The sequence below is a fragment of the Pelophylax lessonae genome, assembly GCF_965119305.1.
Source record: "Pelophylax lessonae genome assembly, chromosome: 11".
NCBI lineage: Eukaryota > Metazoa > Chordata > Amphibia > Anura > Ranidae > Pelophylax > Pelophylax lessonae.
The window spans coordinates 4,737,973-4,882,151 of NC_138778.1; the positions used below are offsets into that span (position 1 = coordinate 4,737,973).

General features: G+C 45.5%; 2 protein-coding genes across 2 annotated transcripts in view; both read right to left on the bottom strand.

Moving 5' to 3' along the window:
• Positions 1-45,859: 45,859 nt before the first annotated feature.
• LOC309567294 (heparan sulfate glucosamine 3-O-sulfotransferase 3B1-like) lies at positions 45,860-99,160 on the bottom strand. The gene is made up of 2 exons (XM_082272699.1): positions 98,795-99,160; positions 45,860-46,946 (listed from the first exon to the last, which is right to left on the bottom strand). Exons 1-2 carry the CDS (start codon positions 99,148-99,150, stop codon positions 46,328-46,330), a joined length of 975 nt encoding a protein of 324 aa, XP_082128825.1. The 5' UTR covers positions 99,151-99,160; the 3' UTR covers positions 45,860-46,327.
• A 35,276-nt stretch (positions 99,161-134,436) lies between these two features.
• Positions 134,437-144,179, bottom strand: part of COX10 (cytochrome c oxidase assembly factor heme A:farnesyltransferase COX10) — a 144,084-nt gene continuing 134,341 nt past the window's right edge. Inside the window, exons 6-7 of the mRNA XM_082272691.1 lie at positions 141,309-141,541; positions 134,437-135,172 (exon numbers count right to left, since the gene is read on the bottom strand). Of these exons, the coding sequence (XP_082128817.1) occupies positions 134,766-135,172; positions 141,309-141,541 (640 nt within the window). The 3' untranslated portion in view covers positions 134,437-134,765. The remainder of the gene's footprint in view (positions 135,173-141,308; positions 141,542-144,179) is intronic.

The window sequence follows — 144,179 nt, forward strand, 5'->3', positions numbered from 1 at the left end:
TGTATTCCAGAGACAAAACTATAATTCTTCCACTTTATAAATCACTGGCACGACCACATTTGCAGTATTGTATCCAGTTCTGGTCACCAGTCCTCAGTCAGGAGGGATGTGTTGGAGCTGGAGAGAGTCCAGAGAAGGGAAACAAAACTTATTAGGGGATTAGAGGACCTTAATTACGAAGAGCGTTTGGAGGTGCTTGATTTATTCTCCCTGGAAAAGAGACACTGAGAGGGGACATGATAGCAATTTATAAATACCTCAACTGTGATCTTAGCATAGAAAAAAAACGATTCAGTCGCAAGGAATACATGAGGACACGAGGCCATACAATGCGATTAGAGGAGAAGAGATTTAACCTCAGGCTACGGAGGGGGTTCTTTACTGTAAGAGCTACAAGATTGTGGAATTCTCTGCGACAAATGGTAGTGACTGTGGGGAGTACGGCTACTTTTAAAAGGCTCTTGGACGTACATCTCAAGGATATTAACATTCAGGGGTATTGGAAATGATTCGCACCGACACAGGTTAAACGGGATGGACTATTGTCTTTATTTAATCTCAACTACTATGTAACTATAGTGAAGCAGAGTATGATCCCCTCCCTTCGGAGAATGGACTGCAGGGCAATATTCCAACATAATAAAGACCTCACATGTTGCATATAGACAAGGAACTGTTGCATGTAAATCGGACTTCCTGATAAGTTTAATTTTAGTTTTTATTATCATGACATAAAATAATGGATGTGGGGACCTTTTGGTGGGAGTGATTTTTTTTTTTGGGGGGGTGGGACAGCATTTCATTCTTGGATTTAGGCAGCACAATGTCTTGGGCCAGCCCTGATAAGAGCACAGACAGAGATCACAGGAAGTTATCAGCTCATTAGATTTATGGCAGGATCAAGAGGCATTTTTTGCACTTCTCAGAGACGACCAAATGTTTTTTAATGGCATATTAACAGACCAAAACTAATCACATAAGAGAAGTTCATTGTAGGGCTTACATATACTAAGAAGTCAGTAAAACGTCCGTGTCTTGTGAAGTTTGGAGATGGTCCCTATTGTCACCTCAGGTTATTGATGGCCTTTGCACTCCATGGACCTTACAGGACTTTATTAGATAAGAGATTTGTCCCTTTTATTCCTGGTTTATCAGTACTAGAGTGAAAGAATCTTCCATGGAACAATAGGATTCCCCCTCCGACCACAAATCCATCCATTGTTTTAAGGAAGTAAGTCAGTAGAGCATAGGGCCTATTGTTATAGGAGCTCTACAGTAGCTGGACCCTCAGGAGCTCTGACCCTTGAAGCTTGCAATTAGTTGAAATTAGTCATCTGTGTCCCTAGAAAACACCTAACTACAATACTCTCCCTCTTCTTTTTTTTTTTTCCTAATCTTATAAAGCTTTTGTGCCCAACTCCTCAGCATGGGTCCAGCTAATGTCCTCCTGAATAATGGCTGCCATTAATGAACCCGGGGCTGCTCCATTTCATCTCACCCTGTGCTTCTCAACCCATTAGCCTTCAAAACTGTTCAAGTGAAAAACACAAAAGAAGTCAAAGAGAGAGGAGCCTGGTCCAACGCTACCCACATGCATGACCACAGCTTCCCCCCCCCCCCCCCCTTCCACCCCATGCTGGCCACCTTCTTAATGGCGATGTTTGGTTCACTGATAGGATGTAACATAGAATAATAAATTCTGGCAGCCTGCATTTCCAAACCACTGCCGATGTGGAACTCATCAGACCAGAGAGTCTTCGTCCTACCTCAGTTTTGAATGTCGCCATATTGTTGAAGGCCTTGCTCATGGGTTCAGCTGTTTGTATCCTCAGTCCACGTCTTAAGCTTTCTTCTGTAAAATTATACAAATACTGTTCAGTCTCATATGTTGCTTAAAGTATTGACATACCTCCTTCAACCTAGGCTTTTCCGGGCAGTATGGTCACCTGCTGAATTGGCACCATCCACAGGCAGCTCAACTCTGTAGTATAAAGTAGTGATCGACTGATATCGTTTTTTCATTTCCAATACCGATACCAATATTTTGGTCAATGCATATCGGTATCGGCCAATATGGGCCAATATTTGCGTACATTTAAAAAAAAAAACATTTTTTTTTTTACTTGACAGGTACTCTTGTGGAGGGATCTGGGGATCTAAAAGACCCTAAACCCCTCCTCTGCACTTAAAAGCATTCAAAACGCCAAGTTTGGCTGTTTTGAATGCGGTCATTTTTTTTAATCTCGTGTCAGTACCAGTTCCGGGTTTTTACATGGAGACCCGATCAGAGCCGAATGCGGCTTTGATTGGGTCTTCGGCGGCCGTGCAGGATGGTTGCCCGGGTCTCCAGGTGGGACGGGAAACCCGGGCGAGCCGCGGAAGGCAGGAAGGCATCCCCTCCTGCTCCTTGTAATGACAGCTGAGCGGCTTCCCAGCCACATTGGTTGTCATTACAAGACAGCCGACCGTCGGCTATGGACGCCGGTACCGGGGTGATAACCTTTAGCTGCAGGGATCACTCCGGTACAAGGACTTTCCGAAATATCGGCAATATCGGTAACCTCCGGGGCCGATTCTGATATATCGGGGAAAGTGCAGGTCGGCCCTCGATATACCGTCTTTGCTGATAATCGGTCGATCCCTAGTATAAAGCATGTTTTTACAATGTTTTGAAGTGTAAGAAGACAATGACTTTCCTAGAAACCAGTCTCTGCAAAGTACTAACACTAAGGATCGGGACTTGGAACTCCCGGGTCACCTGATTTCTGTGATGGCCTCTGATTGGCTATCATAGTGACCAGTCACTATGAAGCCCACCCCTGTGTTTCTCTTTGTGTGAATGGATAGAAAAGATACATTGTATCTCTTGCAGAGAGAGAGAAACAAACTGCGTAAAAAAAATAAATAAATAAATAATGAAATAATAAAAAATAAAATAAAAAAATACCTAGATTCAAGTTTTGTTCTAGGTCAGTGTCAGGGTAAGTGCTTGTGTCAAGTAAGGGGTAAAGGTCAGGATCAGTATATTTTGCACGCAATTTTGATTTGTTTTTTTTATTTTAAATTGGTATCAATGTCGGTGTGTTTTGGGTAGGATAAAAAAAAAAAAAAATGTGCACTATTGATTCTGGGCTGTACTACGAGTACAAATAACAACTAACATACACATATGTGGCATCGCTGCAATCCTCAGGAGCAGGAGAATTTATTTTGGGTTGTTGTTTGGTGGCAAATTAAAATGATGGCAAGAAATATACAGCTAAATTTAAAATGTTTAAAAAAAAAACATTTTTTAACTACTTTGGGACAGTTTTTCTTTGATAATATTAAATAAATAAATCAGGAAATATCCATTAGGCCCCTTTCACACAGGCTTTTCGATCAGGTCCACTTGTCAGTTTTCTCAGGTGGACCTGATTGGATGCTCATTGTACCTCTATGGAGCGGCGGATGTCAGCGGAAATATACAGCTAAATGTAAGATGTTTAAAAAAAAATTTTTTTTTTTTATTATTTTGGGCCAGTTTTTCTTTGATAATAATAATAAAAAATCAATAAACAATGGAACACGTAGTGTTCAGGAAATGAGTGGGACTTTGTATGAGGTGTGGCCAGTTGCAGACGTTAATAAGGGTATATACATATGCTGGTAAGCACAGAAATGTACAATTGATTAACATCTCGCATTTATTAAACATATCATGGCAGTTATTATCGGTACATATCAAAGTACAAGAACAATAAACAGACATACAGAGTATGTATTAAACAAACACACAATAGTGTGTATAATAAACTTAGTCTGATTAAAACATACATAATGAAAAATACAGTCGAAGAGTATTGGAGAAGAAAATCATTTAAAACCAATAGGAAATGGTTGGATGCATGATGTAACTGGCAAATCAAAATTGCCTCTTGGGTTAAGGTGCATGATGAAACTTGCAAATATCAATTGCCTCATAGGCTCGACGCGTTTCGTGAACAAAGTATTCACTTCCTCAGGAGCAGGCATGATACTGATATCTAAAAGGATACATATAAGTAAATGATATTGCATCCAACAAAGGGGTATAGTAGGTAATGGGTAAGGATATAGCTTACATGGGGATATTGACTGTCAGTGAGGATGTACATCAACCAGGAGGGAGTCCAAGTTGGGAACTGAGAGAGCACATTCCCCCGCCCAGGACAGAGCGCATGGTCCATACAAATAATAAGGATCTCCATAGTGGGTCTTGACGGGCTTGGTTTGAGAAACCAGTGAGACTGTATGAAGATATCAAATGGGTACATTATATATAACCAAAAGGTAGTGTTTGTGTAATAAACAGACCCGGAACCAAAATACCAAATTGTGTTAGTAAAGTACACAGACCCAAGACCAGAATACCAGGAGAAAATGGCAAAAAGATGTGAAAAGCTGTGTATCAACCAATCTAGATTTTTGGTGATGGTCACTTTCTTTTTCCTTTTGTTAATTTTTTAACCGCCTTAGCGGTAATCCCGAGCGTGACTCGGGGTTGATTTTTCATTGCAGGAGCGGTAACCCCGAGTCACGCTCGGGGTGGATTGCAGAGAGCGCAGCGGAGCTTCTCTTACCTTATCCTGGCGATCCAGTGATGATCTCTCATTGCTGCGACCGCCAGCCGAGAGTCCCGCCGCTCCTCCGTCCCTCCGTCGGTACGATCACTTCCTAGTTCCGTTCCCTGCAGCAGCAATGCTGCATGGGAGCGGAACTAGGGAGGGAAATTAAAAAAAAAAAAAAAAAAAAAACGTTGCACAAAACACACTTTATATTATATTATATATATATATATGCATATATATATATATATATATATGGATGCATATATATATATATATATATATATATATATATATATATATATATATATATATATATATATATATATGCATATATATATATATATATATATATATATAAAATTATATTATTGATTCAATTATAATTCATGCGTTATATATTATATATATATATACACACACACACACACACACACACACACACATATCTATATATAATGCATGAATTATAATCTAATCAATAATATAATTTTATTATATATATTATATATTAAATAATAAAATAATATTATTGATTCGATTATAATTCATGCGTTTGTGTTTCAAATTTATCACATCTGGGATGTCTACTAGAGTCTTGTTTTGGTCAGGTTTAAGTCAGTAATTACTAAGAATTATAGGCCTATAATACATAACGCCAAATTTCCATGAAAAGAATTGTACCGCTTTTGGTATGTAATTCCAGACATAATCATACCGCCAGGGAGGTTAACACTTCGTTGGTTGATGCATACTCAGATTTGTGTTTCCCCTTGTCCTATACTCATTACTAACTCCTTCTTTATCACCTCATCTAGATTGGTTGATACACAGCTTTTCACATCTTTTTGCCATTTTCTCCTGGTATTCTGGTCTTGGGTCTGTGTACTTTACTAACACAATTTGGTATTTTGGTTCCGGGTCTGTTTATTACACAAACACTACCTTTTGGTTATATATAATGTACCCATTTGATATCTTCATACAGTCTCACTGGTTTCTCAAGCCAAGCCCGTCAAGACCCACTATGGAGATCCTTATTATTTGTATGGACCATGCGCTCTGTCCTGGGCGGGGGAATGTGCTCTCTCAGTTCCCAACTTGGACTCCCTCCTGGTTGATGTACATCCTCACTGACAGTCAATATCTCCATGTAAGCTATATCCTTTGTTGGATGCAATATCATTTACTTATATGTATCCTTTTAGATATCAGTATCATGCCTGCTCCTGAGGAAGTGAATACTTTGTTCACGAAACGCGTCGAGCCTATGAGGCAATTGATATTTGCAAGTTTCATCATGCACATTAACCCAAGAGGCAATTTTGATTTGCCAGTTACATCATGCATCCAACCTTTTCCTATTGGTTTTAAATGATTTTCTTCTCCAATACTCTTCGACTGTATTTTTCATTATGTATGTTTTAATCAGACTAAGTTTATTATACACACTTTGTGTGTTTGTTTAATACATACTCTGTATGTCTGTTTATTGTTCTTGTACTTTAATATGTACCGATATTAACTGCCATGATATGTTTAATAAATGCGAGATGTTAATCAATTGTACATTTCTGTGCTTACCAGCATATGTATATACCCTTATTAACGTCTGCAACTGGCCACACCTCATACAAAGTCCCACTCATTTGTTTAATCATATACATAGGGATGGAGACTCGATGGCAAGAGTCTCATCTAAAGTCCCACTTTTTCCCCATTCCCATATTGTCCCTTTCCCTTCCCTTTATTTACAAAAAAATCAATAAAATAAAAATCAGGAAATGTCTATTACTATTTTACCACCAAATTAAATCCCAATTTGCCCTAAAAAAAAAATAAAACCCCAGTATAATCCACCTGGATGCATAAAGCAACTGAAATGTGCTTAGGCATTAACATTTGTTTTACTCTTTGACATGGAAGGGTTAATGCACTTTTAAACAAATATGTCCTTTATTATGTCCCCTAATTGCAGAGTCCTATATAGAAATCGGCTGTGAATGGGAATATATAACAAACCTATAATTGGGGTTGCCAAATTTTGATGCAGAGGTGGAAATTCAAGCCAAAAAAAAGCACAAATAAAAGGCAAAAAACCCTTGTGAAGTGTGAGCCAAACGATCCTCCCCGATCCCTAATTTCATTCAAATAAACACGCCGTTTATTTGCTTATAGGAATTTTTTTTATAGATAATTTTAATAGACGTAAATAACCTTTCCATCTTGTAGAAAAGCCGTCCTGAGCTGTTCATTATTAACTCTATAACTTTTATAACAACTTTTACAGCCCTCTTATTTGCTGTAACTAGTACATTGTTTATTACATAGAAGCACTTTTGTTACTTTATCTTTTTATTCTTTTTCTTCTTATCGCTCTCCTCTCTGGCACAGTGGTCAGGTGTTGGCTGTTTCATCGCGTTCTTTGCCCTTACATGTGTAGTTAACCTGCAAAGTTTGCATTTGAACTCTTGTTAAAATAAAGCACAGGTGAGCCGGGGTCCTGATAACCTCAGCCTGCTTTCCGATTGGCTGAGAGCAGACGTCCCCGGAACTTTGGTTTACAAACAACATCTGAGCCCCCCCCCCCCAGAGATAAGAAGAACATGATCTTTTAGTGATTGTCTGTCAGTGGTGTTCTTGTTCAAACATTGTGCTGCAGACACAGATTTTGCCGTTGTGATATAAACTTCGATTTCATTTCAGTCTTTTGACTATAAAATGCCATTATAGTTTTAGTCGTATTTCAGTCATCTGAATTGTTTTAGTCATATTTTAGTCGACTAAAATCTCATACAATCTCAACTACAAATCGAATGGGTTTAGGTAAATTGTAATGCATTATTAAAACATTTCTCCAGAATTTCCAAACTAGTTATATACTCCTGGAGTTAAAATCTAATAATATGTTATTATTTTGGGTATTAGGCTTCGTTTCCACTAGTGCGACTTGTCATGCGACTTTGGGGCACATAAAGTCGCATGCCAAGTCACAGCCCATTGATTTCAATGGCACCCATTCCCATCTATGCGACTTAAAGTTGCAGTGTCTTTGAAAAGGTGCCTGCACTACTTGATGCGACTTTGAGTCAGAGAGTGTAATATCAGATCTCAATTGCACGCAAAGTTGCATCAAAGTCGCACTCCACATCATGCTACTTTGGCATTGCATTAGTGGAAACGTAGCCTTAGTGCCGATTCACATTAGTGCAATCACAGAGATCGCATGTAATCTCTGTGTGGTGCAAATTCAGCCATACATTTTGTATGGCTGAATTCGCACTGCAATCACACTTAAACACGCACAGGACCCTTTTTTTGGTCCGCAGCAGAATCGGATCGCATGGTGGTTCACACTAGTGCGATCCGATTCTGTGCGAACTTACAGATCGCACTGCGATATGCGATCTTATCTGGGGATGTCGTTAACTTTTAATTGACACCCCCAACGTATCGCATATGGCAGTGTGAACTGCCAGGGGTGCGGATGCGATGCGGGAACACGCTGTATATTCGCATCGTTCCTGCATCGCAAAAATGTGAACCGGAACTTAAGGTCTGAACACACACTACACACACAGATTTAGCCATTGTCGTGATATTTACAGCCCATTCAGACTGGCGCGATCCGACTTCGAGGGGCGACCCGTGAAGTCGCCGTGCACCGCGACTTCGGCGCGACTTGCAGGAACTTCACATAATGGAAGTCTATGCAAGTCGCTCCCAGGTCGCCCCAAAGTAGTACAGGACCCTTTTTCTAAGTCGGAGTGACTTGTGTCGCTCCTATTAGAACGGGGCCTGTGCTAATCAATGGCGAGCGACCGACAAGTCGCGCTAGTCTAAGCGCCGGTTCACACTACCGTGACGCTACTTCCCGGGGCGACCTCCGAGACCTCGGAGCGGCCGCCACGGACTTCATAACATTGAAGTCTATGGCGGTCGCCTCCTGGTCGCCCCAAAGAAGCTCCGGACCCTTTTTCTAGGTCGGAGCGACTTGTGTCGCTCCTATTAGAACGGGTCCGCAGCTTCCCTATGGGAGGCGACCTGTGAGGCGACCAGGTCGCCTCACAGGTCGCCCTAGTGTGAACCGAGGCTGAATGGGATCATTAGACGTCTTTACAAAATAAAAACAACGTTTCATAAACAAACAAAAAATATTGTTTTTTGACAAACAGAAGTGAAACTTTAAAATACAAAAAAAAAAAACTGTGATCTCTATTGGCTGTAATTGCACATATTACCTGAATAATTACCAACATTGAGTGCCGGTTCACACTTATGCGATGTGGGAAGGCTGCGAATTCGCAGCCTGTTCCCGCATCGCACACGCACCCCCGGCAGTTCACACTGCCATATGCGATACGCTGGGGGTGTCAATGTAATCTTAACGACACCCCCAGTTTGATCGCATATCGCAGTGCGATCGTGCAGTTCGCACAGGATCGGATCGCACAAGTGTGAACCGCTGTGCGATCCGATCCTGATGCGGCTGCAAAAATGCCTCCTGTGCGTGTTTGGTGCGGGTGCGATGTGAATTTAGCCATACAAACTGTATGGCTATACTCGCACCGCACAGCCGATCGCATGTCATGTCGGAGCAGTGCGCTCCGATATTACATGCGAACCCCGCACACGCACAAGTATGAACCGGGGCTAAATATTAAGAAAAAAAAAATAAGAAAAGACTTTTTCTTCATTTTTCTGTCAGCAGCTTAAGTAGATGCCCCTTACTTATGCTTATTCGGTGGTGTAATAAATATTTAAAATTTAATGTGCGATTATTACAGCGGCTCTGGATGGAATTGTGTTGCCGATTTAGAAATGGCCAGCATTGGAGTATTAGACATTAATGGCTGTGTGTATCACTTAGGGGTGTACTGACTTTTGTTGCCAGTGGTTTAGACATTAATGGCTGTGTGTTGAGTTATTTTGAGGGGACAGTAAATTTACACTGTTATACAAGCTGTACACTCACTACTTTACATTGTAGCAAAGTGTCATTTCTTCAGTGTTGTCACATGAAAAGATAGAATGTGAGGGGTGTACTTACTTTTGTCAGATAGTGTATCTATCTATCTATCTTTCTATCTATCTATATATACATACATACATACATACATACATACATACATACATACGTGTGTGGGTGTGTATATATGTATATATATATATATATATGTGTATGTGTATATATATATATATATGTGTGTGTGTGTGTGTGTATATATACATAATAAAAAGTGTTTGTGTGTGTGTGTATATATATATATATATATATTTATATATTTTTTTTTTACATGTAGGAGAGGAATGCCATTATTCAACCAGCATGGAAGCAGTAAAAAATAAAAAAAGATTATTATTTATTTTTAAAAACATTTACACCGTATCTTTATTTATTTATTTAATCTCTTTAAGAATTATGTTTGAGGGTTATAGGTAATTTTTCTAGGAAAAAATACAGATTTAAAATTGTAAACAAAAAGTGCAAGAAAAAGCCCGGTCAGCAAGATTTTTATGACAGGGTGACAATGCTCGGTGCCTCCCATTGTGATTCTGCATTGTCACCATGGAGTACACACAGCCAACTGGTACTACCATATTATCCTTGGGGAAACTTTTATGCAGGGATTTGGTGTTTGATGGACGGGAGAAATATTAAGAGCGAAAGTAAATAAATTCAAAATTGGGAGAATAATGTAGTCCATCAATTTGCTGGGAACCACATATAGTCCTACAGAAGGTTCTCCATGGACCATATGGCTTCCTCTGTGATGGTGTGACGATGATCTTTGCACTTTGTAGAGGTGCGGCTTCTACAGAAATAGCGGCTCCTACGTCTGGCGCGGGTTACAGATCACCCAGCACCAATCTTTTGGTTTAGTCCTGGATTGTTGTATACGGAGTCTCTCATTACAAGTTGATAAAGTGTAACTAACGTCCGGACATAATTCCTTTGATCTCTTAACTGTAAGACCCCGTAAACACCTCGAATCATTAAATTCCTAAATCAACGCTGCGGATGGATAATTACCGGAGTAAATGTGTACAGGAAAGGGTCATTTCTACAATATGAGAGCTCTCATTTGGGAAGGGGTAGAGGCCTGATTGGTAATATCAGCAATTGTAAAAAAATAGATCTGTCTTTGGGGGTCCCAAATACTGAGCTCCCCCCAATGATGAGTGGCCAACAGATAGTCTAATGCAGGGTAAGATGCCTTACAAATAACATTATATCATCATAAAAAAAAAGTCCTTGCAGTGCTGGGACAAGGTCATCTAGAGCCCATGCCAAACGGGGAATTATGTGTCAGCGAAACCCCCCCCCAAAAATTAAAATCAAGGACTGGTCTGCTTGCTCACCCCGTAAGCATAAATTCCCCCTCTTACAAATCTGCCCCCTGCTCAAATCCCCCCTCCCAGCACAAATCTCTGCCCACCCCGGCTCAAATTCTCTCTCTCCACATAAGCCCCCCCCCTCCAAAAAAGAAAATCAAGCACTAACCTGTAAGTATAAATTCCCCCTCCTACAAATCTGCCCCCCTGCTCAAATCTCCCCTCCCAGCACACATCTCTGCCCACCCCCAGCTCAAATCCTCTCTCTCTCCACATAAACCTCCCTCCCAAAAGAAAAAAAACCCCTCCTACCACAAGTTCTGTACCCTCAAACTTCCCATCCAAGCACAAATACTCCTCCCCCCCCCCCCCGTCCAGCACGATGTCACCTCCCCAATCCCCCATCCTAGCACTAATTACTCCCGCAAGTTTCCCCCCCTAGACAAACACCCCCAATCATCCCTATTAGGACAAACATCCCCCCCCCCTCAAAAAAAATTCTCTTCTTCCTTATCACAACCCCAGCCTAGCACAAATCCTATTCCCCCATCCCTCCTCCCAACAAAGATCCCTTAAAATCACCACACCTATCACACCTCCCTAAATTGGCCCTCCTAAAACAACAAGTTCCCCTTCTCAACACAAATCTTCCCCACCCTGAAATCATTGTGGGCCCCTCTCACATGATACCACAGTGCCCAGGGCAGCCGTCCCTCCTGCCCACCTCTTGTCCCAGACCTGAGTCCTTGTACTGGAGCACAGCTATATTTGGTTGTAAGTTGTGTGTCTGTCCATTGGCTACAAGATAATTCTATTCAATAAATCTGAAAGAGAGAAGGAAGAATGGAAACTTTATTTTAATGAAATACCAAAAGAATTTTATTATTGTAGCAAAAAATATTATTGTATACACTCAACGGCCACTATATTAGGTACACCTGGCCGGGATTCTTCCCTTCAAGCCTGGGGCTCTTCCCACTGATTCTGGGGCCCTTTACTCTCGTTGTGGGGCCCTTTATTACAGTCCCGCAGTGGAATGCCAGGGCCCGGTTCCAAGTGTGACCTTTGGGATCCTGGAAGTTCCCCCCACTGGTGTCAGTAGTTTTTATTTTTTGGTATTTTAATTGTATTATTTTTTATAATTTTATTTTTTATTTTTTTTACAATGTCACTGACTATGACTCTGTCCATTCAGAAAAGGAAGGATCTGGTAAATTACATATTTACCGACCCCTTCCTGGTTCTCTATTGTGACACATCCCCTGCAGCAGCCGGCAGGAGAGGGGGGGAGCATAGTGGGGGGGGGGGCAGCATAGTGGGGGTGGGGGTTGGGGGTGAGGAGGGACCAAGGGAGCACACAGGGGCCTAGAGACAGGTGAAAACACAAGTGAACTGGATAGGAGGGGCGGCGGGGGCAGCATACAGAGGAACTAATCTCCATTTTCCTCCTGCAGCTACAGGAGGAAAAAGGAGGACAGTGATTTCTCTACATGCTGCCCCCGCCGCCCCTCCTATCCAGGTGTACAGGGGAGCTGCACAGACCCCTGGAGCATGGGGCCCGGTTGCAATTGCAACCCCTGCAACCCCTGTAGTTACACCCTTGAGTCAAATTTGGTGGGAGGGGAGGAGGACTTGAAGCAGAACTTCCCCTTTTGAGTGAAGCTCCGCCTTCATGACCCATCACTATGACTGGTGGCCGTTAGAAGGTGCAAAATTTGATAGACCAGCTATTGACACTGGCAGTAAGAATGAGTATTGACGTATTAGGACATCCTGGGATTCAGGATCCTGGGGAGGAGTATAGGGGCCTGTGTTGATGTGTTGAAATGCTTTTGTTGCTTTTGCTACCTTCAGTACTACTTATTATTTCATAAAAGCACGAGGAAAAGCAAAAGTACCTGTCAGGGAAATTTTAAATGATCTCAAACTGATGTCAAAAGCAATGTGCACTGCCCAGGGATCCAAAGCCCATTGACGCAAGTCCTGGAGGTGTTTGAAGGCAACATTAGATGCCCCCATTGATTTCATGTAACCAACTTCCATAAGAAATGATAATAGGATGATGAGGAGTTTAAAATGTGGCACTGAGAAGTTGTGAGACCGGTAGATTGATGATGTGTGCTCACGCAATGCTCAGTTCAATAAGTTAAATGAACATTATTTGCCAGAATAATTATATAAGGCAATGGGTGAAGCCAGGGGCGTAACTACAGGGGTTGCAGAGGTTGCAATTGCAACCAGGCCCCATGCTCCAGGGGGCCTGTGCGGCTCCCCTGTACACCTGGATAGGAGGGGGCGGTGGGGGCAGCATGTAGAAAAATCACTGTCCTCCTTTTTCCTCCTGTAGCTGCAGGAGGAAAATGGAGGAGATTGGTTCCTCTGTATGCTGCCCCCGCCCCTCCTCCTATCCACTTCACTTGTGTTCTGCTGTCTCTCTGGGCCCCTGTGTGCTCCCCTGGTCCACCCCCCCCCACTGTGCTCCCTTCCCTCTCCTGCCGGCTGCTGCAGGGGATGTGTCAAAATAGAGAACCAGGAAGGGGTCGGTAAATATGTAATTCACCAGCTCCTTCCTTTTCTGAATGGACAGAGTCATAGTCAGCGACATTAAAATGAAATAAAATGATAAAAAATAATACAATTAAAATACCAAAAGAAAAAACTACTGACACCAGTGGGTGAACTTCCAGGGTCGCAAAGGTCACACTTGCGACCGGGCCCTGGCATTCCACCACCGGAGGCCCCAAGATGGTAGGAAGGGAACCCACTGCAGAACTTGTGAAAGGGTCCCGCTGCAGGACCGTAATAAAGGGCCCCACAATGAGAGTAAAGGGCCCCAGGATCAGTGGGAAGAGCCCCAGGCTTGAAGGGAAGGGCCCTGGTCAGGGGGGCCCTTCATGGTTTCTTGCACCAGGGCCCTGAAGGTTCTAGTTACGCCTCTGGGTGAAGCCATTTTAGATCCCAATAAGTACACCTGTTAACCCCCCATGGCGTGTACCTAGTTGAAAATGTTCCCTTCTTTTTAATAACATAGATTAAAGCCATTCTCTTGGTTGTGAAGGTGGTTTGTTGATGATTTTCCCACGGGATGTTAGGAGTTCCCAGACAAAGGTCTGGTTTAAACATTTATGGGACCCACATAATAGTTACCATTGCTGTGTCCTCCTCCTTGTACAATGCACAGTGAAATCTAAGGCTCTGCAGACTGTGACTGCCTACCTACAGGTGATCGGAGCATCTGCTCAATGATGGAATTGATCCTTCAATCTGGGGAAGTATTAAATTGAATAATTAGGGGCTTTGCCTTCAGACTGTGGAGCAGGGAAAGTGCCCATGCTGATCCAGCCATTGTTTAGAAAAAGGTGGGGGAGCAGAAGAGGATGGAGCGTGTAAACTGAAACGCGATGTGTTTGTGTGGGCAGGAAGTTCAAAGATACAACCAGCAATTAGGGCTGGGGGAGCATTCAGGATTGGTCATGGGACATGCAAGCCAATACCAAATGTGTCAACTTGTAGACCTATCCCTGTCAAAATCAATGGAATGTCTCAGGAATTTTGCCTTTACCTCAGGAAGCCCTTTTGGGTCCTTTGTGAAAACTGGAAATCAACAATTGGGATGAAAAATCCAAGAAATGTCCATCTTCATGCTGGTTCCCAGGCACGCCACTTTCCTTCCCCATCCCCTTCCATTTCCTTACCTTGTTCTGTTCCCAGTCCTTCCTTTTCCTTTCCCTTTTTCTTTTTTCCCATGCCCTTGCTTTCATTTTCCTTGTTCTTTTTCCTGTCTCTTCCTTTCCTTTCTCCTGTTCTCTTTTCCCTATTACCTTTCTTTCATTTCCAATGTTTTTTCCCAGTCTTTTCTCTTTCCCAGCACTCTTTTTCAGGTTTCTTCCTATCCTTTTCCTAGTCGTATTTCTCTGCCCTTCCTTTTCCTCCCCTTGTTCTGTTCCCAGTCTTTTTATCCTAGTTCTTTTTCCAGTCTCATTTATTTTATTTCCCTAGTTTTTTTCCTGGCCCCTCGCTTTCTTTACCCTTCGTCTTTTCCTGGTCTCTTCTTTTCCTTTCCTTGGTTCTTTTCCTAGTCCCTTCATTTAATTAATCTTGTTTCCCCCCGGGCAGTTCCTTAACCTTTTCTTTCTATGTTCCCTGTCTGTTCTTTCCCTAGTTCTTTTAGCAATCCCTTCCTTTCCTTCCTTTCCTTTCCCTTCTTTCCTTTCCCTTTTCCTTTCCTTTCTTCTGTTCCCGATCTCTTCTCTTCCTGTCTTTTACCTTGTTCTGTTCCCGGTCTCGTCCTGCCCTTTACCTTGTTCTATTCCCGTTTTCTTCCTTCCCTTTATCTTGCTCTGCTCCCAGTCTCTTCCTGCCTTTTACTTTTTTATGTCCCTAGTCTCTTCCTGCCCTTTACCTTGTTCTGTTCCCGGTCTTTACCTGTCCTTTATCTTGTTCTCTTCCCGATCTCTTTCTGCACTTTACCTTGTTCTGTTCCCAGTCTCTTCCTGTCCTTTACCTTGTTCTGTTCCCGGTCTCTTCCTTTCTTTTTTCTTTGTTTTTGTCTCAATCTCTTCCTTTATTTCCCTCCATCCTTTCCCTTGCCTCCCATCACATCAGAGGTTCCCCCATTACATCAGAACATCCTCCCCCCTTCTTCACATAAGAGATCCCCCATCACATCAGAGGCTCCCCCATTACATCAGAACACCCCTCTCCCTTCTTTGCATAATAGATCCCCCATCACATCAGAGGCTCCCCCATTACATCAGAACATCCCCCCCCCTTCTTCACATAAGAGATCCCCCATCACATCAGAGGCTCCCCCATTACATCAGAACACCCCTCTCCCTTCTTTGCATAATAGATCCCCCATCACATCAGAGGCTCCCCCATTACATCAGAACACCCTCTCCCTTCTTTAGATAATAGATCCCCCATCACATCAGAGGCTCCCCCATTACATCAGAACACCCCTCTCCCTTCTTTAGATTTTAGATCCCCCATCACATCAGAGGCTCCCCCATTACATCAGAACACACCCCCTTATTCACATTCGAGATCCCCCATCACATCAGAGGCTCCCCCATTACATCAGAACCCCCCTCCCCCCCTTCTTCACAGTAGAGATCCCCCATCACCTCTTAGCTTCCCCCATTATGTCAGAGCTCTCTGTTCACATCAAAGGAATTTGACATCAATCTCGTCAAATTTCCCCATCACAGAGCCTTCTTATCACAGCAGAGCCCCCCAACACACAGCCCTCCCATTAAAGAGCCCCTCAATCACACAGTCCCCTCTTCACATCGAAGCCCTACCTTTTGGCTCCAGCAGCATGGCAGAGGGAGAGAGTTGGAGTAGGTCTGGAGGAACCAGTCTTCTTCTCTTTTCAGAATGCTGTAGATGGCTGCACTGGATCAGTGTTATGAGTTCCAGTGGTGCGGGCCAGCCAACTGCCAACCCCATAGTAACTAATGGCACCACACATACTGCTCCAGAGTTTCATTGGATGTTAATTTTGTTGGTGGCTGCACCACCCAAACCATGGCAACTTATGATGCTGGTCCAGAGCAAACTGCATCCCTTGCTCATGGCACCCCAGGGGAATCCAAACCCCACCCTGATTGAGAAACACTGCTATGGGGTGTCACTTTAGTGACAGATCTGGGTCTGCTGGGGTTATTAAAATCACATCCAAGATGGTGGCACCCAGAAGCAGTCTCAGGGCTTTTGGATGCACTGGATCAGTGTTATGAGTTGCAGTGGTGCGGGCCAGCCAACCGCCAACACTATAGCAACTAATGACACCACACATACAGCTCCAGAGTGTCGTTGGATGTTATTTTCCTGGTGGCTGCACCACCCAAACCATGGCAACTCATGATGCTGGTCCAGAGCAAACTGCGTCCCTTGCTCACGGCACCCCAGGGGAATCCAAACCGCACCCTGATTGAGAAACGCTGCTACGGGGTGTCACTTTAGTGACAGATCTGGGTCTGCTGGGGTTGCTAAAATCACATCCAAGATGGCGGCACCCAGAAGAGGCTTTTGGATACCTACACAGGGAGGCTTTTATAGGTAAATAACAATGAATACACATACTGCATACTTCTATGAGAATATATTATTTTGAAAATGATTCTGGTGACAGGGTCTCTTTGGGAAAAGAAAATGAAATTGAGATTTGATGTGGGGAGAAGGAACGCTGTATTGGCTCCTGAAGTTCTCTAAGGTTTTTCCTGCACAGTGAACCGATCTTTGTTATGCTAACTGTTGGCCACTTACCATCATGCAGTCATGCGTTCTGTATGGATAGTGAAGCTGAAAACCGGGACCTTCATAAAATATGCATACTTTAGGCTGCGTTGAACCGTAGATGCACAATTTAGCGCTTGAATATTAATTTTTCATAAGGCGGTTCTTAACTCTTACAACTTATTTAAAACATGGTTACTGACCCAGAATTCTGTAAGAGTTGAACCAGGAAATATGAACATTTTGTTCAGCGATATCTAGCCACAAAAAAAAAAAAAAAAAAAAAATTGTTAAAAATTCAGCTCTCAAAATCTTCTCTTTCGTGACTTTTATTATAAATGTTTAACAGTAATTCCACCTTTTTGTTGGCATTATCGTGCTAAAAAGCCTTCTTTGGTATTGTGTCGTATGTTGGTGCTTTTTATATTGTTTTAGGTTTTGCACATTTCTCTATTCAGGTAGGTTTTCATTCCCATTACCCAGGGAAAATCACTCTACTGAAGGTGAAGGAAAGTTCCTTCAATTATAAAAATCAATATACAATAAAACCAGTAATTTATTTTGTAAGTAAGCAGGTCATGCTTATTGTGCAGTGTTCAAGAGTGCGTATCGCACACGGTGCAATCTCCAGAGTGTCCCACAGGGCTCTGGAGTGCAAGCCATAAAGGGCATAGGAGTGCTCATCGTGCAGGGCTCTGGAGTGTGTATAGGGCAGGGTGCTGGGCTCTAGAGTGCGTATGGGACAGGGTGCAGGGCTCTGGAGTGCGTATTGCACAGGGTGCGGGGCTCTGGAGTGCATATTGCACAGGGTGTGGGGCTCTGGAGTGCATATTGCACAGGGTGCGGGGCTCTGGAGTGCATATGGTACAGGGTCCAGGCTCTGGAGTGCGTACCACCCAGGGTGCGGGTCTCTGGAGTGTGTACCGCCCAGGGTGCGGGGCTCTGGAGTGCGTACCGCCCATGGTGCGGGGCTCTGGAGTGCGTACTGCCCATGGTGCGGGGCTCTGGAGTGCGTACTGCCCAGGGTGCGGGGCTCTGGAGTGCGTACCGCCCCGGGGTGCGGGGCTCTGGAGTGCGTACCGCCCCGGGGTGCGGGGCTCTGGAGTGCGTACCGCCCAGGGTGCGGGGCCCTGGACTGCGTACCACCCAGGGTGCGGGGCTCTGGAGTGCGTACCACCCAGGGTGCGGGGCTCTGGAGTGCGTACCACCCAGGGTGCGGGGCTCTGGAGTGCGTACCGCCCAGGGTGCGGGCTCTGGAGTGCGTACCGCCCATGGTGCGGGGCTCTGAAGTACGTACAGCCCAGAGTACGGGGCTCTGGAGTGCAATCCATATAGGGCATAGGAGTGCTTATCGTGCAGGGCTTAGGAGTGTGTGTCTTACACAGGGTGGAGGGTTTATAAACGCATATTGCACAGTTCAAGTTCAGTGATCAGGAGTACATGTCACATAGGGGCTCTGGAGTGCGTATTGCACAGGGTGCCGGGCTCTGGAATGTGTATCGCGCAGGGTGTGGGGCTCTGTAAAGCGTATCGCACAGGGTGCGGGGCTCTGGAGTGCATATTGCACAGGGTGCTGGACTCTGGAATGCGTATCGCAAAGGGTGTGGGGCTCTGGAATGCGTATCGCACAGGGTGTGGGGCTCTGGAGTGTATATTGCACACAGTTCAGTGCTCAGAAGTACATGTCACACAGGGTGCGGGGCTCAGGAGTGCGTGGCGCACAGGGCTCAAGAAAAGGATAAATTCACCTTTTAAAAATAAATAATAAATGCACATTATTTTGCAGGTAAAATATGCATTTATTTTAAATTTTTTTATTTTTTAGTAGGAGCCTGGAAAGCATTGCACTCAGGACCAGCAGATTGAGGCTCCCCACATAGGGCTCCTGCAAACTTCCCAGTGTATCTGCCAGGGGTCCGGGGGCCCTTCATGGTTTCTTGCACCGGGGCCCTGAAGGTTTTAGTTACGCCTCTGCGTGGCGGGTGAGTGTATACCTAGGCCTATTAAAATGTGTCTGTTTTGTAACAAGCTGACACGCTGACGAAGTGTCCCTTTAAAGTGGATACTCTGACTGCCATGCTTGAGGACTTTGTATTTTATCCATCAACATTGTTGAATCATAAAGCTAAACTTTCCATGGAGTGAAGAGGCTTGGAGAAAGTTTGTCATGCTACAAAGACTCGGCCTCAGTTCAGAGCGTTTGGGATGGTTGAAGACGCGATGACAGGACCGTTCAGTGGGAACTTGCTCCGAAAACAGGTTGCGATGAATTGAACCTTTTTATGGCTTTGCCGGGCTTCTGCCTCCCTTCATTTCTCGATTCAGTAGCCCCCTTGAAGGCAAGAGCCTCTCCGCCAACACCTGTCCAAATCTGATAAGATAGATGAGCGGGCCTCCTTCGGACATGTGTGTGTGCTTCTATGATCAAAGCTTAGAGGCACAAGAGGGGCCCTTTTTTAAAAAAAAAAGATTACACCCCAGTCAGTTAGAAAACACAAGTGAGCTATGAGCTCAGGCATCTATAGGGGAAAGAGAGAGACGCATTTCACGGGGCCCCTCCGTCTGGGACATCTGGGGGAATTTGACGTAGACGTGAATGAGTCACCTCATAATCCGGGCCAAGCCATCACGTCAGAGGAACACCTGTTCCAGCCTGGACAGAGTCACTACTAATGAAGGTAGAATGCAAACTCTGACCGAAAAAACACGCGGCTTTGTATGCCCCCATTTGTATGGACCCATTCAAGGAAGGGGGCCCACGTTTTCCAAAAAAAAAATAGTAAAATAAATACTGAGACTTTTTAATTACAAAGACCGTCGTTCAAAGAGAGGACATGAAAGCGCGTTGTTATAATTATATCTGAAGGCAACACGCTTGTAGGCCTTAGGGCCTCGTGGAGCGATTTCGGCGTGCCGCTGTTGTGAGGTTGTGGCAAGTTGTTTTAATTGCTTTCTCGTTATGATAAGCACTTTAGGCTGTTTAATTCGTGACCGTCTGTTATCGTTTTGGAAGTGGAAATTGCATTTTTGAGATAACAATTGATCATTTTGGCACAAATAACGAGGTCCTCATCTGTGGTCTGATCATCACATGGTCAGCAGTGCCTCCTTTTATGAAAGCATGTGGCTGGTCCATACACTGATCCAGTGGCGAGTCGACTGGTGCTCCATGGGTCAGGGGGCAACAGATGGACACCAGACCAGCCCACACACCATACCGCCCCCCCCCCCCGGACCACACCAGCTCCAGCCAACACACCATACAAACCCCTCCCCCCCCCCGGTCGCCGGCTCCCTCACCCTGGACTGACATGTGGAGGGCAGGAAGCTGCGGCTTCCCCCTCAGTCTCCTCCGTGGGTCGGGCTTCCTCTGTGTCTGCTCCCTCCTCCTCCACCTTCGCCAATAGCATGGCTTCTCCTTTCAGCCAATTGGGAAACGGGACTCAGGACCCGCTGTCTGATTGGCCAGGAGGAGAATCCGTGTGACAATAGTAATTATTCATTCGATATTGTCACACAACTGGGTGGGCTCAGGGCGCAGTACTCTGTGCCCCAAGCCCACCCTTTTTTTGAGCCTATTAGAGCCTCTGGCTCTAATCGCGTGCTTCAAAAAAAACAAAAACCCCATTGGAATTCATGCGCCCGGCGCCCTGCATGTAGATTAGGAGGCCGGATGCATGGATGGGGGGGCGGCACCCCCAATGGACGGGCCGCCACTGACTGATCTGGTCCTATTGAACTGGCCAAATTTCAATCTATGTGTGGTCTTTCCCACTCAGCAAAAGACAATTTGGATTTTCTAAGGGTCACTGAAACTGTCGCTGGGCATACTGGCTCTGCTTTGGCAGCACTCCACAAAACAGAGACCACCCTCAAGAAAGGGAAAAGGACCCAGAGTGGTGGCCAGTCCACAAGAGGCACCGCCCCTACAGCCCCACAATCCGCACTGTGCAGGATGCCGGACCAACAGGTCTCCACTTGGTCCGTCACCCCCTCACAAGCACATGACCAGAGCCCAAGGCCTCGTTTGGCCTGTTTCGTGTTGTCCTCTGTGCCCCGAAACCTCAGTACTTGTGATACCAGCGAATCAACACTCGCCATCAGCTTCCGGCCCCAGTCAATCAGGACAGGAGGCCGAAGACTCCGAACCCAGAAAGAAGATTGGTTCAACACAGAAGTCATGGTGCCGGGCACCAAGGGAGCTGTGACTGCTGGAGGGCTCTGCCCACAGGGTAAGTGTGGACCTCCCCCCCCAAAACCCTCCAGCACCAGCCACCACTGAGCGGGAGGAGACATGCCCCCCCCCCTCCTCCCGTCGCCTTCCATGGCTTTCTCTGGCTCTCCCGCCGGCTAGTCTGAGAGCTATACAAAGCCCGGATTGGCTCTCCATTATGGTAACCTTGAGGCAATGACCTGACATCGCTTCTGGTTTACCCGGATGTCAACGACGCCATTTGTAAAAGCCTTAGAACACACCGATCTTGGTGCTTTGAATGGCTTGGTAAAGTCATGAGGTTTAAGGTATATACATACCAAGGATCTCTGGAGAAAGAGAGGTTGAACAAAAGGTGTCTATGAGCTTCAGGACCTTGGATACATCAACTTCATGGACATGTTCTCTAGCTGCCTAATATATCCCACCCACCTTCATTTTAATTAATATCTATTACATAGTATAGTTTTATCTCATTTGGTTCTTTTGCTTTAGTGATATCCATCCCAAATTAATAAGCTGACCATTTATCCAATATACAGTAACATATACTGGGACCTACATATCTCCGCCACCACTACCATAGACCATATAACCTCCCAGACGTGAAGCCGCGCTGACTGAGAGCGCAATCATCCAAGTGATAATCGCTCCTATACTGAGAACGAGGAAAGGGTTTCTGTGCCGAGTTCACCAATTACTCTTCTCCCAGCAAAGCTCTGATTCAGCATGTGTGCACTGAGAAGACCCCAAGCCCCTTTCTTCCCACCTAAAAAAAATCTTCATTATATAAGGAGAGGGTTCCCATACTAAAGGAAAAGCCTGGTGAGGTTTTATCTACAGCTGCGCCTGCTCTCTGCCTCTGCTTCAGGACATACTCTTACATTATTCATCATGCCGTACTGCTGCCTAATTCCGACCGGCACTAAAACACAACTTAGATTTAACCTCATGAAACTTTCATTCCGCATTTCAGAATTCAGCTTCATAGAGAAGAGACAGGAGAGAAGAGTTTTAATGAAGTTAATCAATTTTACTGCCACTGCTAAATGTGTTTTCTCTGAAGATTATTACTATAAAGTGGAAGTTTACTTTTAATAAAAAGTGGAGATAAGCGATGAATATAAAGTGTGATGTCACTGGTCTCTAGTGATTGGATAGGCTGTGTTCCCATGAATATGAAGGGTCTTGGTGATGTCACTGGTCTCTAGTGAATGGATAGGCTGTGTTCTCATGAATATGAAGGGTCTCGGTGATGTCACTGGTCTCTAGTGATTGGATAGGCTGTGTTCTCATGAATATGAAGGGTCTCGGTGATGTCACTGGTCTCTAGTGAATGGATAGGCTGTGTTCTCATGAATATGAAGAGTCTCGGTGATGTCACTGGTCTCTAGTGATTGGATAGGCTGTCTTCTCTTGAATATGAAGGGTCTCTGTGATGTCACTGGTCTCTAGTGATTGGATAGGCTGTGTTCTCATGAATATGAAGGGTCTCTGTGATGTCACTGGTCTCTAGTGAATGGATAGGCTGTGTTCCCATGAATATGAAGGGTCCCTATGATGTCACTGGTCTCTAGTGATTGGATAGGCTGTGTTCTCAGGAATATGAAGGGTCTCGGTGATGTCACTGGTCTCTAGTGATTGGATAGGTTGTGTTCTCATGAATATGAAGGGTCTCGGTGATGTCACTGGTCTCTAGTGAATGGATAGGCTGTTTTTTCATGAATATGAAGCGTCTCGGGGATGCCACTGGTCTCTAGTGAAGGATAGGCTGCGTTCTCAGTAATATGAAGCATCTCTGTGATATCACTGGTGTCTCCTGAATGGGTAGGCTGTTGGCACACAAAGTAGCTGCTCTTGGTATGTCTGATGGACCCTGTTTAAGGCTCTGTGGCGTTAAAACAAAACCTGGTCAGACTGTATCATCCTTGATCTCTGAAACAATTAGAAAATGAGCAGACACAATATGTATTACATATCGGATACATGCCACGGATTACCCACAAACCACATGAATCCTGGAGTCAAGGAGCATAACAGGAGCCGGGAAGACAGAGCCCATGTGTTTCCAATGAAGGGACCAGCCATGTTGTGTGTTGTCAGACGGAGATCAGACCACAGCATACCAGCCCAGTCTACATGACAGGCTGAGGCTTTACATAAAAAATGTACGGCTGAGCCATGATTCACTTGCCACCAACACTCACATGGCCCTGGGAAAGCTTAATCATTCTGGGATTCTGGTGGGTCGCCCTGTCTGCTGGTAATGACAAATTGCTAAAATTGCCCATAACATATTTATTGCACATTCGTCACTTTTTCTGAGTTCTATCTAATTACCATTCTTGCCTTTTATCATTTTTTTTTCTCTTGTGGTCGTTTCTTTTTTTTTGGCCCATACACTTTTTCCTATTTTGTTGGATGTCATTGGCAAGCCATACATCTATGGAGCCCTGTGTCTACAAATTTTCTGTTTGAATGACTGTAAGCTGATTAGAGCACCCAGTCATGTCCAGTGTAGCTCACAATGGCCTCAGAAGAGAACAGAGCAAGCAGAAGCCAAGCCCAAATTGTACTTGCAGGTATGGATGGGTGTTGATAACTATATGTGCATATATTTGAGTCTTTAGGATAAACCCATTAGGAGGTTTACCTAAAAGATACCTTTTTTGGGTTGACTTATCCTTGTCATTTTTTGTAAAAAAAAAAAAAAAAAAAAGTGGTTGCTGATATGCTAAGGTTCGACTCGAACATTGGCTTTTCGAAATTCGGCCGAATTCCGAACTTTTTGCGGTAAAAGTTCGGAATTCGGCACCAGAACCGCCCAAAATGCAATGGGACAGGAACTGGGCTTTAAAAGCCCGTGATTGGACCAGAAACATCAGTAAAAGCCAATTGAGGGGGCAGGAGTCTGCTAGGAATGTGATTGGAGTGACTAGGGGGTCCAGAGGCCAATTAGTAGTGAATACGCCCCCCCCCCCAGTATATAACATAGCCCCGCCAAATCTCTAGCACTGTAATAGAGAGGCTGTGGAATATAGTGGAAGCAGTTCTGTTACTCCTGCTGCTCCAGTGTCATTTAGCAATTATCAGTGTGAGGAAAAGGATGTGCAGTGTAGTTAGGGTAATATATACCACTATAGTTAGATTCAATAATCTAGTTTCTGTAGGGAAAGTGTTGTGTCAGGGTGACCGTAGTGTAGTTTAGGGTGAACTGACTCTGACTGCTATGCTAGGGTGACCGAACTCATCCATGTCAGGGTGACCGCCAGAAGAAAAAGATCATTTTTCTTAGAATTATTAGTAGAGCATGGATGGGGTTCCGCTCCTTTCACACCTGGCCATTTTTGTATATGTATGTATATGTATGTGTATATATACCCCTACACAGAAGTTCAGATGTCATGCCTGCCTCCAAAGACGCCCGAAAAATGCCCAATAAACGCCTGAAACAAAAACGCCCAGGTGTGAAAGGAGCGTAGCCCCATCCCTGTGCTATTGAAATTCTAAGAAAAATTATCTTTTTTTTCTGGTTCTGGACATGCTACAGAGCTGAAACTTCACAGGTACACTTTTTAGACACCCCCCCCCCCCCCCCGACACTAAATCCAAAGAGATCTCTTTTTTTTTTTCAATAATTTTTTCAATAATTGGCTCTCTATCAAAAACGACAATTTTTAAGAATTTTTTTTTGTGTGATTAATAGTCCCTGGGGCATGACCCAGAACCCTAGGCACTTTTTAGGGGCATTTATTTGGTTTTAGGGCTTCAAAATGGTGTTTTTTGATTACCGAAGTTCGGGTCCCATTGATTTCAATGGGGTTCTGGAATCCGGACCCGACCTTTCGGGAAGTTCGGGTGTTCTGGCCGAACAGAACTTTTAAAAATTTCGATCACCCCTAATGCTAAGGAGTTGGGATACTAGATCTAACAATGCATGTTCCAAGTCAGAGGCTCAGTAAGACTAAATCTGGCAACCCTGGAAGCCTTCAAAAAGCTTGCAATGGTTGCTCCCATATTTTTATTGTAACCGAATGCCATAGGATACACCCAGTTTTTGTTCAGTCTCTCCAGCACAGATGGCAATAAAAATCCAACAGAGGTTCTAATCCTTCCTGAAAAACTAAAGGGAAAGCTTTGGTTATACATACTTTCATTTATTTTCTGCTGCTCATTGTCTGCCTCTAAATGTGCTGTAAATCCTGTGGTATCTGCCTGACTTCTGGTTAAATGAGGTCCACTTTCTCTGAGCCCCTCACTTGTAGTCTATGCAATTGCGCCCCCTATAGTCCAGCATCATTGAGCCTCACGCTTCTAGCCCAGGCTGTCCAAAACACATCCCTGAATCATCCAAATCACAGTGGCTGTAGACTAAAAGCTAATTCGGACCACCCAGTAACACTGGGATCACCTGGGATGACTCTTTCCAGTGAAAAATATATTCTTCATTCACTGGGATTGGGGAAAGGCTGGGGTTATTTTATTTTTGTTGCCTGGAGTTTTAGGATCTTTTCAATGTTGCTAAAAGCTGGCCATAAAATTCAACAGATGTTGAACATGCATTTATGATCGGACCGTCTCATGGGGTCTATTGGTCCATAATCTCCTCTAAGCAGTAACACTCTAGGCCAGCCTTTCTCAACCTTCTAACCCCAATGGAACCCTTGAAATCATTTTCAGGTCACAGGGAACCCCTGCTAAACCAAAATCATTGGGAGTCAGTGGTGATAAAAACGCTTACCAGTGGTAGTCTATGAGAAACTGCTCCCTTCCAGCGGTGGTCAGAAAATTATCCCTACAGACTGCTAAAAAGAACACTGGTTTTTCCAAGTAGCATTGACCCCAGAACAATGAAGGCACGATCAGATGGGAGGTCAATCAGCAAAAGCTCAAGGAACCCCTAGAAACAACTGCAGGAGGCCTAAAGCACCCTTGGGGTACTGCGAGTACAGGATCCAGTTTGCCCTGAAGCAGCATCATGAAAGGCAGGCTGGCCACCAGCACCATATACGATGATGCTCTAGGACAGGTTGTGCTGCGTCATTTCTTACTATTGTGTTGGTGGCCCACCCACACCATGGTAACACATGACACCGATCCAGCGCAGGCAGTGTGCACTGCCACCCAGAGAATTCAGGGCCGGATGGAATTTCGCCCCCTCCAGACCTGTTCAACCTCCTGGCCCTTGTCACGCTGTTGGAGGCAGGGGCAGACTGGCAGCTTTCGGCCCAGGGGGCAAGTACAAACCAGAGGCACCCCTCCCACCCTCCCTCTTCCAGTCCTCCTCTTGATCCCCATTTCAAGCTGAAGCCCTGCTCCAGGTACTCTCTACTTACCGGCTGAATCCGGGTTCCTGACCTGACCAGCAGGGGGTGGTTGGGGGAAGCTGGGACAGCTTGGTTGCGGCTGGCTGGGGGAGAAGAGTCTCCAGTGGGGCATGGAACTGGTCTCTGCTCAGGCACAGTTTACACCATTCATGCTGGGGGAGGCCTGCTCTATGTCCTTGTCTTCATCCCACACGCAGTAGGTCAGTGGCGGGGACTTTTTACTTCTTCACCTGGAATCCTTTAGGCATGTCTGTGGCAGAAGCAGTGCAGCCTTTTTACAGGGCATCAGAGTGGCCTAGGGGGCAATTGCCCCCCTGCCCCCTGGCCCAGTCCTCCCCTGGTTGGAGGCAAAAGGTACGGCTCTGATATGAATAAAGGACTCTGTGCTTAGGTGGGCATTTGATTTGGGGAGGTCTCTGTGATGGGGGGGGGGGGGGGGTTCTATGATGAGCGGTATTCTGATGTAATAGGGGGGGCTTTGATGTGAAGAAGGGATTCTGCGGTAAACTGGGAACTCGGATGTGCTGATGGTACCACTGACGTGATGGGGGGGGGGGGGATTTGATGTTAATGGGGGACTTTCTGATGTGATGGAGAACCTTTAATGTGAAGGGGGGGCTTCTTATGCGAGGTTTTTTTCATTAAGGAAGTTGCATGCATTGTCCCCGACTCATGTTTCCCATTGATAGGTAAAATTTAGTTTTTTTTTTACAATATATACTGGGGGCCCTATAATTGTGTAGGGTGCCGCAAATGAAAAAAGTTTGAAAAAAAGCACTGCCCTAAAGTTTCATGGAACCCGGTTTGAGAATGTCTGCTTTAGACAGTGAGGTGCACACTGGTACCATTGGTCAAAAACAATTGGATTTTCATCCTGTCCAAAAACCATGTCATGCAAGAATTCAGGCTATCGGGGGCAGCTCCATAGACATCAGATTGTCACCCAATCTTACCGAAGAGTTTTGGGATTGAGAGACTCCCCTCTAATATATTCGGACAGTTTACATTTTTTTACATTTAGTGGCTCTTTTAATTTTAGATTTTATAAAAGTGGCGGGGCAGTTGAATTTTAAGCAAAGAAACTCCTGGTTAATGAAGAAAATATGTTCTATTTAAATTTCGCCATGAGATGATGAGATTCCCGGTACTATACAAATCACTAATCTGGCCTTCTTCTCTGTACACATGGTGCTAATTATAAAATATTCAACATGTGAGACTTCGGCCTACCTGCGTGCTTCCCGAGTGTTCCCGGTACTGAGAGCGCTTACTGTTCATCAGCCTTGTGATTACCCTTGGGCAAAGTGTTCCTGGAATAAACAAAAACACCTTTGCTGCATTCGTTTTATTTTTAGATCTATTTTTTTTGTGAGGGGCACAAAATGGTTGCCGTAGAAGTTCCTTTCTTAGGTCAAGGCCGTGCCTTGCGGCCTGTTTCCACAGCTGTAAAGTTACTTGAGGCTAGAAACATCCAGAACACTTAGTAGAGTCAATTCCTCTGCCAGAGGCTTTTGTGTTGCTGTTTTCTGCATTTTAAATCGTTATCTTCATACATGAATTCAGGAGACAACTGTTAAGGTAGCCATTTTTTTTTCTGACTGCTGGAAGGGTGGGGGGGGGGGGGTGCGCAGATGAGCTTAAATAAGAATGTGATTCCTGATTATGTGTAACCAGTGCAATGTTCCCTTTAAGCTGCGCGCATTCGCGGCCGCGCAGTCTAATTGATGGTCCGGCGCAGCACAAATTCTGACTGCGCAGCCGCGTGAAGACGGTGAAGGTAGTGAGCAGTGCGCCCCAAGAGCCCGCCCATTGTGTGACAATAGCGAATGAAAATTTGCTGTTGTCGCACGGATCCTCCTCTTGGCCAATCAGGGAGCGAGTCCTCCCGCTTCCTGATAGGCCGAAAGGCAAACCACCCCATGCCATTGGCCAAGGTCCGAGGCGGGAGGACTGAGGAGACGCGGGAACTGAAGAGAAGCTGCCGTGAGGTAAGTGCACGGGTCTCTCGGGGGGAACGCTGGCATCTCTGCATTGATTGGGGCAATGCTGTGGCACTCTGCAATTGATTGGAAGCAATGCTGTGGCACTCTGCAATTGATTGGGGGCAATGCTGTGGGCACTCTTCAATTGATTGGGGGCAATGCTGTGGCACTCTGCAATTGATTGGGGGCAATGCTGTGGGCACTCTGCAATTGATTGGGGCAATGCTGTGGGCACTCTGCAATTGATTGGAGGCAATGCTGTGGCACTCTGCAATTGATTGGGGGCAATGCTATGGGCACTCTGCAATTGATTGGGGGCAATGCTGTGGGCACTCTGCAATTGATTGGGGGCAATGCTGTGGCACTCTGCAATTGATTGGAAGCAATGCTGTGGCACTCTGCAATTGATTGGGGGCAATGCTGTGGGCACTCTGCAATTGATTGGGGGCAATGCTGTGGCACTCTGCAATTGATTGGGGGCAATGCTGTGGGCACTCTGCAATTGATTGGAGGCAATGCTGTGGCACTCTGCAATTGATTGGGGGCAATGCTGTGGGCACTCTGCAATTGATTGGAGGCAATGCTGTGGCACTCTGCAATTGATTGGGGGCAATGCTATGGGCACTCTGCAATTGATTGGGGGCAATGCTGTGGGCACTCTGCAGTTGATTGGGGGCAATGCTGTGGGCACTCTGCAGTTGATTGGGGGCAATGCTGTGGGCACTCTGCAATTGATTGGGGGCAATGCTGTGGGCACTGTGCAATTGATTGGGGGCACGCTGGTCACTCTGCATTGACGTCCCCCCCCCCATTGCTCAGTCTGAAGGTTTGCGCTCAGAAATGTTTTTATTTGCTCAGCACAGTAAAAAATTAGAGGGAACATTGAACCAGTGTAGTGTTGACTGGTAGCCCAATAAAATGGAATCTTAATAATTGTAGTTTCTAAAAAAACCTGGTCACTCTTCTGCTAAGGCAGCTTTTCTCAACCAGGGTTGCCCTAGGGTTCCTTCAGAGGTTTCTATGAGTTCCTTAAGCAGCCAGCAATTTCTGGCTCTCAGATAACTAACAACAGTCACCAATGAGCTTTTAACTATCTATAGGAGGAAGGAGGGTTGGGGGGTCTTCCTATTGGCTACTGTAAGTCATATTCTTTCCACACACCGTCACATGAGTAAATATTAGCCAGAGTCCTCCAAGACTGGGAAGTTGTCTCAAGGATTCCTCTGTGTTAAAAAGGTTGAGAGAAGCTGTGCAAAGAAGTTGGGATAACTGATATTTGCATGCTACCAGGTCAATGGCTCACTAAGTAGTGAAGCAAGGATAAAGATGGCAGCTCTAGAACCATACAACTCTTCAAAAACAAATTGGCAATAGTTGCTGCCATATTTATATCGTGCCAAAATCCCTTTAAATTGAGCCTACTCACCTCATGTTCGAAGTCTGAGAAGGGTGGAATTTCACATGCCCCACTCACCCTTTCTTTATCTTCAGCGAGTCCAGGCATCATCAAAACCCTGGTACTCTATTGGGTTATTACTAACCATACAGCTTCTTGGGAAAACAGGCGTGTAGGCCCTACAACCTTCCCACATTACAGCTTCACCCAGTGCTCAGACCTCGAGGCTGCCGATACCACCAATGTACCAGAATAAGGAAAGGGATGGTCGGTTCTTGGGATGGCATCCAAAAAATAGTATCGCTTTATCGAAAAGACGTACAAGAGTTTTCGTAACTTTAGCAACCTTTTCATTTTTGATATGGAACTAGCATGCAAAAAAAAAAAGGGACAATTATTTCTCCGATATTCTCATTGTGTGTACGAGGCTTAAGAGTGTAAAAATATTCTCTCCATCCTCATCATTCTCAGTAATAGGTCTGGTTGTCTATGACCAGCTCTAAAGTACCTAGTGTCAAAAGTTAGGCCGGACATACAAGGTGCGAATTACTTTCCTGGAACCATGGAAAACCATCCCCGCCAGGAGAAGATGGTGATTATTGCTAGAGGCTATAGCAGCTGCTAGCGATAATTGCAAGAGAATCCAGCAGACTGGCAGTGTTGGGGTAGTTACTCAAAAAATGTAACTAGTTACTTCTGTAAATTGTAACGAGATTACTTTACTAGTTACTGCATTTGAAAAATAACTTCACTACTTATTACTTTACTTTTGAAAAAAAATATGAACAAATTCCAATGCGCATATTTATTTGTAGTGCACAAAAAAACAATATAATATTTATTGTTTTATATATATATATATATATATATATATATATATATATATATATATATATATATATATATATGACCACAGCGTGCCCCCTTTCAATGCCAGAGTGACCACAGCATGCCCCATTTCAATGCCAGAGTGACCACAGTGAGCCCCCTTTCAATGCCAGAGTGACCACAGCGTGCCTCCTTTCAATGCCAGAGTGACCACAGCGTGCCCCCAGAGTGACAACAGCGTGCCCCCAGAGTGACCACAGCGTGCCCCCAGAGTGACCACAGCGTGCCCCCAGATTGACCACAGCGTGCCCCCTTTCAATGCCAGAGTGACCACAGTGTGCCCCCTTTCAATGCCAGAGTGACCACAGCGTGCCCCCTTTCAATGCCAGAGTGACCACAGCGTGCCTCCTTTCAATGCCAGAGTGACCACAGCGTGCCCCCAGAGAGACCACAGCGTGCCCCCAGAGTGACCACAGCGTGCCCCCAGAGAGACCACAGCGTGCCCCCAGAGAGACCACAGCGTGCCCCCAGAGAGACCACAGCGTGCCCCCAGAGTGACCACAGCGTGCCCCCAGAGTGACCACAGCGTGCCCCCAAAGTGACCACAGCGTGCCCCCAGAGAGACCACAGCGTGCCCCCAGAGAGACCACAGCGTGCCCCCAGAGAGACCACAGCGTGCCCCCAGAGAGACCACAGCGTGCCCCCAGAGTGACCACAGCGTGTCCCCAGAGTGACCACAGCGTGTCCCCAGAGTGACCACAGCGTGCCCCCTTTCAATGCCAGAGTGACCACAGCATGCCCCCAGAGTGACCACAGCGTGCCCCCCAGAGTGACCACAGCGTGCCCCCTTTCAATGCCAGAGTGACCACGCCAGAGAGACCAGTGCACTTACCTGCAGTGGCGGGCGTCTTCTCCTCAGTCCTCCCACCTCCTCCTCGGCCACAGGATCCCCCGCTCTCCTCGAGTCCGTCCTCCCGCCTCCTCCTCGGCCACACGATCCCCCACTCTCCTCGAGTCCGTCCTCACGCCTCCTCCTCGGCCCGCGCGAGATGTGAACGGCTTGGGTAACGCAGGAAAGCGTGTTACTCAAGCCGAGTAAAGTAATGCAGTCACAAATGTTACGAATGTAACGCGTTACGTTACTACGTTACTACGTTACCACTGCAGACTGGTTATACCCAAGTTGATCGATCAATCAACATGATAAATTCAGTCTGTCCATTAACGGTTCACATCTGGGCCGGTTAAGCAGGAACTGCGTGTGGCCGGTCTTAGTTGTCCAAATATTGCACAGATCGGGTACCATTACTTACGGTATATCTATAGGTTACTTTCTCAGACAGATTATTATTGGGAAAACCATCAATAGGCTGGTATTTGGAGATAATGCTTGTGCTGGGAATGTCTGCAAATCTTCCTCTGCTACATACACATGAAATGAGCACACAATATGCCGTACTCCTTCAAAAAACAATCCTGTCTGCATGCACAGCCGCCATCCAACATCTTCAGGCTGCGTGGTGGGGTACAGATCAAAGATGTTTTTTCCTTTTTTTCCGAAACCCTTTATCTAAGAAATGTGTTCAACTTGAATTCTTGAATTCCTTGTGTCAGCAAGCCCAGGAGTAAGGCCAAATATCTGCACAATGTGATATCAACAGGTCTTGTCCATCCCTTCACAAACAACTGTTAGGCCCAGAACAACAGCCCGAGGCTCTTGTGCTAATGACAGGCTGGGGGGGGGGGGGGGGGGTGCAGCTGTGATAATGAGACCACGGACCACAACAAGTGTTGACACAACGGGTTTTGTACTAATGTTTCCTCTTGTATCATTAGAAGTTTGTTTTAAGTGGTCAAATTAACCTTTTCCTGTTGGAAGACATCATAAACAAACAAGAGGCCGAACTGAGTGAGGTTTCATCTAAAGAGACGGCACTGATATCACGAGGGGTTCTTTTCTTTTCTTCTGCTTTTGCTAGCAGGTTCTACAAGTTTTATATTGTTTGTTGGCCTTTTTGTAGAAAAATAATGTGGCCCAAACTTATCCAGACTTATTAATCTGATGGGGCAAGGATGAGGCCATGTACGACTTATCACTCAAATGGAATAATGTTTTTATTTTCTGCAAAAACTCTGGTGAGCGACGTTCTGTGCTCATTAAAACCCCTCACCTACCGGGCACATTCACCCCCTTCCTGCCCATTAAAACCCCTCACCTACGGGCACATTCACCCCCTTCCTGCCCATTAAAACCCCTCACTTACCGGGCACATTCACCCCCTTCCTGCCCATTAAAACCCCTCGCCTACCGGGCACTTTCACCCCCTTCCTGCCCATTAAAACCCCTCACCTACCGGGCACTTTCACCCCCTTCCTGCCCATTAAAACCCCTCACCTACCGGGCACATTCACCCCCTTCCTGCCCATTAAAACCCCTCGCCTACCGGGCACATTCACCCCCTTCCTGCCCATTAAAACCCCTCGCCTACCGGGCACATTCACCCCCTTCCTGCCCATTAAAACCCCTTGCCTACCGGGCACTTTCCCCCCCCCCCTTCCTGCCCATGAAAACCCCTCACCTACCGGGCACTTTCACTCCCTTCCTGGCCATTAAAATCCCTCACCTACCGGGCACATTCACCCTCTTCCTGCCCATTAAAACCCCTCGCCTACGGGCACTTTCACCACCTTCCTGCCCATTAAAACCCCTCGCCTACCGGGCACATTCACCCCCTTTCTGCCCATTAAAACCCCTCACCTACCGGGCACTTTCACCCCCTTCCTGCCCATTAAAACCCCTCGCCTACCGGGCACTTTCACCCCCTTCCTGCCAATTAAAACCCCTCGCCTACCAGGCACATTCACCCCCTTCCTGCCCATTAAAACCCCTTGCCTACCGGGCACTTTCACCCCCTTTCTGCCCAGGCCAATTTTCAGCTTTCAGTGCTCTCACATTTTGAATGACAAGTGGCGGTCATGCAACACTGTACCCATATGAAAATTTTATCATTTTTTTCACACAAATAGAGCTTTCTTTTGGTGCTATTTAATCACCTCTGGGGGTTTTCTATTTTTTGCAAAACAAACAATAAAAGACCGAAAATTTTGGAAAAAAAAACATTTTTCATAGTTTTGTTATAAAATGTTGTAAATAGGTTAATTTTTTCTCTTTCACTGATGTGCGCTGATGTGGGGGCACTGATGGGCACTAATAGATGGCACTGAGGTGGCACTAATAGGTGGCGCTGATAGGTTACACTGATGAGGAGGCACTGATGCCTCCTCCACCCATGATGGGGCACCATTCCTCCCACTGACACCAATGATGGGGCACTATTCCTCCCACTGACACCAATGATGGGGACTATTCCTCCCACTGACACCAATGATGGGGACTATTCCTCCCACTGACACCAATGATGGGGCACTATTCCTCCCACTGACATCAATGATGGGGCACTATTCCTCCCACTGACACCAATGATGGGGCACTATTCCTCCCACTGACACCAATGATGGGGCACTATTCCTCCCACTGTGACACCAATGATGGGACACTATTCCTACCACTGACACCAATGATGGGACACTATTCCTCCCACTGACACCATTGATGGGCTACTATTCCTCCCACTGACACCATTGATGGGACACTATTTCTCCCACTGACATCAATGATGGGGCACTATTCCTCCCACTGACACCAATGATGGGGCACTATTCCTCCCACTGACACCAATGATGGGACACTATTCCTCCCACTGACACCAATGATGGGACACCATTCCTCCCACTGACACCAATGATGGGACTCTATTCCTTCCACTGACACCAATGATGGGACACTAGTTCTCCCACTGACACCAATGATGGGGCACTATTTCTCCACTGATAGCAATGATGGGGCACTATTCCTCCCACTGACACCAATGATGGGGCACTATTCCTTCCACTGACACCAATGATGGGGCACTATTCCTCCCACTGACACCAATGATGGGGCACTATTCCTCCCACTGACACCAATGATGAGACACTATTCCTCCCACTGACACCAATGATGGGGCACTATTCCTCCCACTGTCACCAATGATGAGACACTATTCCTCCCACTGACACCAATGATGGGACATTAGTCCTCCCACTGACCCCAATGATGGGGCACTATTCCTCCCACTGACACCAATGATGGGGCACTATTCCTCCCACTGACATCAATGATGGGGCACTATTCCTCCCACTGACACCAATGATGGGGCACTATTCCTCCTACTGACACCAATGATGGGGCACTATTCCTCCCACTGACACCAATGATGGGGCACTATTCCTCCCACTGACACCAATGATGGGGCACTATTCCTCCCACTGACACCAATGATGGGGCATTATTTCTGCCACTGACACTCATTATGGGGCACTATTCCTCCCACAGACTCCCAATGATGTGGCACTATTGCTCCCAATGACTGCCAATGATTGGGCACTCATCCTCACACTGCTTCCCAATGATGAGGCACCATTCCTCCCAGACTCCAATGATGGAGCACTATTCTTCTGTAAGCCTGTAATGTTGCTTTGGGTACTGGAACCTGTGCACCCTCAACACTCAGTGCAATGCGTGTAGTTGGAATGCAGGGTTCTGTACAGGTCAATGCTATGGTCCATCCCTATGAAACCCAGACCTTGAAGACTCCCTCGGGAGTTTGCCCACCATGACGGGTGAAGCCTGGACACTATTCTTGTATTTCAGGTTCAGTTTAGGAAACAGAAACCTAAATATGAAACCTCTATCTGAAGGAAAGTTTCTCCACTTTTTTTTTTTACCATAGTCAACTTTTTTTAAAGTTCTGTCAGGTCGTGAAAAATTCCTGCACATGTCTCTGAATGCGGCTATCAGATCTGTTATGTAAAAGCTTTGAGTCAGGCTTTGCAGATGGTAAAGCCTTTGTTGGGTTGCCAGGCTGGCAAACTCAGGTGTTTACTTCAGAAAGTAGATCAACAGCAAGCCTTTGCCGGGAAGTCGTGTCAGGAAACACTTATTTAGAGTGAAAACCGGTTTCGGAAGATGAACTTTGTTTTTTCCAAAGTGCGCTACAGAGGACGTGAGACGCGAGTCTCCACAAGATTTGGCTCGCCGTTCTATTTTCGTGTGACTGCTCCTCAGACCTGATCACTTCACCACATGAGCAACACAGAAAATATTTATCACAGTCTGGAAAGCTTTGAATTGGTGCCGCTATGAGCCGCACACCTTCATTCTATAATCCCATTTCACGGTCCGGAAAATAAAACCTCATCATGTTGTCTATAGGCATTTATTGTTATATACATTTCCATTGTAACTTTTGGTTTAATATTTGTATAGTGCACCGTCCTAAGGGCTGCAGATAAACTGGGATCCACCGCCCTGAACAGCCAGGCACACTGAATTTCCACAGGCAGTCAGAGAAAAGTCAGTGACTTTGTTTTTGTTATTTATTGAGGGATAATAACTTGGATAGGGGTGGGAGGTTATGGGATGCCCACTTGACTTCCAACAACAAACTTTAGGGGCAACTCTTCCTATATACAGTCTATATACAGCTCCAATCCTTCCCCCCCAGCACTCCGTTGCTTGCAGAACCCAGCTGGATCACTATATGAAGATCTCAGTCACTCGATCAGATTAAAGGCAATGGTACATTGCAGGCAGGAGCCCGAGGCCCCTTGGTTGTGTAGCAAAAAGCTTGTACTCTTCCACCTGTGGCTACTGAACCCAGCACCACCTCTTCAGGCACTGGAAACCCACCTGGCTGTAGCTGGCCCTTTTACTAGCACCCCAGGCTAACTTCTCCCCGGAGTCCTCCAAACTGACACTCTAATCACAGCGGGAGCGCGGCTCCGGCGGCGCGCGGGCGCCGCCAAATCCACGCGCACAAATTCACGTAGATCTACGTGATTATGCGCAGCCGAGTCGCTCTGCCGCAGTAAATCTGCATGGGGAGGTTGGCAAGTGGTTAAGGATTCCGGTGGCCCCGCTCCTTAGCGCTGCAGCTACTAAACATAGCTTACACACTAGGCTAGTGATGGTGGCACCCCAAATGTTTTGGAGCTACATTTCCCATAATGCTCATGCACTCTGCAGTGTAGTTGAGCATCATGGGAAATGTAGTTACAGAACATCTGGGTGCCAAGGTTTCGCCATCACTGCACTAGGCTAAACACTGCTAAACGCCGGTGTTCTGCCGAAAACTCCAACTCGCCAAAATCTCCAACCACGTCACTTCCCATGACTCTACAGCAGGAATAATTGGAGATTTCGATGAGTTGCTGTTTTCACAGAACACCGGCAGGGTATACACTCTGGTACACGACCAGTTACCTCTTTTCACAGAACACCGGATAAGGAGGAAAATGCTGTCGCCACCTTGGAGGCGGCCATGTTGTTGGTTAGAACAGAACAAATTGGCCCGGGGATTTAGATGAGGTGAGCACATGTGGCCAGTGATGAAAAATTGATGTAGATATATATAAAAGTGTAACAAAGTGTAACCTTTGTTACAGTTTGTTGGAGTAAAAAAAAAAAAAACCTCATGCACCATGAATCACATGAAAATGCCAAACCGATAGGTGGTATTGCAGTACACGATACTGATGATCATGGGTAACATAACTGTATACATAATAGTACAATGCATCTTAGTCTCAGAATACATAATAGTATAATGCATCTTGGTCTCAACGCGTTTCGCGAGATATCGCTCACTTCTTCAAGAGTGGATGCATCTAAAGAAAAAAAACATCAATATTGGAGTACAGACCAAAAATTATGGAAAAAATTCTGTAAATAATCGGGAACTCCATAGAGGACCCAATACTTTACAAATCAGTTGGGCTGGAGTCGAGATAGGCTTCTATTCAGTGGTGGTGGGATAAGTCTGACCCAGGAGCTGAAGGGTCCAAGCAGACGGGAATCAACATGACGGCATATGGGAGGTGAGTGGTAGGTGTATAAAATGAAAAAGTGTACCTTCCATATCTGTCATAAAAAAGTAAAGAAAGGGCTTGTGAAGTAATGGTTGTTGGTTAGTAGCGGGCGCAATGTCCACTCATTATAGCGTGTATCGAGGTGTATAGGCTGCTGGTGTTCGGTGAAAACACCAACTTGTCAAGATTTCTAATTATTACTGATAGGGATGTATTCCAGAGATAAAACTATAATCCTTCCACTTTATAAAACTCTGGTCTGACCACATCTGGAGTATTCTGTCCAGTTCTGGTCGCCGGTCCTCAGGAGGGATGTGTTGGAGCTGGAGAGAGTCCAGAGAAGGGCAACTAAACTGATTAGGGGATTGGAGGACCTTAATTATGAAGAGCGTCTGCAATCGCTTGATTTATTCTCCCTGGAGAAGAGACACCTGAGAGGGGACATGATAGCAATTTATAAATATCTCAATGGTGATCTCATCATAGAAAAACAGCTATTCAGTTGAAAAGGATTGCATTTGGACTCGAGGGCATACAATGCGATTAGAGGAGAAGCGTTTTAACCTCAGGCAACGTGGGGGGTTCTTTACTGTTAGGGCTACAAGATTGTGGAATTCTCTACCACAAGAGGTGGTTTCTGCGGGAATTATGGTGGCTTTCAAAAGACTCTTAGACGTACATCTCAAGGATCAGAACATTCAGGGGTATGAGAGATGATTACGGCCACACACACCTACACAGGGGGAACTGGATGGACTATTGTCTTTATTCAACCTCATCTACTATGTAACTGCTGGAGAGTCACCGGAAGTGACGTGGTTGGAGATTTTGGCGAGTTGGAGTTTTCGGCAAAAAAACCTCAACCATTAGCATTTATTGTCCGGAGTTTTTACAACAGTTTTTAGCCTTTTTAGTGTGCATGAGGACTTAAAGATAAGATGGAGCTTGCAGTGCTGGAACTAGGTCACATGCCTACTTGCTGTATATAGTAATGATTAAATCATGCGGGCACCTTCGGGACTGCTTCCTCCGAAGCCAGAAAGCATATTAATGCATTTAGCATACATTCTGTGTTGCACTAAATCCAGGCTTATCTATCTATTCATGAAGAACATGCTTTGCAAGGGACCTTATTTACAGAGATTAGATAAAAAAAGAAATGCCCCTACTTCAGTTAAAGCGGAGTTTCACCCATATTTCCATGTTGGCCCCATCTGCTTCATAGCAGCAAGTTAAAACCACATTGGACCTTTAGTTATTTTTGGGCTTGATTTAACTTTTTTCCGTGTGGTAATCTGTTTTTTTCCCACCAAAAGAAAGCTCTGTTTGGGTTCAGCGTCGCACTGGTGCGCAGTCATGTTGGAACAGGAAGGGGTCATCCCCAAACTCCTCCCACAAAGTTGGGAGCATGAAATTGTCCAAAATGTCTTGGTATGCTGATGCCTTAAACGTTCCCTTCACTTTAACTAAGGGGTCAAGCCCAACCTGTGAAAAACAACCCCCCACCATAATCCCCCCTCCTCCAAATGATTTGGACCAGTGCACAAAGCAAGGTCCATAAAGACATGGATGAGCGAGTTTGGGGTGGAGGAACTTGACTGTCCTTACCTCAACCCGATAGAACACCCTGGGGATGAGTTGGAGCGGAGACTGCGAGCCAGGCCTTCGCGTCCAACATCTTACTTTTAAAAACGCTGTCTGGGTGCAGCCATCTTGGATATGGGCATCTGAAGCCGCAGTGTAATCTGCTGTGTCCTTCTTCCTGACTCCAGGGAGTGTTCTGGGAGTTCTTCCTGATTCCAGCCTCCTGGGAGTGATGACAAACAGCTCCCAGGATGCAATGTAAAGGCGGAAGTGATGTCTGTTGGCCGCGGCCACAGAGGGGGGAGAAGGAGGAAGTACAATCAAAAATGCCCTGAAAATAAGGTAAGGGACCCACTAAAATATTGAGTTCTGTTTCCAGTGAAGGGTAATGGAGATGCTATATCATACAAAGACATTTTAGATAATTATGCTCTTCCTACTTGTGGTAAGAGTTTGGTGAAGACCCTTTTCTGTTTTACCCTGACTGTACCCATGTACAAAGTCAGCTCCACAAAGACATGGTTTGACCAGTTAGGTATGGAGGAACTGGAGTGTCCTGTACAGAGCCCTGACCGAAAACCATACTGAACATCTCTGGGATGAATTGGAACACCACTTGCAAGCCAGGTCTTCTCCTTCAACATTGGTTTCTTACCTCAACCCTACTTGAACATCTTTGGGATGAACTGGATTGCCCGTTGGAGCCTGGTCTTCTCCTCCAACATGAGTATCTGACCTCATAAGTTTTCTGTTGGTGAAATGGTGGAACACATTCCCACAGACACACTTCCAAATCTTATAGGAAGTCTTCTCAGAAGTGTGGAGGCTGTTGGAGCCTCAACAGTGGCTAATTCCATTATAATGACCATGGTTTTCAAATGCAATATTGCAACAATCTCATATGCATGCAACCTAAAAGAGTGATGGCAGAAAGAAGATAATGTGGACATGCTTGCGACAAACCTAGATCTACACGCAGACAATAAAAAATATATAAGATAAAAAATGAGGCAGACTCGATAGACCACTTGGTCTTCTTTCTGTCATCGTTCTTCTATGTTTTTAACCACTTAACCTTAGGTGGACGTCATATGACGTCCTTAGGTTGAAGTGGAGATATCTGAATGGTGCCTGCAGATGCAGGTATCATTCAGATGTCGTTTTTTTCAGCTGGCCTGTAAAAGCAATCATAACAGCTGTTCAGCCGCTTTATTGCTTTTACAGGAGGAGAAAGGGGCCACCCTCCTGTGCGTCTCTTGGCTCATTTGCGTGATCGAGGAGCTGGAATATAAATCGGCAGGCGGTGACCGTTTACCATAGAGCTGACCATGGACCAGATGGTCCCTGGCCATCTCTGTAACCCTCAGAGGCCTCAGCGCTGGCAGATATAAACACTGCAATTTTTTTAACCAGCATAGAGGAGAGATCTGGGGACTTATAGACCCCAGATCTCTCCATAAAGAGGTTCTGTCATGTCCTATTCCTATTACAAGGGTTGTTTACATTCCTTGTAATAGGAAAAAGTGATAAAAAAGTGTAAAAAGATAAAATAAACAATAAACTTTTTTTTTTTTTAACTGCCCCATCCCTGCGCGCTCACACGCAAAAGGGAACGAATGCGTAGGTCGCACCCACATATGTAAATGGCGTTCAAGGCACACATGTGAGTTATCACCACAAACGTTTAAGTGAAAGCAATAATTCTAGCACAAGACCTTCTCTGTAACCTTAAGGCCCCTTTCATGCTTGTGTGACTTGTCCTGCGACTTGGGAATGCAAAGTCGCATGACAAGTCGTACCCCATTATTTCCAAAGAGGACTATTTATATCTGTGCGACTTCAAAGTAGTCCCGGCACTACTGTGGGCCAATTTTATTGCGTTTTGAGGTCTAAAGACATAGGCATTGCTTCAAGTCCAGTCATAATTGTCGCAAAATTTTGGCAAAAATTGCTGTAAATTTGCGCGACCTTTAGGTCACATAAGTGTGAAAGGGGCCTTAACTGGTAACCTGTACGCATTTTTAAAACGTAGCCTATGCAGATTTTTTTAAGTGCCAAAATTTTGCGTTATTCCACGGTGTGTGCACAATTTTGAAACGTGACATGTTGGGTATCTATTTACTCAGCGTAACATCAACTTTCACATTGTACAAAAAATTGGGCTTTTTTATTTTGGGGGGGTGGGTTGGGGGGGTTTCCCCAAAAATCTCATTTGAAAAAAATCTGTATAAATACCGTGCGACATAAAAAAATGCAAAAAAAGCCATTTTATTCCCTAAGGTCTCTGCTAAAAAAAGACACACATATATATATATATATATATATATATATATATATATATATATATATATATATATATATATTTTATATTATATATTATATTATTTATACATTATATATATATATATATACATAAGGCTTGGGGCCTCTGAGCACTTGTCTAGCAGAAAGATGATGGTTTTTACATGTAGGAGGGGAATGCTGGAATAGGCCTGGGCTGGAAGTGGAAGTCTATTCCAAGCATCAACTACTCTTTCATCGGAGGTGTCCAAAGACCATGACCATATAGTTTATCCTTGTACTTGAATTCCCAGCTCCTCCCACTTGCTACGGCAATTACTCTTTTTTGATGAATCTTTATTATGAGGACGAAAGAGATTCCATGGTGTCTCATCACATCTCTCCTGAGGAATATAATAGGTCATCCTTGTTTTTCTACAGTTACAATTTCAGTTTGACCAGGTAAAGTTCACATTTAGGCCCCTTCACACTTATACGACTGCAAAGTTGCGCCGACTTTGGAGTGCAACTTTGATACAACTTTGACGCAACTTTGGATGGGTGCAACTTGGATACGACTTTGGCTTTGACCAATTTTAATGGAAAACTGTTGCACACAAGTTGCATTGTATAACATTCAGATATGACTTTCATGCAACTTGAGGGCCATAGACTTCAATGTTAACCCTTAGAAGTTGCATGAAAGTCGGACCAAAGTTGTGCAATGGGTATCATTGGAAAACATGGGGGAACGACATGTCGTGCAGCTCTAAAGTCCAAAGTTGCACAAGTGTGAAAGGGGCCTTATAGGGCAGTGATGGCAAACCTTGGCACCCCAGATTTCTTGGAACTACATTTCCCATGATGCTCACCTACACTGCAGAGTGCATGAGCATCATGGGAAATGTAGTTCCAAAACATCTGGGGTGCCAAGGTTCTCCATCACTGTTATACGGTATTTGTTTAAAAACACTTATTGCAACAAAATGGTGTAGGGGTCCTTTTTTATCTTGGTAAAATATAGTTTTATTTGCTCATACAAAGACATAGTATGAATTTCCAGAACACAATCTTCTTTATAAACATTTTCTTTCCTGTGTAAAATTAATTTCTGTATGGTACATACCACAAAATACTTGATTTTACAATGTACAATTTCTTTTTTTTCAATTTTGCAACATGTTTCATATTCTTTTTCAATACATATATATATATATATATTTACTTATATATTTATATAAATTTGCTATTTCTAAAGTAACAGGTTACAAAAGGGAAAAAAAAAAAACAGAAAACAAAACAAATAATAAAATACATATGGCTGAATAAAACTCAACCACTATGTCGTATGTGCGAAATTTTAACCACGGAACCCTCATTGTAGGATGCAGATCTGGCAGTACTTTCAGTACAAAACCAGCAACTAGGCCCGGTCTCCATGGCAACCAAGGCATATGATTGAGAGTCCTGCTAAGTAGGCCCTCGTATTGGATTGGAGTCATGGCTGCATCCTAAAGGGCTAAATAACATTTTCATTTCTGTTAATTTAAATACTTCTAGATATCTGCATAGCCACTTCTTTTTATTTTTTAGCAGCAGTGTAAAAATTACAACTTACACCCATTGAAACAAAACGCGTTGTACCCTTTTACACTTAGTACATTGGACAGCTGACTGGCCCCAGGATAGGACTCGTGCAAGATTTTAGTGGGGGGGGGAAGCAGCTTCTGAAGGGATGTAGAGCAGGGGGTCTCAAACTGGTGGCCCTCCAACTATGCAGAACTGCAATTCCCATGAGGCATTGCAAGGCTGACCGTTACAAGCATGACTCCCACAGGTAGAGGCATGACTCCCACAGGTAGAGGCATGACTCCCACAGGTAGAGGCATGACTCCCACAGGTAGAGGCATGACTCCCATAGGTAGAGGCATGACTCCCATAGGTAGAGGCATGATGTTGGTTCCGCAACAACTGGAGGGCCGCCAATTTGACACCCCTGATGTAGAGAAACTCTTCCAATCTTGGGCTTGACACCCACAACATGGTCGCAAGGAGCTGTCATGGCTTACTTGAGTTCATTATGAAAATGATAAATGCCCTGAACCTTATCTTGCTTGTGATGCAGTAAATATTCTTAGGGTATTTGGAAAAAAAGATTATTATAAAAGGCCTAAATTGAATGGGAAATAGCATTTGGGCAATTGGATTTTATCAAAAATTGGCTAACGGTTGAAATGTTTGGAAATTGATTTTACCTAAAGTGAAACTGAAGAAATTTTTTTTTTTAGCCTAGACCAGAGATGGAGAACCTTGGCACCAGTGATCGACCGATATCGGATTTTCGTTGCCGATAACGATATTTTGGCCATTGAATATCGGTATCGGCCAATATTTTCATACATTTAAAAAAATGTTTTATTTTTTTTTATTTTTACACTTGACAGGTACTGATGTGGAGGGACCTGGGGGTCTAAAAGACCCCAAACCCCTCCTCTGCACTTAAAAGCATTCAACAGTCATGACATCACTTCCGAGTTTTTACATGGAGACCCGATCAGAGCCGAATGCAGCTTTGATTGGGTCTTCGGGGGTGTCCTGCCGAGGACAGCGGCCGTGAGGTCTGGTTGCCCGAAACCAGGCACTCGGCTCTGATCAGAACTCCGCCTCAGTCTCTAGCCGTCTGCAATCCAACTCCACCCAGCTGAACTGAATTCCGCCCTTCCAGCCTTCTGCACTCCAGCTCCTCCCATGCTCCCTCTGCTCCGTGGAATCTACGGTATGTTTATGAAAGACTACAGTACTTTATTTGAGTGCCTGGGGAAACTGGCCTGGGTCTCCCGGTGGGATGGGAGACCCGGGCAAGCCGCGGAAGGCGGTGGGAGGGGGGGGGGGGACGAGCGGCTTCTCAGCCACATTGGTTGTCATTACAAGACAGCCGACCGTCGGCTATGGATGCCGGTACCGGGGTGATGTCTCTAGCTGCAGGCATCACTCCGGTACAAGCACTTTCCCGAAATATCAGCAATATCGGTAACCTCCAGGGGCCGATTCCGATATATTGAGGAAAGTGCATATCGGCCCCCGATAATCAGTCGATCCCTACTTGGCACCCCAGATGTTTTGGAACTACATTTCCCATGATGCTCATGCACTCTGCAGTGTAGTTGAGAAATATGGGAAAAGTAGTTCCAAAACATCTGGGGTGCCAAGGTTCTCCATCACTGGCCTAGACTATCTGTTTCTTTAACCTTCACTTCCTTTGCCAGTGACCATTTTCACCGGGACAGGAAGTGGGGGTAAATACCAAAATGGGGGAGATTTGCTGCACTTCTTGTCCCAGAAATGGCAGTTTTCTGGAAAAAGGAAATATCTCCAACGGAGGTATCCAAAGACCTGTGAAAACCTGGCAGAAGGTTTATTAGCTGTTGCAGTTAGGGAAAAAAAAATAGAAACTATGTTTCATGCGAATTGTCTTTCATTATAACTTGTATCTATCGACAGCATTAGTGCAATTGGCTGTTACGAAATTGATTGCAACGTATTGTAATTTTTTCCCCAAATGCTAATACCGATCACAGGGTGAGGAATTTGACCAAATAGTATAGAAAATATAAAAGCTAAACAAGTTTTCTGTATGATGCATAGAAGTTTTGTAAAGCTGGAAGACGTGGGGCATTATGGACTGCCACCAAAATGGACCATAAATGATTGACCGTGCAAAAAAAATTGTCGTAAAAAGACTTTGGGGTGCATAAAATACTGGCTGCAACTGCTAGTGTTACTAAAGTTCTTCATCCTATGTGGTAAACGTTCACCCATGATATTCCTCTTATTTCAAGGATAAATAAGACTGGCCCACCTCAAGTCCGCATAATAACTATACAGCCTTCATTTTATTTTGTAGCTGTACACACTAGCCTTCTGTCTTTTTTACCATTAGCCAAGTGATTATCTTGGATTGTGGCACCATAGTATAAAGATTTCAAGTTCTCTTCCACCACCCAAACATCTAGACCAGGGATCTCCAAACTACAGCTCTCCAGATGTTCCGGGACTACATGTCCCATGAGTCATTGTCAAAATCTGACATTCGCAGACATGACTAGGGATGATGGGAATTGTAGGTCCTGAACAACTGGAGAGCCATTGTTTGAAGACCTCTGATCTAGACCTTTCCCAGACACGCTTGAAAAAAAGATTGAACACAAGAGTTGAGTTGAAGGCCATGAAACCCAACAAGCGTGCGTGAAAGATTTCAATACCCGTAAACATAAAATACCGAGATATTATTGTGCTTTTCATTTTTCCCCCCTCCCAATACATGACTGCAGCAGGAGCACCATTAACAGATATGTAAAATGGAGATGGATAACCCTTTGATACCGATCTCTATAAATGCAAGGGTTATGCATGATGGAATGTTAACACTATGGGCAAACAAGGAACCACGTGGTTAGGCAGCTTAGTGAATTAATTGCTTAGGAATTACAAATAAATTATAATAAAATAGATCTCTATACATTTATACAGGCACACATATAAACATGTGTTTAGCTTCGCATAAAGATAGGACCTCTGATGAACCTTCAGTCCCACCCAAAGTCGTGCCCAGTCATTTGGTAGAACTTCATATTAAATGGCCTGTAGAATTCCCGTAGTCTCTGGACCACTTCAGGGTCAATGTTGGGGTGAGTCCTGCCCTTGGTTTTTCCCAAACAGTGGGGTTTGCTGCTCCCCTCTGCCTTCTTTAAGCAAGGAAAGCCTTTAGTCTTATTGAAATAAAAATGTTTGTCTGTAATGATCCTTTTGAGCCCTAGAAAATCCTGAACGCGTCCCAGTTCTCCTGCTGGATCGGTGATCAGTCTCTCCCCGCTCACAAACAGGATCTGCCTCATAGGGAAATACTGGAGCCAGTTCTCCAAGTGCTTGGCATAGATGCCAATCTGGATGGCACTCCATGAAATATCGATAAGGCCCGTAGTCCTGTTTTTAAACGTCAGGCTCTCGAAAGTAGGGATGTCGGGCCTCTTGGATAACGTCTGGGTATAATCCGATATGACTCGAGTCACTGGGTCCCTCACCACCACGATGAGCTTGGCGTCCTTCGACATGGCCGAAATACGGGCTGGGGCTTCCTTGGTCACAAAATAGCTGGGAGTTTTTTCCATGGTGATCTGGCCATCGAGAGTCCGTGGCATCAAGTCTCTGCCGGAAAGAGAAGGAAAGACGTTAACATCATACCTCTGACTGCATGTAGAGCAGACTCAGTTCAAAAATTAACCTACACAAAATAGGAGGCAGACATTCATTCATTCGTTCATTCATAACGTGCTCCATTCAATACCTCCAGGTCAAAGATCAATTGTCTTTTGCATACAATAAAGACATTTTAGTGGACTGAGTGATCGTCCAGAAGAAGCCTAAATAACTGAGAATAAAATCTGTTGCGTCTGTTAATTTTTTATATGCATATAAGAATATAGTTGTCCATTAAAGTATTTGGCTCGGCAAATCCCAAATGCCAGGTCAGCATGGCAACTAGAATTTGCGTTCTGGCACCTGGGCTTTTGTCAGCCCATTCACTGTTGTAGGGATGCACAATGTGTATGGCCCGATGCCCGGGACATGCAGTTCCGGGTGCCGCGCAGGTATTTTTTTACATTTAGCCCTGCTGCGGGCAAGCAGCAGGGCTCTCGTGTCAGGAAAAAGCATTTGGGTGGCTCGGTGCCGCCTGATTGCTTCCACACAGGTGGGTAAAGTGTGTCCCCCGCTCTCCCTGATATGTAACCCGGGCTCCTCTTGCCCATCTGCTGGCCTGGGATTGGTGTTCTATCAGAAAACCATACCCAATCAGAATTCCATACCTCCGTAATTTCCGGTGCGGATCAGCTGTGGCTTCGTCATGCACCAGCTGTAGCCGCGTCACACATCCTAGTGCGCATGCGCGTAGTAGGTAGGGAATTTAGATAACATTGTAACGGATCATGCAGAAGTCCTAGTGCGCATGCGCACCAACTGCTCGGGCCGCGACATCTCTTATAACAGACATCCATCCAATCTCCATGCCCCACACTGCACCGACCCGACAATCCGATCTCAATGCCCCACACTGCACCGACCCGACAATGGCACATAGCTATCAAATGGACAGTGGGCGTAGGGGTAGGGAATAGGATTGTCCCATTGTCTGGTCGGTGCAGTGTCGTGCCGCTGCAGTGTGGGCCATGGAGATGGTATGCATGTTTGTTATAAGATATGCTGCGGCCCAGACCCGTTGGTGCGCATGCGCACTAGGACTTTTGCCTGACTCATTGCAATGTTATCAAAATTCCCTACCTAGTCCGCGCATGCGCAGTAGGACTTGTGACACGGCTACAGCCGATGCATGACGAAGCCACAGCTGATCCACAACCGGAAATGACGGAGGTATGGTATTCTGACAGAACACCGGCATAGCAAGGCACCTCAGGGTAGAGGAGAGCGGAGACACATTCATTCTCCTACCAATCTTATTCTGCTGACCATTTCCCCGACCCTGCATGTCTCATTAAAGTGAACCTGTCATCAAAAGAGCATCACATAGGGAACTTTCTGTCCCCCAAAGAAAAAAAAAATTAAGTAAAAAACTTTTTCTTAATTGTAAAAAATTTAGAAATACACCAAAGCACACAAAATCCCCAACCAAAACAAATGTTGAGGCCTCCCCACATACAAATCTAAACGCACGCCTTAGGGCGCCTACGCATGAAAACGTCATTTGCGATACACACGTTACATATCGCCGCACGCAAACTGTCTCCTACGTTTTTTGGCTGGCTCCTGGATTCAAAGCAAATTTGTTAAGCCCCGGTATATGATATATACAGAAATGTTTCCACATTTTTGTAGTAGGCGACCCGAAGCTGTGCAATCAGAATGTAGCAGTTAAGTGGTTAAAGCTTCAGGCAAGACCCATCTTTTTGACAAATGATACCTAGTTAGAAGCTTTGAGCTAATGTCTCCCTGACTTATTTGCACAGCTTCAAGATGGATTGACCCATTTAGCTAATTAACTCCTGTATGGTGGGGTGGAAGTGTGGTTCTTTTTTCCTCCCTTTAATAAATAAGTAAAAGAGTTATGCAAGGTTCAGAAAGAGGACCGGCATGGTATGAAGGTCAGTGGGATGGGACATTTGTTGGGACACAGCTGTACCATAAAGCCCCGTACACACGTACCGATGGTCGGCTTACAAATGTTCCTCTTTTCTCCCCGGGATGTCGGTGTCTGCTGAAAAGTGCAAAGACAGCACAAGGACAGCACAAGAATTTTGTCCGCCGACTGCAGAAGTGATGTCATGTAATGGTTAACTTTCCCTGTGTTTTCTATTTTCTGAGCATGCCCAGTCTTGCAAATCTGCGGTCTGTCGGCCGAATTGTGTACTGACAGGCGAACAATCGTCCGTTCTGGTGTCGGCATACAAATATTTTCATGTTTGCACGAAAGACTTTTGTCCGCGGATTGTGCGCAGACATCTGTCGGAGGCACCATACTAACACGCGTACAATCGGCAGATCTTTCGTCCACCGACGTTTGTATGCCGACGATCGGTACGTGTGTACGGGCCTTTAGGCTAGGCTGGATTTGCATCCAACACCCATTCTGGAGGGGTAGAAGCATCCCATTGTACAGAGAAATGAACTCTCCTATGTGAACCATTTGTTCTGTTTATGGCCGGGCTTCTCAACCAGGGTTCCTCCAGAGGTTGCTAAGGGTTCCTCGAGCAATTCCTGCCTCTCAGATAAAATCCCGCTGACAGCATTGATGTTTTAAGCTATCTGGGGAGAGGGGATTCTTCCCAATGACCACAAATGTAAGGAGCGTTCTTCCCACTGACCATTGCACTAATGTTTAATGAGTTGTTGATCTAGTCACTGAGACCAGAAAGTTATTTCAAGGGTTTCTCTGTATTGAGAAAGTTGAGAGAGGCTGGTTTATGGCATCCAATCCCTTGGTTGGGGGGCTCCTGGTGGGAGGTTAGAACCTGCTAAACTCCCCTATAAGCTGCTGTGTGAAGGAGGTCTTAGATCTGGTAGCAGGCTGTATTCTGCAGGGGGAGGTTTGTCCTTCTTGGTCCGCTATTAGAGATGAAGGAAAAAAAGTTTCGCTGGTGTATATGTGGTAAAAAATGGCGTCTGTATTGAAGGCATCTATGTTGAAGAACTAATTCCAGCCAAAAAGGTTTTTGCTGACCTTGGGTGTCAAAAATGATGAAACCTCTGGAAGCTTTTAAATGATGTGAGATTTTTCCTCACTCCCTATTCGGATATTTGCACAGGAAGTGAGAGGAAGACAGGTCCTATTATAGGGGTATGACGGGTCCTATTATAGGGGTATGACGGTCCTATTATAGGGGTATGACGGTCCTATTATAGGGGTATGACGGTTCTATTATAGGGGTATGACGGTTCTATTATAGGGGTATGACGGGTCCTATTATAGGGGTATGACGGGTCCTATTATAGGGGTATGACGGTCCTATTATAGGGGTATGATGGGTCCTATTATAGGGGTATGACGGTCCTATTATAGGGGTATGATGGGTCCTATTATAGGGGTATGACGGTCCTATTATAGGGGTATGACGGTCCTATTATAGGGGTATGATGGGTCCTATTATAGGGGTATGACGGTCCTATTATAGGGGTATGATGGGTCCTATTATAGGGGTATGACGGGTCCTATTATAGGGGTATGACGGTCCTATTATAGGGGTATGACGGTCCTATTATAGGGGTATGACGGGTCCTATTATAGGGGTATGACGGTCCTATTATAGGGGTATGACGGGTCCTATTATAGGGGTATGACGGGTCCTATTATAGGGGTATGACGGGTCCTATTATAGGGGTATGACGGGTCCTATTATAGGGGTATGACGGGTCCTATTATAGGGGTATGACGGGTTCTATTATAGGGGTATGACGGGTCCTATTATAGGGGTATGACGGTTCTATTATAGGGGTATGATGGGTCCTATTATAGGGGTATGACGGGTTCTATTATAGGGGTATGACGGGTCCTATTATAGGTCGTATGATGGGTTCTATTATAGGGGTAAGACGGTTCTATTATAGGGGTATGACGGTTCTATTATAGGGGTAAGACGGTTCTATTATACGGGTATGACGGTTCTATTATAGGGGTAAGATGGTTCTATTATAGGGGTATGACGGTTCTATTATAGGGGTATGACGGTTCTATTGTAGGGGTATGACGGTCCTATAGAAGAATCGAACGTTATCAGACTGGCACATGAATTGCACTTTCCATACTTTTGTCACTTTGCTCCAGTGACAAGGTTGTCTTTTGCAAGGGGGGGGGAGGGGGGTGCCTATGACAGGTACAAATTGTCTTTGGGGCGGGGGGTGGGGGGAGGGGGGGTGCCTATGACAGGTACAAATTGTCTTTGGGGCGGGGGGGGGGAGGGGGAGTGGTGCTTTTGTACAATTTACACCTTAATCCTGAAATATCTTCACAGAATTGTGCAGGTGTTGGCAGTCATTTATGTAATTATCCCTGTGAGAAAATTGTGACAGAAAGCGAAGCACAATTTTTTTTTTATTTAATGGCTGCTATTTTCGGTATTGTGCGCCATAGCAACAACAGATGGTGGGCTGGGTGTGGGCTGCTGGGATATGGCGTTCTGGACCCTCTGTAATACTATGGGTGACTCAGGTGTGATATATGAACCACCCTCCTAGGTAGGTGCTGGAAAGTATAGTTTTGGCTCTGTCTGCTTACCAGAAGGAATGCAGGTAAATGTATATTGTTCTCTGCCTATCAGAGAGCAGGATCTGCTAGTGAGGTCTACTCAATGTGCTCAGGTGTAACTCGTTCTGTCTGCAGAGTGGTTCCCACTGGTCCAATAGGGAGGCGTGTTGGACAGTGGTGGGGTGGGGGGGGGGGGGGGTGACAAATGAGTGCACAGGCGTCTGATAGAGCCCTGGTGATTTGGCAGAGCAAAAGTGCCTCAGTGCATGCTGGGATACTGTATAAATGCCAGGAGCACGTGTGTTTGGGGTCTTTCCTCTGGATAGCAGAATCCCAGGGGGAGGGGGTGGCTGCCCCTCCTCTGTAGAGGTACCATGCAGCCTCAGGTGGTCAACCTGAGGGCCTGAAGACTGCTAGTGAGGAACAGAACACAGAGGTCCGGTGAAGCTGACTGAGAGGGTAGATACTGGAGGATCTGATTCTACAGTACAGTGAGTACAGATCTGTGTCAAGGGGCCTGACCTGGGGGGAGCCACCCCTGCAGCTAGAAGAGTCAGTGAACGGGTGTCAGTAAAGGCGATGCTAGAGAGCGTCCCGAAGATAATGTAGATTCACCAAGTCTATTGCTGGAGATAGAGCAAGGAGACCTAACCCCTTCCATACATGTGGCAGTATGGATTAAGCAGTCCAGCTGCTTCCATAAGCAACCAAGTAAGAGTTGTTCTTATCCATTGTGAATAGTTACAGTTAGAGTATCCCACTGTTCCCTTCTCCCATCCAAGTTCCAAAATAAACACTAAAAACCAAAACCCCTGGACTGTTTGTGTGCCGAGCCATCGGGAGTAAGGAGGGATGTGTGAACTGTCCCTAGGAGACTGAGCGCTGGTAATCAGAGGAGGCCCGAGAAGTCATCTTACAGCAAGCCCTACGGGCCCGGTGCTACATATAGTTACATTGGACCAGCTTGGATCAATGTAAGTATGGATTGTACCATACCTGTGAGATCCTGAGGAAAGGTGGGTAGAAACCACTACTACACCGCTACTACAGTAATTTCCAGGAGAGCTGCATGATTAATCGCTAAAAAAATTGCGATCTCAATTCAACCCCCCACACGATCTTAATCTGGCATTTCCACAATTCATGTAACAAGTGCAGAGCAGTTCCCTGCTCACAGCTGTAAAAAAAAAAAAAAGCAGCTGGCAATGTTTACCAACAACATTGCTCTGTGCTGAAAGAGAGAGAGAGAGAGAGAGAGAAAAAAGAAACATTGTATCGTTCTGGTCATTTACAGATCAAAAGGATGAACATCACCCTACAGTGCAAGAAGTTACTATGTGTTGTGATACAATTTTTACATACGTACGTTGGCTGGTGCGTTTGATGTGCAATCAAGAATGAATATTGCAAACGTTCCCACGTCGCATTAAAGTGTTACTAAACCTAGGACTCTGCATTCATTATATCTGATCCCCCCCAGGACTCTGCAGTCACTATATCTGCTCTCCCCAGGACTCTGCATTCACTATATCTGCTCTCCCCAGGACTCTGCATTCACTATATCTGATCTCCCCAGGACTCTGCATTCACTATATCTGATCTCCCCAGGACTCTGCAGTCACTATATCTGCTCTCCCCAGGACTCTGCATTCACTATATCTGATCTCCCCAGGACTCTGCATTCACTATATCTGATCTCCCCAGGACTCTGCATTCACTATAACTGATCTCCCCAGGACTCTGCATTCACTATATCTGATCTCCCCAGGACTCTGCATTCACTATATCCGATCTCCCCAGGACTCTGCATTCACTATATCTGATCTCCCCAGGACTCTGCAGTCACTATATCTGATCTCCCCAGGACTCTGCAGTCACTATATCTGCTCTCCCCAGGACTCTGCATTCACTATATCTGCTCTCCCCAGGACTCTGCATTCACTATATCTGATCTCCCAAGACTCTGCATTCACTATATCTGCTCTACCCAGGACTCTGCATTCACTATATCTGGTCTCCCCAGGACTCTGCATTCACTATATCTGCTCTCCCCAGGACTCTGCATTCACTATATCTGCTCTCCCCAGGACTCTGCATTCACTATATCTGATCTCCCCAGGACTCTGCATTCACTATATCTGATCCCCCCAGGACTCTGCATTCACTATATCTGATCCCCCCAGGACTCTGCATTCACTATATCTGATCTCCCCAGGACTCTGCATTCACTATATCTGCTCTCCCCAGGACTCTGCATTCACTATATCTGCTCTCCCCAGGACTCTGCATTCACTATATCTGCTCTCCCCAGGACTCTGCATTCACTATATCTGCTCTCCCCAGGACTCTGCATTCACTATATCTGATCTCCCCAGGACTCTGCATTCACTATATCTGATCTCCCCAGGACTCTGCATTTACTATATCTGATCTCCCAGGACTCTGCATTCACTATATCTGATCTCCCCAGGACTCTGCATTCACTATATCTGCTCTCCCCAGGACTCTGCATTCACTATATCTGCTCTCCCCAGGACTCTGCATTCACTATATCTGCTCTCCCCAGGACTCTGCATTCACTATATCTGATCTCCCCAGGACTCTGCATTCACTATATCTGATCTCCCCAGGACTCTGCATTCACTATATCTGATCTCCCAGGACTCTGCATTCATTATATCTGATCTCCCCAGGACTCTGCATTCACTATATCTGCTCTCCCCAGGACTCTGCATTCACTATATCCGATCTCCCCAGGACTCTGCATTCACTATATCTGATCTCCCCAGGACTCTGCATTCACTATATCTGCTCCCCCCAGGACTCTGCATTCACTATATCTGCTCTTCCACAGTACACAGAACATGGAAATGCAATTATTTCAGTAAATATAAATGGCTAAATATCTTCTCATTAGCAGTACATAGGAGTCTTGTGACTTCTATCAGTGTCTGGTTAAAGCTTGTAGGAGGAGTTTTCATTCTCCTCTGACTGTCCTTTGAGGCTGAATGACCCCTGACCCTCTGTCTGGACAGTGCTGATTGGCCCTGTGCTGACCACATGCACCCTCCCAAGAAACAAAAAATTCTCTAGCAATACACACCGAACTGAGCATGTGCGGAGTGCCCCCAAGGCTCTGTTCTTTCAGCAGATGGATTGGGGACAGTGGAAGAAGGGGAGGATCAGTGAGACAGGATCACACAGCCTTTTTATACAATGTGGAGGATTAACCCCTTAGGTTTCACAGCGAGTATAACAAGCATGCTTTACTGCATATACAGACTGATATTACTGTTGTGGGTTTAGTAACAGTGTAACTGGAGCCTTTAGACGCATCAAGCTGCTTTAAGCAGCTTTTGCATTCCCATTGACTTGTACAGAGAGAAGAGAAGCAGTTCTGATGCAAATAAAACCTCCTAAGGGCTTATTCATACGGACCTCCACACCACCCAGATCACAGAATATCTGCGGTAAGTGCTTGCAAGCAGCTGTGGACGGGAAGGCTGTACAAATCAATGGCGGGCTGACACTGCGATTCATATGTCACTGCACATGGAGTAATGACATGCAATTAGGGACAGCCGAGCGGCCCTGCACATAATAACTGCATTTCGGACTTGTCTAGACTGTCAGCCTTTAGTTGTATTTTTACGCTTCCTTTCCTTTGTTCTCTCTTGGTTTAAATTAAAAAAAAAAAAATTCAAGTTAAACTCAGACAAAACGAAGACGGCAATAACCGATCGTAATAATCCGAACGCAACTCTAGAAGTCCACTATCGCTACGCCTAAATCTAGTTTATGTATCGCCTGGGCATTTAACAGAGCGATTAAATAATGAGGAGCCTCTTAGTGCCGTAATAAAAAGGGAACAATAAGCGCTTAGGCAGTCCAAACGGCACTTTGTCTCTTTGAATACGCCACAAATGAAGCCGTTCCTTCATCCAATTACATCGCTTCTCCCCGTCTTCCCTCGGATAACGGCCGTCAGCCCGGCGTACAGCAGATTGCTAAATTGCCTCAAATTACTGTAAACTCTCTGCAGATTGCCCGGCTCCTTTTTTTTTTCCAGATTGTTTGCTAACACACGCATTAACCCATGCCGCCTGGCGTTTAAATACCAGCTGAGAGGGGCGATGGCAGAGCGACATCTATCATTTGTGATGGATTGTAAACAATTCTGCTGCCTCATATTTCATAGGCAGCGCCAACGTGCTGGCACGCTAAAGTTAGGCACCGCGCCTGGCAGCCGTTCCACGTGCTCGATGCCGATATACAAACACTGAGTAACCCCTTACAATCAATCCTCCCTTTCTTCACTGTGCCTATTCAATCTTTTAATAAGATAATCATAATATTAAAAAAAAAATTTTATTGGAAATTATTAAAATATACAATTATTAAATGAATACATTTTTTCTAAAAAAAAAAAAAATATATATATATATCTCACAAAAGTGAGTACACCCCTCACATGTCTGTAAATATTTTAGCCTCGGTTCACACTAGGGCGACCTGTGAGGCGACCTGGTCGCCTCACAGGTCGCCGCAGGTCGCCTCCCATAGGGAAGCTGCGGACCCGTTCTAATAGGAGCGACACAAGTCGCTCCTACCTAGAAAAAGGGTCCGGAGCTTCTTTGGGGTGACCAGGAGGCGACCGCCATAGACTTCAATGTTATGAAGTCCGTGGCGGCCGCTCCAAGGTCGCGGCGCGCTGCTCGCACCGCGATCTCAGAGGTCGCCCCGGGAAGTAGCGTCGCGGTAGTGTGAACCGTCGCTTATTCTATCTTTTCATGTGACAACACTGAAGAAATGACACTTTGCTACAATGTAATGTAGTGAGTGTACAGCTTGTATAACAGTGTAAATTTACTGTCCCCTCAAAATAACTCAACACACAGCCATTAATGTCTAAACCGCTGGCAACAAAAGTGAGTACACCCCTAAGTGAAAATGTCCAAATTGGGCCCAATTAGCCACTGAAGCACTAGTACGTCTATTTTCCCAAAGGCAACCTCTGGATATGACGCTGAGCACGTGCACTCATCTTCGTTGGTTGACCATGGTGAGGCCTGTTCTGATTGGAACCGGTTAAATCTCTGTATGGTCTTGGCCACCATGCTGCAGCTCAGTTTCAGGTTCTTGGCAATCTTCTTATAGCCTAGGCCATCTTTATATAGAGCAACAATTCTTTTTTTCAGATCCCCAGAGAGTTCTTTGTCATGAGGTGCCATGTTGAACTTCCAGTGACCAGTATGAGAGAGTGAGAGCGAAAACACCAAATTTAACACACCTGCTCCCCATTCACACCTGAGACCTTGTAACACTAACGAGTCACATGACACCGGGGAGGGAAAATGGCTAATTGGGCCCAATTTGGACATTTTCACTAAGGGGTGTACTCACTTTTGTTGCCAGCGGTTTAGACATTAATGGCTGTGTGTTGAGTTATTTTGAGGGGACAGTAAATTTACACTGTTATACAAGCTGTACACTCACTACTTTACATTGTAGCAAAGTGTCATTTCTTCAGTGTTGTCACATGAAAAGATAGAATAAAATGTTTACAAAAAATGTGAGGGGTGTACTCACTTTTGTGAGATACTGTGTGTATATATATATATATATATATATATATATTATTTTTTATTTTTATTCAATTTATATATACAGTATCTCACAAAAGTAAGTACACAGCTCACAATTTTGTAAATATTTTATTCTATCTTTTCATGTGACAACACTGAAGAAATGACACTATATATTATTATTATTATTATTATTATATAGGATTTATATAGCGCCAACAGTTTACGCGGTGCTTTACAACTTGAGGGTAGAGGGTACAAATACAATACACTTTAATACAGTAGGAATCGGAGGGCCCTGCTCGTTAATATTTATATATATTCTAGCGTATATGTACAATGTACATTGGGCAGCCATACTTTCTAATTACAGATGCAGGCACATACCTGATTAACAAAAGGAAGTCCCTAATCCGATCAAACAGATTGGAATGAATAAAGAAAAGTGTGTTTGCACATTATTACAGATGACCAAGAACCATCCCATAAAAAATGGCCGCCTTCAGCTGGAGATAATCGGTGTTTAGATTGAGTGAGAAAGAAGACACCACCTTGACCAAACAGCAGCCATGATGATTTATTTCCATTAATGTGGTTATCTGTAACCCTGGAGCTCTTCTCATCATCCATCAGACTAATTACCTCCGATGTCCTGACCTGTTTGTATTTCCTCACTAATCCACTGAGAGAGCCTCCTCCATCACAATACACCCGACACTTGATAACCTACATAAAGCACAGCGGCCCAGCCCTCCACCTTATAACAAAGACCATAGACAAATAATCTAAGAACAAAGGCAAAAAGGTGACTCACCTGACTGGATGGGACCTTAAAGGGAAACCACTGAAGGCTCATTTGACATGATATAAAACCACTTTCAATGGCGGTTCCCCCAACTTTACCTCCATTTCATATCAGAAAAACTTCAATCCCTTCTCTGATGATTACTTGGGCTTTGCACTATGAAGGGTCAGAAAGAACAACGAATCCCTGAGCACCAATTAGGTCCTTCCCCTTCACACCTCTAATGGAGGAATGGAAGGCAAAATTGGCAACAAAAACAGTTTTTCCCTTAGGCACGCATAGGTCACGATGCCTATTGGGCCTAATCCGGTTATACAGACCAACCATGGAGGAGGTGGCAGTGGTTACCAACTTAAGAGGTGTAGGGAGGCCACAACTGTGATCCCAGACATTACCAAAAGGGCCACACATAATGTTCAGTATAGAATGCTAGAGAGGTCTATCAGATGGTAGACGTAGTAGAGGAAATGATGGTCAGACACTGTGGACGTTACTACAGGTTTGGTTGGGGACTGGAAATTTGCCGTGGCAACTGAACTTCACTGTATTTACACCTTTATAGATCAATACTTTACCTCCCACTACAGCCTGCTGGTAGATGCATGTGGCCCTGGGGCCTTAGGTTGAGCATCAGGGATCTATTGTTGTGTGAGACGGCTAGATCACCAGGAATTGGTGAAAAGATGTGGGGCACTGACCACCTTTTTTTTTTTCTCTGCTCTTACCAATTTCTAGAAAACTGCCAGACCTGTTTTTCAGAGGAAAGTTGATTCTCCTGACTTGAGTAGGCCCCAGCTATGACATCAAGTGTGGAAATAGGCCTTAAAGCACACATTTGCCTTAGAACCCTTTAACATTGACTGCCACTAGATAGGCAGCCGGCCATTCTTAGTGCCTTTAGGAGAAGCTAGTCTTTATAAAGCCTTATTATTAGATGTATTTCATCAAGAAACTAAAATCAACCAATGTCAAGCCTTGAGGAAGAGGGTGGTTTTTACCTGAAACGTGTTGGCTATATAGAATGTGCCTAATCAATAAAGATTACAAATGACCTTTAAGTGATATGAATATTTGAATTAGACGATCTTCAGTACACTTCCAATAGTTTATCGCCTGCTGAGCAATCCCTTTGTCGTGATCAGATAGGTAGCCTTGGACTAGAACAAAGTCCACATACACTATACTCCCACCACCACAGAGCTGCTTCCTTGAAGGATGAACTTCAAGTCATTCTAAAGGTGGAAGGTTCTATGCATTAAGGTACAAACGCTTCTGGGTGCAGCTCCGCCCCCAGCCCTCTTATACTTGTGCCCTTTCTCGAGCCAGCGATGTGCATGAGAGCAGCGGCTCTCCCAGGTCTTTCTCTTCTTATTGGCCCACACTGCTGTCAGTCGCAGCCAGTGAACCAATGGGGAGAGAGCGGGGTGGGGGCAGGGCCGCGCTCAATGTCCATTCACTGGAGTGTAGCTCAGAAGGAAGCCTGTTCGAGTGCCCCCCATAGCAAGAGGCTTGGTACTGGGCGCACTTGGCGTTGGGGACTTGGTATTGGGGCTACTCTGTGCAAAACCAGAGCAGGAAAGTTTAACGTTATTAAAAAAAAAAAAAAAAAACTACAAACTTTAGAATCAATTTCATTGTATATCCATCAGAACCAATCCTCACTTCTATTGGTCCAGCGCTCTCACACGCACACACCAGATGTATTTTTCAGGAGAAAAATGATAATCCCAGCTTGAAGAAGCCTTAAATGCCTAGGCTACAACATTAAGTACCTTCAAGCCCAACTCTGGGAGACTTAAAAACGATCCCTTGCAGTGGGGCTATGCAAGGGTTTATTGCTTGTGTACATCCAGGGGACTTTCCAAAGTAGATCTCCTTACTTGGTCCTCTGCTAGACCCGTCCCCACAGGGTCTCGCCCTCAAGATTCAGAGGGCTAAGGTCATGAAGTCATCAAGACCAATGCAGGATCCACAGCTAGGATGTTATGATGCCAAGAGACATCCTACCGCCGGAGTGCCACCTACTGGAGGAGTGGAGGAAGTGCTATTTTGCCCTAGACCAGTGGTTCTCAACCAGGGTTCCTCCAGAGATTGCTAGGGGTTCCTTGAGCAATGAGCAATTTCTGCCTCTCAGATAGGTTCCCCTGACACCACTGATCTTTTTAGGTATCTGGAAGAAGGTAATTCTTCCTAATGTCCACAAGTGTAAGGAGCATTCATCCCACTGACCATCACACTAATGTATCATAGTTACATAGTAGTTGAGGTTGAATAAAGACAATAGTCCATCCAGTTCCCCCTGAGTAGGTGTGTGTGGCCGTAATCATCTCTCATACCCCTGAATGTTCTGATCCTTGAGATGTACGTCTAAGAGTCTTTTGAAAGTAGCCGTACTCCCCGCAGTTACCACCATTTGTGGAAGAGAATTCCACAATCTTATTGCCCTTACTGTAAAAAAACCCCTGCGTAGCCTGAGGTTAAAGTGCTTCTCCTCTAATCGCATTGTATGGCCTCTTGTCCTGTTGCATTCCTTGCGACTGAATAGTTTTTTTTCTATGCTGGGATCACCATTGAGGTATTTGTAAATTGCTATCATGTCCCCTCTCAGGCGTCTCTTCTCTAGGAAGAATAAATCAAGCACTTGTAAATGCTCTTCATAATTAAGGTCCCACAATCTCCTAATTAGTTTAGTAATCATAAGTTGTAGATAGAGTCATTTTTAGCAGGGGTTCCCTGAGACCTGAAAATTATTTCAAGGGTTCCTCTGTGTTGAAAAGCTTGAGAAAGGCTGCCCTAGACTCAGTGCTGTATTTTGGCTTAGGCCGACAAGGCCCAGGCCTAAGGCGGCACTTTGCATGGGGGACGGCAAAAAAAGCCCACCGACCTGCCTCCATCTGAGACTCTATTGGCCACTGGTTGCTAGAGCCGCCTGCCATCTAGCAACCAGTGACATCATGGCTGTGACTCCCTGGCCCTGCCCATAATTCAAAGTGAAGGAGGATTTAACTTCCTTCTCTCTCTCTCTCTCTCTCCTCCCCTCCCCTCCCCCTCTCTCTCTCTCCTCCCATCCCCTTCTCCCTCTTTCCTCCCATCCCCTTCTCTCTCTCTCCTCCCCCTTCCCCTCTCTCTCTTCTCCACCTCTCTCTATCTCCCCCTCCCTTCTTTCTCTCCTCCCCCTCTCTCTCTCTTCTCCCCCTCCCATCTCTCTCTCTCTTCTCCCCCCTCCCCTCTCTCCCCCTCTCTCTCTATCTCCTCCCCCTCTCTCTCTCCTCCCCCTCTCTCTCTCTCCTCCCCCTCCCCTCTCTCTCTCTCCTCCCCCTCCCCTCTCTCTCTCTCCTCCCCCCTCCCCTCTCTCTCTCTCCTCCCCCCTCCCTCTCTCCTCTCACCCTCCTCCCCCCTCTCTCTCACCCCCCTGTCGTGAGATCTCAGGGGTTCATGCTGGGATTTGCAGTCCTTCAGTATTGGAGGGAGTAATTTCCGTTAAATAGGAAGGGGTGGGGGCAAATTTACATAAGAGGGGGAGGGGGGCGTGCAATTTTAGTCTTGCCTAGGGCAGCACAAAACCAAAATACACCACTGCCTGGACTAAGCAAGCAAACCCCTGCAGCCCCACTGCAGGGTATCATTTTCAAGTTTCCTGGAGTTGGGTTGTAAAGCCGGCATCAGTTCTATAAGGACTGTGGCTGGATCACCCGGCTGCATTAACCGTCTCTTACCAGCTTTTCGCTGTATCTTCCATCCTGTCGGCAGACAGTAATTAACAGATCTTTATGCGTCGGTCATTTCTGCCTTTGCAGAAATTTGCAATTCTCGTGGAATCAGCAGGAACGGTTCAGAGTCGCACAATGCAGCCATCCTTGTGTGCAAAAGCTTTTAGGACACATAAAAGGCTGACATGTCGGATCCTGCGGGGACGAACCGTGTTTTGTCCTTCCATGCAGCAGGAGGTTCCTGTTCCCCACAGTTTTGTTTTTTCAACTGTTGCTAGTTGCATTCATGCGGGCCATTGCTGGCGCTCCCTCCCCCGCTCACCCCCAGTTACTTATCCACACTACTGAGGCCACTCCACCCCCCACTTTAGTTCTCCGTCTTTTTAGCCTACATGCTCCCCTACACAATTAGCCACAGTGGTTCCCATTGAGAACCTCGGCCTTCCATTCTTCTTCTCCCTACAAAAGGCTTTGTCAGGCTCCACCACCCCCCTTGTCCCTAATCATGACCACTTGAGCCATTGTGTCTCATCGTGAAGCCGGAACGGGATTGGCTAAGCTTGACTTGACCCATCCTGTCCTCCACTACTCTTCATCTTCCAGAAAGCTCCTCTCTGCAAGGACGGGCGGACTGAACAAGCTCATCTTTTTAATAGCATCTAATTAATAAGTTTTCTTTGCAGCAAATGTGTGTCTGCTGACTGCGTAACATCAGCTGGGTCTGCGTGTCTCTCCATGTGCCGTAATGTCATTAATCATCATCATCATCTCCAACATTGGCTTATAATTAAAGAAGATTTAACCCCTAACTGGATGACATTTTAGGACCCCATACACAATGGGTGTCGAGCCCCAGAGCATGGGGCTGCAGGATTTAGACCCCCCAAAAGAAGAGGATCTGAGATGCTCTGTGCAATAACATTACACAGAGCAGGTAAATATAATAGGTTTATTTAAAAAAAAAAAAAAAGCTTTAACCACTTTTGGACTGAAAGGTTTGCCTCCTTAACTGGTTGCCGACTGCCTGCCGTATAACAGTTATATGGCGGCAGGCAGCCGCTCCCAGGCAAATCGCCGTAGCTGTACATTGCTCTCATACACATGGCTAGGGGGCAAGCGCGCGCCACCGGGGGAGCGCTCCCGCCCCCACTCGTCAGCGGGGAAGCCGATGCAGCGGACAGGTGGCTCCGATTGCCGCCTGACACCTGCGATCGCTCCCCGCTGAGAGAGGAGGACGGTCGGATGTTGTAAACACAGCTGACCGTTCTTCTCCCTGGAATGGTCACAGAGCGCCTGTAATCCTTCTATATAGGATCACAGGTCTCTAATGTAATTTCAGAAGCCACGCCCCCCACAGTTATAATCACTCCCCTAGGCTCACGTTTAACCCCTTGATCATACACACTGTTAACCCCTTTCCTGCCAGTGTCATTAGTACAGTGACAGTGCATATTTTTAGCACTGATTACTGTAGTAATGTCACTGGTTCCCCCAAAAGTGTCAAAAATGTCAGTTAGGGGTCCGATCTGTCCGCCACAATGTTGCAGTCCCGCAAAAAATCGCAGATCGCCGCCATTTCTAGTAAAAAAAAGAAAGCTTTATTTGTGGGAAAAAAAGGACGTCTGTGATGACATCACAAACCACGTCCCCATACAGTTAGAATCACTCCCCTAGGGTCACATTTAACCCCTTGATCACCCACACTGTTAACCCCTTTCCTGCCAGTGTCATTAGTACAGTAACAGTGCATATTTTTAGCACTGATTACTGTAGTAATGTCACTGGTCCCCCCAAAAGTGTCAAAAATGTCAGTTAGGGGTCCGATCTGTCGCAGTCCCGCCATTACTAGTAAAAAAATTTTTTAAAAAAACAATAAAAATTACATAAATCTTTCCCGTAGTTAGTAGACGCGATAACTTTTGCGCAAACCAATCAAAATACGTTTATTGCGATTTTTTTTTTTTTTTTTACCAAAAAATATGTAGCAGAAAACAAATTGGACTAAAATGTTAAAAATTTAGATTTTTACATTTTTTTATTGAGAATATAGCAGAATGTGAAAAATATAGTTTTATTTTTCAAAATTGTCGCTCCTTTTTTGTTTATAGCGCAAAAAATAAAAATTGCACAGGTGATCAAATACCACCAAAAGAAAGCTCTGTTTGTGGAAAAAAAAAGGACATAAATTTTGTTTGGGAACAGCGTTTGCATAACCGCGCAATTGTCCATTAAAGTCACGCAGTACCGAATCGCAAAATAGGGCCTGGTCAGGAAGGGGGAAAATCCTTCCGGTCCAGAAGTGGTTAAGAAAATATTTTTTGCTTATACTTTACCCCTCCTTTCCTTTCCCCTCCTTCCAAAAAAAAAAAAAAAAAAAAAATATATATATATATATATATATATATATATATATATATATATATAAATCCTTTGACAGATATAAGAGATCCCATCAATGTATTACAGCGGTTTGCCTGCAGTTCAGCTTTATTTTTTTTCCAAATATTTTTATTAAGTTTCTTCCCATATATAACAGCAATACATTGAAAATAAAAAAGATATTACAATGTAGCAATATGGAAAGATATTAGTGTGTACAAAATCTTAAGAAAATATTTATTGGTGTCTTCAGCTTCTGCTTTACCCCCTCCTTTGCTTTCCCCTCCTTCCAAAAAAAAAAAAAATACAGATCCTTTGACCGATATAAGAGATCCCATCAATGTGTTACAGCGGTTTGCCTGCAGTTCAGCTTTATTTTAATTTTTTTCCAAATATTTTTATTTTTTTCCAAATATTTTTATTTCTTTTCCAAATATTTTTATTTTTTTTTCCAAATATTTTTATGAAGTTTCTTCACATATATAACAGCTATACATTGAAAATAAAAAGATATTACAATGTAGCAATACGGAAAGATATTAGTGTGTACAAAATCTTAAGAAAATATTTTTTGGTGTCTTCAGCTTCTGCTTCCCCCCTCCTTCCAAAAAAAAAAAAAAAAAATACAAATCCTCTGACAGATATAAGAGATCCCATCAATGTATTACAGCGGTTTGCCTGGAGTTCGGCTTTAATGTGAGCTTTACTGGCCTATAATTTATCCAAAAGAAAAAAAAAAAAGCAATGAAATGGGGCAGCAAGTGGCGTTCATTTTGTTTTGTCGCTCAGTAATTACACTATTTATAGGAATTTCATCTTAAGTTAATTACTTTTAATAATTTACCAAAGTGACTCTCACATTATAGAGGCCGGAGCGCCCAGAATATCATATATGAGATGATGAATTTCCTTAATTATATCACCCACTGCTGTTCAATTACGAAGTTGTACTTTCATTAGTACAAGTTCAGCTCTCAGAAAGGTTTTCCGCCCGAGGCCTCCGACGTCTCTTATAATCTGGAAACCTTTCCATTCTTTTCTCCCCTCCGCCGCAAGATGGAAAGTGCTGAGCGGGCGTATCTGGATAGGTGAAGCTTTGTTCATATCGGTTCCATGAAAACCACACGTCAAATCTGACACTAAATTTTCAACACTCTCCAATACTTACATAAAAAAAAAAAAAAATTAAAAAACCTCCTACCCCACCTTTTCCATACAGAGTCTTACTCCTCATGTTACAGGTGTGTTATCCAGAATATAAAATGAAGGAAAAAGATCCGGCCTTGATTGGCTCAGCTAAACTGGAAGAATTTCACAACCAGCATCCCCAGACTACAGAAACCTAAAAAAGCTTTAAAAAAAGGGCTGGACGAGTCATCGCTGGCCATGTTGTGGGGTACAGTGTGATGGAAAAATTGCTCCTCTAGCTTGGGGGTCTCCAAACTTTTCATTGCACTGAGCACATTGTATATTTTAGGGATATTCAGGGGACAAAAAAAATAAATAAAAAATCAGTTTTATCAATGAATGAACATACTCCAAAAAACAACTTTACCGCCCTTCATGTCAGAAGACCTCCCCATCACGTCAGAAGTCCTCCCCATCACATCAGAAGCCCCCCTCCCTTCTCCGTCCTCCCCAATCACATCAGAAGCCCCCCTCCCTCCTCCGTCCTCCCCAATCACATCAGAAGCCCCCCTCCCTCCTCCGTCCTCCCCAATCACATCAGAAGCCCCCCTCCCTCCTCCGTCCTCCCCATCACATCAGAAGCCCCCCTCCCTCCTCCATCCTCCCCAATCACATCAGAAGCCCCCCTCCCTCCTCCGTCCTCCCCGTCACGTCAGAAGTCCTCCCCATCACATCAGAAGTCCTCCCAATCACGTCAGAAGCCCCCTCCCTCCCCCATCCTCCCCAATCACATCAGAAGCCCCCCTCCCTCCTCCGTCCTCCCCATCACATCAGAAGTTCTCCCCATCACATCAGAAGTTCTCCCCATCACATCAGAAGTCCTCCCCATCACATCAGAAGCCTCCCCATCACATCAGAAGCCTCCCCATCACATCAGAAGTCCTCCCCATCACATCAGAAGCCTCCCCTTTACATCAGAAGCCTCCCCTTTACATCAGAAGTCCTCCCCATCACATCAGAAGTCCTCCCCTTTACATCAGAAGTCCTCCCCTTTACATCAGAAGCCTCCCCATTACATCAGAAGTCCTCCCCATCACATCAGAAGCCTCCCCATCACATCAGAAGCCTCCCCATCACATCAGAAGTCCTCCCCATCACATCAGAAGCCTCCCCTTTACATCAGAAGCCTCCCCTTTACATCAGAAGTCCTCCCCATCACATCAGAAGTCCTCCCCTTTACATCAGAAGTCCTCCCCTTTACATCAGAAGCCTCCCCATCACATCAGAAGTCCTCCCCATCACATCAGAAGCCTCCCCTTTACATCAGAAGCCTCCCCTTTACATCAGAAGTCCTCCCCATCACATCAGTAGTCCTCCCCTTTACATCAGAAGTTCTCCCCATTACATCAGAAGCCTCCCCATTACATCAGAAGTCCTCCCCATCACATCAGAAGTCCTCCCCATCACATCAGAAGTTCTCCCCATCACATCAGAAGTTCTCCCCATCACATCAGAAGTTCTCCCCATCACATCAGAAGTTCTCCCCATTACATCAGAAGTTCTCCCCATTACATCAGAAGTTCTCCCCATTACATCAGAAGTTCTCCCCAACACATCAGAAGTCCTCCCCATCACATCAGAAGTCCTCCCCATCACATCAGAAGTCCTCCCCATCACATCAGAAGTCCTCCCCATCACATCAGAAGTCCTCCCCATCACATCAGAAGTCCTCCCCATCACATCAGAAGTCCTCCCCATCACATCAGAAGTCCCCTCTTTACATCAGAAGTCCTCCCCGTCACATCAGAAGCCCCTCCTTTACATCAGAAGCCCCCCCCATCACATCAGAAGCCCCTCTCCCTCCTCCGTACACCCGGCCATCCTCCGATGTCTCCGCTTAGGTCTTTGGACGATATCAGATTGTGATTTTACACTTTCCACCTTTTCTTTTTTTTTTTTTAATTATTTTTATTATGATTTCACATACTAAATACAAGAAATAATACAAAACAATACAAAACTATAAGGCAGTGTAGGCAAAAAGAACACCACCTATGGGGAAAAGCCTCTATGAGTTTGAAACACAATTGTCTAAACTAGACGTAGAACATCTCACTATAGCCGAGAAATTCCCTCACCCTTCCTCCCTCACCATCCCTTCCCCCGAACAAAACCAGCTTAATCTTGCTATTCAAAAAAGTTAAGAAATGTAGGTTATAAAGTGTACCAGATATCATTGGTTGGATGTGAAGGCACAAAATAACCAATAGCTATCCAGCCTTCCATATTAAATGTGTGTTCACATTTCAATGCGGTCCATAGGGCTGTTTAATAGTTAATCCAGGACTACCAAATTTTTTATTACAACCCCCGGATATATATGTTGTCCTATAGAAGGGTATCATGGAATTTACCAATCACTTCCAATAGGAAATTGGAGGGGCAAACTGTTTTTTCCAGTGCAAAAGTATAGCTTTTCTATCATAGAATAGGAAGATATAGGAGTGTTCTGAAGGGTTAATGGTGTTTTCATGCTGTACATTCTTCTCCATTTCTCATGTAGCTATCCTTGATTCATAGTCATAACATCTTGTTTGTTCCGATATGTCTGACTTTGCAGAAACCGTTTCACATGAGAATATAAAATTTGTTATGGGAATAATCAAACTCGTGTAGTGTCCAAAAAAAAAAGGATCTTGTGACTGAGTCATACTGAAACCAAACCCCTTATTGCGAAATCAATCTCTCTGTTTCAAATTGTACATATGCTCGAGACATTTCCTGAAGTAAATGAACATGCTCTGGCTCGACCCTTGTGTGTGGGTGTCTCTGTGTGCTCCCAAGGCCTCGTAGAGAGTCGCGCCAGCCACCCGGTTCTGAAGTCCCTATCATGTTCTATGAGCAAGGGATGCCACAACTCCATCTACCGGGCCCAGGAGACAGACCCTAACTGGCATAGGAATGGGGAACACTGGAACCTCTGAAATATAGGAGGTGACCTCAGTCCGGAAAGTCTGGATCTGCTGACACCTCCAAAAAATATGGTCAGCATTGTTGGGAGAGAAAAAGCAACGCCAGCATTCAGCTAAAGAGGTGGGATAGATATTTTTCCAATCTGGCCAGGGTATAGTAAATCCTGTGGATGAATTTGAACTGAATCAACCTATCCCTGGCAGCTATGAGATGTTTGAAGGGTTTTTCCCACAGGTTGTCCCAGTCCTCTCCCTGAATATCCGGTACCTCTACAGCCCACCACTCTCTACATCTAGTCACAGCAGACGGAGTCTTTTTGAATAACTCTTTGTATACTACCGATAAGGTTTTGTCTAAATCATCCATTGTCAACAGGTCTTCAAGGTCTGAGGGCAGAGTCTCTACCCTCACTTTTCTAAATTGGCTTTGAAATGCGTGACGCAATTAAAAAAAAGTCCTCTCCCTGAATATCCGGTACCTCTACAGCCCACCACTCTCTACATCTAGTCATAGCAGATGAAGCCTTTTTGATTTACCCTTGGTATACTACTGATAGGGTTTTGGCTAAATAATCCATTGACAACAGGTCTTCAAGGTCTGAGGGCAGAGTCTCTACCCTCACATCTCTAAATTGGCTTTGAAATGCGTGATGCAATTGAAAAAAATCAAAAAAAAATATGAATTAGGTAAGTCCTGTCTTGGTTTTAGTTGGTCAAACGTCAGGAGGTCCCCTTCCAGAGGCGTAACTAGAACCTTCAGGGCCCCGGTGCAAAAAAAACATGAAGGACCCCCCAGGCCCCTAGCCGGGGCCCTTCCCTTCAAGCCTGGGGCTCTTCCCACTGATTCTGGGGCCCTTTACTCTCGTTGCGGGGCCCTTTCACAAGTTCTGCACTGGGCCCCCTTCCTGCAATCTTGGGGCCTCCCCACGGTGGTGGAATGCCAGGGCCCGGTCGCATGTGTGACCTTTGTGATCCTGGAAGTTCACCCACTGGTGTCAGTAGTTTTTATTTTTTGGTATTATAATTGTATTATTTTTTATCATTTTATTTTTTTACAATGTCACTGACTATGACTCTGTCCATTCAGAAAAGGAAGGAGCTGGTAAATTACATATTTACCGACCCCTTCCTGGTTCTCTATTGTGACACATCCCCTGCAGCAGCCGACAGGAGAGGGAAGGGAGCACAGTGGAGGGGGGGGGGGGACCAGGGGAGCACACAGGGGCCCAAAGACAGCAGAACACAAGTGATGTGGATAGGAGGAGTGGCGGGGGCAGCATACAGAGGAACCAATCTCCTCCATTTTCCTCCTGCAGCTACAGGAGGAAAAAGGAGGACAGTGATTCCTCTACATGCTGCCCCCACCACCCCTCCTATCCAGGTGTACAGGGGAGCCGCACAGGCCCCCTGGAGCATGGGGCCCGGTTGCGAATGCAACCCCTGTAGTTATGCCTCTGTCCCCTTCCCTAGTGATGTCCTCCAATGTCTTAATGCCTCTGGTAGCCCATATCATGGGATCAGGCAGGGAATAAAAGTGGGAGAGACCAGGATTCCTCCAGAGGGGGGTGGATGGCGATATGCCATTATAACTTGGACATGCCAATTTAGTCGTTACCGTTCCCATGCTTTAATGGTAGCTTTCATTGTCAAGGTGAAGGGGAGGTCAGACTTAGGACCCCTCTATAGTGCTAACCTCAGACTCTCATAAGGCCCAAGAAGTGCTGCTTCAAGTACTGTGGCCAAGTCCCCATCATCTGCCATCAACCAGCGACGGGCAAACACACTTTCCACCTCCTAAATAATAAAAAAATAAAAAATAAATGAGCAACTTCTGTAGCAGTCTCTGGAGGTTCTCTTTCCTTTGGCAAGTGCTAAATCTTTTTTTTTTTTTCGTCCATATCCTGAAATCCTTGTTTGGTATGTATTAATTGGGGAGGAGGGCTGGTGCCAGTCTCCACGGGTAACGATTTTGGCTAATTACAAGTCTGGGAGTTTAATAAGAGGTTGTGTGTTTTTTCTCCCCTTCTCCTACAGGACAAGGTTCAGACACACAAAATACAGACTTGTCAGGTTCCTTTTCCTCCAGTTTGGTTTAGATTAGGACGGAGAAGTTGTTGGAGGGAGTCAGTTCCCGGAGTTAGACTTCGCTAATTAGAACTGTTTATTTAATTTTTTTTTTTCTCTGTGTACGCGTTCGTGACTCCCAACAGGCGACGTGTCCGAGCGACGGATCACCATTACACGGTCTCTTTCTAATACGGTTCTTGGATGCGACCGCTGCGTTTTTTGGCTCGTCCGGGCGAAAAGCTACATTTTTTAAAACCCCCTGATGCATGACAAAAACGCGCATCTGAATTCAAGTTGGCTGTATAAATAGGTTAAATCACAGCTAACCAGCTGTTCTACGTACACGAGGGGATTCGCGTGCTTTAAGAATGCTCGGTTTAAGAAAAAAAAAAAAAAGAATTTTTCAAAATAAATAAATAAATACAATTAAATTAAAACCAACGCGGTCACTTCTGGGGCTATAAAAAAAAAAGAAATGGAGGTGGAAGAATTTAAAGAGAAACCACAAACAACAAAATAAACAAGTTATATAGACTACAAAACTTAACTTCAATGTTTCCATGTAGGATATTGAATGATTTCCCAGGTCTGCGGAAACAGGCAACCCCAAAGCAAAGATGGCCTTTTACATACGGCGGTGCAATGGATATCTTGCAGAATATACAGTAGCCAATTAGAGTTCAGGCAGAGGAAATGCAAGCGGCCGTGCACCAGAACACAAAAACCTTGTCAGGTTTTTTTTTAAGGCGTAATAAAGGTAAAGTCCAGTTTGGGGAAAGAATAAAATGTAAACATAAAAAAGATTGACAATAAGAAAAGAAAAGCTCTTGATGCAGTGCTCACCGCCTCTCCAAAGACTCGCCTCTCCCGCCATTCAGCTACCAACCCTCCGCCTCCAAAGACTCGCCTCTCCCGCCATTCAGCTACCAGCCCTCCGCCTCCAAAGACTCGCCTCTCCCACCATTCAGCTACCAACCCTCCGCCTCCAAAGACTCGCCTCTCCCACCATTCAGCTACCAACCCTCCGCCTCCAAAGACTCACCTCTCCCGCCATTCAGCTACCAACCCTCTGCCTCCAAAGACTCGCCTCTCCCGCCATTCAACTACCAACCCTCCGCCTCCAAAGACTCGCCTCTCCCGCCATTCAGCTACCAACCCTCCGCCTCCAAAGACTCGCCTCTCCCACCATTCAGCTACCAACCCTCCGCCTCCAAAGACTCGCCTCTCCCGCCATTCAGCTACCAACCCTCCACCTCCAAAGACTCGCCTCTACCGCCATTCAACTACCAACCCTCCGCCTCCAAAGACTCGCCTCTCCCGCCATTCAGCTACCAACCCTCCGCCTCCAAAGACTTGCCTCTCCCACCATTCAGCTACCAACCCTCCGCCTCCAAAGACTCGCCTCTCCTGCCATTCAGCTACCAATCCTCCGCCTCCAAAGACTCGCCTCTCCCGCCATTCAGCTACCAATCCTCCGCCTCCAAAGACTCGCCTCTCCCGCCTCCTCCTAGCTTCAATGACACCCAGAACCATTTTATCAACTTCCAGTGAGCCCAGTCTGTCATGGACACACCCCCTGGGGGTGTGTCCGTACATTTGCCCGGGCTCACTGTACAATACTGCAGAGCAGAACTGATGTCACAATGTCATTAGCATGATAGACCACCTGTTAGTGATTGACTGATATATTTTTTTTCATTGCCGATACGGATATTTTGGTCATCGCGTATCGGTCACGGCCAATATCTGCCAATATTTTCGGACATTTAAAAAAAAAAAATTATTTTTTTACTTGACAGGTACTCTTGTGGAAGGATCTGGGGGTCTAAAAGACCCTAAACCCCTCCTCTGCACTTAAAAGCATTCAGAACGCCAAGTTTGGCTGTTTTGAATGCTCACATTTTTTTTAATCTGGCGCCGAGTACCCGGAAGTGATGTCATGACATCACTTCCGGGTTTTTGCATAGAGACCTAATCAGAGCCGAATGCAGCTTTGATTGGGTCTTCGGCGGCCATGCAGGCTGCTTGCCCGGGTCTCCCGGTGGGATGGGAGACCTGGGCGAGCCGTGGAAGGCGGCGGGAGGGGGGGGGACATCCCCTCCCGCTCCTTTTAATGACAGCCGAGCGGCTTCTCAGCCACATTGGTTGTCATTACAAGACAGCCGACCGTCGGCTATGGATGCCGGTACCGGGGTGATGCCTCTAGCTGCAGGCATCTCTCCGGTACAGCACTTTCCGAAATATCGGCAATATCGGTAACCTCCGGGGCCGATTCCAATGTATTGGGGAAAGTACATACCGACACCGTCAGTATAAATACACATGCACACACGTGTTTGAGCTTTGACGTGCACACCCATGGGTGATTTAAATAATTTGTGGCTATTTAGGAATATATTTAAATTAAATCGTGTGCTTCGAGTTCAGCTTTTAAAAAAAAAAAAAGTTTCAGTTGGAGGTTTGCTTCAAAGTAGATAGCAAGTTTAGTGACCCTAACAGCAGCGATTGCACAGCAGCGACTGCAACTACTATCCATTTGCTGTATTCTGAAAAATCAGCAGCGATTTACTGTATTTTTTATAAACCTTACTGTAAATTTAGGTTAGCCGGCCCTTTAGAAGGAAGGCCGGTGATTTTGGTGGAATAGTGGGAATTAGGAATGTGTTTGTTGGAAGCACCTGAGGCTGTTTGGTTGGTTGAGTGGAGCCATGTCTATACTCCATTAGGGTAATGCCACTGCACACCTCTGGAATAATCCTTCAAAGTTGTGCTAATGACGTCCTCTCCTGTAGCCTTTGCCCTCTAATCACAGCGCAGATTGTTATCCGCAGCAGCAGCGAGTCCCGGGTCCAGGCCTTTAATTACAAGGTCGGAAATAATAGGACCTGCAATTTGTTAGGGATTAGCTTTGCTTGGGATAGAGCCGGGCCTACACTGGTCATTACATCCAGCACTGGCAGGCCCGTAGGTCACCGTTCCCATTAACCTCAGCCGTGCCACGGGGCATAAAGCGCATTTAAAGGCGGACATGGTACTACAGCACAGACAGGGGAAAAGAACAATCTCAATTATTTTCGCCGCTCTAAAGCCAGCAATAGGGATTGCCCAGTCCTGGTTGTAATGGAGAGAAGATTGGGATGACTGATTACTTTCCAACCTAAACACAAATAAATCTCAGGGGCTGTTGGGTTGTCTGGGTTGGGATTTTTTTTGGGGGATACACTAATTGTTCTCCTGGGGTATCTGCAGAGCAGCAATAATCCTGGCCATAGGCTGATCCCTTTTTTTTTCTTTTTTTGTTCAGCCTGCAGGCTGAAAGGAAAAAAAAAATGGATTCCCCCCCCCCCCATTTTTAATGGGGGTTGATTTACTAAAACTGAAAAGTGCAAAATCTGGTGCAGCTTTGCGTAGAAACCAATCAGCTTCCAGGTTTTGGCCCCTCATTCACTTTGAAAAAGTAAGTACACCCCCTCGCCTTTTTGTAAATATTTTATTCTATCTTTTCATGTGACAACACTGAAGAAATGACACTTTGCTATAATGTAAAGTAGTGAGTGTACAGCTTGTATAACAGTGTAAATTTGCTGTCCCCTCAAAATAACTCAACACACAGCCATTAATGTCTAAAACGCTGGCAACAAAAGTGAGTACACCCCTAAGTGAAAATGTCCAAATTGGGCCCAAAGTGTCAATATTTTGTGTGGCCACCATTATTTTCCAGCACTGCCTTAACCCTCTTGGGCATGGAGTTCATCAGAGCTTCACAGGTTGCCACTGGAGTCCTCTTCCACTCCTCCATGATGACATCACAGAGCTGGAGGATGTTAGAGACCTTGCGCTCCTCCACCTTCCTTTTGAGGATGCCCCACAGATGCTCAATAGGGTTTAGGTCTGGAGACATGCTTGGCCAGTCCATCACCTTTACCCTCAGCTTCTTTAGCAAGGCAGTGGTCGTCTTGGAGGTGTGTTTTAGGTCTGATGTTGGAATACTGCCCTGCAACCCAGTCTCCAAATGGAGAGGATCGTGCTCTGCTTCAGTATGTCACAGTACATATTGGCATTCATGGTTCCCTCAATGAACTGTAGCTCCCCAGTGCCGGCAGCACTCATGCAGCCCCAGACCATGACACTCCCACCACCATGCTTGACTGTAGGAAGACACACTTGTCTTTGTACTCCTCACCTGGTTGCTGCCACACACGCCTGACACCATCTGAGCCAAATAAGTTTATCTTGGTCTCATCAGACCACAGGACATGGTTCCAGTAATCCATGTCCTTAGTCTGCTTTTCTTCAGCAAACTGTTTGTGGGCTTTCTTGTACATCATCTTTGGAAGAGGCTTCCTTCTGGGACGACAGCCATGCAGACCAATTTGATGCAGTGTGCGGCGTATGGTCTGAGCACCAACAGACTGACCCCCCCACCCCTTCAACCTCTGCAGCAATGCTGGCAGCACTCATACATCTATTTCCCAAAGACAACCTCTGGATATGATGCTGAGCATGTGCATTCAACTTCTTTGGTCGACCATGGCGAGCCCTGTTCTGAGTGGAACCTGTCCTGTTAAACTGCTGTATGGTCTTGGCCACCATGCTGCAGCTCCGTTTCAGGGTCTTGGCAATCTTCTCATAGCCTAGGCCATCTTTATGTAGAGCAAAAATTATTTTGTTCAGATCCTCAGAGAATTCTTTGCCATGAGGTACCATATTGAACTTCCAAGCACCAGTATGAGAGAGTGAGAGCGATAACACCAAATTTAACACACCTGCTCCCCATTCATACCTGAGACCTTGTAACATTAACGAGTCAAATGATACCGGGGAGGGAAAATGGCTAACTGGGCCCTTTTTGGACATTGTCACTTAGGGGTGTACTCACTTTTGTTGCCAGCGGTTTAGACATTAATGGCTGTGTGTTGAGTTATTTTGAGGGGACAGTAAATTTACACTGTTATACAAGCTGTACACTCACTACTTTACATTGAAGCAAAGTGTCATTTCTTCAGTGTTGTCACATGAAAAGATAGAATAAAATATTTATAAAAATGTGAGGGGTGTACTTACTTTTTTGAGATACTGTATGTTTATTTATTTATTTTATTTTTTTTACAGAGATCCATACTTCTCCTTTAATACTTTGAATCACCAAAGTATGGACTTTACTCCGACCTCCCCGACCCGCATATTTGTTCCAGGTCAGTGACTCTATACTGAATACAGGGGGTTAGCAAAACAATCGGGCAACTATTTTAGAAGTTTATACTTGCTCCAGAACTGGACTGACTGCTTCCTAAATTATTAGTCAGCTTTTCCCATCTGCTGTTCGAGCGGCAGGAACATTGATTGGTGGTGGAATTGGAAACTCTTCCTCACATCAGACTCGCCCTATCTTCTATGATAATGATACTGCCCAGTTGCTGAGCACCTGTCCAGATCATAAGATCAACTTCCAATTCCTTTTATGCTTTTCTAAAAAAAAAAACAATTTTGCAACTTTGTTTTTGAGTTGAATCCTTCCAGAATCCTCACCCTGCAGTTGTCTGCTGCTTACAGACTCCAAAATGGTTACGAGAGAAGCTGGGATGACCGGTGATAGTGTTTGTCTGATGCTGTTACTGTGGGTTTTACATTTTTGTAATGAAGTATTTTTTTTTTGTTAAAGGGCAAATAATGTCACATCAGTTCAGGAATGAATAAAAAACAGTTTACATTTACTTTAAAATGTAAACCTTCCAGCGAGACGGATTGGCACAGCTTGCGACAAGTGTTTCCTGGCTACGAACAGCTTCAACTATGTGACGTTGTTCAAAGTCCAAACAAATGTATTTTTTTAAATGTGGGGCGTGATGATCGCCTGATCCCAGTGTGTGAATCTTGGTCACGGGCGTTGAAATAGCAAAAGGCACCACCCAGCGCCACGCGGACATATGCCAGAGATTCTGGATAGTTCAGCGATGCAACAGGTGAGGGGGGGGGGGTCCAGAAATCTGAGCCGGGGAGACAATGTCCTCTGTTTCTAAATAGTTCTCAATGGGGGCAAAGGCCTTCTTGGGTGTCGCTCCCCCCATCTATAATATGGATTATCTATACCATCTGTGCAAATATCTCAGACCGTCCTGAGGGGGTCTACCAACTATTCCCATGAGAACCCCGACCACTACTCCAAATCCCTCACCAAATGGTTGTGTTCCATCTTCAAAGCAGTATGGCTGATAGAAATGTCTAACTTTTAAGTAGATTTGAATCAAACCGTGACTTTCCACAGTTTACCAGACTCTAATTTAGAAGTTCTGATGCAGTCCTGGTTGAAGAACCTTTTTCAAAGCTTGGATGTTGGGTTTCTGTTGTCTACTCTAGACTAAGGATCAAGATCCAGAAATCTGAGCTGGGGAGACAATGTCCTCTGTTTCTAAATAGTTCTCAATGGGGGCAAAGGCCTTCTTGGGTGTCGCTTCCCCCCCCCCCCATCTATAATATGGATTATCTATACCATCTGTGCAAATATCTCAGACCGTCCTGAGGGGGTCAACCAACTATTCCCATGAGAACCCCGACCACTACTCCAAATCCCTCACCAAATGATTGTGTTCCATCTTCGAAGCAGTATGGCTGATAGAAATGTCTAACTTTTAAGTAGATTTGGATCAAACCGTGACTTTCCACAGTTTACCAGACTCTAATTTAGAAGTTCTGATGCAGTCCTTGTTGAAGAACCTTTTTCAAAGCTTGGATGTTGGGTTTCTATTGTCTACTCTAGACTAAGGATGGATTTTTTTACATAGAGTGGAGGAATAGTTAAACCTTCTGCCAGGTTTTCACGGGTCTCTGGGTACCTCAGTTGGGGATATTTCCTTTTTCCAGAAACTACCATTTCTGGGACAAGAAGTGCAGCAAATCTCCCCCATTTTTGGTATTTACCCCCACTTCCTGTCCCGGTGGAAGTGGTCACTGGCAAAGGAAGTGAGGGTTAAAGAAACAGATAGTCTAGGCCAGTGATGGAGAACCTTAGCACCCCAGATATTTTGGAACTACACTTCCCATAATGCTCAACTACACAGTAGAGTTCATAAGCATTATGGGAAATATAGTTCCAAAACATCTGGGGTGCGAAGTAGGGATCGACCGATTATCGGGGGCCGATATGCACTTTCCCCGATATATCGGAATCGGCCCCTGAGGTTACCGATATTGCCGATATTTCGGGAAAGTGCTGTACCGGAGTGATGCCTGCAGCTAGAGGCATCACCCTGGTACCAGTGTCCATAGCCGATGGTCAGCTGTCCCCCCCCCCCCTCGCAAACCCTCCACGGCTTGCCCGGGTCTCCCGTCCCATCGGGAAACTTGGGCAACCAGCCTGCATGGCCGCCGAAGATCCCATCAAAGCCGCATTCGGGTTTGGGTCTCCATGTCATTACATCACTTCCGGGTACTCAGTGCCAAATTTAAAAAAATTACCGCATTCAAAACAGCCAAACTCTGCATTTTGAATGCTTCTAAGTGCAGAGGAGGGGTTTGGGGTCTTTAGACCCCCAGATCCCTCCACAAGAGTACCTGTCAATTAAAAAAATAAAAAAAAATGTTTTAAATGTACGAAAATATCGGCCGATACCGATACGCGATGACCAAAATATCGGTATCGGCAATGAAAAAACGATATCGGTTGATCACTACTCTACACCCAAAACCTGCGTTACATTGTTGGTTCTCCTTTGAGGACTAGCAGTCTTTCAATGGGATTTGTACAACTGCAGTAGCCTCTGGAGATTATCAGATTAGATTATTTGAAAGACAATCAATTCACTTGTAATTAAACTGACAGAAGATTGACAGTTGTTTTAATTTAGCTGTCGCCTGAAAAGCGTAAAAGGAAAAAAAAAAAACTATTTTTTTTTTATAGCTGCCATGAAGTTGAGTACATTTAATGGGATACATTATTCTTCTATCTGATGAAAAGTAATCGGCTCCTCGTCACATCACTTGCCAAACTGGTAAAATCAGCTTTAGAAATGCGATGCCATTGGATGTGACCAGTTCTAACTTGCATCCTGAAAAAAAAATCACATGACGCAAGATGGCCACCAAGATGCCAAGCTGGCATGAATTGGCTTCAAGTGATAGAAATTATTGTGCAAAAAACAAAGTATCCGTATAATAAAAGACTGTGGTAGAGTGACTTTAAAAATGCAATCTTTATAAAAACTGTGATGTTCCAACAACCAAATTATTAATTATTAGTGTTGCAAATTTATAAAAGTTACATTTTTAGTGAATCTTGAACTTTGGAAAGCCCAATAACTTAAAGGATTGCTCAATCCAAAATTAAAAATAATTAACTTAAATCCATAAAAGAAAAAAACGGCTCAGTTGAGAAACAGCTGAGCCCAAAAAAGGTGGACTTTAAGGGCACATGAAGGATAGACTTAGATATCAAAGATTTGTATAAAATTCACATTTATTGAATTTTTTTTTTAAACTTAAATCCATGTGTAATATCCAGTAGCAGCAGAAATGGTCTTAGTTCTGTTATTTTTATTTTTATTTTTTATAATCACCTATAACTTGTGAATTATTCATAGATATAGAAGATATCATATTTAATGCTATAAAAAAAAATGATAAATTCTACACTGGCGATTGTAATACTGTATGATAAATAACCAACTAAAAACAAGTCAATGTTATTTTCTAAAGTCCTGTAAAAATTGTTGGTTGTATATAAATCCTGTATAATAATTTACTTTTACAACTTTCTTTTTTTTTTTTTTTAACAGCGTTTTATTTTATTTTTTTTGAAACTTTGTTAGGGCAGGTGTACTTCTTGGGGTGGGGGGTAATGTAACGTGTTTTTCAACCTAGCAACACTGCCAAAAATAAGTAAGTGGGTATACTTTACAAAATAAAAGACCCTCAAACGTCTTATAAGATTGCGGCGTTATAAATGGCTCATGCCGTAATGTATCTACTTTCCCTCAGTCATGATAAATATGTGAATTTTAAGTGGGTGATGTTAGAAGTGTATAGTCGACACTTGAATAGGGAGAAAAAGGAAGGACAACATTCTTATGTGTACTCAGAGACAGGGCAAATATCAGAAGAAGCCTGAAAATATCGCTAAACGTGAGACAAAAAACAAAATCTTGGCTTTGGATGGTTTTATTTTTTAAATGCTAATAAACTGTTACTTAGCATTTAGAAATAAAAAAAATCTAAAATAAAGACTTTTTTGGGGCTTTTTAGAAATTAAGTAACAGTTTATTAGCATTTATGAATAAAAATATCTAAAGCAAAGACTTATTTGGGTTTTTCGGAAATTAAGTAACATTTTATCAGCATTTAGAAATAAAAATATCTAAAGCAAAGACTTTTTTTGGGCTTTTTGGAAATTAAGTAACAGTTTATTAGCATTTATAAATAAAAATATCTAAAACAAAGACTTTTTTGGGGCTTTTGTGAAATTAAGTAACAGTTTATTAGCAATTAGAAATAAAAACTTCTAAAGCAAAGTTTTTTTTTTTTTGGAAATTAGGTAAAAGTTTATTAGCATTTAGAAATAAAATATCCAAAGCAAAAAACTTTTTTGGGGGCTTTTTCTGGAAACTAAAAAAATTTTACTTAGTTTCCAAAAAGTAAAAGTTATTATTTTTATACAAACTTTTCCTTTTTTTATTGTGCTTGGCATAATGGAAAAAAAAATATGAGACTTGAAAAATTCAATATCTAATTCTACCTGTGGGTATTGGATTGTGTATATGGGATTGTATGGTTGGGGGAGGGTATAGGATTGTGTATATGGGATTTTATGGTTGGGGTGGGTATAGGATTGTGTATATGGGATTGTATGGTTGGGGAGGGTATAGGATTGTGTATATGGGATTGTATGGTTGGGGAGGGTATAGGATTGTGTATATGGGATTGTATGGTTGGGGTGGGTATAGGATTGTGTATATGGGATTTTTATGGTTGGGGTGGGTATAGGATTGTGTATATGGGATTTTATGGTTGGGGAGGGTGTAGGATTGTGTATATGGGATTGTATGGTTGGGGTGGGTATAGGATTGTGTATATGGGATTTTATGGTTGGGGAGGGTATAGGATTGTGTATATGGGATTGTATGGTTGGGGAGGGTATAGGATTGTGTATATGGGATTGTATGGTTGGGGAGGGTATAGGATTGTGTATATGGGATTGTATGGTTGGGGAGGGTATAGGATTGTGTATATGGGATTGTATGGTTGGGCGGGTATAGGATTGTGTATATGGGATTGTATGGTTGGGGAGGGTATAGGATTGTGTATATGGGATTGTATGGTTGGGGAGGGTATAGGATTGTGTATATGGGATTGTATGGTTGGGGTGGGTATAGGATTGTGTATATGGGATTGTATGGTTGGGGAGGGTATAGGATTGTGTATATGGGATTGTATGGTTGGGGTGGGTATAGGATTGTGTATATGGGATTGTATGGTTGGGGAGGGTATAGGATTGTGTATATGGGATTGTATGGTTGGGGAGGGTATAGGATTGTGTATATGGGATTGTATGGTTGGGGAGGGTATAGGATTGTGTATATGGGATTGTATGGTTGGGCAGGTATAGGATTGTGTATATGGGATTGTATGGTTGGGGAGGGTATAGGATTGTGTATATGGGATAGTATGGTTGGGGTGGGTATAGGATTGTGTATATGGGATTGTATGGTTGGGGAGGGTATAGGATTGTGTATATGGGATTGTATGGTTGGGGTGGGTATAGGATGGTGTATATGGGATTGTATGGTTGGGGTGGGTATAAGATTGTGTATATGGGAATGTATGGTTGGGGAGGGTATAGGATTGTGTATATGGGAATGTATGGTTGGGGAGGGTATAGGATTGTGTATATGGGATTGTATGGTTGGGCTTTCATTACTGTTATTTGTTTTTTATTGGTTGAGTCGGATGGACTCGTGTCCTTTTTCAACCTGACTAACTATGTAATTTGTGCAAACTACAATATTTGAATTTTAAATTAAATTTCTATTTATTTTTATTTATTGCCAGGAATGAATATATTTCTGACAACAGTTCTATGTCATAGTTCACACTGAACAAGCAGTACTGAGAAATGTAAAATGATTATTTTGGCACCTAATGAAAAATTAGGATGAAGACACAGTGGATTTTTTTGTTTTAAACGTTTTTTTTTCTAAGACAATGTTGATTTTATTTTAACAAGTGTAATTTAAGAAACCATAAGAACTGCTGAATAATGTAAAAGAATTATATGATTAAATATTAATATAGAATTAAAAAAAAAAAAAGTATCAGTAGAGGGAAAATGAAAACAGTAATGAAAAAAATATATATATATAAATGTGGTATGAATTTAAATAGATGGAAAATGCATAAGTAGATTCATTCCGTATATTAAAACACCTCTTTTAGTCAGTCTACTTTTTGTCAACTGCTTAATGAGAATCAGGAAAAGTTTTGGCACCATGCAAGATATTCATTTCCAAAATAAATATTATGGATGTTAAAGACTGAAAAAAAAAAAACCCAAAATATCACTTTTCACGTTTGTATAGTTAAGAAAAGCGCCGGTTTATATTCAAATCGGTTGGTTTATTACAGATAGAATTGGCAGAGCTTGCCATAAATCACTATATTTAATAAAATAGTCCTCCTTTTGCCCTGAACTGTGAATAATATGGCTGAGGTATGTTCAAGGTTAATACAATAGGTAATGTAAACCAGACTACAATAAAAAAAATGAAAAAGTTGAATAAGAAATCTGCAACATATTATGGGCTAATCCAGTTCCTTTTAAATACCCATTAGCTGTATAAACAGGTTTAGTGAGCCTTCTTCCCCGGATTTCCCTAAAGTAAACCATTGTCTAGTTGCTATGGGTTACTGCACTCTGCAAATTCTTTTTGCCTCGGCGAACCCAAATACTGACTTGGACGTATATATATATATACTAATCTTCTGTTACAAAACGGTTTTGAATTTGTAGGTTGAATTTTGGTTGCCCTAAGGCTGTAAGAGACAGGTGCACTTTAATACCGAATGTAGTATATATTTATATATTCGCTTTGTGTGTTTTTTTTTTTTTTTTGTGCTCCTGTGAATGATCCAAACTCCGTAACTTTGACTGCAATGGAGGATTTAGGAAAAGGGGGCTGCTGTGTGTAGGGTGTGCCTCTGGTGGAGGCCATTTTGAAAAGTTGAAGTTATATAGTTGCAATTAAGTCCGGGTTCCAGATCCAGACCAATTCATCTACCGCTATTTGCCAAACATTTCCCTTTTTTATTCTAGTATGATGTGACGTGTGTTTAGGTATTCGTGTAGCACAAGGACAGGGCTGGGAGATGGGGTGGGCAGGAGGGGCGGCTGCCCCTGGGTACTGTGGTATAATCAGGTCTGTCTTTAACACAGGGCAAAAGGGGAAGTTGCCCTGGGCCCAGTCATTGTTATGGGGCCCAAGGCAGCTTCCCATTGAACCCGCACTTCTCGCAAAGGAGTTGATAAGTGGATTCGGGAGGGCCCAAGAAAATGTTTGCTCAGGGTCCAATTGATATGAAAGACTGCCCTGGGTATAATGAGAGGTGGGGGGCACTGTAAGAGGTGGGGAGGTGATTTGTTTGTCGACAGGGGGAATTTAGGGGGTGGCAGAGGGTATGAATAGCTCTTGGGGGGGGATTTGTGCTAGATGGGGTGATTGCGGGGCATTTGTGCTAGAAGGGAAAACATTTTTTTTGGGGGGGGGGGGGGTTGTGCTAGGAGAATGGATGGGGGGGGGGGATGTCTACTGGGAGGGGATAGAGGATTTGTGCTAGGAAGAGTGATTTTTTTTTTTGGGGGGGGGGGTCGATTTGTGCAGACGGGATCTGCGAAAAGAGAAGATTTGAGCTGGGAGGGGGATGGGGGGGCAAAGATTTGAGCTGGGAGGGGGGATGGGGGGCAAGGATTTGTGCTAGGAGGGGGGATGGGGGGGCAAATATTTGTGCTGGGAATGTTTTTGCCGGCCAATGGTCATAGTTTAGTTTTGCTGGCCCCTCCCTCCTGTCAAGTGCCCCCACAGCAAGCAGCTTGCTATGAGGTCACCCAAGCCAAGCCACAGCTCCATGTGTCTATTCGGACACGGAGCCGTGGTTCGGCCCCGCCCCCTCTCTCTTGACTGGCAAACTGACATTGATTGAGAGCAGCGGAAGCCAATGGCACCGCTGCGGTGTCTCAGGAGGGAGAGTCCAGGCTGGCCAAGGCCCTCGTGCTTATAGCTGGATCAAGGTGGGGCTCAGGTAAGTATTAGGGGCGCTGCACACAGAAGGTTTTTTTATTTGAATGCATAGAATGCATTAAATTACAACCACTTTTAATGAACAAGCTGAAGCTGCTTGGCTCCCATGCAAAGCTGCACCAGATTTTGCACTCTCCAGTTTTAGTAAATCAACCCTTTTGTTTAAAAAGTCCAATTGACTTGAAGCCTGATGAAAAGGGGGGGGGGTGCTGAGTCCCCAAAACACGGCTGTTTTAAAATAAAATCTTTTACAAGACTGGTGTGCTGCTCCCATCCTTTCAAAACTTTAGTAAACTCTGGGGGCCCAACAGCACCCCAAAGAAGCTGGTGAGCAGCCTCCAGGACTGCAAACCACCCATCACTTCATCACTTTATAAACAATCCCCATAAGGTTCAGCACTACAAAATCACAACTGAATTGAAGGGAATTCGTCACAAAGTGAGAGAGGAACCTCATTGAGAAGCGGTCATTCTGGGCCCCTTGAGATACTCGTTTTGTTGGTATGACTATATAGGCTTCACTGTAAGTGAAGTCCCTTCCTGTAACTCATATAGGAATGTTCATTTCAGATTTCTCAAACAGGTATCATTGTTCATTCAAATATTAGCCACCTCTAACGTAAACTAGTCATGAAAGAGGTATAAGAAGAGTTGCCACTGTTTACTGCTTTTGAAAATGAAGGCTCCTGAGATTCTATGCTGAACAACCGGCTTTGAGAGTTTTAGTCAATGACCTGGAAGAAGTTTGCCAGCAGTCCCTGTCTGAACCCTTGTTGAGCATTATGGGTTAGCATTGAAACATAGAAGAGTGATGGCAGAAAAAGACCAAGTAGTCCTTCAAGACTACCACTTCTGAGGTTTGTCCATAGCAGGTTTCAATTCACTTACTGTTGACTGATTCAACTATTGTTTTGGCAAAATAAGTGAAATAAAGTTCTATATAGAGGAATCAGGACCTCCTTCCTCCTTCTGGTGACCCCTCTAGTGATATAAAGATCTATATAGAGGAATCAGGACCTCCTTCCTCCTGATGGTGATCCCATTAGTGATCTAAAGATCTATATAGAGAAATGAGGACCTCCTTTCTCCTGATGGTGATTCCATATTGATATAAAGATCTATATAGAGGAATCAGGGCCTCCTTCCTCCTGCTGGTGACCCCTCTAGTGATCTAAAGATCTATATAGAGGAATCAGGACCCCCTTCCTCCTGCTGGTGATCCCTCTAGTGATTTAAAGATCTATATAGAGGAATCAGGACCTCCTTCCTCCTTCTGGTGACCCCTCTAGTGATATAAAGATTTATATAGAGGAATCAGGACCTCCTTCCTGCTGATAGTGACCCCTCTAGTGATCTAAAGATCTATATAGAGAAATGAGGACCTCCTTTCTCCTGATGGTGATTCCATATTGATATAAAGATCTATATAGAGGAATCAGGGCCTCCTTCCTCCTGCTGGTGACCCCTCTAGTGATCTAAAGATATATATAGAGGAATCGGGGACCTCCTTCCTCCTGCTGGTGATCCCTCTAGTGATCTAAAGATCTATATAGAGGAATCAGGACCCCCTTCCTCCTGCTGGTGATCCCTCTAGTGATATAAAGATCTATATAGAGGAATCAGGACCTCCTTCTTCCAGCTGGTGACCCCTCTAGTGATTTAAAGATCTATATAGAGGAATCAGGACCCCCTTCCCCCCGCTGGTGATCCCTCTAGTGATATAAAGATCTATATAGAGGAATCAGGACCTCCTTCCTCCTGCTGGTGATCCTCTAGTAATATAAAGATCTCAATAGAGGAATTTGGACCTCCTTCCTCCTGCTGGTGACCCCTCTAGTGATTTAAAGATCTATTTAGAGGAATTGGGATCGCCTTCTTACTGCTGACCCTGTGCTGCCCGGTACTCGGTGACATCACAGTACAGTTTGCATTCAGAGCCTGGCTTTTCATAGTTTGATTTTCTACGGCCTTATCAAATACAGATCGTGGTACAGGAATCTCCGCTTGTGCATTTTAGGACTGAATGAATGTGGATATATTTGATCTACCTCAGGTTAAAACCATTTATCTTCCCATTGGCAGAGCTTCGCTAACAATACCCCGGATAGTAACCACTCCTTTCAATGCTCTGTTCATACTCGCATCTGTACATATGCAGCTGCTTCTTCTGCTTGGTGTCAACTGTATATAGTCTGGGATTTGCAGCAACTTTTTTTTGGCTCTGAGGAAGGGGGTTTGCCCCCGAAACGTGTCAGCCTAGACACAGCAGCCTCATGCGGCACACTGCATACCATTCAGCACAGTGTGGTTCCTTGGCTACCTTGGAGACTATATGTGTATTATGTTGATGTGTGCATACACACCTGCTTTGTGAGTATAATATATACTTTTTAATATTTTTAATACATTTTTAGTGGTAATGCACTAGGTCAGTACGCCCTTTTTCTTTTTGTTGTTGTTTCCTAGTTGGTTTCGGATACCCTTGATCCTGAAGGGCCAGCAAGGCCACAAGCTTGTCCACTCAAGTTTGAAGTATCTCTCTTCCCTCCGGCCTATGTTATACTCGAGCGCAGGAGAATTGTTCTACTATTTGTAGTTCCTAGGCAGCTCCTACCTACAGTTCTCCAGTCTCTATTGAGTGTCCCATGAGCAAAACTGATAGAAAGATTTTTGGAGGGGTGCAGCAGGTGGAGGAGGTCCTTACTATCCCAAATCTCTTGCAGTGTTGGGTATACTGAGAATGACCAGTGCTAACACCGGTGTACAATCAACCCATACAAGCTTATTCAATTTGGCAGATTGTAGGAACCTAAAAGCCAATCAGAATTCACTTTTCAGTGATCTGAAAACTTGATCTGACTCTTTAAACTTCTGGAACGTTGATTCCTTTCCACTGAGAAGTTCTACCTACAACACCAAATTTACAACAGAAATTTCGGAGGTGATTACATTTTTGCACAATCTTTGGACCTATATTTACTATTTCGTTTTGTAATTTGTTTTGGAAGCCCATCATTGATCTTTTTATTAGTATTATTTACATTATTTTCTGTCATACTATGACAAAAGATTGCTCCGAATTTCAAATTCAATCCCTTAGAACAATTTTAGAACCTGACTCTCGTTTGCTTTGCACTGCGCAGTCTTCCACCCTCCGTGCGACGGTAAGCCGCGCTCGCTATAGTTACTTAGCAGAAGGGATATGCCCGTTAACAATTCATAGATTTTGTTACCATACTCCTTAATTAGGTTTACAAATTTGAAATCCTATACCTCGTCTTTTGGCAGCATCAGTCAATGCCCAGGTGCCATAATAAAGCCGGCAGCTTATTGAAGCCAAAAATAGATATGGAAAAGCCTTCTCTCATAATGTTCTCTATGCCATCTATGGGCTGAGTAAAAATAACTCAACTTTTATGGAAGTTATATATGTTGGAAAAGCTTAATGGAGCCAAGATACCAAAATGTATATATCTCTGTATACTCAGATGCCTTTTAAACTAAAACAAACTTCAACTAAGAGGAGGAAAGTTTAAAACTAATCTTAGAAAGTATTATTTTACTGAAAGGGTAGTTGATGCTTGGAATAAACCACCAGCAAAGGTAGAGAGACAGTCAACCGTAAATGGCTTCAAACTTGGGACAAACCTAGATCTATACACAGACAATAAAATTAACGAAAAAAAAAAAATGGGCAGACTTGATGGACTACTCTTTTTCTGCCGTAACTTTTCTAGGTTCTTATACTGTCCTGTGCAGGTGCCCAAACTTACGAACAAACTTTATATACTTAGATACTGAACTTGTATAGCACTTTCTGCTTCCCTGCCTTTCTCTGTTTTTCTCCCCTAATCACCCCCCCCCTTTCACTCTCCAATGTCTTTTGGCTCTCTAAAAAAAGTTTAATTTGCTTATTTGTAACAGTTTGCTCTTCTTTCTCTCACTTTGGAAATTTGGAAATGACTATTTTTGCAAATTACTAAAAAAAAGTATAATATATTCAAGCCAGTTCTTCTCCAAAGTTGAAATAAAAAGTTTGGTAACTCAATAACTGTCACTATTTCAGACACCTCTCGTGCTCCCTGCAGAAAAACACCCGACACCGATGTAAACTCTCTACTACATATAAAGTTGTGAAATGACCCAAACTGACAGCAACCTTTGACTTGATAATAAATACAAGCACCACTTCTTGTCAAAGTTTGTTTTTCTCCAAAAAGAGAACAAAGAGCATCGCATAATGCAACAATAATGGAGAACAAACCGCATCGCATAATACAACGATAATGTTTCTTATACTACACAATATAATGGGGGGGGGGATTTATTAAAACTGGAGAGTGCAAAATCTGGTGCAGCTGTGCATGGGAGCCAATCAGTTCTATATTTTACTACACGATACAATGGGGGGGGAGATTTATTAAAACTGAAGAGTGCAAAATCCGGTGCAGCTGTGCATGGGAGCCAATCAGCTCTATATTTTACTACACAATACAATGGGGTGGGGGGGGGGATATTTACTAAAACTGGAGAGTGCAAAATCTGGTGCAGCTGTGCATGGGAGCCAATCAGCTCTATATTTTACTACACAATACAATGGGGGGGGGGGGGAGATTTACTAAAACTGGAGAGTGCAAAATCTGGTGCAGCTGTGCATGGCAGCCAATCAGCTTCTAACTTCAGCTTGTTCAATAAAGCTTTGACAATAAAAGCTGGAAGCTGATTGGTTTCTAGGCAGAGCTGCATCAGATTTTGCACTCTCCGGTTTTATTAAATTAACCCCCGATATGTGATTGTTGGAACAATTTGACACCAACATTTGTTCATTATGGCGTCTTGTGCCATAACCTGCGTCCAGACAAAGAAAATCCATTACTGTTATTTTAGATAAATTAACCTTCATATTAAATTTTCATAAAAATATTCTACTTGTGACTTTAATTATAAGTTGTGTTTTTTTTTTTCTTTTATGTCATGTAAAAGAGATTTAAAATAAAACAAAGTGGAATTAAAATGAATCAAAGTGAGATTAAACTAAAACAAAGTGAACACAGCTCAAACCTTTTAGGTGACTTACTAAAAGCATTTAAAAGAACAGAAGTCCTGAGCTGTCGTTTCCCATAAAAAAAAGGAGGGAGTAAAAAGTTTTGAGAACAAAAGTTTCAAGAGCAAAGGGCAGAACAAAACATTATTATGACACAGAATCTTCCCAAGGCATTTTTTTGTGTGTGGTAATGTTCACATCCCTGTCGTAACAAGTCGTCTTTTTTTTTTTTTTTTCCTAGTCTTTTCTTTTGAAGCCAGATTAAAGACGAGAGAGCCTAGTGAAAAATTGTTACTTTAACACTATTCTTTTTATGCAAAAAAAAAAAAGAAAAGAAAAAGTAAATAAATATTTATGCACTTCCCCTTTCAGCTCTACAGATGATACTTCATGCGTTTCTCAATTTGATCTCTGTCAGGATATTGGAGTTCAAAAGATGTTAGGAGAATATTAGGATGCTTGCACATGGCAAGAGCTCATTATTGGGGAGGGGGGGGGGGGGAATAAAAAAAATGACATTTTCTCTGTCAAAAGAGCCAGTGTTTAATATGGGAAAACAAAAACATCAAACATTCCACAAAGAAGGAAGAAATTCTAAAACTAAATCAAAGTGAAAACCGTACGGGAGTCAGGAATAGAGGATTCAAAACTTGCTGCTAATTCTGAGAAAACCTTTTTAGGATTTTTTTTTTAATTTAAATTGCAAAACCTTTAAATATTTTGCTAATAAAATATTTACTGAATTATTAAAAGTTAATGTTAGAACTTTTTATAAAACAGAATTTACATTAAAGGGAGTTAAATCCAAAATTAAGGGAGTTAAATCTTAAATTCATCTCTAACCTATTCCTAATTTTTTTATTTTTTAAGGAAGGGTGTTGCAACTGTGTATTTTATGTAAACTTTTATTTTAAACATTAAGGGAGTTAAATCCTAAATTAAGGGGGTTAAATCTTAAATCCATCTCTAACCTATTCCTATTTTTTTATTTTTTAAGGAAGGGTGTAGCAACTGTATATTTTATGTTAACTTTTATTTTAAACATTAAGGGAGTAAAAACTTAAATTAAGGGAGTTAAATCTTAAATTAAGGGAATTAAATCTTAAATTCATCTCCAACTTATTCCTAATTTTTTTTATTTTTTTAAGGAAGGGTGTTGCAACTGTATATTTTATGTTAACTTTTATTTTAAACATTAAGGGAATTAAATCTTAAATTAAGGGAGTTAAATCTTAAATTCATCTCTAACCTATTCCGAATTTTTTTATTTTTTAAGGAAGGGTGTTGCAACTGTATATTTTATGTTAACTTTTATTTTAAACTGGATCTTTTATTTTATTTTTTTTTTTTATTTTAAACTGGGTCTTTTATTTATTTTTTTTACTTCTTTTGAAACTCTTAACTTTTTTTTTTAAACTGAATCTTATATTTTAACTTTTCTTAAGACACTAAATTTGTGATCAGGTTAGCACTAAACTTTTTTGTCAAAGTCTTTGCATGCCATTTATTTGTCAATGGTACGCATTGACTTTGATTGACTACATCAGTAGAGAATATTTACTTTTTCAAAGTGGATTTCCACTTATCTTAAGTCAAAATTCATTTTTCAAAAAATATCCAATGATGTGCAAGGAAGATGGAAAAAAAAACAAAAAAAAAAAACAGAATATCTACTTATGAATGAAGAGAACATTTACTCTGCAAAGTGAACATGCTCCACTCCTTTATTAAATCCACCTCACTGCCTTAAATGATGTGAAAAGACTGATATGACTGTAAACATTTTGAGGTTTGTTGTGCCTCCTCGGGATTCTATTCGTCCCAAGGCGATAACTGTACTGCAAATACCGTGAGGCTGCAATGCCCCCTTATTCTCAACAGGGATCACTGCAACTCTATCCTTAGAACATTCACAGCTCATACTGCTACAATAGGTACGCTGTCTTTTATGGAGTTAAAATAAAAACCCTAAATAAAGGACTGGAGCCACCAGTCTCAAAAAACATAAAACATTGAACCGTTTTCACAAAAAACAAATTAGATCACTTAAAACGAGAATGGAAATACAATAAACCGGGAACACCAAACATACTCCACATATAGAAACTGATACTGATCGTAATACCGGCTCTCCAAGACAATCCATACTGCAATTACATATTACGAGTGAGTGGGTTCGTCGACAGTAAGCGAGTTTAAACATAAATCTATACAAGTGGTCTTCAAACTATGGCCCAGATCCCTGATTTATACATAAAGACCAAAAACCAATAATAGAGGGCAAACTCAATGGATCGCTTGGTCTTTTTCGGCCATAACCCTTCTGATTCAATAGATTTCTATGGAAGTTCATGCAATAAACCAAAGGGCAACGATAGAAAGAAAGGGTTGCCATCGTCTATGTACCACCGACCTCACAAACAGAATACAAAGCCCGTTAAAATCACAGTACAGTAGTGTTGGTAAGAGGTACAAAGTAGGAGCTTTGTAGATCCTTTTATGATCACATCACAAATTCTAGAGGGAACTTTCCGGCTGGGTTATTTTTTTTCTGGTCATCTCAGATTAGGCCGAACCTTACAAGAAGCGCACTTGTGCAGTAAGTGGCGCTTACGGTCTCCTCCATCTATAATGTATGGGGGGAAAATGCATTTTGATGAAAGGACAGCGAGGCCACACAAAAGTGGTCTGGGCATGAAGAAAGGGAAAAAAAATCAATAGTTTATTGTTGCCTAATTTCAGCCTGCAACAGAAATCCCCCAGGGCAGTAAACCACAACCCCCCCCCCCCCCCCGCCCAAATTACAGATTAGCATCAAAGCACAGCTAAGCGATTTTTTTTTTTTTAATTTTTGTTTTACATCGTAAGGCACAGACCCATTTCAGATAAAGGAATTATACTATTATACGTCATCGATGTGGCGGATCAATACCAATTGGGCCATGTCTTGGAGGGGAGCCTGTGGCCCCCCCCTCGGACTGTGTGTGTTACATGGCTCTGCTGATAAATTATGAATCTTTACAAATCAAGCCTATAGAGATCCCACACCCTTATCTTTGAAGAGAAAGGCTTGTAGCAGCCAAGGTTGGGCTTAAGTCGTGTGTCCCCAAGGTAAGGGAACACGAAGATGTGGGGTAAGGGTAGGAGAAATATATTAATCGGGATCACCTGAAACTAAGTCAGCATTTAGATAAGCTGCAGATCATAGCTGAGCGCTCTACATATCTATATGCACAGCATGTTGGACAAGTGGTCAGCACTCGTCCCTATAAGTGCTGGGGTCCTGGGATCAGTTCCCATATACAATTTGAACATGTTTCATGTTGGTTTCCTCTAGAAGATGTACTGGTAGGCTGAAATTGGCCTTCTTGTGCATCTGTATAACTGTATAGGGGATATTAGAGTGTAAGCTCCTCTGGCACAGGGATCGATGCAAATGGTTCCCTGTACAGCACCTCTGGATATGTTGGTGATATACAAATTCAGGAAATGATAAATGGGATACACACTGAAATGTAATAGCAATTTTCTGAATTTATATTTAATAAAAATAATCTCTTTTATCAATACACTACTCAGCATTACGAGGTGCCTTCAAAGTCCCACGCCTAGGGGGATTTCTCCTTTTTCCAATTCAGGAAATGAATACAAGTTATTGATCAGGGTAGGTGAAGACATTGTGGCACCCAAGGCTTCAGTTGTATTGGACCAGCCATAGACTTAATGATTCATTTCTAATGACCGTTGTGTGCCGAGAGCTGGAGATAGCAGACCTCAGCCAAGCCCAGTCTCATATAACTACATATAAAGGGGACCAACTGATACGCTGGACGGTGCTTAGATCTCACTAGAGGCAATCTGCAAATTCAAGAATAAAACCAACCAGATATTAGGATCAGAATGGAGCATTCAATATTCCAGGGACACCGCAAACCCTGACTGTACCTGGACTGCTGGGGAGGGGGGGGGAATAGACCCTAACTTTGAATTGTTCTAGGGGGGGGGATAGACCCTAACTTTGAATTGTTTTACATTGTATATAGACTATGAGGGATCTGTAATGTATGGAACGTGATTGGGCAGTGCTGGACCCCATTCATATCATTCATAGAGGGGAGAGAGACTGCCGGACCCCATTCATATCATACATAGAGGGGAGAGAGACTGCTGGACCCCATTCATATCATTCATAGAGGGGAGAGAGACTGCCGGACCCCATTCATATCATACATAGAGGAAAGAGAGACTGCTGGACCCCATTCATATCATACATAGAGGGGAGAAAGACTGCTGGACCCCATTCATATCATACATAGAGGGGAGAGAGACTGCTGGACCCCATTCAGATCATACATAGAGGGGAGAGAGACTGCTGGACCCCATTCATATCATACATAGAGGGGAGAGAGACTGCTGGACCCCATTCATATCATACATAGAGGGGAGAGAGACTGCTGGACCCCATTCATATCATACATAGAGGGGAGAGAGAGACTGCTGGACCCCATTCATATCATACATAGAGGGGAGAGAGACTGCTGGACCCCATTCAGATCATACATAGAGGGGAGAGAGAGAGAGAGAGACTGCTGGACCCCATTCATATCATACATAGAAGGGAGAGAGACTGCTGGACCCCATTCATATCATACATAGAGGGGAGAGAGACTGCTGGACCCCATTCATATCATACATAGAGGGGAAAGAGAGACTGCTGGACCCCATTCATATCATACATAGAGGGGAGAGAGACTGCCGGACCCCATTCATATCATACATAGAGGAGAGAGAGACTGCTGGACCCCATTCATATCATACATAGAGGAGAGAGAAACTGCTGGACCCCATTCATATCATACATAGAGGAGAGACTGCTGGACCCCATTCATATCATACATAGAGGGGAGAGAGACTGCTGGACCCCATTCATATCATACATAGAGGAGAGAGAGACTGCTGGACCCCATTCATATCATACATAGAGGAGAGAGAGACTGCTGGACCCCATTCATATACATAGAGGAGAGAGAGACTGTTGGACCACATTCATATCATACATAGAGGGGAGAGAGACTGCTGGACCCCATTCATATCATACATAGAGGGGAGAGAGACTGCTGGACCCCATTCATATCATACATAGAGGAGAGAGAGACTGCTGGACCCATTCATATCATACATAGAGGAGAGAGAGACTGCTGGACCCCATTCATATCATACATAGAGGAGAGAGAGACTGCTGGACCCATTCATATCATACATAGAGGGGAGAGAGACTGCCGGACCCCATTCATATCATACATAGAGGAGAGAGAGAGACTGCTGGACCCCATTCATATCATACATAGAGGGGAGAGAGACTGCCAGACCCCATTCATATCATACATAGAGGGGAGAGAGACTGCTGGACCCCATTCATATCATACATAGAGGGGAGAGAGACTGCCGGACCCCATTCATATCACACATAGAGGGGAGAGAGAGACTGCTGGACCCCATTCATATCATACATAGAGGGGAGAGAGACTGCCGGACCCCATTCATATCATACATAGAGGAGAGAGAGACTGCTGGACCCCATTCAGATCACACATAGAGGGGAGAGAAACTGCCGGACCCCATTCATATCATACATAGAGGAGAGAGAGAGACTGCTGGACCCCATTCATATCACACATAGAGGGGAGAGAGACTGCCGGACCCCATTCATATCATACATAGAGGGGAGAGAGACTGCTGGACCCCATTCATATCACACATAGAGGGGAGAGAAACTGCCGGACCCCATTCATATCATACATAGAGGAGAGAGAGAGACTGCCGGACCCCATTCATATCATACATAGAGGGGAGATGGAGAAAGAGAGAGATGGAGACTGATAGTCATTTCATACAGAAAGGAGACAGAGATGGAGAGAGAATGCAATGCTGGGAGAGTGCGATAAACATAAATGAAGAGAGTGAAGAAAAGGAGAGCAGGAGATGGAGAAGAGAATGAAAGAAGGAATGAGAATGGGGAGAGACATGAAAGATACAGATAGAAGGAATAAGGAGGGAGAGATGTATAGAAAGATGGGCAGTCAGGGACATATAGCGGGTACAGAGGCAGAGAGGGGTACATATAGTGGGTACAGAGGCAGAGAGGGGTACATATAGCGGGTACAGAGGCAGAGAGGGGTTCATATAACGGGTACAGAGGCAGAGAGGGGTACATATAGCGCGTACAGAGGCAGAGAGGGGTACATATAACTGGTACAGAGGCAGAGAGGGGTACATATAGCGGGTACAGAGGCAGAGAGGGGTACATATAGCGGGTACAGAGGCAGAGAGGGGTACATATAGCGTGTACAGAGGCAGAGAGGGGTACATATAGCAGGTACAGAGGCAGGGACGGGTACATATAGCGGGTACAGAGGCAGAGAGGGGTACATATAACGAGTACAGTGGCAGAGAGGGGTACAGAGGCAGAGAGGGGTACATATAGCGGGTACAGAGGCAGAGAGGGGTACATATAACAGGCACAGAGGCAGAGAGGGGTACATATAACGGGTACAGAGGCAGAGAGGGGTACATATAGCAGGTACAGAGGCAGAGAGGGGTACATATAACGGGTACAAAGGCAGAGAGGGGTACATATAATGGGTACAGAGGCAGAGAGGGGTACATATAATGGGTACAGAGGCAGAGAGGGGTACATATAGTGGGTATAGAGGCAGAGAGGGGTACATATAACGGGTACAGAGGCAGAGAGGGGTACATATAACGGGTACAGAGGCAGAGAGGGGAACATATAATGGGTACAGAGGCAGAGAGGGGTACATATAATGGGTACAGAGGCAGAGAGGGGCACATATAGCGGGTACAGAAGCAGAGAGGGGTACATATAGTGGGTACAGAGGCAGAGAGGGGTACATATAACGGGTACAGAGGCAGAGAGGGGTACATATAACGGGTACAGAGGCAGAGAGGGGTACATATAATGGGTACAGAGGCAGAGAGGGGCACATATAGCGGGTACAGAAGCAGAGAGGGGTACATATAGTGGGTACAGAGGCAGAGAGGGGTACATATAACGGGTACAGAGGCAGAGAGGGGTACATATAGCAGGTACAGAGGCAGAGAGGGGTACATATAATGGGTACAGAGGCAGAGAGGGGTACATATAACGGGTACAGAGGCAGAGAGGGGTACATATAACGGGTACAGAGGCAGAGAGGGGTACATATAATGGGTACAGAGGCAGAGAGGGGTACATATAACGGGTACAGAGGCAGAGAGGGGTACATATAACGGGTACAGAGGCAGAGAGGGGTACATATAACGGGTACAGAGGCAGAGAGGGGTACATATAATGGGTACAGAGGCAGAGAGGGGTACATATATGGAGTGATAGGCAGTTTGTACGGAGAATGAATGAGAGATGGTCAGATAAGTATAGAGGGACATAAATATATAGAAGATGGGAAGACATTGGGGGTATAAGAGGATAGATATACAGAGAGATTGGGAGTTCTATATAGAGAGGGATGGAACAGATATATAGCGGAGATGGACAGAGATACAGGGATAGATATACAGAGAGGGGACATGTCAGGATATACAGGGATAGATATACAGAGAGGGGACATGTCAGGATATACAGGGATAGATATACAGAGAGGGGACATGTCAGGATATATATATGGAGAAGATACAATGTGTGTGGAGAGAGAGGAAATAAGGATTTATATTATAGGAATAGAAACAGTAACGGGGAATAAGAGGATCCATATACAGAGAGAGGATATGGAGGGTATATAGAGGGATCCATATACAGAGAGACTGGAAGTTCTGAAGGGAATAAGAAGATATAATGGGCAGAGAGAGGAATATACAGTCAGATATAAGGAGGAGATGGACAGTTATAGAGAGAGAAAATAATTGGATTTATATACAGAAATAAAGAGAATCAGAGGATCCATATACAGAGAGATGGGAAGATCGATCTAGAGATGAGAAATATACAATGTAATGAGATAGATAGATAGATAGATAGATAGATAGATAGATAGATAGATAGATAGATAGATAGATAGATAGATAGATAGATAGATAGATAGATAGATAGATAGATAGATAGATAGATAGATAGATAGATAGATAGATAGATAGATAGATAGATAGATAGATAGATAGATAGATAGATAGATAGATAGATAGATAGATAGATAGATATGGGAAGTTCTATAGAGAAGATGGAATAAGGAGATATAGAGAGGGAATATTGGGATATATACAGGGAGGTATACAGATATCGGGTTCTATACACGGATATAGGAAGGATCTCCTGTATACAGATGGGTGGATATAGAATGAGATCGGCAGATATAGAGGGAGATGGAAATGTCGGGAAATTCTGTTTGTAACATTGCATCGCGAATAAGACAAATCACCCAAAATCAACCCCCCCCATCATCAGGCACATCGCACCCCCCGATCTTTATATACATGTCACCCCCCGATCTGTATATACATGTCACCCCCCGATCTGTATATACATGTCACCCCCGATCTGTATATACATGTCACCCCCCGATCTGTATATACATGTCATCCCCGATCTGTATATACATGTCACCCCCCGATCTGTATATACATGTCACCCCCGATCTGTATATACATGTCACCCCCCGATCTGTATATACATGTCACCCCCCGATCTGTATATCCAGGTCACCCCCTGATCTGTATATACATGTCACCCCCCGATCTTTATATACATGTCACCCACCGATCTGTATATACATGTCACCCACCGATCTGTATATACATGTCACCCCCGATCTGTATATCCATGTCACTCCCCGATCTTTTATATACATGTCACCCCCCGATCTGTATATCCAGGTCACCCCCTGATCTGTATATACATGTCACCCCCCCCCCCCCCATCTGTATATACATGTCACCCCCCAATCTGTATATACATGTCACCCCCGATCTGTATATACATGTCACCCCCCGATCTGTATATACATGTCACCCCCAGATCTGTATATACATGTCACCCCCCGATCTGTATATCCAGGTCACCCCCTGATCTGTATATCCATGTCACTCCCCGATCTTTTATATACATGTCACCCCCCGATCTGTATATACATGTCACCCCCGATCTGTATATCCATGTCACCCCCCAATCTGTATATCCATGTCACCCCCCAATCTGTATATACATGTCACCCCCCGATCTGTAAAAACGTCACCCCCAGATCTGTATATTCATGTCACCCCCCGATCTGTACATATACATGTCACCCCTCGATCTGTATATCCATGTCACCCCCGATCTGTATATCCATGTCACCCCCCGATCTGTATATCCATGTCACCCCCCGATCTGTATATACTTCTCCCCCCTCGATCTGTATATACATGTCACCCCCGATCTGTATATACATGTCACCCCCGATCTGTACATACATGTCACCCCCGATCTATATATACACATGTCACCCCCCGATTTGTATATCCATGTCACCCCCGATCTGTATATACATGTCACCCCCGATCTGTATATACATGTCACCCCCCGATCTGTATATACATGTCACGACCCGATCTATATATACATGTCACCCCCCGATTTGTATATCCATGTCACCCCTGATCTGTACATACATGTCACCCCCGATCTGTATATACATGTCACCCCCCGATCTGTATATACATGTCACCCCCCGATCTGTATATACATGTCACCCCCCGATCTGTATATACATGTCACCCCCCGATTTGTATATCCATGTCACCCCTGATCTGTACATACATGTCACCCCCCGATCTGTATATACATGTCACCCCCCGATTTGTATATCCATGTCACCCCCCGATCTGTACATACATGTCACCCCCCGATCTGTACATACATGTCACCCCCGATCTGTATATACATGTCACCCCCCGATCTGTATATACATGTCACCCCCCGATCTATATATACATGTCACCCCCGATTTGTATATCCATGTCACCCCCGATCTGTATATACATGTCACCCCCCGATCTTTATATACATGTCACCCCCGATCTGTATATACATGTCACCCCCCGATCTGTATATACATGTCACCCCCCGATCTGTATATACATGTCACCCCCCGATCTGTACATACATGTCACCCCCGATCTGTATATACATGTCACCCCCCGATCTGTACATACATGTCACCCCCCCGATCTGTATATACATGTCACCCCCTGATTTGTATATCCATGTCACCCCCCCATCTGTAGATCCATGTTACCTTCCAACCCCCCCCAATCTGTAGACATATCGGCCGATCTCACCTGTACCAGTCCAGTCCCTTGTCGTAGTTGCGATCGAAGAAGTGGGGTTCAGCTCCCACAGCCCTGATGTCGGGGTGCACCCTGAGGAACTCCAGCAGCGCCCGGGTCCCCCCTTTCTTCACCCCGATAATTATCGCCTGGGGTAACTTCTTACTCCCCGATCCGTTATAGAAGGTGGAGATCTCCGATGTACCCCGGGGGGAGAGAAGGATCCTGGACAGGGGCCCCCCAGGGGGGGATGGGAGGGGGGTGCAGGGGCCAGCACAGGAATAAATCATATAAAGTCCGAGGATAAGCATGGTGCAAAGAGGGAGGAGAAGCCTTCTTCTCAGAGAGGACACGGGGGGGACATCCATAGAGGAGGGGGTCTCACTCCCCCCACAGTACAATCCATAGATCCCGACAGACGGCCGACATGACTCCCACACCTCTCCTTCTCCCTCTCCTCCTCCTCCTCCTCCACCACTACCTTCCCGGTGCGGATCTCACACACCACTGACTGCCCGACCACTGCGACCTCCCCATCCATGGCAGGGGGCGGGGACAGGCAACACCCCCCACCAATCACAAGGGGGAAGCCTATGCAAATTAGCCATTTGTTGATAAAGGGCGGCCAATGGGATGAGGGAGCCTGGCAGCTGGCCATGCCTTCTGATTGGCTGCTGATCCTATATAGAGTCTGGAGGAGGACAGAGCTGGCTCAGATGTTGGATGGAGAGGAGGGGGAAGGGAGGGGGGGCTGGGAGCTCAACAGAGAGAAAAGGAATCCCAGATACCTGAAGAACATTCACCATGGATACATTCTATTAGATACATTCACCATGGATACATTCTATTAGATACATTCTATATCCTTCTATTAGATACATTCTATTATATATATATCATTATATTAGATACATTCACCATGGATACTTTCTATATCCTTCTATTAGATACTTTCTATTATATACATTCTATTATATATATATATCATTATATTAGGTACATTCTGTTCATTATATATCCTTCTATTAGATACATTCACCATGGATACATTCTATTAGATACATTCACCATGGATACATTCTATTAGATACATTCACCATGGATACTTTCTATTTGATACATTCTATATCCTTCTATTAGATACATTCTATTATATATATATCATTATATTAGATACATTCATCATGGATACATTCTATTCATTATATATCCTTCTACTATATACATTCTATTTTATATATATATATATATCATTATATTAGATACATTCTATTCATTCTATATCCTTCTATTAGATTCATTCTATTAATTAGAGAACATTCTTTTAGATACATTCTATATATATATATATCCTTCTATTAGCTACAATCTATTCACTATATATCTTTCTAGATACATTATATTCATTTTATATCCTTCTACTATATACATTCTATTCATCCAAATATAGACTCTTCCATTAGACACATTCTATTCAACCAAAGGGACTTCTATTCCCCAATATGGAACATTCTTCCTCCACCCCCACACAGCTGTTTCCAGCTTACTAGAGCCATCAGTGGAGGTAAAAGTGACCCTAAACGTTCTCCAGAAATCCTCCATCCAATCCGCTACTTCCCGGCTCTCCTCCATTCTTCATGAGATGCTTTCTGGGGGCTCAGTTAGATGCCCGGACATTTCAGCGCCTGGTAACGATGTGTATTTGGCATGTTTTTCATGCGTTTGCATGATGAAGGCTCCGTGTACACGGTACGTTATAAACTGACGTTTAGGAGCAGTTGGGCGTTTTTTTCAGAAGCCCCTGAACCCCCCTCCATGTTATCTTATCTGTCCATGGACACCGGGTCTTTACAGTCATTTGCAGGCAGTTGAGTTCAGGGACGTTTTTTGGAAAGCAATTATTTGCGTTCGAGCGTGTGTTTCCTGGCGTTTCAAACGCAGAAATGCGACCGAACGGAATTATTATTTTTTTTGACCTCTAGGAAAGGCTCTAAACGCAAACACCCGCTAAACGCGGTTGCAAACACAACTTAACGAACGTTTTAAACATCCTAAAAATTCCAGCATTCGAAGAGACTTTTAACAACGTCCCGTGTACATGGAGCCTAAAGAATGTTTGCCAGACACCCCTCCTGTGATGGTTTTTTATTGTATGGATTTTTCTTATTGTCTCGGCCAGTAACACTCTCTGAAACGCACTGTAAACGCCGTAGGAGCGTTTGTGACATGATTGCAGTGCGTTTGCACCGACAGCAATGGAAGTGTTTGGGGAGCACCAAAGTCTGGCAGACGACACGCGTCGGGGCAGTTTTGATGCAACGCAACCATCTGACCAATGCTGGGCGCTGCATTGTACACAGTTTTGACAGGCGTTCATGGAGCTTTAAAAACACCAATGAAATGTCTGGTTTTGAAGCGAGTGTAAACTTTACCTTCCAGCGTTTTTCTGCCTCTTTATAATGTCCTCTGTGAGCTCCCGAACTTCTCCCCCCCCCCCCCCCATACATACACACACACACTTCCATTGGCTTGGAAGGAGCAGTGCACAAATATATTCTCTGCCCTCCATTACTGTCCTCAGGTTCCCCCCCATTACTTCACTCAGCCCCTCCCCCAATACTTTCCTCAGCCTCATTACTCTCCGCAGCTCCCCATTATTGTCCTTGGATCCCCCATTACTTTACTCAGTTCCTCCCCCCATTAATGTCCTTAGCCCCCCATTATTACTGTCAGCTCCCTCATTACTGTCCACTCCCCCCTTAACTGTCCTCAGCACCCCCCATTACTGTCCATTCCCCCCCTTAACTGTCCTCAGCACCCCCCCATTACTGTCCTTAGCTCCCCCCCCCCCCATTACTGTCCTCCATTCCCCTTTTCCAGTTCCATAAAAAAAAAGTAGAACATGCTGCATTTTCACTGTACTGGAAAGCTGTAAAATGCATTAAAACGCACTGGAACACACCGAAACCCACCAGAAACGCACTGGAACACACATGTTGAGAAAAAAGAGGGGGAAAAAGTGCACTAGACTGCATCAAAAACACACTGGAACGTATCAAAAAGGCGTCAAAAACACGCATGCAGAAATGCATCTGGAACGCATCTGCAATGCATTTCATACACCTAGACTACTCCTGATTAATGGGGTACCGTACTGGAGTACAGTATTCATATACCTAGACCAGTCCTGATTAATGGGGTACAGTACTGGAGTACAGTATACATACACCTAGACCAGTCCTGATTTATGGGGTACAGTACTGGAGTACAGTATACATACACCTAGACCAGTCCTGATTTATGGGGTACAGTACTGGAGTACAGTATACATACACCTAGACCAGTCCTGATTTATGGGGTACAGTACTGGAGTACAGTATACATATGCCTAGACCAGTCCTGATTTATGGGGTCCAGTGCTGGAGTACAGTATACATACACCTAGACCAGTCCTGATTTATGGGGTCCAGTGCTGGAGTACAGTATACATACACCTAGACCGGTCCTGATTTATGGGGTCCTGTACTGGAGTACAGTATACATATACCTAGACCGGTCCTGAATTATGGGGTACAGTACTGGAGTACAGTATACATACACCTAGACCGGTCCTGAATTATGGGGTACAGTACTGGAGTACAGTATACATACACCTAGACCAGTCCTTATTTATGGGGTCCCGTACTGGAGTACAGTATACATACACCTAGACCAGTCCTGATTTATGGGGTCCTGTACTGGAGTAAAGTATACATACACTTAGACCAGTGCTGATTTATGGGGTACAATAATGGAGTACAGTATACATACACCTAAACCTGTGCTGATTTATGGGGTACAGAACTGGAGTACAGTATACATACACCTAGACCGGTCCTGAATTATGGGGTACCGTACTGGAGTACAGTATACATACACCTAGACCGGTCCTGAATTATGGGGTACAGTACTGGAGTACAGTATACATACACCTAGACCAGTCCTTATTTATGGGGTCCCGTACTGGAGTACAGTATACATACACCTAGACCAGTCCTGATTTATGGGGTCCTGTACTGGAGTAAAGTATACATACACCTAGACCAGTGCTGATTTATGGGGTACAATAATGGAGTACAGTATACATACACCTAAACCTGTGCTGATTTATGGGGTACAGAACTGGAGTACAGTATACATACACCTAGACCGGTCCTGAATTATGGGGTACCGTACTGGAGTACAGTATACATACACCTAGACCGGTCCTGAATTATGGGGTACAGAACTGGAGTACAGTATACATACACCTAGACCAGTCCTGAATTATGGGGTACAGTACTGGAGTACAGTATACATACACCTAGACCAGTCCAGATTTATGGGGTACAGTACTGGAGTACAGTATACATACACCTAGACCAGTTCCGATCTTTGGAGTACAGTACTGCACAGCAGCCAATCCGATTTAAGTACATCACAGTCAGAGCTCCTCTGATTGGGTAGTAGGGATTACACATTATTCCCATGAGCTGACACTCTATTTACTGACACAAGTCTTTTGCTACCCTGAGTGACGGGGTCACGGGTGGGGGGGGGGGGGATCAGCGATTGCAACGATTAGATTAATTTGCGGTAATAAAAATGAATTGCTCCTCATTGCCCCGCCCCCATCAGAAATCCCGATTGATAATTAAAGTCATTTATAAATCCATGCGTTGTATAGAGCCCGCCCGCAATGATGGCCGCCCCTCCACCGCTCTCTGCTGAGTTTTAATTCAGCTCAGCGTGATCAATATTACTTTCTGTAGAGAGGGGAAAAAAAAGTGAAATAATTTAATGTAGAGATTTTAATCTGGGCAATAAATTGGGGAGACGGGAAATCCAATAATGAGAACAATAATTGAAAGGCGGGAGAGAGACAATGGCGTGTTTGGTAAATGGCGAGGATTTGTATGCAAACGCGGCTCTAAGTGCACGGGAAGAATCGCTCCATTTAATAATTTAGTGGCGCGCTTGGCGCTCAGTGCGGGGAATCGATATTCGCTGGGAGTTTTTCTTTCTTCCCCTCTCCATGTTTTTTTGTCTTTTCTGTGTGAAGGGCCGCAGAGTCTCCGGCGGGGGGGGGGGGGGGGGGGCAGAAGATGGATGTCTTTACAAATCTACAATTATTTATCTAACATGTCCATTGAGAAGTGACACGTTCAATATGCTGCATGCATGGGGGGCCCGGGCTGAGGACCCGAGGGACCCCCCACCCCCCACTAGAGTATATAGAGGTCTGCCTGTGTTCATATATCCACAGCAACATCCAATGCCTCCATTGAGGTGCAATCCCACTCATTGTCATTTGTGATCACACTTACTGAGGCTCATTAATGATGTGATATTCACCAAACATTCACAAATGGTGCATCGTTACCTGTGTATTGAACATTCACTGGTGGTGGTGGGTAATTTACTGTATAATTTAGTAGGAAGATTCACTTGTGGTGAATGTTTTGGTGAAGGCCAGCCCAATAAAATCTGTGCTCACACTTACTGGGGCTTATTTGTAATGTGACATTCACTAAATATTCACTGGTGGTGAATCACTCACTGTACATGTAAACATTCACCATTGATGGATCATTCACTGTATAATAAACAAACTGTACACATTCAGAGGGGGTAGTACATGTTCTGTGGCGGTGATGCCGGAGGGGGTGGTACGCGTTCAGTTGTTGTGATGGCAGAGGGGGTGCACGTTCCGTGGTGGTTATGGTGGAGGGGGTGGTACATGTTCTGTGGTGGTGATGGCGGAGGGGGTGGTACACATTCCGTGGTGGTGATGGCAGAGGGGGGTGCACACTCCATGGTGGTGATGCCGGAGGGGGTGGTACACTTTCCGTGGTGGTGATGGCGGAGGGGGTGGTACATGTTCTGTGGTGGTGATGGTGGAGGGGGTGGTACAAGTTCCGTGGTGGTTACGGTGGAGGGGGTGGTACACGTTCCGTGGTGGTGATGGCGGAGGGGGTGGTACACATTCCGTGGTGGTTATGGTGGAAGGGGTGGTACACGTTCCGTGGTGGTTATGGCGGAGGGGGCTGTACACGTTCCGTGGTGGTGATGGTGGAGGGGGTGGTACACGTTCCGTGGTGATGATGGTGGAGGGGGTGGTACACGTTCCATGGTGCTGATGGTGGAGGGTTGGTACACGTTCCGTGGTGGAGGGGGTGGTACACGTTCCGTGGTGGTGATGGCGGAGGGGGTGGTACACATTCCGTGGTGGTTATGGTGGAAGGGGTGGTACACGTTCCGTGGTGGTTATGGCGGAGGGGGCTGTACACGTTCCGTGGTGGTGGTGATGGCGGAGGGGGTGGTACACATTCCGTGGTGGTGATGCCGGAGGGGGTGGTACAAGTTCCGTGGTGGTTATGGTGGAGGGGGTGGTACACGTTCCGTGGTGGTGATGGCGGAGGGGGTGGTACACATTCCGTGGTGGTTATGGTGGAAGGGGTGGTACACGTTCCGTGGTGGTGATGCCGGAGGGGGTGGTACAAGTTCCGTGGTGGTTATGGTGGAGGGGGTGGTACACGTTCCGTGGTGGTGATGGCGGAGGGGGTGGTACACATTCCGTGGTGGTTATGGTGGAAGGGGTGGTACACGTTCCGTGTTGGTTATGGCGGAGGGGGCTGTACACATTCCGTGGTGGAGGGGGTGGTACACATTCCGTGGTGGTGATGGTGGAGGGGGTGGTACACGTTCTGTGGTGGTGATGGTGGAGGGGGTGGTACACATTCCATGGTGCTGATGGTGGAGGGTTGGTACACGTTCCGTGGTGGAGGGGGTGGTACACGTTCCGTGGTGGTGATGGCGGAGGGGGTGGTACACATTCCGTGGTGGTTATGGTGGAAGGGGTGGTACACGTTCCGTGGTGGTTATGGCGGAGGGGGCTGTACACGTTCCGTGGTGGTGATGGCGGAGGGGGTGGTACACATTCCGTGGTGGTGATGCCGGAGGGGGTGGTACAAGTTCCGTGGTGGTTATGGTGGAGGGGGTGGTACACGTTCCGTGGTGGTGGTGATGGCAGAGGGGGTGGTACACATTCCGTGGTGGTTATGGTGGAAGGGGTGGTACACGTTCCGTGGTGGTTATGGCGGAGGGAGCTGTACACGTTCCGTGGTGGTGATGGTGGAGGGGATGGTACACATTCCGTGGTGGTGATGGTGGAGGGGGTGGTACACGTTCTGTGGTGGTGATGGTGGAGGGGGTGGTACACGTTCCATGGTGCTGATGGTGGAGGGTTGGTACACGTTCCGTGGTGGAGGGGGTGGTACACGTTCCGTGGTGGTGATGGCGGAGGGGGTGGTACACATTCCGTGGTGGTGATGGTGGAGGGGGTGGTACTCGTTCCGTGGTGGTTATGGTGGAGGGGGTGGTACACATTCCGTGGTGGTGATGGTGGAGGGGGTGGTACACGTTCCGTGGTGGTGATGGCGGAGGGGGTGGTACACATTCCGTGGTGGTGATGGTGGAGGGGGTGGTATAGGTTCCGTGGTGGTGATGGTGGAGGGGGTGGTATACGTTCCGTGGTGGTGATGGTGGAGGGGGTGGTATACGTTCCGTGGTGGTGATGGTGGAGGGGGTGGTACACGTTCCGTGGTGCTGATGGTGGAGGGTTGGTACACGTTCCGTGGTGGAGGGGGTGGTACATGTTCCGTGGTGGTGATGGCGGAGGGGGTGCTACACATTCCGTGGTGGTGATGGTGGAGGGGGTGGTACACGTTCCGTGGTGGTGATGGTGGAGGGGGTGGTACACATTCCGTGGTGGTGATGGTGGAGGGGGTGGTACACGTTCTGTGGTGGTGATGGTGGAGGGGGTGGTACACGTTCCATGGTGCTGATGGTGGAGGGTTGGTACACGTTCCGTGGTGGAGGGGGTGGTACACGTTCCGTGGTGGTGATGGTGGAGGGGGTGGTACACGTTCTGTGGTGGTGATGGTGGAGGGGGTGGTACACGTTCCATGGTGCTGATGGTGGAGGGTTGGTACAGGTTCCGTGGTGGAGGGGGTGGTACACGTTCCGTGGTGGTGATGGCGGAGGGGGGTGGTACACATTCCGTGGTGGTGATGGTGGAGGGGGTGGTACACGTTCCGTGGTGGTGATGGTGGAGGGGGTGGTACACATTCCGTGGTGGTGATGGTGGAGGGGGTGGTACACGTTCCGTGGTGGTGATGGTGGAGGGGGTGGTACACGTTCCATGGTGGTGATGGTGGAGGGGGTGGTATACGTTCCGTGGTGGTGATGGTGGAGGGGGTGGTATACGTTCCGTGGTGCTGATGGTGGAGGGGGTGGTATACGTTCCGTGGTGCTGATGGTGGAGGGGGTGGTACACGTTCCGTGGTGGTGATGGTGGAGGGGGTGGTACACGTTCCGTGGTGGTGATGGCGGAGGGGGGTGGTACACATTCCGTGGTGGTGATGGTGGAGGGGGTGGTACACGTTCCGTGGTGGTGATGGTGGAGGGGGTGGTACACATTCCGTGGTGGTGATGGTGGAGGGGGTGGTACACGTTCCGTGGTGGTGATGGTGGAGGGGGTGGTACACGTTCCGTGGTGGTGATGGTGGAGGGGGTGGTATACGTTCCGTGGTGGTGATGGTGGAGGGGGTGGTACACGTTCCGTGGTGGTGATGGTGGAGGGGGTGGTACACGTTCCATGGTGGTGATGGTGGAGGGGGTGGTATACGTTCCGTGGTGGTGATGGTGGAGGGGGTGGTATACGTTCCGTGGTGCTGATGGTGGAGGGGGTGGTATACGTTCCGTGGTGCTGATGGTGGAGGGGGTGGTACACGTTCCGTGGTGGTGATGGTGGAGGGGGTGGTACACGTTCCGTGGTGGTGATGGCGGAGGGGGGTGGTACACATTCCGTGGTGGTGATGGTGGAGGGGGTGGTACACGTTCCGTGGTGGTGATGGTGGAGGGGGTGGTACACATTCCGTGGTGGTGATGGTGGAGGGGGTGGTACACGTTCCGTGGTGGTGATGGTGGAGGGGGTGGTACACGTTCCGTGGTGGTGATGGTGGAGGGGGTGGTATACGTTCCGTGGTGGTGATGGTGGAGGGGGTGGTACACGTTCCGTGGTGGTGATGGTGGAGGGGGTGGTATACGTTCCGTGGTGGTGATGGTGGAGGGTTGGTACACGTTCCGTGGTGCTGATGGTGGAGGGTTGGTACACGTTCCGTGGTGGAGGGGGTGGTACATGTTCCGTGGTGGTGATCACTTGTAAAAAAGAGAAAAAAGGGATTTATAATGTTTTTATTTCCATACACAAATGTTTTGCATTTGATTTCTATTTGAAGGTGAATGTTTACAATCCCTTCCATTCACTGCAAGGGGGTGCTGTGTGCCGGTACCAATGACTGTGAAGGGAATCGTCCGTCACTTTATAGTGAAATCACTTTTTCTGGTTTCTTTATATCAGTTGGAGGATTGAAACGATTCTGTAACTTACCTGGCCGGAGTGTGATCTGAGGCTGGAGGTGATGGGTCTGAGAGAAGCCATAAGGTTGGACACCCATGGTGCAGACATTAATGGCTGTGTGTTGTCACTTAGGGGTGTACTGACTTTTGTTGCCAGCGGTTTAGACATCAATGGCTGTGTGTTGAGTTATTTTGAGGGGACAGTAAATTTACACTGTTATACAAGCTGTACACTCACTACTTTACATTGTAGCAAAGTCTCATTTCTTCAGTGTTGTCACATGAAAAGATAGAATAAAATATTTACAGAAATCTGAGGGGTGTACTTACTTCTGTGAGATACTGTATATTTTTTTTTCTTTTGAATTGTTATGCCCTACCCTCACAGCCTATAACTTGCATCATTTTTTATCCCCCCCCCCCCCCCCCAAAAAAAAAAAATTATATCCATCAATCCTCCTGGATATATTCTTAAATAATAAGGAAACGCCTATAGAATATCTGTAACGTATTTTGGTGTTTTTTGGTCACATAAAATATTGTATTTGTGGTTTTTGGGAACACCGGAAGTTTCAGTTTCTCCCGCGGACACGGTTCCCTCATTTACAGCCCGTAAACGCGAACACCTTTTATAGTATTTTTTTAAAACTTGACACCACTTTGCAGACAGGAGAAAAATCCGTATAAAAGAACCACAAAGTGCGTTTCCTTAAATCTTTTCTTTTTTTTTTGCACCGTTGAGGAAACGGCGAGCGATGTGCCATGAAACGCGCCGGCTCCGCGACTCGGGGGGCGAGCGGATGAATTGTGGTGTTTTTACAGCGAGCGCCAGAACTCCGCTGAATATTCATTATATCGCCACGTAAACACGCCGCCATAAAAGAGATGTACTCCACGCCGTTCTATTAGCTTTAGACGGTTCTATAATCAGATTACGCCGCTTTAATTATTGCGTTTTTTTTATGTCCAGATTGATGAAGCGATTCTCCGTTTTAAATCAAATTACCGGAAGCTTGAAGAGGGACTCAGTACAGATGTTGCCGGAATGGCGCAGCTTTGTAGTGGAGGACCTCGGATTTGGCCCATAGAGACTTGGCCTGGGATCAGATCCTGATATAGGGAATGGGCGGAGTCCTGCTTTAGGGGCACTCGGATTGGCTGGTGTATTGGTGGTAAGGACAACGAGTTGCCTGTCTGGCCTGCACAGTCATCTCTTTACGGCAGGCGCTATTGGTGCCAGGGCTGAGGCGCGTCTCCAGTCTTCTATAGAGCATCCGGAAAGTATTCACAGCGCTTCACTTTTTCCACATTTTATGTTACAGCCTTATTCCAACATGGATTCAATTCATTATTTTCCTCAAAGTTCTACAAACCCCTCCCCCATAATGACAACGTGAGAGAGAAGTTTGTTTGAAATATTTGCAAATTTATTAAAAATAAAAAATTTAAAAAATCCCATGTACATAAGTATTCACACCCTTTGCCATGTCCATAAGTATTCACACCCTTTGCCATGACACTCAGAATTGAGCTCAGGTACATCCTGTTTCCACTGATCATCCCTGAGATGTTTCTACAACTTGACTGGAGTCCACCTGTGGTAAATTCAGGTGATTAGACATGATTTGGAAAGGCACACACCTGTCTATATAAGGTCCCACAGGTAACAGTGCATGTCAGAGCACAAACCAAGCCATGAAGTCCAAGGAATTGTCTGTAGACCTCGGAGACAGGATTGTATGGAGGCACAGATCGGGGGAAGGGTACAGAAACATTTCTGCAGCAATGAAGGTCCCAATGAGCACAGTGGCCTCCATCGTCTGTAAATGGGAGAAGTTTGGAACCACCGGGACTCTTCCTAGAGACGGCCGCCCGGCCAAACTGAGTGATCGGGGGAGGGGGGGAGGGCCTTAGTCAGGGAGATGACCAAGAACCCGATGGTCCAGCGTTTCTCTGTGGAGAGAGGAGAACCTTCCAGAAGAACAACCATCTCTGCAGCACTCCCCCAATCAGGCCTGTATGGGTGTGGCCAGACGGAAGCCACTCAGTCACATGACAGCCCACCTGGAGTTTACCAAAAGGCACCTGAAGGACTCTCAGACCATGAGAAACAAAATTCTCTGTTCTGATGAAACAAAGATTGAACTCTTTGGCCTGAATGGCAAGCGTCATGTCTGGAGGAAACCAGGCACCGCTCATCACCTGGCCAATACCATCCCTACTGTGAAGCATGGTGGTGGCAGCATCATGCTGTGGGGATGTTTTTCAGTGACAGGAACTGGGAGACTAGTCAGGATGGAGGGAAAGATGAATGCAGCAATGTACAGAGACATTCTTGATGAAAACCTCCTCCAGAGCGCTCTGGACCTCAGACTGGGGCGAAGGTTCATCTTCCAACAGGACAACGACCCTAAGCACACAGCCAAGATAACAAAGGAGTGACTACGGGACAACTCTGTGAATGTCCTTGAGTGGCCCAGCCAGAGCCCAGATTTGAACCCGATTGAACATCTCTGGAGAGATCTGAAAATGGCTGTGCACCGACCCTCCCCCATCCAACCTGATGGAGCTTGAGAGGTCCTGCAAAGTAGAATGGGAGAAACTGCCCAAAAATAGGAGTGCCAAGCTTGTAGCATCATACTCAGAAATACTGGAGGCTGTAATTGGTGCCAAAGGAGCTTCACCAAAGTATTGAGCAAAGGGTGTGAATACTTATGTACATGGCAAAGGGTGTGAATACTTATGTACATGGGATTCTTTTTCCTTTTTTTTTTAAATAAATTTGTAAATTTGCAAAGATTTCAAACAAACTTCATTCACGTTGTCATTATGGGGGAGGGTTTGTAGAAGAACCGGAACTCCGCTCCCAGAAATTTCACTTTCTAAACCCCCCATAAGCCCACTGTAAATCTTTCACACATTGAAGGAAAATACAATAGAGCTGTAGAGGGTGAGAGCTTTGTCAATACAGGAGGGCTTATGGCAGCCATATACCCCCTCCCCCCTCCCAACAAAGAGGCATTAGGACAATTAAATGGCCATATTATGTCACTAATTGTCACATTCAGCTCCTTCTCCAGGCTGCCTCTCAGCAGGACGCTCTTCTCACTTCAAGTGGCTGAATGGGCTTCTTTTGTCACCCTCTCCACCCCCCAGGGCACCCTATCGTAACTCTTTACTTCCTATCCGTGTCTCTGGAGCGCCCCCTCTGTGTGCGGTACATACACTGCAACTAAGGGAGGGCCCAAAGAACAAACCAGGAAAGTGGAAGCAATACCCCCGGCCATGGTCAACTGAAGATCCTCATGGAAAAAATAATACAGAAACATGAAGAATTATCCTAGCAGGAAAACAATGATTCATTCTTTATAAATGTATACTTTGTTTTAGAATAAGTCCCGGAACTTCCCCGCTTCTGAGCCACCCTTCATTACCACCCCCTACACACCTCTGAGCACTGTCTCTTGGCTCCACCCCCTACCCACCTCTGAGCACTGTCTCTTGGCTCCACCCCCTACACACCTCTGAGCACTGTCTCTTGGCTCCACCCCCTACACACCTCTGAGCACTGTCTCTTGGCTCCACCCCCACCCACCTCTGAGCACTGTCTCTTGGCTCCACACCCTACCCACCTCTGAGCACTGTCTCTTGGCTCCACCCCTACCCACCTCTGAGCGCTGTCTCTTGGCTCCACCCCTACCCACCTCTGGGCGCTGTCTCTTGGCTCCACCCCTACCCACCTCTGGGCGCTGTCTCTTGGCTCCACCCCTACCCACCTCTGGGCGCTGTCTCTTGGCTCCACCCCTACCCACCTCTGGGCGCTGTCTCTTGGCTCCACCAATACCCACCTCTGGGCGCTGTCTCTTGGCTCCACCCCTACCCACCTCTGAACACTGTCTCTTGGCTCCACCCCTACCCACCTCTGGGCGCTGTCTCTTGGCTCCATCCCTACCCACTTCTGAGCACTGTCTCTCAGCTCCACCTCCTACCCACCTCTGAGCGCTGTCTCTTGGCTCCACCCCTACCCACCTCTGGGCGCTGTCTCTTGGCTCCACCCCTACCCACCTCTGAGCACTGTCTCTTGGCTCCACCCCCTACCCACCTCTGAGCACTGTCTCTTTGCTCCACCCCCTACCCACCTCCCATTACTGCCCATTTTATACAGAACCAGTATCATTTTGTGCTACAAAGTAATTTGTATGGATATTGATATCCCCACCAATGATGGGGCACTATTCCTCCCACTGACACCAATGATGGGGCACTATTCCTCCCACTGACACCAATGATGGGGTACTATTCCTCCCACTGACACCAATGATGGGGTACTATTCCTCCCACTGACACCAATGATGGGGCACTATTCCTCCCACTGACACCGATGATGATGCACTATTCCTCCCACTGACACCAATAATGGGGCACTATTCCTCCCACTGACACCAATAATGGGACACTATTCCTCCCACTGACACCAATGATGGGACACTATTCCTCCCACTGACACCAATGATGGGACACTATTCCTTCCACTGACACCAATGATGGGGCACTATTCCTCCCACTGACACCAATGATGGGACACTATTCCTCCCACTGACACCAACGATGGGGCACTATTCTTCCCACTGGCACCAATGATGGGGCATTATTCCTCCCACTGACACCAATGATGGGGCACTTCTTCCCACTGGCACCAATGATGGGGCACTATTCTTCCCACTGACACCAATGATGGGGCACTATTCCTTCCACTGACACCAGTGATGGGGCACTATTCCTTCCACTGACACCAGTGATGAGGCACTATTCCTCCCACTGACACCAGTGATGGGGCACTATTCCTCCCACTGACACCAGTGATGGGGCACTATTCCTCCCACTGACACCAGTGATGAGGCACTATTCCTCCCACTGACACCAATGATGGGGCACTATTCCTTCCACTGACACCAATGATGGGGTACTATTCCTCCCACTGACACCAGTGATGAGGCACTATTCCTCCCACTGACACCAATGATGGGGCACTATTCCTCCCACTGACACCAATGATGGGGCACTATTCCTCCCACTGACACCAAAGATGGGGCACTATTCCTCCCACTGACACCAATGATGGGGCACTATTCCTCCCACTGACACCAATGATGGGGCACTATTCCTCCCACTGATACCAGTGCCCCATCATTGGTGTCAGTAGGAGGAATAGTGTCCCAAGGGGGAAATAAAGCAATGCAGATCATTCTTTTCTTTGCCCTCGGGGCCAAATTTACACCCAGAACCGATGACATGCTGCACACACATCCTTCTATATACCGACATTTATTACTGTCTATATACTGAATATATACTATACAGACTATTAGGCCAATCTGTGTAATAAAATCTTTGTAGATAATGAGGAAGGAGGGGGAGGGGTGATTGGTACAATAAGTCCACAAACACAAAGACTGAACTGTAGGAGTTCTTTTATTAGTTTGAAGGATCTGACTCATTGAGATCACTTTATTTTCTTTATCCTCTCATTGTTTTCTCTTCTTGGCTGTAGTGTTTACCCCCCCCCCTCCCCCGGGGGTCCGCCGCTGTTTGTTTCTGTAGTCAAGTGCTGTGTACACAGACGGGACCCTCATAATACAGCCTGAGCCCTGACCAAGATGGCCGCCCTCTTGCTCGCTACACTTTTTAATGGGCTGCAGAAGGTTACAGATGAGTGAGCGGGGAGGGGGGTCCCCATATGGAGGGGTTTGTATGATGTGAAAGGCGTGGAGGTGGTAATGGTCATAGAGAGCAATCCAGGTATGAACGGTGTCATGGCACACACTATATGGTGACCCCCCTTCCATGCAGCCAGATGTGAGGGGGAGGGGTCTGCTGAGCGACGCTTACACAATGCTGAGCAGCTGGAAGAGGTAATCTAATATGGGCTGCGCAACGCATGGTTAAATGGCGTTCCCAACTCCTTGCTTGCGGAGCGGGGACATATGGGGAGAAAGCGGGCCGATCACACCAAGAACTGTGCAAGTGTTTCATATGCAATTCTATCCATCTATCTGTCTGTCTGTCTGTCTGTCTGTCTGTCTGTCTGTCTGTCTGTCTGTCCGTCTGTCCTAGTTTCTGACTTCTTTGTACTTCAAGTATAAAGCCAAACTTTTTTTTGCTTCATATGGAGTAATGAGGGGTTAGGACCTCTGACAGAATGTATTGCTCTTTCTGTTCTCACTGGAGGAGATTCGCCTTCTCTGTTAGCTTTGGTCTCCGTTGTCACTGGGACTGCTAGTGATGGGAAAATCCATAATTTTGAGTGGTCACCACGAGGGGCCAGGACAAGGGGTGGGCAGGAGGAGCGGTGGCCCTTGGCGCATGGGTTTACTGCAGATTTGGGGGGATGCCTTGACCCTAACCCTAAGGGAAAGGGGGATGCAGTTTGGCATCCTTGCCCTGGGTGCTGGATGACCTTGTCCCGGCACTGTTCACCACAACAGAAATAGGAAAGAGGAAATCCAAACTTTAGGTATTTTAATGTAATATATAGCACAATTTACACAAATATAACACAGAGTACAGGGAAATTTGCTGTTTTGGAAGGTTTCTTTCTTTTCCTCGCTCTTCATTCAGACTTCCAGGACTTCTCTTGTGCTGCTCCCCTTCTATGGAACACATTTCCAGATGCCATCAGGATTTCCTCAACAATTCCTTCTCCCACCTGAATGTCCTGATTTCTCCCATTGCTACATTCTCATCCACAGCACTACAAACTCTTCCTGATCTTGTATTTATTGGGATTTATTACAGATTTCCTCCCTTCCTAGTATTTCCTTGCTTTGTGCACTGGTCCCAATCATTTGGTGGAGGGGGGATTATGGTGTGGGGGTGTTCTTCAGGGGTTGGGGTTGGCCCCTTAGTTCCAGGAAGGGAACTCTTAAGGTGTCAGCATACCAAGACATTTTGCAAAATTTCATGACCCCAACTTTGTGGGAGGAGTTTGGGGATGGCCCCTCCCTGTTCCAACATGACTGCGCACCAGTGCACAAAGCAAGGTCCATAAAGACATGGATGAGCGAGTTTGGGGTGCAGGAACTTGACGAGTCCTGACCTCAACCCGATAGAACACCTTTGGGATGAATTGGAGCAGAGACCTCAGTGGCTGACCTCACAATTGCACTTCTGGAAGAATGGTGAAACATTCCCATAGACACTCCTAAACCTTGTGGACGGCCTTCCCAGAAGAGTTGAAGCTGTTATAGCTGCAAAGGGCGGAGCCAACTCAATATTGAACCCTACGGACTAAGACTGGGATGCCATTAAAGTTCATGTGTGTGTAAAGGCGTCCCAATACTTTTGGTAATATAGTGTGTGTGTATATATATATATATATATATATATATACATACATCTCGTATATGAGATGTTTCTTGGGTGTGTGTGATTTTATCTTCATGTCTCTTTCCATTTAGAGGTTCAGAATTAAATTTCTGCTTCTAATTTGCTGTGTGGTGGAGCTGCCAAGTTCTGCACTTGTAGCAGCTGTTGGAAAGGTGCTCAGTAGTAGAATCGCCTTTTCCAAATATTCCTGACTGCGTTTTCTGTAACCCTTTATGAGCCAGCTGGATACAGGCCGCTCCTTTTTGACTCCTCACTGGAGTAATGTAAGCCGGATTCTCTGACCAATCACATTCTACTGGGATTGGCAATGAGTAGTAGCGAGGATCTGAACGCTGATAAGATGGCGAAGCTCACCCACTGTGCGCTCTGAACCCCCTGCGCTCATGTCTGTGACCTCACATGAACTGTGCCCTGATCTCCAGTGTGTGACATCTCTCCTTCCTCAGTCTTTTCCAACATCGCCATACTAATTATCGCAGATGTAGAAAAGGATTATTTTATACAGGCATACCCTGTTTTACCTACACACGCGAGTATGGACACAGCCTGGTCAGCTTGGCATGGTACTACTCCCGGTTTTTAATATTGGCGTCTATTGGAAATCTTAGTTAGCTTGACATGGCACTGCTCCCTGTCTAACATTGGCGTCTATGGGAAATCTTGGGGAAGTCATGTTGGAACAGGAAGCGGCCATCCCCAAACTGTTCCCACAAAGTTGGAAGCATAAAATTGCCCAATAGGTATTTTGGTATGCTGAGGCCTTAAGAGTTCCCTCCACTGGAACTAAGGGGAACTAAGCCCAACCCCTGAAAAACAACCTCCACACCATAATCCCCCCTCCACCAAATGGTTTGGACCAGTGCACAAAACACAACGCGATAACTTTTGCGCAAACCAATCAATATACACTTATTGGGATTTTTTTTAACCAAAAACATGTAGCAGAATACATATTGGCCTAAATTGATGAAGAAATGTGATTCTTTAATAGTTTTTTTTATTGGATATGTTTTATAGTAGAAATTAAAAAATATTGATTTTTTTTTCTTTTTCAAAATTGCTGTTTTTTTTTGTTTTTGTTTATAGCGCAAACAATATAAAACATAGAGGTGATCAAATACCACCAAAAGAAAGCTCTATTTGTGGAATGACATAAATTAGATTTGGGTACAGCGTGGCCTGGCCATTAAGGGGGGTAAATCTTTCGGAGATCAAGTGGTTAAAAAAGATATACAGTATGTGTAATGCAATATATTATACAAGAGGTAAGGAAAAAAAACCTCCACTGGGACACCTGTTCTGTTGGGAATTCTGTTCACTTTGATGGGATTTCCTCTCGTTTTCTGCTGTTGCTCTAGGAAAGGAAGTGAAGGGAATCTGTCCAGCAGGACACCGACATTAAAATAATAGAACTTCCCTACTCTATTCAAACCTACAAGAAAGTGTTGGCTACACACAAGTCAAGTGGAAGATGAATGACCTTTGACATGTGGGGGAAATCTAATGAAACATAAGAAAGACAAACAAAATCCATACAAATGGTGTCGTATGAGGGTATTGGTGATTAGACTCCGGAGTGTGTCACATCCCTAGATACAAATATAGAATTTATAGACATAAATTGATAAAAACAGATATTTCTTATGAATCCAGTAAAAAGGAAGAAACATGAAATATACATGATATGGACAACTGAAAATACACCATCCGAAATGATGATGATACAGTCTGGTATCCTCCACCCAACACGTTTCAGAGACTAAATGGCTCCTTCATCAGGGGTGTAAGAGGTAACCTTGTAGGTGTATCAAAGAACATTCCATGTTTGGTTTAAAAACTGTCAAGGTCTTACCTTGCCCTCCTGTTGGCAGCCACCTTGGACATTTGCAGACTGCTGCCTCTTATAGACTCTGATTGCATCATCACTTGCCTGCTGCCTGGGTGTCGCACAGTGACGATGCTGCACACCTGACTGTATCTATCACCTGATGGGTTGCAGTCCTTGCCCTTGTGTTTGTGCTCCACAGTGCATCTCTGCTAGCAGTCTTCTGTTCTCTGTGTTCCTCTGTGTATGACCTGGCTTGGCTGACGACTCTCCTTGCTCTAGACCCGGCATCGGCAGACGACCCGGCATCGGTAGACGACCTAGAATCGGCAGACTACCCCCTTCTGGACTCAACCTCGACTTGGATGACTACCCACTTCTGGACTTGACCCCGGCTTGTTTCTGCTCTCACTTCCTCACTCTTGCTGTGCGTTTATTGTTGTTTGCTCCAACAAACTGCTTTATTTTACCTGCATATCCATGTGGTCCGCTTTCCTGGCACCCTGACAGAAACAGAGTCTCAGAACTTTCTGCCTTTCCGCCCAACCTTCGAGATAACATATGTTGTATTGGATAGAAGAGCCAATCGTAAAAGTGGAGCATCCAAAAGGTGCTACACTCAACCTGGAAACGCCACGGGGCACTGAGACCTGGCAAAACCGGGTCCTGTACCTATGGACCCATTATGGACTGGCAGACATCACATTGAGTAGTAATATGAGTTGGCTTTAGACAGCACAGCTAAAATGATGTGTCCTCCATCAAGGTGTGCAGCAAGACATAGGTGCAGGACCCTGTTTGCCAGGTCTCAGTGCCCCCTGGTGTTTCCAGGTTGGGTGTAGCACCTTTTGGATGCTCCTCTTTACGGTTGGCTCTTCTATCCAGTACAACATATGTTACCTCTAAGGTGCTGCGTAAAGGTAGAAAGTTCTGAGACTCTGTTTTTAAACCAAACATGGGATGTTCTTTGAAACAGCTACAAGGTTACCTCTTATGCCCCTGATGAAGGAGCCATATAGTCTCTGAAACGCGTTGGGTGGAGGATACCAGACTGTATCATCATCGTTTCAGTTGGTGTATTTTCAGTTATGTATATTTCATTTTTCTTGTCTTTTACTGATGATTTATAATAAATACCTGTTTTTATCAGTTATGTGTTTGAACTGCCTGTAAAGTCCCACAACCGGCAAACCTCTATGTCTATATACAAATGGTGTCCTTGGCAGGATTTGACTCCAGGATGCCAGTGATGCAAGAGAAGAAATACTAACAGCTGAGCCACTGGGGGAGATTTACTCAAATGGGTGCACACAGAATCTGGTGCAGCTCTGCATAGAAACCAATCAACTTTCAGGTTTTATTATCAAAGCTTCATTGAACAAGTTGAAGTTAGAAGCTGATTGGTTACTATGCACAGCGGCACCAGATTCTGAGTGCTCCAGTTTTAGTAAATCTCCTCCATTGTGTTTTCTAGGACCACTTTACAGAGGTGACGAGTGGACACTTTAATTTTTTATCATAATGCAATGATCAGTGGTGTGCTGTAATGTAGGGCTACCAAATAGAATCAGCCAAGCCAAGGTTGGACCAAGCATAGGAAGATGGTTGGGTTGGTGGCCATGGGTTACTGCACACCCCTGCTTTTTCGAAAAAAAACGGTCTGTGGCTGAATTTCATTGATACATAAGCTGCACGTAGCTGCGACACAACTGGGAAAGGAGGTTGCCTGTAACTATTTGGCCGTGCGATCACACGAAACTACAACTGTCACTTTTGGTAGCAAAATAGACTCAAATCTGAATGCAAACGCAAAATCTGAGGTGTCACATGGATGAAATTCCAATTCTAGAATAGAAGTTCTGTGCTGTGAGGGCCGACACTTAGCAGCACTATGTAGAGGGGGCTTTATCCTGCCAGTTCACCCCCGAGGACGGTTAACACATGAAGTCCATCTCTCAGCAGCCTTGACACATCTGTTTGGCCTCTTGTCGCCACACCAGGGCCATTAGCATCACAATGGGCCCTCGCTTGTGTCCTATATGGCAGGTCAGGGAGGACAAGGGGGCGACCTGGCGGGTGAACTGGCCGGGTTCAGCGGCGTGTCAGCAGATGTGTTAACATCGCACGATTAGTAGGGGGATGTAATAGATGAAGCTGGGGCAGGGAGGGGGGGGGGGGGGGGGGCAAAAACCACACAGAGCAGATAGATATCCATACAGGACACAGCATGCCCAGATCTCATATCCCAACCTTAAAACAGTTTTACCTGCATTACTCTTCTGTTTAATCACCATTCTCACCTCATTTATATATACCAGGCGCCATGAGCAGTCCACACGACACACCGCTGTGCATACAGAACAAAATGGCTGCTCATAATGGTGAAATTGAATTATAAATGATAATTGTGCAAATAAAAATAGAAGAGTATGCAGAGAAATAAATGTTTTCCTTATTTTTCAACCTACCTAACACCAGAAGCCTAAAAAATGTAGATATAATATTAAATAAGATTTAAAGAAAAAAAAAAACACCTCTGTGATGTCACTGGTCTCTAGTGATTGGATAGGCTGTGATCTCATGAATATGAAGTCTCGGTGATGTCACTGGTCTCTAGTGATTGGATAGGCTGTGTTCCCATGAATATGAAGGGTCTCGGTGATGTCACTGGTCTCTAGTGATTGGATAGACTGTGTTCTCATGAATATGAAGGGTCTCTGTGATGTCACTGGTCTCTAGTGATTGGATAGGCTGTGTTCCCATGAATATGAAGGGTCTCGGTGATGTCACTGGTCTCTAGTGATTGGATAGGCTGTGTTCCCATGAATATGAAGGGTCTCGGTGATGTCACTGGTCTCTAGTGATTGGATAGACTGTGTTCTCATGAATATGAAGGGTCTCTGTGATGTCACTGGTCTCTAGTGATTGGATAGGCTGTGTTCTCATGAATATGAAGGGTCTCAGTGATGTCACTGGTCTCTAGTGATTGGATAAGCTGTGTTCTCATGAATATGAAGGATCTCGGTGATGTCATTGGTCTCTAGTGATTGGATAGGCTGTGTTCTCATGAATATGAAGGGTCTCGGTGATGTCACTGGTCTCTAGTGATTGGATAGGCTGTGTTCTCATGAATATGAAGAGTCTCGGTGATGTCACTGGTCTCTAGTAATTGGATAGGCTGTGTTCTCATGAATATGAAGGGTCTCGGTGATTTCACTGGTCTCTAGTGATTGGATAGGCTGTGTTCTCATGAATATGAACGGTCTCGGTGATGTCACTGGTCTCTAGTGATTGGATAGGCTGCGTTCTCATGAATATGAAGGGTCTCGGTGATGTCACTGGTCTCTAGTGATTGGATAGGCTGCGTTCTCATGAATATGAAGGGTCTCAGTGATGTCACTGGTCTCTAGTGATTGGATAGGCTGTGCTCTCATGAATATGAAGGGTCTCAGTGATGTCACTGGTCTCTAGTGATTGGATAGGCTGTGTTCTCATGAATATGAAGGGTCTCTGTGATGTCACTGGTCTCTAGTGATTGGATAGGCTGTGTTCTCATGAATATGAACGGTCTCGGTGATGTCACTGGTCTCTAGTGATTGGATAGGCTGTGTTCTCATGAATATGAAGGGTCTCGGTGATGTCACTGGTCTCTAGAGAATAGATATTTTGGGTTGTTTTAAAAATTAATTTGGAGCACTAAATGACATTCTTCTCTCATTGTATGTGTCTGTTATCCTGGCAAGTAGCAACATTAATGAATTTTGGACAATGCATCCTTGTTACTTGATGTAATGTGTATCATGCCTGTTGCTTGTGCTCAGTGGACCATCCTGCTTTCCATTAGCACAGTTACAATCCATACTTCACTGACTTTCCTGGCACGTGAGGTTGGCAGCTGAGCATAATAGGGACACGCTGGCACACTAATATGAATGCCTCTGGACACAACACCTTCTTTTTTTGCTGTGACCTGAGGGCCTTTACATGGACCCTGATGGAGGTGAATTCCGGAGCCACCTTCCACACCGTGCGGAAAGAATTCAGGCCAAGAGCCAAATCCCACGTTGATGTCTCAGATTAGTATAATGGGGGGTAATGGTCACTTGGAAGAAGAGGATCCAGCAGGAAATATTTAGTGTTTCCTGGATTCAGGATAATGGCCGCATTTCCAATAGACAGTAATGACAGGAAAATGAGTGGCCGGGCACATGGGTACAATCAGATGTGACAACTGTGATCTGCAGACATTACAAACAGATGTGGGATTGTTATAGAGAAACAATACAGCGATTGCATTGTCATTTTTTTTTTTTTAATCTTTATTGAAAGTAACAATGTGAAGCACATGAAGGTATATGAATAATACAGCGTATGTTCATGTACAGAGATTCCAAATACGAAGCAAATTCAAACTAAGGGATTCTGGGAGGAACAGGTTTATATTTGTAGCAATATTTTTTCTATAGCTACAGTATCTCACAAAAGTAAGTACACCCCTCACATTTTTGTAAATATTTTATTCTATCTTTTCATGTGACAACACTGAAGAAATGAGACTTTGCTACAATGTAAAGTAGTGAGTGTACAGCTTGTATAACAGTGTAAATTTGCTGTCCCCTCAAAAATAACTCAACACACAGCCATTAATGTCTAAACCGCTGGCAACAAAAGTCAGTACACCCCTAAGTGAAAATGTTCAAATTGGGCCCAATTAGCTGTTTTCCCTCCCCGGTGTCATGTGACTCGTTAGTGTTACAAGGTCTCAGGTGTGAATGAGGAGCAGGTGTGTTGTGGGGCTGGATGAGGGTGGAGATAACGGAAAACTGCAGGGATCCATGAGTATTCATCCAGAGAGAAGTGTGCAGGCAAGCAGTGGTTTGAGTGTGTCTGTTTGTGTGTGTGTGTATATATATATAATATATATATATATATATATATATATATATATATGTGTATATATATATACAGTGGGTACGGAAAGTATTCAGACCCCCTTAAATTTTTCACTCTTTGTTATATTGCAGCCATTTGCTAAAATCATTTAAGTTCATTCTTCTTCCTCATGAATGTACACATAGCACCCCATACTGACAGAAAAACACAGAATTGTTGACATTGTTGCAGATTTACTAAAAAAGAAAAACTGAAATATCACATGGTCCTAAGTATTCAGACCCTTTGCTCAGTATTTAGTAGAAGCCCCCTTTTGATCCAATACAACCAGGAGTCTTTTTGGGAAAGATGCAACAAGTCTTTCACACCTGGATTTGGGGATCCTCTGCCATTCCTCCTTGCAGATCCTCTCCAGTTCTGTCAGGTTGGATGGTAAACGTTGGTGGACAGCCATTTTTAGGTCTCTCCAGAGATGCTCAATTGGGTTTAAGTCAGGGCTCTGGCTGGGCCATTCAAGAACAGTCACGGAGTTGTTGTGAAGCCACTCCTTCGTTATTTTAGCTGTGTGCTTAGGGTCATTGTCTTGTTGGAAGGTAAACCTTCGGCCCAGTCTGAGGTCCAGAGCACTCTGGAGAAGGTTTTTGTCCAGGATATCCCTGTACTTGGCCGCATTCATCTTTCCCTCGATTGCAACCAGTCGTCCTGTCCCTGCAGCTGAAAAACAACCCCACAGCATGAGGCTGCCACCACCATGCTTCACTGTTGGGACTGTATTGGACAGGTGATGAGCAGTGCCTGGTTTTCTCCACACATACCGCTTAGAATTAAGGCCAAAAAGTTATATTTTGGTCTCATCAGACCAGAGAATCTTATTTCTCACCATCTTGGAGTCCTTCAGGTGTTTTTTAGCAAACTCCATGTGGGCTTTCATGTGTCTTACACTGAGGAGAGGCTTCCGTCGGGCCACTCTGCCATAAAGCCCCGACTGGTGGAGGGCTGCAGTGATGGTTGACTTTCTACAACTTTCTCCCATCTCCTGACTGCATCTCTGGAGCTCAGCCACAGTGATCTTTGGGTTCTTCTTTACCTCTCTCACCAAGGCTCTTCTCCCCCGATAGCTCAGTTTGGGCGGACGGCCAGCTCTAGGAAGGGTTCTGGTCGTCCCAAACGTCTTCCATTTGAGGATTATGGAGGCCACTGTGCTCTTAGGAACCTTAAGTGCAGCAGAAATCTTTTTGTAACCTTGGCCAGATCTGTGCCTTGCCACAATTCTGTCTCTGAGCTCTTCAGGCAGTTCCTTTGACCTCATGATTCTCATTTGCTCTGACATGCATTGTGATCTGGAAGGTCTTATATAGACAGGTGTGTGGCTTTCCTAATCAAGTCCAATCAGTATAATCAAACACAGCTGGACTCAAATGAAGGTGTAGAACCATCTCAATGATGATCAGAAGAAATGGAAAGCACCTGAGTTAAATATATGAGTGTCACAGCAAAGGGTCTGAATACTTAGGACCATGTGATATTTCAGTTTTTCTTTTTTAATAAATCTGCAACAATGTCAACAATTCTGTGTTTTTCTGTCAGTATGGGGTGCTATGTGTACATTCATGAGGAAGAAGAATGAACTTAAATGATTTTAGCAAATGGCTGCAATATAACAAAGAGTGAAAAATTTAAGGGGGTCTGAATACTTTCCGTACCCACTGTATATATATATATATATGTGCAAATCCAGGAAGTGAACGGGCAGCAGCTTCTGCTGCCCACAGTTAAAATGGCTGCAGTCAGACTTAGTGGAAGGAGATTTCTGCAGCATATTTGGGAAGTACAGAATCACAATATATATAAAATAATATGCAAAGTGGATTGGAGGGAAGCTTCAGAATGGCAAAGATGTTTTTATTATAAATTATGTGAGCAGACTGCAGTTCCTCTTTAAGGAGATTCCTCCTCTCTATTTGTCCTGTTTATCATTAAAAGTGAAAGAAAATCCCAAATTTTGAGTTCTCCCCAGAAAAGTTATAGAGAGGAAATCTTCCAATGGGGACATTAGTTCGGCCCAAGGGATTAATTTGCAGGGATTTCCTCTCACTTCCTGTTTTAGCTATGGGACAGGAAGTGTAGGTAAATCTCCTCCTCTAAGGCAGTGGTCCTCAACTCCGGTCCTCGGGGCCCACTAACAGGCCAGGTTTTAAGTATTACCTTTGGGAGATGCAGACTAGAATACTGCAATCACTGAGCAGCAAATGAGATCACCTGTGATGTAATTTAGTTATCTTGCAAACCTGGTCTGTTAGTGGGCCCCGAGGACCACTGCTCTAAGGGAAAAAAACAAACAAACCTGACCGGGGTTATAACCCCCCCTTACTCTATACAAAATAAAAAAGTTTTGCCTATAATTCTACATTTATGTCTCCATTTTTCTTTTATGTTTACAGATGTTGGACGGACCCGCCTCCACAGCTTTACTAACATCCAGAATGGGAGGTCCTTCGCACAGCCTGTCTACACATATAGGGTGGAGATTGGGATAAAGGTAAAGCCATGAGACCTAATGTGACACCCAAATCTATATTTCAGGAAGAATCAATTAGCATTTTGTGAAGACGGTGACCTTCGTTTTAAGTCTCTGAAATTACAGTTACCTATGAAAACCAGTTCGCCTTACCTTACAGTGGTTGTAAAGTCTTTTTTATTTTCTATTAAAAAAATCAAACCTGTTACACTTCCCTCCTCTGTGCAGTTGGTTTCACACAGAGCAGCCCGGATCCTCCTCTTCTCGGGTCCCTGGCTGGAGCTCCTGGCCCCTCCCTCCTGTTGAGTGCCCCCACAGCAAGCAGCTTGCTGTTGGGGCACTCAAGCCGAGCTGCAGCTCTGTGTATTCATTTAGACACGGAGCTGCTCTTCGGCTCCGCCCCCTCTCTCTCCTGATTGGCAAACTGAGTTTGATTGACAGCAGAGGGAGCCAGTGGTGCCACTGCTGTCTCAGCCAATCAGGAGAGAGAGTCCCAGGCGGCTGAGGCACCCATTGACATCGCTGGATAGAGGGGGCTCAGGTAAGTATTGGGGGGGGGCTGCTGCTGCACATAGAAGGCTTTTTATCTTAATGCATAGAATGCAAATTCTGCCTTTACATTCACTTTAAAGCATAACTCCCCTCTGGGTGATCTCTGTACATTGCAGGGATTGTAACAAACTTGGTTGCAGATTCCTTCCTTTTTGTTATTCTGAAGAAATAGCTGTGTGTTTGTGTCCATGTGGAAAGTGAGTCTAATGGAAATGATTTCACAATTATCAACCAGATGCTGCACCTGCAGGGCTCTAATGAGGAAAGCTGCAGTGTCGGCATCCCTTTAGACTTGATTTCCTATTCCATTTCTCACTAAAAATTAGATTTGTGTTGCAGGGGATGCCAGAAATCTGACTTGTATCTTAGTGCAGACTTCTGGGAAAATCAGTAAGCCAATCACACAAGCAGGAAATTACATTTCTGGGGGGGGGGGGTCAGTATACATTCTGTGTATAGAACGCCTCCTGGTGGCCATATTGCATATTACAGGAAATGACAACTTGTCATGTGACTTTGCAGTCCCAAATCGCACAAGTGTGAAAGGGCTCTTAAAGTGATTGTAGTCTCGTTTTTTTTTTTCTTTTAAATAACAAATGTGTTATACTTCCCTCCTCTGTGCAGTTGGAGAAGCCTGGATCCTCCTCTTCTTGGGGCTCTCCTGGCCCCTCCTTCCTGTTGGGTGCCTCCCACAGCAAGCAGCTTGCTATGGGGGCACCCGAGCCGAGTCACAGCTCCCTGTGTCCATTCAGACACGGAAGTGCGGCCCGGCCCCCTCTCTTTCCTTATTGGCTGACTTGGATTGACAGCAGCTGGAGCCAATCTGGACGCACTGCTATCTGTCAATGAGGAGGAGAGTACGGGGCAGCTGAGACACTTCTGCAACATCGCTGGATAGAGATGGGGCTCTGGTAAGTATTAGAGGGGCTGATGCACACAGGCTTTTTATTTTTATCCTAATGCATAGACCCTCCAGTCCCTTTATTATTTTTGTTGCCCTTCTCTGGACTTTCTCCAGTTCCAGCACATCCTTCCTGAGGACCGGTGCCCAGAACTGGACAGCATACTCCAGATGTGGTCGGACCAGAGTCTTGTAGAGCGGGAGAATAATCTCTTTATTTCTGGAGTGAATCCCCTTTTTTATGCATCCCAGTATTCTGTTGGCTTTGCTTGCATAACGTTTCTGAGCCTGTCATCTACCAAGTCCCCAGATCTTCTCCCATCCTGGATTCCCCCAGAGGTTCTCCCCCTAGTGAGCAACTTGTGGTCATATTTTTTAGCACCCAAATGCATTACTTTACATTTTTCATCATTAAACCTCATTTGCCACGTTTGCTATTAAATTGTAAACTCTCCCAAGCAGGGATCTCTAATCCCTCTTGTCTGGAATCCCAATGTAACTGTATTGTCTCCCTTTCTATGTGTAAAGTGCTGTGCAAACTGTTGGCGCTATATAAATCCTGTATAATAATAACATGAATGGGCCATTTCTGGATCTCCGATAAGTTACCCCTAAGACCATAAGATTTGTAGAGGTGAATTCTTCCCACTGACCTCCACCACTCATGTACTGGGAGATGTAGTCATTATTATCAGAGGTTCCATGAGACTGGAAAGTTATTTTTAAGGGTTCCTCTGTGTAAATAGGCTGAGAGGCTGGTAAAGGCTTTGTGATTGGTGAATTAAATATGACAGTTTGTCTTGTACCTTTTTTTGGCAGGTAATTAAAATCATCAAACAGAGAAATACAAGAAGAAAGGAGATAAAAGGAGAACATATTCTCTTCCTGAGGATTCGGTTACAATCTCTTGATGGCGGCGGACATGGGATGCCTGAGCGATGGGTCTTGATGGTGGTGGACATGGGATGCCTGAGCGATGGGTCTTGATGGTGGTGGACATGGGATCCCTGAACGATGGGTCTTGATGGTGGTGGACATGGGATCCCTGAGTGATGGGTCTTGATGGTGGTGGACATGGGATCCCTGAACGATGGGTCTTGATGGTGGTGGACATGGGATCCCTGAGTGATGGGTCTTGATGGTGGTGGACATGGGATGCCTGAGCGATGGGTCTTGATGGTGGTGGACATGGGATCCCTGAACGATGGGTCTTGATGGTGGTGGACATGGGATCCCTGAGTGATGGGTCTTGATGGTGGTGGACATGGGATCCCTGAACGATGGGTCTTGATGGTGGTGGACATGGGATCCCTGAGTGATGGGTCTTGATGGTGGTGGACATGGGATCCCTGAACGATGGGTCTTGATGGTGGTGGACATGGGATCCCTGAACGATGGGTCTTGATGGTGGTGGACATGGGATCCCTGAACGATGGGTCTTGATGGTGGTGGACATGGGATCCCTGAACGATGGGTCTTGATGGTGGTGGACATGGGATCCCTGAACAATGGGTCTTGATGGTGGTGGACATGGGATGCCTGAGCGATGGGTCTTGATGGTGGTGGACATGGGATCCCTGAACGATGGGTCTTGATGGTGGTGGACATGGGATCCCTGAGTGATGGGTCTTGATGGTGGTGGACATGGGATCCCTGAACGATGGGTCTTGATGGTGGTGGACATGGGATCCCTGAGTGATGGGTCTTGATGGTGGTGGACATGGGATCCCTGAACGATGGGTCTTGATGGTGGTGGACATGGGATCCCTGAGTGATGGGTCTTGATGGTGGTGGACATGGGATGCCTGAGCGATGGGTCTTGATGGTGGTGGACATGGGATCCCTGAACGATGGGTCTTGATGGTGGTGGACATGGGATCCCTGAGTGATGGGTCTTGATGGTGGTGGACATGGGATCCCTGAACGATGGGTCTTGATGGTGGTGGACATGGGATCCCTGAGTGATGGGTCTTGATGGTGGTGGACATGGGATCCCTGAACGATGGGTCTTGATGGTGGTGGACATGGGATCCCTGAACGATGGGTCTTGATGGTGGTGGACATGGGATCCCTGAACGATGGGTCTTGATGGTGGTGGACATGGGATCCCTGAACGATGGGTCTTGATGGTGGTGGACATGGGATCCCTGAGTGATGGGTCTTGATGGTGGTGGACATGGGATGCCTGAGCGATGGGTCTTGATGGTGGTGGACATGGGATCCCTGAGCGATGGGTCTTGATGGTGGTGGACATGGGATGCCTGAGCGATGGGTCTTGATGGTGGTGGACATGGGATGCCTGAGCGATGGGTCTTGATGGTGGTGGACATGGGATCCCTGAACGATGGGTCTTGATGGTGGTGGACATGGGATCCCTGAGTGATGGGTCTTGATGGTGGTGGACATGGGATCCCTGAACGATGGGTCTTGATGGTGGTGGACATGGGATGCCTGAGCGATGGGTCTTGATGGTGGTGGACATGGGATGCCTGAGCGATGGGTCTTGATGGTGGTGGACATGGGATCCCTGAACGATGGGTCTTGATGGTGGTGGACATGGGATCCCTGAGTGATGGGTCTTGATGGTGGTGGACATGGGATCCCTGAACGATGGGTCTTGATGGTGGTGGACATGGGATCCCTGAGTGATGGGTCTTGATGGTGGTGGACATGGGATGCCTGAGCGATGGGTCTTGATGGTGGTGGACATGGGATCCCTGAACGATGGGTCTTGATGGTGGTGGACATGGGATCCCTGAGTGATGGGTCTTGATGGTGGTGGACATGGGATCCCTGAACGATGGGTCTTGATGGTGGTGGACATGGGATCCCTGAGTGATGGGTCTTGATGGTGGTGGACATGGGATCCCTGAACGATGGGTCTTGATGGTGGTGGACATGGGATCCCTGAACGATGGGTCTTGATGGTGGTGGACATGGGATCCCTGAACGATGGGTCTTGATGGTGGTGGACATGGGATCCCTGAACGATGGGTCTTGATGGTGGTGGACATGGGATCCCTGAACAATGGGTCTTGATGGTGGTGGACATGGGATCCCTGAGTGATGGGTCTTGATGGTGGTGGACATGGGATCCCTAAACAATGGGTCTTGATGGCGGCGAACATGGGATCCCTGAACGATGGGTCTTGATGGTGGTGGACATGGGATGCCTGAGCGATGGGTCTTGATGGTGGTGGACATGGGATCCCTGAACGATGGGTCTTGATGGTGGTGGACATGGGATCCCTGAGTGATGGGTCTTGATGGTGGTGGACATGGGATGCCTGAGCGATGGGTCTTGATGGTGGTGGACATGGGATCCCTGAGCGATGGGTCTTGATGGTGGTGGACATGGGATGCCTGAGCGATGGGTCTTGATGATGGTGGACATGGGATGCCTGAGCGATGGGTCTTGTACGTTAGGATGTTTCTGAAGGACAGCCAAGCCTCTTACAGGTCAGTCCACCTAAAATGAATATTTCAGTTTGTGGGACAAGTTCTTGTGTCTGTAGAAGAAAATCTCTGTCCATCTCCTCAGGTTGCTCGATGATGGATCGATTGTCTCTTCTAATCTCAATAACATTCTGCGGACCACCAATGTGATCCATCCTTACCTTTCCATGAAATTCGGATTCATTAGATAAAAGAGTGATTCCTTATATACATCCAGATGGGCAGTACAGTGGCTGAGCGGTTCGCTCTTGCAGCACTGGGGTCCTTAGTTTGAATCCCATCCAGGACACCAGGTGAATCTTTGCGCTTGTGTGGGCTTCCCCAGATATTCCCAATTCGCTCCCACACTCCAAAGACATGCTGGGAGGTTGGGTGTCCCCTGTATGGGTGTACATATGAGTAAGGGACCTTTCATCATAAGCTCTTTGAAGGCAGGGACTGAATCTAAACTGTCAGCACTACATAAATGCTTAGACTAAATATAAATCTCCAGGCTCAACTAGTTGTCCTATTTCATAAGTTTAATGGACCTTATATATAACAGGATTGTTTGTTGGGGGGGGGGGGGGGGGAGACGTTGCCATCTACATAGATTTATTGTGGTAAGGCCTCATACTTACAGTACATGTTGTGCCAGGGGCTGACTGGCAACTTTCAGCCATGGGGGTGAAAGTACAAAGCAGAGGCCCATGGTGCAGTGACTTGGCCCCCATCCCACTTCCTGGCCTCCTCCTGGCCCCCATTCCAGGTTGAAGCTTTACTCCAGGTATTCTCTACTCACCGGCCGAATCTGGGTTCCTGACCTGGTCAGCAGGGGTCAGTTGGGGGGAGCTAGGATAGCTAGGTCAGGGCTGGCTTGGGGAGGAGAGTCTTCAGTGGGGCATTGAACCAGCCTCTGCTCAGACACAGTTTACACCAGGGGTCTTCAAACTATGGCCCTCCAAGTTGTTCGGGAACTACAATTCCCATCATGCCTAGTCATGTCTGTGAATGTCAGAGTTTTACAATGCCTCATGGGATGTGTAGTTCCGCAACAGCTGGAGGGCCATAGCATAAGGATCCATGGATTACAGTTACACCATCCATGCTGGGGTGGGGTGTCTGTGCTCTGTCCTTGTCTTCATCCTGCACTTAGTAGGCCAGCAGTGAGGATTTTTTACTTCTCTTCACCAGGAATCCTTTAGTCAAGTATGTGGCAGAAGCGGTGCAGCCTTTTTACAGGGCATCAGAGTGGTCGGGGGGGGGGGGCAATTTCCCCCCCCTAGCCCAGTCCTCCGCTGTGTTGAGTAGAATTTTTTTATAGCATTTTTTAGCTTTTAACAAACCCAAATTATATTGCACAAACAAAATAGAACAACCAATATTTTGGTAAAATATCAAAAGATGGGGTTGCATCGAGTAAATAATACCCAACTTGTCCACTCTTATAATTACATATTGTAAAGAAGACAAAAAACTACACTTGTCCAAAGCCAATGCCTTATAAGACGTTACAGATTAACAGCAAATGGTGGCCCTACAATTACTGCTCTCACTCCAATATCCAACATGTGGCTCATCTGCTGTTTACATACATGTGCACACACTACCCTTTGTGTATGTGAGTGGGGAGACAGGGTTGCTTTTAAGAACATTTTGTTAAATTATCATCAAATTAAGTTTTTTTTTTTTCCATTGCTAGCACAAGGGGGGACTAACATTCCCCCTAATGTGATAGCAATGGCGGGTGACTATTAGACCCCTATGGTCTCCTGTGCCCTCCACTCCAACCAAGAGAGGATGGAGTGTGACACCTTCACAGTACCGTAAACGAGATCTGGTGGCTCTACAGCCATCTGGATCATTTTTACTGGCTAGCTGGGAGCCAGCTGAGCAAAATGGAACCAAGCTGATTGGTGCAACTTTTATTTCATTGAGTTCCTGGCCACTTGTAAATGGACAATCAAAAGGTTAAAGTGGTTGTTAAGTCACTTTCCCCCATTTCTTGTATCCTCTCTCTTTTATGAAGATCTAAAGTACTGTGTATATTATAATCCTTTTCTCACACCGTCGCTCTGCGGTCACTTGATCCCTTCCGCTCTCCTTCCCCGATCTAAGGAGAGCAGCGGGAGGAGCTGACATTCCCCTCTGACGTCAGCTGGGCAGCAGAGGGAGGTCACGTGATTCCCCTCCGCTCTCCTTCCCCCATCTAAGGAGAGCAGCGGGAGGAGCTGAGATTCCCCTCTGACGTCAGTTGGCCAGCAGAGGGAGGTCACGTGATCCCCTCCGCTCTCCTTCCCCGATCTAAAGAGAGCAGCGGGAGGAGCTGAGATTCCCCTCTGACGTCAGCTGGGCAGCAGAGGGAGGTCACGTGATTCCCCTCCGCTCTCCTTCCCCGATCTAAGGAGAGCAGCGGGAGGAGCTGGGATTCCCCTCTGACGTCAGCTGGCCAGCAGAGGGAGGTCACGTGATCCCCTCCGCTCTCCTTCCCCAATCTAAGGAGAGCAGCGGGAGGAGCTGAGATTCCCCTCTGACGTCAGCTGGCCAACAGAGGGCGGTCACGTGACCGCAGAGGAGCGCTGTGAAAGGAGGTATTTAGGATTATCATTTTAAACTCAACCCACAGTACTTTAGGTCTTCATAAAACAGAGAGGACACAAGTAATGGGGGTATGTATTGCAGCGGGAATAGCGTCAGGAGCAGATTGGTTCTCACACACAGGAGCTGACAGAAAGGGGGGGGGGGGATAAGAAGAGAGGCAGCGGCACATAAACCATAAGACCATGCAGATCGCGGGTGCAAGGTCAGTACAGCTGTCTGTCCCTCACCTCCTGTACAGGCAGACAGTTACTGAAGTCCAGGAAGACCAATGAACTGTGAGAGTGCTCACTAGTGTCCACGCAGTTTCTTTAAGAACTGCAAGATGTCTATCGTGGTGAAAGATGGTACTTGTAGTTCATTCATTCACAGAACTCTGTCAAAAAATTAGCTACAAAATGTCAACCACGGTGGAGGTTGGTACTTGTAGTTCACTCATTCATAGAACACTGTCAATAAATGAACTAAAAGTTATCTACTGTGGTGGAGGATGATGGTACTTATAGTTCATTAATTTACAGAACTCTTTCAATAAATGAACTACAAGATATCTACCACGGTGGAGGATGGTACTTGTAGTTCACTCATTCACAAAACTCTGTCAGTAAATGAACTACAAGATGTCCACCGCGGTTGAGGATGGTGATGATGGTTCATTCATTCACAGTGGTGGAGGATGATGATGATTTGTAGTTCAAATAAACTACAAGTTATCTATTGTGGTGGAGGATGGTACTTGTAATTTATTCATTCACAGAACTACACAATGTCTACCGCGGTGGAGGATGGTACTTGTAGTAAGGGGTCTGATGCCCCTCACCTCCTGTACAGGCAGACAGTTACTGAAGTCCAGGAAGATCAATGAACTGTGAGAGCGCTCACTAGCGTCCTAGCAGTTTCTTTAAGAACTACAAGTTGTCTGCCGTGGTGAAAGATGGTAGTTCATTCATTCACAGAACTCTGTCAATAAATGATGATGCTGTGTGTGAGTGACACCGTTTTTTAATTGTGGGTGTGGGCAGTGGTGTATTTAGGTTTTGTGCTGCCCTAGGCCTGAGTAAACTTGTGCACCCCCTAATTTAAATATGACCCACCTCTTCCTGTAAGGGACACACCCCTTCCTGTTTATGACCCGTCCTATCATCTGTAATCCACAGACCACAACCACAGTCTATCAGTGACCACCAGTGTAGCCTCATCAGTACCGTCTTATCAGTGCAGCCTCATTACTGCCCATCAGCCACACTTATTAGCATTGGCGGACGTCAGGCTAGTTGTATTAAGTGTGGTTGGCGGCCTGTGGTCTGTCCGAATGTCCTCACAGGCCGGTATTATCATACTGGGAGGTAGCAATGTGACTGCCAGAGTGATTTTCCTCCTGGACCCTGCCCTCCAGCCCAATTCGACTGTCCCTATACTAAAAGTGTAGCACAAGCCGGTGGGTACCCTTTTCATGTGGGAGTCGGGAGAAGGCTGTTTTTTTTTTGTGCGGGGTGCAGCTTTTTTGCTGCCCCCCCTGCAAAGTGCTGCCCTAGGCCTGGGCCTTTTTGGTCTAGGCCAAGATACAGCACTGGGTGTGGGGAGAGGATCCCTTGCCCGGTGTCACAATGGGGGGGATCAGGTGTTTTAGGTAACATATTACACCCTGAATATGGGTGTAACTAAAGGGGAATTGATCCTTTAAAGCCCACCCTTTTGCTGCAGCACGTTAGGTGTAGTAAAGGGGTTAAAGCCCCACATTAAGATGCAAGCCTGCAATGAACGTTTGATTTATTGGTGACAATGGAGCTACAAGTCGTTGGCCGAAAGTCTACATATTCTGCAGCAGCCAATCAGCTTGCCCCTTTACCTTCCTAACAGATACTAGAAAATGAGAGCTGGGTCTGATACTTCCTGGAGCAGACGGTATAATAGGGGTTTGTGGGTAAGCGGAGACAATTCACTCACTCAGGTGATACATCTGCATGTCAGTGAATGAGTGTGGCCCTGTCACCATCATGGGGGTCAGTGAATGAGTGTGGCCCTGTCACCATCATGGGGGTCAGTGAATGAGTGTGGCCCTGTCACCATCATGCGTTCAGTGAATGAGTGTGGCCCTGTCACCATCAAGCGTTCAGTGAATGAGTGTGGCCCTGTCACCATCAATTCACTTTGTTTATTGGAAAAGTACAGAGAAGTAGCAGATTGACATTAGCCATGTGTTCCTGAATACACTTCTGTTTACTCGTTCTCTCCTTGGAGTCAGTGCCGGAGAAGAGAGCGTTATGGTTCTGATTAGTTTTTTGTGGCCGTCGTCTGGAAGAGGAGGTAGGTAATAGTTCTGCCAATGTCAGACAAGTCTGGGTATGGCCATCCCAGCAGACCCACCACCGCTCTCCATGTACAGTATTCCTTGATCGGGGGAACCCCAAAGTTCTGTCACTCGGTCTCCCAGCTATCTGGGATCTCGGTTCTTTTCTTTTTTCCCTACCACAGACTTTTTGCAGGTTAACATAAGCAGCAGCAACGTGGGGAGATGCCACAAGCTGCAGAAGAAGAGTTTGCGGGAGCTGTTGCGGTCGGCATCGCGGTAGAAGCGATACCCAAGGTAGGAGATGTACAAGTTGATTGGCAGAGAGATAATGGGGAAGTTCCATGTGGTTACATCCAAGGCCGGGGCTAAGGTAGACAGTCCTATGAGAGAGAGGCAGTGCCGTAAGGCCACCCGCCGACACATGTCCGGGTGTGTGACAGACATCATCCGGTAACCTCCTCGGGAATAATCTTCTCGAAGGTTCCAGCTCAGGGCGTTGAAGTGAGGGAACTGCCAGGAGTAGAGGATGGCACCTAACAGAAGAGCACCTGAAAGGGAAAAATGACAATGTCAGCAAAAAAGGGACAAAGTGATCTCTTTTCCAAGTTCATACCCCCCCCCCCGGTCAATGCCTGTCCTACCTGCTCTCCATCATAGACCGGAAGTTGTTGGTGAGAGTGCGGTCACAGTCCTGGGGGTGCCGAGTGAGCATATTTCCAGCACACATGGCAGCATGGGGGGGTTACAGCCCACCACTGCACTGCCAAAAATACTATATTACCAAATGTAATGGGGCGCCTGCCTTCACATGAACATTAATCACATACCAGTCTTAGGCTCCATGTACACGGGACGTTGTAAATGGCCGTTTAGGAGCAGTTGGGCGTTTTTTTCAGAAGTCCCTGAACCCCCCCTGCATGTTATCTTATCTGTCCAAGTACACCGGGTCCTTTACAGTCATTTGCAGGCAGTTGAGTTCAGGGACGTTTTTTGGAACGCAATTTTTTGCGTTCGAACGTGTGTTTCCCGGCGTTTCAAACGCAAAAACGGGACCGAACGCGATGAAGTACGTTCAGCCACGTTATACGTTTTTTTTTCTTCCATTCAAAATCAATGGTTCCCTATGGGAGCCCATTGATTTGAATGGAAGTCGCACCGCAAGTCGGATCAGGATGATCCGACTTGCGGTGTGAGAATCTTTAGGGGGAACTCCACGCCAAGAATTGGAAAAAAAACTGAGTGGGGGTCCCCCCCCCAGGGTCCAAACCAGGCCCTTCGGGTCTGGTATGGAATTTGAGGGTAGCCCCATGCCGAAAAAACGGCGTGGGGTCCCCCCCAAAATCCATACCAGACCCTTATCTGAGCATGTAGGGCAGGAAGGGGGAGGGGGGGGGGCGAGCGAGCGGCCCCACCCCCCTGGACCATACCAGGCCACATGCCCGCAACATGGGGGGGGGGTGTTGGTGCTTTGGGGCAGGGGGAGCTCTTGCACCCCCCACCCCAAAGCACCTTGCCCCCATGTTGATGAGGACAAGAGCCTCATCCCCACAACCCTGGCCGGTGGTTGTGGGGGTCTGCGGGCAGGGGGCTCATCGGAATCTGGAAGCCCCCTTTAACAAGGGGGCCTCCCAGACCTCCTCCCTATGGGTATGGGGTACACTGTACACTGGGAAGGCTGTCCACAAGGTTTAGGAGTGTGTCTATGGGAATGTTTGACCATTCCTCCAGAAGAGCATTTGTGAGGTCAGGTACTGATGTTGGACGAGAGAGGTATTCTATCGGGTTGGGGGTCAAGGACTCTGTGCAGGCCAGTCAAGTTCCTCCACCCCAAACTCGCTCGTCCATGTCTTTATGGACCTTGCTTTGTGCACTGGTGTGCAGTCATGTTGGAACAGGAAGGAGCCATCCCCAAACTGTTCCCACAAAGTTGGGCGCATGAAACTGTCCAAAATGTCTTGGTATGCTGACGCCTTAAGAAAGGGATCCTCAAACTACGGCCCCTCCAGCTGTTGCGGAACTACAAATTCCATGAGGCTTTGTAAAACTCTGACATTCACAGACATGACTAGGTATAATGGGAACTGTAGTTCCTGAACAACTGGAGGGCCATAGTTTGAAGACCCCTGCTTAAGAGTTCCCTTCACTGGAACTAAGGAGCCAAGCCCAACCCCTGAAAAACAACCCCACACCATAATCCCCCCTCCACCAAATGGTTTGGACCAGTACACAAAGTGTCCATAAAGACATGGATGAGTGAGTTTGGGGTGGAGGAACTTGACTGGTCCCTGACCTCACATGGGAAGCCTCACTCACCCACTGCTGCCATAATGTCCCATGTGCTGAAGTGCAATAGTTGGCCTTCTGGCAGAGCTCTATGACACGTCTGCACCTGTACAGGTGATTTCCTGTGCAAAGATGGCGAAGGTTTGGAACGTCACCGAGACACCTTTGCGCATGCGCAGGTGTTTGGCGAAAATGAAAAACTCTTGCCTAGGTGAGAAATGCACAGGTGCTACTTTGTACAAAAAAAAAAAAACATTTCTATCCAATTGTAACATACCTGAAGCCACCAGGTGCTGCACACAGCAAGCCCATCCCATGTCTATTGGAATGCAGTGGCTGCACAGAATTCAGCAGTGAGCAGCCTGAGACCTCTGTCAGGTTTTTACTACTGTCGGTAGGATTTTCCCTCACTCTGAAGAAAACCTCTCCAGCATGGACACACACAGCAGTAGAAACCCTTCCACAAGCCACCCAAAACAAAGAAATTGAAGGTCAGAGTTCCATGTCCTGGGGAAGGCCATGCAGGAGATCAGCAATGCTGACATGTAAAGAAAGCTAAAAAAAAACACGCAACTACTGAATTTATTTAAAATAAATTAAAAAAACAATGGTTTCTGATAGACGTTGCTCCAGGAAGCTTAATGTGGTCCAGTCAGGGATTGTTAGAGCGGCAGACGCTGCACACTTCCACTCATTAGGCCTCGTGTCCCATGAATGCGGCCTGAGGGCACAGCCATGCGTTATTTACACAGCGGGCTGAGAAAATAAATGATTGGGGGAGACTCCATCCTTCATCATGGCGAGGATGTTTGTTTCTTTGTTATCTAAATAAACCAAACTAACCCCACAGGAAGAGCCCCGTCCACTGCGGGGGTCCCCCGACATCACGTCACTGTTTACACGCAGGGTGACAGCTGAGGCTTTCTGCCCCCGAGTGACAACTCTGCCTTTTATTGTGTCACTGGGAGTCGTGGGGGCAAGATGGATGAGGACAGGGGCACACGGTGCTCGGGGGGTACACATTGCTCTAATCCTACCAGTATACTAGTGGATTGCAAGCTCTTCAATCTAAGATGTCCCTGCAGACAGCTGTGGCAAATAAAATTTTCCAGTCACTGTCTGAGCCACCTGAATAGATATGTACAGGACTCTGAACATACACTATATCACCAAAAGTATCGGGACGCCGGCCTTTACACACACATGAACTTTAATGGCATCCCAGTCTTAGTCCGTAGGGTTCAATATTGAGTTGGCTCCGCCCTTTGCAGCTATAACAGCTTCAACTCTTCTGGGAAGGCTGTCCACAAGGTTTAGGAGTGTCTATGGGAATGTTTCACTGTTCTTCCAGAAGCACATTGAGGTCAGGCACTGATGTTGGACAAGAAGGCCTGGCTCGCAGTCTCCACTTTAATTCATCCCAACGGTGTTCTATCGCAGTGGTCATTAACCCTGGCCTACAGGGCCCACTAACAGGCCAGGTTTGCAAGATAACTGAAATACATCCCAGGTGATATCATTTTCTGCTCAGTGATTGCAGTATTCTAGTCTGCATCTCCCCAAGGTAATACTTAAAATCTGGCCTGTTAGTGGGCCCTGAGGACCGGAGTTGAGGACCACTGTTCTATCGGGTTGAGGTCAGGACTCTGCACAGGGCAGTCAAGTTCTCCCACCCCAAACTCGCTCATCCATGTCTTTATGGACCTTGCTTTGTGCACTGGTGTGCAGTCATGTAGGAACAGGGAGGGGCCATCCCCAAACTCCTCCCACAAAGTTGGGAACATGAAATTGTCCAAAATATCTTGGCATGCTGACACCTTAAGAGTTCCCTTCACTGGAACTAAGGGGCCAAGCCCAACCCCTGAGAAACAACCCCACACCATAACCCCCCCTCCACCAAATGATTTGGACCAGTGCACAAAGCAAGGTCCATAAAGACATGGATGAACAAGTTTGGGGTGGAGGAACTTGACTGTCCTGCACAGAGTCCTGACCTCAACCTGATAGAACCCCTTTGGGATGAAATAGAGGGGAGACTGCAAGCCAGGCCTTCTCATCCAACGTTAGTATAAATCAAGAGATATTTCTGCGCTAAACCAAATTAGAGTATAAAAAATGATGTGAAAAAGGCTGCTAACAGAGACCCACAGAAAAAAAGTCCACATAGTATAGAACAAAAATGTGTAGCGCTAATATATATAATGATCAATATAATAGTGAAAAATTAAAATGATCTGAAGGATAATTAAAACACTCAATGTAAATGATGATAAACAAGCTCAGCAAAAAAACATGAACAAAAAGTCCTCTATTGTGAATATTTCTGTGGATATAAAAGAGTTAAAAATTGTGCTCAATAGAAGTGATGAAAAATATATATATATAGTCCCAATGAAAATCCAAGTGAAAAATCCATATGGATCACCCGTGAGGAAAATTGTAAACTGCTTACCAGACCCTTAAGATCTTCAGAGCATGTAGGTAAACCACCAAATAGCTGATATCATGGGAGAAGGATCACATAGATTCCACAGGTACAGATCTCTCATATTAATGGCACCAAATCCAATCATGATCCATAAGGAAAGCCTCATGTAGACATAGCCACGCCCCCACTGTCGGTCCGAGCTTCCTATCTACACCTGCGGGACGCCGCAGCTTCGTTTTTGTGTTATTCCAGTTTTCTTCTACTTTTGTTGCATCCAAGATTAGTGACTGACCTCACAAACGCGCTTCTGGAAGAATGGTGAAACATTCCCATAGACACTCCTAAACCTTGTGGACGGCCTTCCCAGAAGATAAGGAGTGTTTTTGACGCTCTCAGGAGGTGCTAGTCAATGCAGTAGCTGCAAGTGTGAACGGGTTGCGGGGTAAATCAAACAGAGGCACCAACACATAAGAGATATATCATGAATGAATTCATAGAAAACCTGAGACACTTGAAAAAGGAGTGCGCATGCCCGAACCTGGCATTGACGCATGCTCCGAAACGCGTTGTGAAGCCCGGATTGCCCTTACTGCCCATCTTTGCATGTGACGTCAGACGCTGCCGGCCGCTGTTCTAGCTACTCCAAGTTCTTCCACCGAGTCGACCCGGAAGTTGTCAGAGCAAGCCTCCAGACCCCTCCGGGATGGTTAGACTACACCAGAACTTCCAGCCTCCGGAGCACAACGCCACGCCACACACGTTAACAAGTACCTTGATGTGAGTTACTATCATTTTTTGTCATTAAATTGAATACAACACTCAAGAGGCGCTTTCCTCTCTTCTATATTCCCAGAAGAGTTGAAGCTGTTATAGCTGCAAAGGGCGGAGCCAACTCAATATTGAACCCTAAGGACTAAGACTGGGATGCCATTAAAGTTCAAGTGTGTGTAAAGGCCGGCGTCCCAATACTTTTGCTAACAGAGTGTATATCTAAGTACAGGTGCTCTTTAAATGAAGGGATAACATTTTAGAAGCTGTAACGTCTTTAATTTGCACCATTCATTGGGAGACAATTCCCTGGATTGGATGGAAGCCATATACTGTATTAGGGCGGAGGAGACTTTGATTGAGCCATTGACAGCGGTCACCTGAACTCGCTCTGACACAATGTAGACTGATTAGGTGGGGATGCGATTATGCGGGGATTGGATGTGCCGGGATAAACGTTGACTATTAAACTTCCTCTACACTGTCGCAATGTGGATTCAGTAGAGACAGCGAGCCGCAGACTTCAGTCTGACCGTCTGATGGATAACGGAGAAGTCACATGACCGCGTCACATCCCGCCACTTTCATAGTCTTAATGCAGAACTGTCCGTGGATGAATGTCAACAGCCAATAGGAGACACTGGTGCCAGACCCTGAAGGGTTAAACAGACTGTAAATAGGAGGCCATCATGTGAAGAGGCAGTTGGGCTCTCTGTATAATTAGGCCCCAGAATGGGGGGGGGGGGTGAATAGCACTGATGATAATTATCGGCATTAAACCTCTTATTCATTTCTGTGTATTGTAACAATGCTGCCCTATAGAAGTCCCGGCCAATCTGTGTAATCCTTATAGACGCGTGTACTACAACGACCCCCGCTGTGCTCTAATAAGGGGTCACCACCAACTGATATACAACAGAACAAACCTAAATCATGTATGAGGGTCAAGGAGCCGCTTAGAACCTTTAATGCAGGGGTCTTCAAACTACGGCCCTCCAGCTGTTCAGGAACTACAATTCCCATCATGCCTAGTTATGTCTGGGAATGTCAGAGTATTACAATGCCTCATGGGATGTGTAGTTCCACAACAGCTGGAGGGTCGTAGTTTGAGGATCCCTGCATGGTTTCCACCACCATTGGTACTACCTTGTCTGTTCTCTATCTAGATACCAGAATGATTTCACAGAAGAAGTTGAGAGACTTACCAGAATCCAGACTGCCGGTTGCAGCGGTCCAGCCCATTATGGGCGGTATGGCGCCCACCACGGAGCCCACCCATGTGTTGGCGATACTCAGCCTCTTCATAGGAGTGTAGCAGCAGGTGTAGAGGAAGATGTTGAAGGCACCCAGAGCCCCGGTCAGGGGATTAACGGCCAGAGTCAGGATGGAGATCCCGGGGATGGCGCACGCTGCAGCGAAGGATACCGCCAGAAGAGGACTGTGGGGACAGAGAATGTCACTTTATTCTTTACATATTCCACAGAACACATTCAGATTATACCATGTTACCAAACTACGGCCTGCTCCAAGATTATCATCTGACACTCTGATGATATAAGAAGGAACTCTGATGGGGACTCTATGACTCTCTTGAGAATGTTGATGGGGAGTCTGATGTTAAGGGGGGCTGTGACGGGGACCATGATGTTAAGAGGGGCTGTGACGGGGACCATGATGTTAACGGGGACTGTGACGGAGACCATGATGTTAACGGGGGCTGTGACGGGGACCATGATGTTAACGGGGGCTGTGACGTGGACCATGATGTTAACGGGAGCTGTGACGGGGACCAAGATGTTAACGGGGGCTGTGACAGGGACCATGATGTTAACGGGGGCTGTGACGGAGACCATGATGTTAACGGGGGCTGTGACGGAGACCATGATGTTAACGGGGGCTGTGACGGAGACCATGATGTTAAGGGGGGCTGTGACGGGGACCATGATGTTAACGGGGGCTGTGACAGGGACCATGATGTTAACGGGGGCTGTGACGTGGACCATGATGTAAACGGGGGCTGTGACGTGGACCATGATGTTAACGGGAGCTGTGACGGGGACCAAGATGTTAACGGGGGCTGTGACGGAGACCATAAAGTTAACGGGGGCTGTGACGGGGACCATGATGTTAACGGGGCTGTGACGGGGACCATGATGTTAACGGGGGCTGTGACGGGGACCAAGATGTTAACGGGGGCTGTGACGGGGACCAAGATGTTAACGGGGGCTGTGACGGAGACCATGATGTTAAGGGGGGCTGTGACGGGGACCATGATGTTAACGGGGGCTGTGACAGGGACCATGATGTTAACGGGGGCTGTGACGGGGACCAAGTTGTTAACGGGGGCTGTGACAGGGACCATGATGTTAACGGGGGCTGTAACTGGGACCATGATGTTAACTGGGGCTGTGACGGGGACCAAGTTGTTAACGGGGGCTGTGACGGGGACCATGATGTTAACGGGGGCTGTGACGGGGACCATGATGTTAACGGGGCTGTGACTGGGAGCATGATGTTAAGGGGGGCTGTGACGGGGACCATGATGTTAACGGGGGCTGTGACTGGGACCATGATGTTAACGGGGGCTGTGACTGGGACCATGATGTTAACGGGGGCTGTGACTGGGACCATGATGTTAAGGGGGACTGTGACGGGGACCATGATGTTAACGGGGGCTGTGACAGGGACCATGATGTTAACGGGGGCTGTGACTGGGACCATGATGTTAACGGGGGCTGTGACTGGGACCATGATGTTAAGGGGGACTGTGACTGGGACCATGATGTTAACGGGGGCTGTGACAGGGACCATGATGTTAACGGGGGCTGTGACAGGGACCATGATGTTAACGGGGGCTGTGACAGGGACCATGATGTTAACGGGGGCTGTGACAGGGACCATGTGGGACCAATAACACACACTGTTATTATTATACATTTATATATCTCTGACATATACTGCAGTGCTGTACAGAGATCACTGAACCAGTCACATCAGTCTCTGTACCAAAGGAGCTTACACTCTAATGTAATCTACGCAGGAGGGCAACAAGCTGTTGGACTATCACCAACATAATGCTGGAAGATGAATATAACTCTATACAGATTGTAGCTGTGTCCCTGGTATTCTCAGTAACTGTGTGTGGGGGAGGGGGTTGGGTGGGGGGCATCGGACTGAACCCTGTTTGTTTTTCCTCTCCAGTGAGGGACCTTTCATAGTAAGCCAGGTCTGCATGTGACCCGCTCTGTATATCCCTACCCAGCACTGTTTACTGTATATAAGAAAGTCGCCCCATATGTGACTGCGCTCCACACATAACACAGGATTGGATTCCCTGCACTCCATTATAATCCTTTCTACAAATAAACTATAATCAGTGCAGGAAGAAAAGGTTTCCATTGTGCTACTATTGTTTAACTCTTTCCTCATTCTGCTACCACATGAAGTCACTTCATATCAACCAAGGAAAAAATGTTTTCAAGCTGAGCATTAAAAAGAATCATACAGGTCCTTCTTTATACTGAGGACTGATGTCACAGGTAGGCTGTGTTCTCATGAATATGAAGGGTCTCTGTGATGTCACTGGTCTCTAGTGATTGGATAGGCTGTGTTCTCATGAATATGAAGGGTCTCGGTGATGTCACTGGTCTCTAGTGATTGGATAGGCTGTGTTCCCATGAATATGAAGAGTCTCGGTGATGTCACTGGTCTCTAGTGATTGGATAGGCTGTGTTCTCATGAATATGAAGGGTCTCTGTGATGTCACTGGTCTCTAGTGATTGGATAGGCTGTGTTCTCATGAATATGAAGGGTCTCGGTGATGTCACTGGTCTCTAGTGATTGGATAGGCTGTGTTCCCATGAATATGAAGGGTCTCGGTGATGTCACTGGTCTCTAGTGATTGGATAGGCTGTGTTCTCATGAATATGAAGGGTCTCGGTGATGTCACTGGTCTCTAGTGATTGGATAGGCTGTGTTCTCATGAATATGAAGGGTCTCGGTGATGTCACTGGTCTCTAGTGATTGGATAGGCTGTGTTCTCATGAATATGAAGAGTCTCGTGATGTCACTGGTCT

What these genes read in the sequence shown, in the direction of transcription:
- LOC309567294 (XM_082272699.1), bottom strand. Translation starts at nt 99,150, where the DNA reads ATGGATGTCCCCCCCGTGTCCTCTCTGAGAAGAAGGCTTCTCCTCCCT. An exon ending in AAGGGACTGGACTGGTACAG is followed by an intron (nt 46,947 to 98,794) that starts GTGAGATCGGCC and finishes TCTTTCCGGCAG; the next exon opens with AGACTTGATGCCACGGACTC.